The sequence below is a fragment of the Carassius auratus genome, linkage group LG30F (assembly GCF_003368295.1).
Source record: "Carassius auratus strain Wakin linkage group LG30F, ASM336829v1, whole genome shotgun sequence".
NCBI classification, from domain to species: Eukaryota; Metazoa; Chordata; class Actinopteri; order Cypriniformes; family Cyprinidae; genus Carassius; species Carassius auratus.
This window is the reverse complement of record NC_039294.1, coordinates 4,770,432-4,914,610: the sequence shown is the minus strand read 5'-3', so window position 1 is coordinate 4,914,610 and position 144,179 is coordinate 4,770,432. Positions and strand designations below refer to the sequence as shown.

Sequence of the window (144,179 nt, the reverse complement as noted above, 5' to 3'; positions counted from 1 at the left end):
CTGAAGCCATGTGACCACGGCCTTGAGCTCAGAGAGAGCAGGAGCTGGTGTAGAGGCATCATCACCTGGAAACAGACAGTGATGGGAGACGTTTCAGGTTTTATTGATAAATGCTGAGATATATATATATATATATATATAAAATCACTGCATTTAAGACAAATTGTAATGTCAACATTAAGTCTGATCCACATTTAAGCTTATTAACACTTTTTAAGATTTAATTTTGGCCTTTATGATATATGACAGAATAGTAGCAAATAAGAGCCAGGTTTTTATACTGTAGTTCTAATAATAATCTAAAACCATAAAATGCTACTTAAAATAAAATAAATGTTAAATATAATATAATATAATATAATATAATATAATCTATATAATATAATATAATATAATATAATATAATATAATATAATATAATATAATTTTAATTTAAACTAGATGCCAAGGCAACATTTCTCATTTTAATTTATAATTTAAATTAAATTTTATTTATTTAATTTTTTTATGTACTGAAATAACAAAAAAAGTAAATAGACAAAAAAATAAAAAGAAAAGGAAACTACTATAATGACAAAAACACAAAACAATATTATTAATTGTTAACTTTAATGAAAATGGAAAATATAAATATATAAATTATGTATACACATTGTTTGAAAAAATTAATACTTTTATTTAACGAGTATTTATTAAATGGATCAAAAGTGACAGTAAAGATGTTCATGATGTTAAAAAAAAAAAAATGATTTTAAAGAAATACTGTTATTTTAATCTTTCGATTCATGAAAGAATCCTGAAAAAATGTTTCATGGTTTCCACAAGAACAACGGAACGTTTTCAGCATTGATAATAATAAGAAACACAGAGGCTCTTACTTCCGTCATCTCTGCTCCCGTGTCTCTCAGCCGAGGTGGCCGCGTGCAGGAGAGAAGAGCGGTGCTGGCCGGAGTGATGATGATGATGGTGGTGGTGATGATTGTGCTGAGGAGGGCGAGGGATATAAGGTGGGTTCTCCGTCCGGTGAGAGCCTTCGTCCCTCGATGAGGATGCCATCTGGATGAAGACGTCCGGTGGAGAACCCAGAACCAGCCCCGCAGCCTGGAAAGGAGCTGAGGACACGTTCCCAGCAGAGACGCCCACCAGACCAGAGAAGAGCTGCTGGGACGGTGTAGGAGAGTCTGGCTTCAGACAGTCAAACACTCCTCCTTCATCAAGACTGCTCTCTGAACCGAGAGTTTGACTCCTGTTCCTTCAATAACAAGAAAGCAGGCTGCATTAAAACTACCAGGCCTAAAGCACTGGTCTGGTTTTTATTTGTTGTTGTATTTTAGTTCTGGGCTTCCAATACAGCTCATAACTACATAACATCAAAGAGTAATGTTGTGAAATATTATTGAAATTTAAAATTTTCCTATTTGGCATATTTTTTAAACGTCAGTGTTACATGATCCTTTAGAAATCATTCTAATATGCTTCATTTTTATTGGTACTCCATTTTAAACAATGGTTCTTATTATTATTATTAATGTTGAATACAGTTTTTGCTGCAAAATAGTTTTGTGGAAATTGTGATGCACTTCTTTTTAGAATTCTTTGATGAAATAAAGTAGCAGCATTTGTTTGAAATAGAAATATTTTGTAACTTTATATGATATATGTCTTTACTGCCATGTCTGTTCAATGTAGTATGTCCTAGCTGAATAAAAGTACTGACTACTTTCTTTCTTCTTTTTTTAAATCTTACTTACCATAAACTTTTGAAAGGTAGTGCATCACGGTTTCCACTAAAATATTAAGAAACAAAATCTGTTTCAGCATTGATAGTAAATATGAATCAGCATATCAGCATGAATTATGAAGGATCATGTGACTAGAGTTCAAACAGAAAACAGTTCATTTTAAGTGTAATAATATTTTTATGCTTTTGTGATCAAATAAATGGAGCCTTGGTGAGCAACAAGAAACTTTTCAAAAACACTGCAAAATCTTAATCATTTCAAACATTTAAGCAACTAAGGTTACATAACATGAATTGCTTTGTATCTCATTTCTAACTTCTCATGTTTACTTGATCAGTGATAAAAATGCAGGTATTCCCATGCATTTAGTCACTTCCTCTTAGTCTGTTTGTCATGTTACAGTGACTTAACTGATGAAGCTGGTTAACTAAGGACGGTTCAGGTTAGAAATCCTAATGCTGAAACCGAATGCTGGTGAACAGATAAATCATTGTTTTAGTAGGATGGGAAAATGTTAACACTTTTAGACCAGATGAGTAAAGTCCAACCTTTCTGGCGGCATGCCTTCAGTGTTGCTGCTGTGGCGTCTCTGCATGGCACCCACTTTATCACCAGGAGTTCCAAAACTGAAACACAGATTTGTGAAAAAGATTGTAAAGACTTCAGCCTATCAAAGTATGTACATACAACAATACAAATTCAATTGTACAAAAGGATATTGTATAAAAGTGTTGTGGCTACTGAAACACATAAAAGCAATAGAAAATGTTTAGATTATGAAACTATAGGAGAGACATATAGATAGATAGACCATATAGATAGATAGATAGATAGATAGATAGATAGATAGATAGATAGATATCGTTCTATTGAAAGAAAGAAAGAAAGAAAGGAAGAAAGATAGAAAGACTACTGTGATAATTACAGTTTCACATATAACATTTTTAGAATTGAAAAATAATAACTATATTATTTTAGGACAAAATTATATTTCCACGAACAAGTCCTGAATGACATGAGCCTTTGAATGTTGAATTGTGCTGTTTTCGATTTAAATGTCTTAGAAACGAGCAGAATTCTCTTACCTCCACCATAGCTTACAACAGACACGCACAAAATAATCTTTAACCGCTGTTTTTCGCGATATTTTTTAACAAAGACCTCAGAAATGTCAAGGCATCACTCAGTGATGCAGGCTGTGGAGCGGATGCGAATCCATCTGTTTCCGGAAGTACACAAGGGGGGCAGCCAATCACGACGCGTCGTTGCTCCGCATTTCCGCGTGGAGAGAGAGCTGTTGTTGTGCAGCTTGTTTTCTGCAACACTTAATTTTATAAACAATTTACTATCTAATCCAGTAATCTCGTAATATACCTGTGATCGCGAACATTAGAATCGATTATTTAGACTGACGCCGCGCAAGCTTCAATCGAATTGATAACAGACTGGTTTTGTTTGTTTTGCAGCTCTATCTGTCAGTATGAGACACATCAATGTATAATCTTCATTCTGAGCATTTCATGCATAAAATGGGTTAAATGTTTATAAAACTCACTGTTTTACAACAAACGACGGCAATCGATCTCTATCGGCGGCCTGTGTCGAATAACGGTGTCATATCGTATTCTCCGATCAGTCGATCGATGCCTTTGACAGTGAGTGCAGGTGATGCAAGAGATGCTGTGTTGAGTGAATAGGCTGGATCTCTCTGTCTGAGATCAGCAGTGCTGTTTATTTAGCTCCATCGCATCTAACTACCTGGACCTGGTGCACATCCAGAAGAACGCCTCCATGGTGTTCCGCCGACTCTTGCGCAAGCGCTGGGTTCTGGGGGTCGTGTTCGGATTGTCGCTCATCTACTTTCTCTCCAGCACCCTCAAACAGGTTTGCAGTGATGCTGTTGATGTTGCTGTGCCCCCACTAGGGATATATATATATATATATATATATTACAATGTTATTTTTTCCTCTGATGCAAAGCTGAATTTTCAGCATCATTACTCCAGTCTTCAGTGTCACATGATCCTTCAGAAATCATTCTAATATGCTGATTTGCTGTTTAGTTATTATGGATGATAAATTATTTAAAAATATTCTTTTTATTACTAAACAGCTTTTGCTTTATTTATGTATTTATTTTATTTTACTTTTATTAGGTTTCTGTTTTTCAGGATTATTCGACGAATAGAATGTTTGGAAAAACATCATTTGTTTGCAATCTTTTGTAACATTATAAATGTTTTTACTGTCATTTTCCATCAATTTAGCATTCACTTTCTGAATAGAAGGATTCATTTTTTTAATGGTTGGTTATCATGTAAGTATCATGGTTTCCGTAAGAAGCAAGTAAAACAATAATTCAGCACTGCTAGTAATGTTAATAATAATAATAAATTATTATTAGGGAAGTCGTGGCCTAATGGTTAGAGAGTTGGACTCGTAATCGAAGGGTTGTGAGTTCGAGTCTTGGGCTGGCAGGAATTGTGGGTGGGGGGAGTGCATGTACAGTGCTCTCTACACCCTCAATACCACGACTTAGGTGCCCTTGAGCAAGGCACTGAACCCCCAACTGCTCCCCGGGCGCCGCAGCATAAAAGGCTGCCCACTGCTCCGTGTGTGTTCACGGTGTGTGTGTGTTCACTGCTGTGTGTGTGCGCACCTTTGATGGGTTAAAAGTATGGGTCACCATACTTGGCCGTATGTCACTTCACTTCACTTCAAATGTTTCTTGAACAGCAGATCAGCATATTAGAATGGTTTCTGAAGGATTATGTGACACTGACGACTGGAGTAATGATGCTGAACATTTAACTTTTCCATTTTACAATGTATTCAAAAAGAGAAGAGTTATTTAAAATGACAATATTCCACAATTGTACCATATTATTGTATCTGTGATCAAATAAATGCAGCCTTGGTGAGCCTAAGAGACGTGGCATCATTCAAAATCATTCAAATTATTACAGTTTTGTACAGGAAATATTAAACTTTTGACAGTTTAATATATCCTGTATGAAAACTAAATTTAACCGTTTAATTTTTTGTTGTTTTTAAAGTCTTCTATTCCCTGACATTGTTCTAATCGGAATGATGATACCAATAAAACAGTAATCAATCACTCACCAAGCTCCTGAACTAGCTTGACCCGCAATGGTTTCTTGCTCAGCTCAACACCACTCCTGAGAGGTAATGAAGCATATAATGGCAAAGGAATGATATTTGTGTTTGTGACGTACTGTGTACAGGAGGAGCGAACCGTCCGTGATCGGACCCTCCTGGAGGTGAAGGACTCGGATCATCACATCCAGTGGAAGGTCAAGTTCCTCCTGGGCAACAGCAGCAGGCAGATCTCTCAGTGCAGAAACTCCATTCAGGGAAAGAGCCTTCTCACGGATGAACTGGGTAAGTGATTGGGATAAACTGTTATATATTTATACTGTTATATGTATATACAATATACAGTAGACAACATTTGAAGTGGATCAAAAAAGTTAATCAAAGTTGGTTTTTAAAGATAAATGATAAATCGCCTTTTATGTATTTTCATTGAAGCGTGTAATAAAATTAGAATAAGAATGTAAATGTGTACTTTAGCTGTATTTCCTCTATTAGTTATGTAAGCAAAATATGCTTTAATGTGCAACTGTTAACAGGTCCCTGAGTTTTTGTGCATTCCCCGATGTAAAAAGTGTTCACTTTTCTTTCTCTCCAGGTTATGTGTGTGAGAGGAACGATTTGCTGGTGAATGGATGTTGTAACGTTAATGCTCCCAGCTCAAGCCAGTATGTCTGTAAAAGCTGTCTGGCCAATGGCTGTTGTAGCGTCTATGAGTACTGTGTTTCCTGCTGCCTCCAACCAGATAAGGTACTTCAAACAACATATCTTTATTTTATTGGTATTACACAAGTGTTTGCATTTCTTTTAAAAAGTCTGTCAATCACAGTAAATCCAAATAATTTGGCACTTAATGCATGGTTTTTCCTTCTGGAGCATAAGTGAGCATTTAAACCTTCTGCAATAGTTGCATATGAGTACATAGGTTGTCCTCTGTGTAAAAAGATGAATCTCAAAATCATACAGTCATTGTTGGAAAGGGTTCAAATACACAAAAATGCTGGAAAAAAACTATTACTAAGCAGAAAAACACATCTGTGGATCATTTGTGGTCCACTTGTGGACTATGTGTAAAGATGTTTTATCTGAAATATTTATTCAGGTCACTAATTCAACTATAACATGCATTTGTATGATCCCTCTTTAGGGCTGTGCAAAACATTGAATGCGATTTTCATGTGCATCTTGTCAGTAAAGGCACTCCTGTGATTTGTAGTATATCTCCAGCACGTGCGTTCAGATCAGGGTTGCCAGGTTTTCAAAAAAAAACCTGCCCAATTACTTCTCAAAACTGGCCCAATCGTGTTTCGTTCCGGGCGATGTAATTATTTTTTTTTTGGCGGGGTTCCCTTGGTAAAATTTGCATTTTAGGGTGTAAACATCACATTATTTGAATTGGGGTCGCATCGACACGCGGACATGAAAAACAACCGCAGACTTGGCAACACTGGTTGGCCTTTACTACACAGAGCCGTAGTTCACTGACAATCTACAAACAAACAAATTTTAATATTACAAAAAGATAACCCAAGTAAATACAAAATGCAGTTTTGAAACGATGGTTTGAATTAATTAGGGGAAAAAAGCTGTCCAAACCTGCCTGGCACTACGTGAAAAAGTAATTGCCCCTAAATCTAATAACTGGTTGTGCCAACCTTTGCTGCAACAACTGCAATCAAGTGTTTGCGATAACTGGTAATTAGTCTTTCAGATCACTGTGGAGGAATTTTGGCCCACTCTTCTTTACAGAATTGTTTTAATTCTGCCACATTTTAGAGCATGAGAGGACTGTTTAAGGTCAAGCCATAGCATCTCATGGATTTTAATCCGGACTTTGTCTTGGCCACTCCAAAACCTTAATTTTGTTTTTCCTGAGATATTCTGAAGTTGTGTTTGGGATCATTGTCCTGCTGCATAACCCAAATGTGATTGAGCTTGAGGTAACAAACTGACGGCCAGACATTCTCCTTCAGGATTTTCTGATAGAGTGCAGAATTCATGGTTCCCTCAATTATGGCAAGTCGTCCAGGTTCTGAAGCTGTAAAGCAGCCCCAGGCCATCACACTACCTCCACCATGTTTGACTGTTGGTATGATGTTCTTTTTTATGAAATACTGTGTTGGTTTTACACCAGATGTAACGGGACACACACCTTCCAAAAAGTTCAGCTTTGTTGCATCAGTCCACAGAATATTTGCCCAAAAGTCTTGGGGATAATCAAGATATTTTTTGGCAAATGTGAAATGAGCCTTTGTGTTCCTTTTGGTCTGCAACTCTCCCATGGATGCGGTTTTTGCCCAGTCTCTTTCTTATTGTTGAACACTGACCTTAATTGAGGCAAGTGAGGCCTGCAGTTCTTTAAATGTTGTTCTGGGTTCTTTTATGACCTCCTGGATGAGCCGTCGTTGCGCTCTTGAAGTAATTTTGGTAGACCGAGCACTCCTGTGAAGGTTCACCACTGTTCCAAGTTTTCTCCATTTGTGGATACTGGCTCTGACTGTGGTTTGCTGGAGTCCTAAAGCCTTAGAAATGGCTTTATAACCCTTTCCTGACTGATACATGTCAAGATTTCATTTCTCATCTGTTCTTACATTTCTTTAATTCACTTTGCTCTTTAAGCATGCTTCAATTTGTCAGACTATTTACTGATTTCTTGATTCAACAGGTCTGCCAGGTATCAGGCCTGGGTGTGGCTAGTGAAATTTATCTAAGAGATGAGTGTGTGTGTGTGTTTGTGTGTGTACAGTATTTGAAAACAAAGTTAGGCCACTTTAATTGGAAACTCTCCTCTGACATGAACTCTGTGTCTCTCTCTTCTGCTGTCTTCCTATCAGCAACCTCTATTGGAACGTTTTCTAAACCGAGCAGCAGAAGGGTTCCAGAACCTCTTCACCGCCGTGGAAGATCATTTCGAGTTGTGTCTTGCCAAGTGTCGTACTTCCTCACAGGTGAGCATCATTCACTCTGAATGTTTCAGCTTCAAAAATGAAAATAGTCTGTTTAAACTCAAGTATCTGACATGGATGCCATTCAATCAAAGCTGCTCACCATGTCATGTTTTAACAGGCAGAAGTAAATCATTCTTGCTGTTGTCTTGTTTCAGAGCGTCCAACATGAAAACACCTACAGGAACTCGCAGGCAAAGTACTGCTACGGCGAGAGTCCACCAGAGCTGCTGCCTGTATGACTCTTGAATAATCGCTTTGAATAATGAAGGAGATTTCTTGCAGGTCTTCTCAGGGGCCTGATGGGCCAAGAAATGAACAGTAATCTGAGTGCACAGTCATAAAGACTTGAAAGAGACTTTACACTACATAAGTGCGTAGTATCCCTATTTACCTCATCAGTGATGAACATATGGTCAGAGACTCCGCCCATCTCTTTTTTTTTCCATTTGTCATGCTAATATAAGGCCACTTTTTTGGTAACCTGGCTAATTTTATCTTTGGGTGGGATTCCAGAAGGAGTCATTGTGTTGTTGCTTTATACTAAAAACACTCATGGAAACACATGGAAAGCACCTCAGACAGTTTGACATCACCCTTCACACCCAGGGTCTGTGTGAGCTCAGATTTATGTTTGCAATCTGCCTGTCAACTACTATATGTTAATTTAATAAAGTAAATGTGATTTTCTGTAGCTTTACAATTGAGGATGTTTCTGTCAGTCCAGACTTCTCTACTTATACAGAACGTCTTGGGTTAAATACAAGGTCATCTGTGTCATAATAAAAAGTTTTAATTTGCTCTTCCACTAATTAAGGCCTTAAAACATCTTAAATTGAAACAGAAAGTCTTACATTCATAAAGCCAATATTACATATTACATGCACTGGGGAAAGAATAAATGTATTTGTGTCTTGTTTTCCAATACAAATATTTAAATATTCTTAAACCAGGATATATTTACTTTAGATAAAAAATGAAGATCTGTAGTTTTTTTTTTTTTTTTTTTTTTTTTTGAGAAATTCATTCTTAAATTCTTGAAAAAAATGTACAGAATTTATATTTAAACATATATATAAGTATGTACAGAATTTATATTTAAATATATAAAAAGTAAAGACTAACTCTTGAAGGGAGAGGGATTTTGAAATATGAACATAGCAATAAGGAAACACATCATAATTTGGCTTATGTTACATTAGAACGAATGCTGCCATATTTGGCTTGATGCTTAACATCTTTTGGATTAGATGATTAGATGCCTGCTGAATTTCTTTCAGAACAAGAATAAGCACGGTGTAAGTTTCTTTTACTCTTTACAGTAATATGAGTGTAGATTTACCTCCAAATATTGGTGTACTGTTCTGAAAACATAGTTTTCACAAATGTTCACACAAACTGCCAACAGCCAAAATTAAGAAGCCACTTGGGGATACATGCCTACTATTAACCAATTAATCATCCTGATCATTAAAAAAAAAAAAAAAAAACATCTGCACTGAAATTAGAAAATTAACAAGCTTTTTCATGGCCACAAATGACAATTTGATTAATGACGGTCACTGGAGACTATAGTATTAAACCGCAGACTTCGCAATAAGATCGAGTCAACCACCTGCTTCCTGCTTGTACAATTAACATTCTAGGATTTTACACTCGGCTCCTAGAATTCAACAAAATTGTTATAGTTGTATTTTATTGACTATGTATGAAGTAGAATTAATATTAATACTGTTTGTATAATGCTAAACATGGTGGCAGTATTTCTTTTACTCAAATTACAATATACTGCATTCGTTTTTTTAATTGCATTAAATTATAATTATAAATAAGAAGTATTATGATACAAAATATTAATGAAGTAACAAATATTCTCATTAATTATTGCAACAAAATCAAAATACAAAATATTGAAAAGCAGAAAAAAATATATTTTATTTTATTAAAAATTACAATGCAAAACAATACATATGAAGTAACATTAATATAAATATAATTTTTGTAAACACTTTGAATCCTTTGAATTTGTAATGTTAAATGGAGTACCAGTATTTTTACACAAAAAAATTAAATAATGAAAAATGAAAAAAGCATTACAAATGTATTTTTGTTAAACACTGACAATATTTTTCTTAAAATACAAAATACTGAAAAGGTGTAAATAAATTATAATAAATAACAAACATAAAATTGTAATAAATTACAATCCGGAACAACATGGTTTAAGTAACAATAATATAAATATATATTTTTTAAATAGTATGAATATTTTTGACTCAAAATACAACATTTTGAAAAGTGCAAAAAAAAATAAAAGTTGTTATATATATATATATATATATATATATATATATATATATATATATATATATATATATATATATATATATATAATAAATATTAAAAAAATGGTTGGAAAAATTAACATGAGAACATACTGCAAAAATCTGGCAATAACTGAATCGAGGAAGTGAATTCAAGAGGAAGGGAAAACTTTCAAGAATTAATAAGTACCGTTTACAAAAAATAAGGACTAGCTGTAAATGAAATGAATTATTTCTTTGGTATCAAGCATGTTTCGATTAGGGTCGTTTGCTGGAATCCAGAAAATTTTACCATGTCACCCAGAAATTCTACAGAGGTCTGAAGAACAGTGCGGTCCCACTGTCTTCTTTTATATGTGTTTTTAAACGGGAAGTCCGGCTCTGGGATCCTTGTGCAATTACCCTCTGCAACACAGTGCTTGGTATGAAACAGAACATTTACATTTTGTCTTATTTCTTCAAGAATAGGATTTGTGGGATCATGAAGGTCACTTTGGTGTTGATGTATCAACTGAAGAGCTTTATGCATGAAGTGAAGTCCACACTGAGCTTTCTGCATTTTCTCTTCACGGGACAAATTCTTCAAGTGAAGCTCTGAGATAGGGTTCGGCCATGGTTTAACATCATTTTCCTTTTCTGAGAGCTGAAGAGAAAGAGAGCGATGGTTCACGCATTAAAACAAAAGCCTTTGCATTATCATTTACAAACTCGGCAGTTTCCTGTTAAATCATAGTTTGAAATGAAATGTCATGTAATGATTGAGAACTAATTATGAACTCTAGAGAGAATTTATTTCTGATAGCTGGACATAGGAATACATTGCCACAATTTTGGTCAATACACTATAGCCTACTGATCTCACGATATGAGACTCGCACACTTTAAATAAAACCAAAATAGACCAAATTTTTAATTTGGCAGGTGCTTTCATCCATTCAAGGTACATGTGTTCTACTGTTTGAGCTACAAGCTGTATATCTTTTACTTATTCAGAAATATTTATGATTCAGCTTAGTTGAAAAACGCATGATATTATTAAAAGGACACTTTTAAAAATAAATCTCTTGTCACTTAAATATTTTTTTCACTAATCACCTAAAAAAAAAAACTAATGTAAAACATGACTGTAACAGACTAAGTCCATTCCAGAATTCTCATAGTCACAATACACTGTAATTTATTTATTTTTGTAAATAAAAAATTTATGGAGTAGAAAAAAAATGATTTCTGTCCTTCACTTCAACTTCAACAACAAAATTTCACATTTAATTTACTCACAATTTAAAACTTGCACCAGTAATAATAATAAGAGTCCATAAACTAAAACATAACAGTGGCACCATAAAACATTTAAGCACTAAATTCGACTTAAAATAAAAGTCACTGCATTATATACCTAAATATAAAAGAGTGGCAAACTCTGCATTCATATGTCCAGTTTAAAAAAAATAATAATAATAAATCACCTTGAGACCAGTTGGTAAAAATACACTGAAAAACTATTGAGTATTATTTGTTTGTTAGATATTATTTTATATATGTGAAGCAGTGACTCTGGCTTGAAAACCGGTACTGTAAAAAATCTTTAAAATCATTTTATACGGCTAATAACAAATTCAGAATATTTTTACAGTGTTTCTTGAGCTCACAATCATTTTGATCGGATCTGTTTTTTTCACCAAATACAGAAACAGATTACTTACGAATTTGTTCAACAGATGTTCAATTTTGGTCTTCGTGTAACTGATGCGCTCTAAACATCTTTGTGTCGGTCTGCATGTCATCTCCTGGCTCATCATTAAAATCCACCAAATCAGAAGTCCTAAAAACAAATGTATGGTTAATGTCAGGCATAAAATGCTATGTACAGCAAACACAGTGAATCTCAGAAAGTCAAACTATAGTTCATACTAAAAGTGACATTGAACTTACCCATTTTTAGCTCCATGGTGAAAATTCACAGTCTTTTTTTACTCTGTGTGCTAGAGCAACTCTTCAGAGTATGATATGTTTTCATACTCAAATCTGTCAACTTTCCATCTTTTATACACCTGTGACTGCTGTGACAGCTTAGTCACAAGAAAGGAAATGTGTCTAAGATGTTATCTCATACTTACAAACACTTTCGACGTTATGTGCTTATCTTCTTTGCGGCAGGTTTTGAGCTGATAGTGTGAGATCATGCTGGGATATTTATTTCCCTGATTTTAAACGAACATGTGATACACGCTTAGACTCTGTAGGTAAATCTGAAGTGCTCAGGATGCCTGTCCTCATAATCACTGTTTATGACAATTCATTTCATGAGATGTTCTGATCTTGTGATGTATGATTAAATTCTGTAAAATCCCTATTTTTACTTTTAGTTGAGAGATGATGAAAATCCAAGTCTTATGTTGCCTTGAATGTGAATGTAATGTGGCACTTTGTGACTTTGTAAGGTTTCGTTTTTACGGGGTTCTTTGTTACAAACCCAGTAGGTTATGTCAGTTTATCAGCCCATGCATTAGGACACATTTAAATACATACGCAGACATTATTCACTTTCTGTTGAATTTTTGTGACTGAATTTGTCATAACCTAGATGTGATGTCACATGTGAATTAGTTGCTGGGAATGTAGTGGGAGATACAGTATGTATTATTTTTACTCATAAGTCATTTCTATTTCAATTTATTTGTTGGAGATTTCCGTCCATGCTGCTCAAAAGAAACGTAGTACAGTAGGATATACGTGGGAGATGTTTTGCTTTCTAATTATTGTGGCCTAGTGTTAAAGTTAAGTTCATATCAGACCACACACTGAGGCGAGCGACACAGTGATAAACATGTTACTTTGAATCATCTGTTTTGTAATGTAATCTAATGTCTCAACTACTAGGCTAACACTAAAAAGTATGCTATGTGCAATCCGTCTGCATCTGTTATTCTCTCGCCTCTCTGCGAAACCAAGCACACAGGTCCTGTCACAAATGTGTTGTTTTCTTCGAAAATAATTTTTGTCAGTCATTTTTAGCAATGATCTTATGAACTCTTTAGGAATATGTAGGGGATAATCAATGGCCACCCGTGCTTTAAATGATTTTAAATGCACAACGTGGATGCAAAGAACCGGCCAACTCGAAGCAGATATCTGATGCATGTTCATGTTAGCACCTCAACACATGTGTTGTTTTGCATTCTCATGTAACCTCATCTCATTAAAGTGCGTATAATAAATAGTACGGCAAATAAAAACGCAAAAATTGACTTTGCTATACGCTACGTGATGGGCAGGTTTAGGGTTGTGGGGTAGCTGCGTATCATATGTACGTGAAACCTGCATATCACATGCCAACAAATTTCATATCATATTGACGCCAAACAGATGCATTTCAAATGCATGCCAAAGTACATTTTTGCTTGGGTTTTAATTTTTATTTGGTGTACTATTTATACACATTTTCATGATAGGCCTACACCCCAACAGAGAAGCGCTGCACTGTTTAAAACCAGTGTTCTCTTTAAAATCCTCTTGTGCATGTTGCAACCCACCTTAAGCAGACTTAGACGCCAAACTGAATTTAACGCTAAAGTAAACAAGGCTCTGAGGAATGGATTTAAAGTCTTTACATGCAGATCACATAATTTACACAATGGTTTATGGAGGTTTTTTGTACCGTTTTATGAAAGTTTCCCATCCAGAAATATGTTTTGTCATCTGAAAAGCTCAGTATGTTGTTAAACAACAGTAGGCCTATTACAGTCCAATGTACTTCAGTCCCTCACAGCCTTGTTTTAATTTCTGTCAAAAACTAAATATGGCAATATACTGACTAAGTAAGATATTGTAATGTAATTTGCTTTGGATAAACTTGCTATATAAGCTAACTTCTGCTAAACTAATAGATAACAAATGATCCATTATTGCACAACTACAGCAGTAACAGGAAAGTGACAAAAATATATTTGACCCACGTCAGATTCCTCAATCTATTTGAAACTGCACGTCAAGATTTTGCGAGGGAAAATCAATAAAGCTGTGAGGAAATGCAAACGCATGCTTTACAAAGTCTTTCTGACCACTTCCTTCTTTCTGCTCTATAAGAGCATGGAAAGTATTCGAGATAGCACTGCACACAGATCTTCAGTGTGATATACATTCTTATTTGATAATTGTTCATAGCTAATTGACTTCTCCATCCCAGATTCAAAATTCAAATGAAACAATTTTCCCCATTATTGACGGATCAATTTCAATTTTGTCATTTTAACAGGTTTCTCAATGCTGTGGTGCCAAGAAGTATTTTGACTCTAAAGCCACACACTAATTCATCAGAAAACATATCATCAATGTAAGTGACTATACACAATTATATCAGACCTTTGTCAAGAAATAACTTCTCTTTTATGAGACATTTGTACAATGTACATTTGTACCAACTCAAGGTGACACCCTACCTTAATTATTTTTATGCTTCTCAAATTAGAATGTCAAGGAGAAGTTCATTTATTTTTGTAATTAAACTCAAATTGTGAAACTCATGTATTAAATAAATTCAATGCACACAGACTGAAGTAGTCGGCTGCTTAGTTGATGCAGGCCTCAGCAAGAAAGAGATTCAGTGCAGACAAACTCCCCAGAGTCTTAGAGGTGCCAGGCAGACAGAGAGGGCAAAACAGGGACACCAGACCGACAAGACATGGAAAAATCAAATGAATACAGCAGGATCAAAAACTCAGAAAGCAAGGTGAAGATTAGAGCTTCAAACAATGCTAACTGACTGACACAAGACAGCAAACACAAAGGCATGATAAAGGGAAGATAATAAGCGCAGAACAGGGTGCAGGTGTGGGAGAACACGTTAATCAGGGAGAACAAGAGGGGCGGAGAAAACAACAGAGATCGTGAAACACCTGGCGAGCCACCAAAACCAAAAAACCATGTGGTCCAGGGCAACAAAAGCCTAAGACCCCACCGAGATCGTGACACAACCGTGAGAACCACACCCTTATGAGGATTGTCAAGCAAAATCGATTCAACAATTTGAGTGAACTTCACAAGGAATGGACTGAGGCTGTGTTCAAGACATCAAGAGCCACCACACACAGAAGTGTCAAGGAATTTGGCTACAGCTGTCTCATTCCTCTTGTTAAGCCACTCCTGAGGCATCTTACCTGGGCTAAGGAGAAAAACTGGGCTGTTGCCCAGTGGTCCAAATTCCTCTTTTCAGATGAGAGCAAGTTTTGTATGTCATTTGGAAACCAAGTTCCTAGAGTCTGGAGGAAGGGTGGAGAAACTCATTGCCCAAGTTGCTTGAAGTCCAGAGTTAGGTTTCCACAGTCTGTGATGATTTGGGGTGCAGTGTCATCTGCTGGTGTTGGTCCATTGAGTTTTTTGAAAACCAAAGTCACTGTACACATTTACCAGGACATTTTGGAGCACTTCATGCTTCCTTCTGCTGACCAGCTTTTTGAAGATGCTGATTTCATTTTCCAGCAGGATTTGGCACCTGCCCACACTGCCAAAAGCACCAAAAGTTGGTTAAATGACCATGGTGTTGGTGTGCTTGATTGGCCAGCAAACTCACCAGACCTAGACCTGAACCCCAGAGAGAATCTATGGGCTATTGTCAAGAGGAAAATGAGAAACAAGAGACCATAAAATGCAGATGAGCTGAAGGCCACTGTCAAAGAAACCTGGGCTTCCATACCACCTCAGCAGAGTCACAAACTGATCACCTCCATGCCACGCTGAATTGAGATAGTAATTAAAGTTATTAAGGTAAAATTAATTAGAGTAATTACATTTTTGTTAAATTTGAGCCAAAATCATCACAATTAAAAGTACCAAAGACTTAAATTACTTCAGTCTGTGTGCACTGACTTTAATACACGAGTTTCACAATTTGAGTTGAATTACTGAAATAAATGAATTTTTCCTCGACATTCTTAATTGAGAAGCACCTGTAAATGTATATGGTACAGATACTTTCGCCACAGATACTGCATGTTATTAAAAATGACAAGGTAGATTTGCAAAGGTTCTACAAGAAAAAATTTAAATAGGGCTATAATTCCCCTAATATTCTGATATTGCTATTACAGGGCTTTGACTGAGTGGAAGGTGTTATAGCTACAGTACCACAGAGGGTTGTTTTCCTTCCTCCACAGCTAGAGTAGGAAACCTGGGGCCTGTTAAATAAAACAAGTTTACCCAATAAGCCAGGCTTATTTCAGTTAGTCTGATTTATTTTGAACCAATCAGATGAAAATAAGTCAGACTAACTGAAATAAACTTGGTTTATTTGGTAAACTTGTTTCATGAAACAGGCCACTGCTCCTTTCTGCATTAGGAACAGTTTTGAGTAAGTACTCCCTTGTGTGGTAGAAACAGGTAATTCACAAACACATATCTGAATCCTCAATCTGTATGCTGATAACGCAGTGGCATCATCACAGCATCACACTCCCCTTTGATGAAATGAACAGAGCTAATCATGACACAGGAAGGTGTTCAAAGGTGGGAAGGTGGCTTTGTGTCATAGACAAGCTGTGATGAAAATTGGCAGATAAAGTTAGTTGGAGATGGGTATACGTTTCAATGACCTGTATAAAAAATTTACCTTTTGCATCATAAACTTTTCCATTACTTATCTTTGTCTTTAAACGGATAGTCATGAAATAAAATGTATTTTATTACAGTTATAATTATTATTCTATAACAGACAAGACATTTTAATGGACAAAGTGTATTTTTAAAGAGAATGTTTTACATAGTCAAGTTCGTATTTTTTATATTTTGCATTTAAGGATTAAGTGAACTAGATATCTGCAACAAGGAGTCAGTGAAGTTAGATCTATGTGCAGCTTTATTAATACACAATCAGAGTCAGACTCAATGCTCAATCTGCAAGTAATCTGCAATGTAGGCAAGGCAAAATCATTAACAGAGTCCAGGAAAAAGGTTAGGGCAGGCAGCAAACAGAGCACAGAGTAAATCCAAAAGGCAGGCAGTGTCAAAAAGGCAGACAGCAAACGATCCGGAAAGAAACAACAGGCCAGGTAGGCAACAGAGAATCAAACAGGGAAATAATGCTCAGAAATGTTAGCAGTAGCAAAATAAGAATTTGCGATGAAGGCTAGGAGAGAGCGGTTTAAATAGTTCAGGAAATCACTGACACCTGTGCAGGTGATCAGCCTCAGGCATGGGTTAAAAGCACAGCATTATAATGATGAGGATAATTATTTATATTATTATATATTAAAAAAGAGAAAACAGTTAAAGTATGTTTATGATATTTGTGATCATTGAAAGTTAATGCTTTTTTCATGAACATATGTGTCATCAAGTTCAGTGATTATTTTGTTGTACAGCTATAATCAACTAATTCCACACGCTGCCTAAATAAATAACGTTCCCTGATTTAAATCACGATCTGACTCAATTTAATAATATTGGCTTTGGGTGTTGGAAAATAATTATTTTAATACGTCACAATTTTCATTATCAGGGTGTAAACTCATGTCAGTGGCTGCTGTTGTCTTTCTTCAAGCTTCACTCCTACATCTCTTTCATAGCTTTTCTCTTACAGGAAAATAGACCAAAAATAATTAGGACTTAAGCAATACACAATTTATTTTCCATTATGGCTGTACAGAATGATGTCCCTTCCAGTAATACCACCTGCAATGACCAAATTTAAAATGCTAATTCCTTCCAAATGACTTACAATACACATTGAATAAGTAGTATAAGTCGTCAAACTCACTTTTCATGTCTGTTGTGTATGTGTTTTATGTACACACACACACACACACACACATATATAAAAAATGTGTGTGTGAATTTAAACAAATGGATGATTGAGGGAGGAAAAAAAATGTCCAGTACCTATTTGTCATACAATATAATTATAACATTTTTATTATTTTATTATTAAAATATAGCAATAAGAAATAGGTTTAATTACTAACTTTTGTCAAGTACTATAAATAATGTGTTAAATGTGGATAAAAAAATATAGTAAATAAAAAGCTTATTCAATCACTTCATGTTGTATCACTTTTATGCATTATTAAAGTTAGTATTAGTTATTTTAATACTACGCTAAAAATACATTTGAATAAATAAAGGATACAATTATTTCAGCAAGGAGAGTTCAAACAGGTTTTATTAATTGTATTAAAATGTTACTAAACAGGCATATTAAAATTATGCGCTTCTCAGAACTAAATGTAACAATATTTTTTCAATTGTTGCGACTGCATGCATGGCCATTTAAACACATTTTAAAATAAAATAAATGCCAGAAAACATTATTTATATAGTAGTTTAATGAACAAGCAGCACAGTTACAAACAAGGCATGTAATTCCTTTGACACTGTATAAAATGTACCAAAAATGACTTCAGATAAATGCATCTAGTCTACAAAAAGCAAAAAATAACAAATGCTCAGAATCATAACGGACTCATTTTGGAAATAAATAAAAAATGTATGCACCAGTAACCTTGTTCTTTGTTGATTTTGATAGAAATTAGATAAAATAAACATGAAAATAGCTCCTTAATGGCTGTGGAATTGCATTAACAAAAGTTATTTTTAAAATACAATTTTGATACCATGATCTCATAAAGCACTTTTATTGTTATGCTGCACTGGTGCCCTGAAATATAGATTGACTATATAAAGGAAAAATGTTAACCAAAAAATAAAATAAAAAATAAGTGTTAGAAAATGCACAAAGTCAGACACAGAAATTAACCCTAATTATTAAGCTAATATTTTGCATGTTGATGCTAGTGTTTCTGTTTCAGCATTTCTTCTGAAAGCATTGAGCTTATTTGTAACAAAGATATATTTCTCTCTTTAAAAAAAAAAAAAAAAGTTTCATTCATTCACCAGTTCTGATTAACATATTTGGAAAAAGTCATTTTTGGGCTCCTCAATAATCAAACGTAGCTGAGGTTGAGTGTTTATTACGAAATAATTTCTTTAATTTTTTATACTACTTAAATATTTGTGCTTGGTTCACTAGTAGTGAATTAATAAAAGGTCAAAAAAAGTGTAAGGCCACATCGGAGCTGGGCATGTTTTAGAATTAGCAAAGGCAGAAATGTCCCAAGAGTCGTCAAACCTACCGATGTCAAGAGGCATTTCCTAAATCACACTGTTGATCAGTCGAGAGTGACGCTAACCTGACCTCACTGAAACTCATAATTATTATCCATTTGTGGGCAAACTGCCACGTCAAAAGATCAAAAAATTAGATTTCTCAATAATGGGTAAATCTCACCAAAAAAACTAAAACAAATTACATCTCAAATTCCCATCACTGTTATGTCCTTTTACTTTTGAGTACTTTTAAATGTAGGTTAGAATTATTCCTCCTTTTGATTCTCACTACTGTAATACAATCATTTTGTAATGTAAAGACAAAAACACTGATATGCAGCAAGTATAATAGAATGTGTAGATACTTTCCTATAATGTTAAAAAAATTATAATAATTTTCAAATAATTATGTTAACAGCTGATAAAAACATTACAGTAATCATGTGGATTATTGTGATGTTTTTATCAGCTCTTTGGGTTCTGAATCTGACAGCATCCATTCACTGCAGAGGATCCATTAGTGAGGTAATGCTGGAAAAAAAAAAAAAAAAAAAAAAAAAAGCCTTCGATATCTAATGGCTACCCTATGGAAGCCATTTTCCACTACTGAATAAATAATAAAAAAGCAATTGTGACTTTTTATCTCACTATTCACTATTGCGTGATACAAACTCGCAACTGCGAATTAAAAGTCATAGTTGTGAGATAAAAGCTCGCAATTCTGAGAAATAGAATAGGGTCATATAAACTCACACTTCTAACTTTATAACACGCAACTGCGACTTTATGTATAATCAGATATAAACTCACAATTCTGAAAACATATAAGTTCCCCCCCACAAAATTGCATGTAAACATGCAAGTATTTAATCAAGCAATTTTGACTTTATAACTCGCAATTGTCAGAACTGTGAGAAAAAAAGAGTCATAATTGCGAGATATAAACTTACAATGGCAAGAAAAGAAGTCAGAATTGCGATAATTGCATTTATATTGCAACTGTGACTAAATCTCGCAATTCTAACTTTAGAACTCACAGTTGAAAGTTTATATCTCACAATTCTGTGAAAAAAAGTCACAATAATCTATTTAATAAAATTGTATTCATTCAGAAACGGGCTTCCAAAACACCCTTATCTTAGAGGGTGAGGAAATTTGAAACAAATTTACATTACTACAGAACTTCGTTGTTAGGATAAATGTGAGCTGGATATGTTCTTGAGAGATTCACTCAACTAGGTGTAGACGTAATTTGAAAAGATCAAACTTAAGAGTATGACTCCGGTATTTGCGAGAAATGTTTGAAATGCTGATTCCAAAGTGATCCAAGTTTCTACTGCAGTAAGTGCTTTTCTAAGTGCAATGTTTCAATGACACCAAAAGTTGCTACAACAATACATTTCTTTTGCTTGGCCTCAAACAGGGTTACTTAAGAAGAAAAAAAAAACTGATTCTGACAATACTGGAAGACGTCTGTGTACAATACTCAAAGTAATAATGACTTCTGCGGAACAAACTGTATTATCATTACCCCCTGAAATAAAGAAATAAACGTCCAAAACTGATAACAACGTCCTCTCATCTTCCAATTCAATTAAGAAAAAAGTGCTTCAAATAATCAAGCATTAACTTGCTGCAAAAATGTCCTTTCAAATCATGTAAATACACTGATTCTCAGCAACGGCATATAATCAGCACTGCTGCTTCTGCAAAAGCAAAACAGTTTTCTGAGTTTAGCTCTCAAATGCTTTGCCTGAAGCACCTCTGGTTATGCTAAGACAGTCTTGTGTAGTAATACTGCATGTTAGTGGCTCAAATAAGATCTACCATTCACCGCTAAGGACTTTTTCAACCCTTTCCAAGCTGACGATGCATTCAAAAGCAGTCTCAACTGGGTATATCCTTCCTCTGAGCTTGAAGCATCTCGGTCACGCTCACTATGTCTTCTTCTGGCACCTGGGACAAAAAAAAAGATGTAAGTTTAGATGACACAAAAACACAAGTTAGAGTACGTCCAATCCAAATATGCACTATTTTTTTTTTCCAGGGATGTCACATGCTGTCAGCTGAACAACACACACAAAAAAATAATAATAAGTCAACACAATTTCATGATAATATTTCTTCTTCTAAATATAATTTGAAACTATTTCAATAATAAAAAAATATTTTGTAAGTAGTTGTGACACAGCAGACAAACAGTAGGGGTAAAAAAAAGCTAGAGAAACAGAAACAGATGAAGGTCATGAGAAAGTAGCACAAGTTTGAATAAGTCAACAGGTATGAAGCATTCTTTGTGCTTCCTCTTTTACAGTAAGGTCATGTGAAGACTCGGTTCTGGTGCTGGGGACTTACAAGGATTACATCATTGCCATGCCTTATATATAACAATTCTGCATATGGTTTATTCAAGTTTGTGTGGAAAAACTATTTGAACTGCGAAACAATAAAAAAAAAAAAAGCACAAAAATATTTGGCTTTTCATGCACATTGTTGTGATTCACCAATCAGAAGCAAGTATTCCAGAGAGACTTGTATGACATCATTAGATCATCATTATAATTTAATATTAAAATGTGCTGAGTAAGAACAACTTAACTTACTCAATGGGGAACCAAACGGTTTCTGCTAAAATACTTGATTTCCAGGATAAAAGGAAAGGAATAGGAAGCAAGGACAACCAGATGATCTGATTTCACATGACAGGAGACGGTTTTGGCGAAAATCGTCCAATCAGATCATATTTTGAAATTCTTCTGTTTCCTGTTTAATAGGCAACCATTTGCCCATCTATCCTCCTCAGTATATCACAAATGACTCAAATGTACTAAATATAAATGTGGTAGACTCCTAACCTCTACAGACTGAATGCCAGCAGATCATTATCGCAAAATAAGCGCACACAGGGTGATCGGGGACTTTTATTACCTTGATCCTGGGTATCCACTGCCCTTGATGTGGTTTTCGCAGTACATAATTAACGCCCTGTCAACTGCTACACAGAGCTAAAATGTTATGTGTGTAAAAACAAAAAGAGGGGACAAAACGACTTACCAGAGCATGATCAAAGCTGAAGGTGCTAATGTAATAGGCTGATATATCACTGTCTGCAAGAGGCTGAGAGATCTGAGCGACAATCCCACATTCATCTGAAAAAGAGAGAGATAACGGCTAATAAGTGGGAGAGATGTGACCTTCTCATTTAATCTGATGTGTTTGTGTGAACTCATCTATCACGCAGCTGAACGGATTTCACTATTGTATGGATTAGTGATCGGATTAGACAGAAAAATATTATTATTTTAATTATATTGTTGATATATACAGTACATATGCATCCTAACTGCAACAGAACCGCATAAGTGACTGGTTTTGAATGCTATATATAGTCAGCACAGCAGTTATGTGACAAACCAAAAAATAGTAGGCCAGGAATTCCCAAACTTTTTTATCAGCCGAACCTCTGTGAAGTAAAATATTTACTTGATGTCTCCCTTGAATCAAGTTATTTCAATAATTTAATAATAACAACATTTGCATGTCCATGGTTATCTAATGTTGGTTAATGGTCACATGGTAAGCATGTAAACAAATAAAACATGTAATATTTTTTAGTAAGTGTTTTGATCCTTTCTTCGTGACTCTAGAAATACCAAAAGTACATAAAATCACACACAAATATTGGTTATTCAGTCATTTTATTGAAATGAAATGACCTTTTATTAATCTAATTCTAAATAATAGAATTAAATGATTAGAACAAGGAAAACATTACATGGAAATAATATGAATAACACATTAAATATAAGATAATATGAATATTTAAATAAATTAAGTACTGAGTAACATGAATTAGGGTTACAGGAAAACTTTAAGCACTGATTTACTGTTCTTAACATGGTAAGTACACGTACATTTACATTTAATCATTTAGCAGACACTTTTATCCAAAGCGACTTACAAATGTGACGTTGTAACAGACTTACATGTGATCTTGTAACCTTAAAAGATCACATTTTTTATTGATACCTTGTAATGCTGAACAAATTGTAAGTATATTTAGAATTCTTTTTTCTAGATTTATTTATGGCATTTTATGCCTTATTTTGGATAGAACAATATAGGTCAACAGGAAGTGAAGTGGGTGAGAGAGAGGGGGATGGGATCGGGAAAGATCTGCGAGCCGGGACTCGACCTCTGGACACCTGAAGTGAAATGATGCTGTACGTCTACCCAAGAGCTTATTGTTTTTTATTTATTTTTTTATTACTGAGCTTATTGCAATACATTTTGGCATGGCTAAATGACACATGCTGCATTCAAATGACCAAAAGAAAGTGGTGAAAGAAGATGATGGTGAAAGAAGCTCACCGAAGCCGAGAGGCTGCCCTCCTATTCTCGCCATCCTCCAGAGCTCCCCAGAGGAGCTGGTGAACAGAAGATCAGCGGGGAATCTGACACACACACACACACACACACAGTTCATATTTAAATCTGCAATTTGCAAAGCTATGATGTGATGATCTGTCCACTACTCTGCGAGGGTCTTACTGTCTCTGTGCTTCTGTGTCCATCACCAAAGACACATATCCATCAATCAGAGAAAAAGAGAAGAACTTGATACATTCCATGTCTTGATCAACACTGGCGCCCTCTTTAGGACTGCAGGAGAAAAACAAACATACTTTTTGACTTGTCACTTGTTACATTTGAACATGCTTAGGGAAATAACTGCACATGCACACACACTAAAAAATATTTTAAATTGCAAATTATAAGATACATTCTGAATTAGAATGACCTGTTTTACCTCTTACTTCTTCCTACTGAGTAATCAAATTGTATAATAAAGCGACATAGTTCATCCCATCTTTCCCCTAATGTGTGATAAACTGTGAACTGGACTCCTTTTAGTGGCAGTGAAATATTAAAACAGTATTGTTAAGGGTGTTGCTGATGAGATGCAGACAGCATCACTACATGAGCTCATACCTGTTAGAATAAAACAGAACATCTATGAGGGTGGTGGCGATCGCTGGCAGTGTGTCTGGATCCAAGCTCATCACACAAAACTGATTCTTTGGAATAAGCACCGGATGAACCGTTGCATGTGGAACTGAATGTGCGCATACACACACACACACACACACAAAATAACACATTAAAATGGGAAAAACAATACTATTTCTTGGAGTACTAAAATTTATTTTGTGCATGAGTTGGTATCGAATTTAATAATGTGTCAATGCAAAACACTAAATTTTTTTATTTATTTAAGAATTAACATTTATTCAGCAAGGATACACTGGACTGTAGTAACATCTTATATTGTTGCAAAAAAAAAAAAAAAAAAAAGTTTCAAATAAATGCTGTTCATCTATGAACTTTCTATTCATTAAAGAATCCTGGGAAATAATATGACTTTCAAAACTGATAATAATAATAGAAGAAGAAACTTTTTCCATTTTTGACTAAATAGTTGTCGTTTGAATGTACTGTAGTCTAAGTAATGATGCTGAAAATTCAGATTTGATCAAATAAATATTTTTTAATACATTCAAATAGAAAATGCCTATTTTAAATAGTAATAATATAATACAACATTGCTCTTTTTACTGTATTTTAATTACCGTATTTTCCGGACTATAAGTCACACTTTTTTTCATAGTTTGGCTGGTCCTGTGACTTATTTATCAAAATTTAACATGAACCAAGAGAAATGAACCAAGATAAAACATTACCGTCTACAGCCGCGAGAGGGCGCTCTATGCTTCTCAGTGCTCCTGTAGCCTACCCCTGAAAACATTAACTGAAAACAACTGAAAACTATTGTGTAAAATTGTGCACCGTTAGCTGAATAACTTGCCTTTCCAGATTACCATTATCGGTTCTTGGTATTGGATTATATTAAATAAATTAAGGTAATATTTCAGTTATCAGTTTTCAGTTGTTTTCAGTTAATGTTTTCAGGGGTAGGTTACAGGAGCACTGGGCAGCATAGAGCGCCCTCTCACGGCTGTAGACGGTAATGTTTTATCTTGGTTCTTGGTTCTAAATAAATGCGACTTATAGTCCAGTGCGACTTCTATGTGTTTTTTTTTTCCTTGTCATGACGTATTTTTGGACTGATGCGTCTTATACTTAGGTGCGACTAATAGTCCGAAAAATAAAAAAAAATATATGCAGCCTTGGAGAAACATTTCTTTATGTAGTGTACATTATATGCCTTTCTTTCACTGCGGTCTCACCCTCTCTGCCGTTTCTCTGAAGGCCGTTGCAGGCGTCCTGACTGTGGACAGGCACTGACTCTCCTCCCTCCTCTCTGAAAATATTAAACTCCTCCACCAGTGTACCCACTACCACCGACAGGTCCTTCTCTCGCACCTACAACACAAACATCCCATTTTCAGGTGAATCTAAAAAAATTTGAATATCATGGAAAGTGTCTTAATTTTTTGTAATTTAATTTAAAAAAGCAAACTTCGTTATATTCTAGATTCATTGCACACAAACTAAAATACTTCGAGTTTTTTTTTTTTTTTTTTTTTTTTTTTTATTGATGGTTACGACTTACATCTTAGGAAAATAAAAAAATCAGTATCTCAAAAAAAATATATATATATTCCATTTTGAGGTCGATTAGTTTGATTAATTTTGAGTATAAATACTGGGTACCTATTGGGCTAGTTTAGAACATGCAACCACAATCATGGGAAAGACTACTGACTTGACAGTTGTCCAGAAGACAATCATCAACACCCTCCACAAGGAGGGAAAGCCACAGAAGGTTAATGGCTGAAAGGGATGACTGTTCACAGAGTGCTGTATCAAAATATATTCATAGTAAGTTGACTGGAAGGAAAAAGTATGGTAGGAAAAGGTGCACAAGCAACAGGGATGACAGCATTGGGAAGACTGTCAGGAAAAGCTGATCAAGAACTTGGGAGAGCTTCACAAGGAGTGGACTGAAGCTGAAATCAATGCATCAAGAGTCACCACACTCAGACGTCTTTAGGAAAAGGGCTACAGCTGTCACATTCCTAGAACCAAGCCGCTCCTGAACCATAACAAATCGTCAGAAGCATTTCACCTGGGGTAAGGAGAAAAAAAACTGGACTGTTGCTCAGTGGTCCACAGTCCTCTTTTCAAATGAAAGTTAAATCAAGAAATCAAGGTCTGGAGTCTGGAGGAAGACTCGAGAGGCACAGAATCCAAGCTGCTTGAAGTCCAGTGTGAAGTTTCTGAAGTCAGAGATGATTTGGATGCCGTGACATCTGCTGGTGTTGGTCCACTGTGTTTTATTAAGTCCAAAGTCAATGCAGCCATCTACCAGGAGATTTTGTAGCACTTTATGCTTCCATCTGCTAACAAACTTTATGGAGATGCTGATTTAATTTTGCAGCAGGACTTTAACACCTGCCCACAGTGCCAAAACCACTTCCAAGTTGTTTGCTGACCATATTATTACTGTGCTTGATTGGCCAGCCAACTCACCTGACCTGAATCTCACTGAGAATCTGTGGGGTATTGTGAAGAGGACGATAAGTAACATCTGACAAACAATACAGAGGAGCTGAAGTCCGCTAACAAAGCTACCTGGCCTTTGTGACGAGTCAGCTGCCTGTCCCCTAATTATCATTGGCACCCATCCGCCATACGCCGCCCTTCACAAGGCTCCCGACAGGAGTGGGTGTGTGAGAGGAGGGGCGCTGGATGATTTAGGGCTGGCGGCATGTGATGGGGCACACCTGAAGGAAATGGAGCCTCATCACCGCCGCTGTTTAAAAGCCCAACGCACCTCTCCTCAAGAGACCTGTCTCTTCCGCGTACATGCACACTGGTATCCTCGTGGGTTCAGGAAGGGTGCTTAGAGGGACTCCTGCACCGCCAGATGTGAGCTGCCAGAAACGCGGTATGGAAGAGAACTGCACCCGTTTACATGGCCATCGGGCCAAGATGCCGGGCCGTCCATCCCCAGCAAGCGCTGCAGATGATGAGAAGGATGTGGCCGCTAGAAGAAGCCGCCGCCCCTCGCACCCAGACCAAGAGGGGAGCGCGTGCGGCTGCTGGACTCCACCCCTTACCTGGACCTTTCCTCGATGAACATTGCCCGACCCACACGAATCCCTCTCCACCTGATTGTTTTGGACACTTTTCCCCTTTGGACACTTTATTTCCATGTTTTGCTTTATTTTCTGTTAATAAAAGCCTCTCCGAGGCCTGACGCCACCCCCACTCTGTCTGTCATTTTCTCCTCCCGCCACAGCTTCAACAAAATCTCAGCAGTGCCACAGGATGGTCGCCTCCATGCTACACCAAATGTTTTTATTTTCCTCATGTTTGTTCTGTACTTTTATATCTTTCTGTAGTTTTTATTTTTGTTAGCAGCACAAATGCAATTCAATAATCAAACCGTTAAGAATGTACTTTCTGTAAAGTTCGGACTTTGGATCCAAGAAATATTCAATTAGTCAGTTTTAGGCCAAAGTTCCATTGCACAATTTAACTGGTTTAATTTTAAGTTATTTAATCTTTTTTTTTTTTTTTTTACAAACAAAACTTCATGCAAATTCAACAAGCAGTCTAGAAAGACAAAATAAAAGTTTTTAAACAAGGATAAAAATAGATTATGTCCCAAAGAGCTCTATATGTATTGGCAAAACTGTAAATCACTGCCCTTGAAAATATTATGCACAAAGGCCAATCAACTTTAAACAACTTTCATTGCACATCTACCAACTTATTAAAAACAAAAGTGTCATAAAAATATAAAACATTTACAACAAGCATGTGTGTTTGATGTTAGCACGTTCATGCTGTGATTTCCTTAATACTTTGACACTGTTCTGTCTCTCTAAGTTCAGAGAAATGTCTGCCAGCTCCACATCTGTTTGTTGCTTTCTTTGCTTAAACACAACACAAAGCTAGTTTTAACAAAGAAATTAAATAAAAACAACATGAAATTAAGAAAATAACACTGCTGTACTTATGTCATATCAGAATTACCATAAATATCAAATTCTCGCAAGATAAAAAAGGCTGTTCATGGTTTCAACAAACTCTTAAAAAAAAAAGATTATTCAGGATTTTAGCATGAACATAAACTAATGGTTTTTCATTACAGTGTTATTTTTTTTATTTTATTTTATATATTTTTTTGTATTATATTGCAGCTTACATATATTTTAAGTAGTGGCTTTTTTTCTTCGTTTTAGTTATCTATAGCAACCCCTAATTCACTGACGCAATACTTCCAGCATTCAGGGTTGCCAGGTGTTCACAACAAAACCTGGCCAATTGCTTCTCAAAACTAGCCCAAATCTATCCCAATCGCATTTCGAGTGGGTCTCCCATAAAACATAACCTTCCAGGGTGTAAAATACACGTTATTGTGGTCACAACAGTGTTAAAGTATCCCACTTCTGCTGGACAACTGGCAACACTGCCATTACCGCCACACTTTACACACGTCCAAGTATTTCTAGAAATGTTGCTGAAGAAATGTAGCTTAAATTATATATAAGAAACACAGCAGACTCACTTACCAGAATAAAGTCAGTTTGATAGGTGGAGAGCATGAAGACGGACACATGTTGCTCGGCCAATGGAGCGATAACAGATTTGGCAATCTTAGTGACACCGACGGCTTGTGAGCTGCTGGAGGCATTGCCATTGGAGACTACATTGAGCGGGAGCCAAGTGGAGCCCTCCACCTGTAAGTGTTCAGACGGCTGGAGCTCTGGAGAAAGAGAATGTGATGGAGGACATACAGAAGACTGTGTCAATATATAGATATACCTGTTTTAAAACATTTCCTTTTCCTTAACACTAACAAATCCGGAGTCTATAATTATTCACAGAATTACAGCAGAAAGTTGCAAATGTCTTTGTAGGCGGGCTTGTCATTTTGAGATTATAAGAGTTTAGAAGTTAACAGGGTCATTCTATAATCCATTAACACAATTAACTCAAATCATACGTTTTGGACATGTACATTTTCATATCAGAACACCTGCAAACGTACACTGTATCCAAAAATCCAAAACTGTTTCTACATAGCTGTTTTGACCTTCCTGTGGATTATGAGAAGAGGAAAGCGGTTTTTGCTCTAGAGTCGCAGGGGTTTGACAGCGTAGAGGAAACAGCTGTTTGGGTCAGAGGCAGTGGACCGGGCTACAGAGAGCCTCTACAAAAACAGCCTTGGACTCAATGTACCGTCACACCTGTCCTCTGATCTTTTTAAGGCTCAACAACAAGGACTTTTTTTTTCTTTCTGCCTGTCTGTTCAGGAAAGTAGTTCAGATTTGTATTTTCCCTGCCAATAATTTCACACAAAAAAAAAGAAAAGAAAAAAAAAGAAATATGAGTCAGTATAAAAAAAGTTTGGGTTCAGTCAGATTTTAATGCATTTGACAGTAAGTGTATGCATAAAAATGACATAATATATATATATTAAAAAAAAATTAAGCAGCAAAACAGTTTTCAACTCAACTGTGATAATAATAATTAGTGTTAATAATGTTACTTGAGCAACAAATCGGCAATTATTTCACAAAAATATGTGATTAATATAATTAAATAAATGCAGCATTAGAAAACCACATCTTAACAGTCTCCAAATTTTAGAATAATATTATATAGTGTTGTCAAAAGACCGGGTACTTCGGTACCAAGTTGGTACTAAAAAAATTTAAATGTCACAGTACCAGGTTTCTTTAAGTAGCGGTGGTGCCGAGTACCCGGTCACCCCTGTTCTTGACGCATACAGCGCTATGATTTCCATGAAGCAGAAAACGCAGACAGAATCTCAAAATTCAGTCATGAAATTGAAACTTACATTTTAATATGGACAGTCATGGAATTTGTCAAAGTTAGCATAAATTAATCAAATCAAATCTCCATGTGGACCAGTATCTGTAAATGTTAAGCCGCAAAAGTTGTTTGAAATATGAATCCTGCATGTTCTGCGCGTGTCTGTGTTAATGAATGAATGGTTTGTTTACTACATAGACTGAAGCGCGTGACGCTGGCAATAATTTCAGCATCTGCCGTCTCAATGAGGACATAAATACATAAACAACATCAGCAGAACTGTTCTGAGTCACTTCACAAGCATTTTATCATTTCATTTGAGTAAAACCAGTGTCAGTTTAAAGGTATTCACGGCAACCCATCAAAATAAGTTCATTTTTACATAAGGGCATTGTGCTAGAAATATTACTATTTAGTAGAATGTATGTGATACTGCTACTACTGTTGAAAAAAATGTATACAACTTTTTTTTAAAGAAATAAATCAAACAATATTTCTTCCATGTTTTATTTTTAATAGCAAATTCCCTTTATTTTCCAAAAAATAAATTTCATTACGGTAATTAAAAGACAAATTAAATTTGGGTGAAACTTGTTTACTGTTTTTCATAATTATATTACTTGTAGAAAAACTTTAAACACAATTGTAAATAAGTATAAAGAATGGCATTGGTTTTATTTTTAGTGATAAAAAGTGCTGTTTTTTTTAATTAGCATATTTTTGTGTTTTGGTTTAGTACCGAAATTGTTACAGAGAACCGTGGATTTTCACCGGTATCGGTACTGAATACTGAAATTTTGGTACCGTGACAAGACTTATGTATATATATATTTAATTTAGGCTTATTTAACACAAAAGCTGTTTTATTAAGAAAAACAAAAATTATAATAATAATATATATATATATATATATATATATATATATATATATATATATATATATATATATATATATATATATATATATATATATATATTGGTTGAAATACATACAGAATAAAAAAATAATTATATTAAATAATAAATTCTTATATATTATATATATATACCATGTCTTGATCAAGCATGTCAAATTTCCATATTTTCACATGTCAGTGCTGATTCAAGGTAAAAATCAATTAAATAAGGTGTAATTCATATTGTTGGCAATTCATTTTACCAAGCAAGTATGCAAGAAGAATGTCAAACATTAGATTATAAATCTCTGGGAACAATTGTATATGGTGACAACATAACTAAAAATAAAATGATATAATTCCCAGCATATTCCATGACAATGTGTGTCATTATCAACTGAACACAAGCAGTTCATGTGTGTGTGATTGTGTATTTTACCTTTAAATCCCTCCTCATCCAGGACAACGGTGTAATTTTCCGGAGTCTCTGTGAGACTGAAAAATTTGCATCTGTGAGAGAAAGAGAAAAGTCACAGGAGAGAGGGAAAATAAACAGAGGGAGATAGAAAGAAACAAAACCAAACAGACACATCAGACGATGCATAATGAACAAAAACAATGGCAGATTGTTGTAGAGCGTGTTCCAGCAGGGAGGCATGGGATGGAGAGAAAAAAACACGTCAAGCCCCTCTGCAGAAAAAGTGAATGTCATTTTCACTTGAACTTGGAGCTAACATCTGAAATCCATTCATATGGCTCTGCATTCCGGCTTGTTGCGATTGATAAATTTGAGGTGCTCGATGTGCATGTTAAAAAGGGAAAAGTTAGTGTGAATTGGTTTCTTCACAACATGGTTTGACCCAAATTCTTTAGGAGCCAGTCCAGGAACCCAGAACAACATGCTCCACTTCATTCATTCTGATCTATTGTCTAAGAGACGCAGAGCTGAGAAGCAGCAGCAAATGAGAATCATGGGAAAATAACTGTTGAGCAGTTTGTGCAAATGAAGTCCAAACTGGTTTACTTCATTTCATCTATCAGCATCAAAAGGACTAAAACAATCATAAAACACAATAATACTGATTAGTTATGTATCATGGATCATGCAGTCTAATTAGATTAATTAATAGGCTAATAACAGATATACGCTACTTTTCAAAAGGTTTAAGGTTGGTGAGATTTTAATGTTTTTAATAAAGTCTCTTCTGCTCACCAAGGCTGCATTTATTTGATCAAGAAATATAGTTACATTTTCTCAGCGCAACACAATCTGCAACACAGCAACTGGGCACATCAAACCAAGGGCCGACCAGAAGGAAAATAATACATCCCCACCCTCAGGGCTAACTCAGCAAAGCAGCATTGTGTGAGCTAGTCTCACACTTCCTAACAACATCTAGAGCTCCCAGGGTTCAACTTCCTGTAAGCGCTCCAAAGCCTTCTGGAAAACTGAGAAATATAGGAGTGGTGTTAAACCAACATCCTCCAGAATTGTGAGAAATGGGAGAGAACTAGGTTCACTATATAAGTGCACCCTATTCCTAGTCCAAAAATTTCTGTAAAGAAAAAATTAGGTGAGAAAAAAAAATGTAAGTCGTTATTTACCAATAAATCTTTGTCAACTCTAACTGTCCTAGTTTTTGTGAAAAAAAGAAAAGAAATAGTAAACAAAAAAATTGAAGTGCACTGGTAAAAAAAAAGAAAAAAAAAGAAACAATAAATCTAGCTTTGCTATGGTTGTTTGTAAAATTTGGCAACATTTTAGTAGTAATAATTATTATTATTATAAACTACTATTTAGGGATATGCCGGTATCAAATTTTCCTGTTGCGATTAATTGCAAATACTTTTATCAATGTATATGGTACTATCATGGTATTGGAATTTAGTTTTGAAAAAGTGGCCTATAACAGGTTAAGTAACTTTTTCTTATAACAAAAATAAAATTAATGTTAAAATACAATAAAGCAATACAGAAAAATAAAGTTAAGTTTTACACAGATTAAAGTGTTAAAGAACTATAAAGACCAATTGGTATCACTTTACATTAAGACCTCATTAGTTAACCATTAACATTAACAAAGCAATAGCTACATTTGGTACAGAGGTTATTAATCTTTGTTAAAAAATACAAGTCTTAAAGATTTAGTTCACCCAAAAATGCAAATTATGTCATTAATAACTCATCAGCATGTCGTTCCAAACCCGTAATGCTGCGTTGACACCAAACGCGAATAGTGCCAAAAATGTGAATCTACCGCGTCTAGTTTGCCGCTTGAGCATTTTGAATGCATCCGTGTGTCTAGAGCGAAATAGACGCGCGTAGAAAGCAAGAGTCTGAATCAAACTTGACGGGCGTCTGAGGCGAAATCCGCTTCTTGTGGGAGGGGCAAGTGCTAGGCGGTTGTCTGTTTGCATGATGGCTGAGTTGATCGAGCACTGGGGTCTTTTCCACTTTTTCCTGCACACGTTTTCTGAATAAACACATTATCTTGGTGGCAAAAAGTATCTGCAGGCTATATTGGGGGGAAAATAGTTGTAAAAAACGGCGGGAAGGCAGTGGGTCGATAAACCTGTACGTGACTCAAAAGTTAAATGTGTATTTACAACACACTCTTCCAAGTGAGGTCCTTTTTATTCCTGAAATATGAACTTGTGTATGATATTTGTGTCAGAAAGCTCTGGCTAACTGCTCACTTACAACATCAGTCGTTCCTCCATGTTGAATGAGTGACTCCTGAGCAGGCTCCTGATTGGTTAACGCAGCGCGAATTGACGCCAAAGCTCAAATTTTTCAACTCGGACGTCAGACGCGAATTCACTTTAAATGCATAAATGCACAAAAGCACCATTCGTGCGTAACTCACGTATCGCGCCAAACGAGTCAGTCTTTTGTTCATTATTTGGCTCGGCTCGGTGTTCATCTTCAGTTCTCTCTTCACAGCAGTTCAGTCAGTGTACTGTTTGATAACATAAATTACTCCGGGATATTGGTTTGTTTGAACTCAGAGGGAGTGTCAGCTACATTAAATAAATTAACAGCTTAAGTCATTTGTGGATTAATGCGTATTGGAGATGCGAACCGTTTAAAACGATTCAGTTTGATTTGGTGAACTGGTTCAAAAAGATCCGGTTACATCGAATGATTCGTTTGCGAACCGGATATCACAAACTGCTTTGTTTTGAACTCTCTCTCACAACAGATACGGAAGAGAAGAAAATGCTGAATAAAGTCGTAGTTTTTGCTATTTTTGGACTAAAATGTATTTTCGATGCTTCAACAAATTCTAACTGACCCTCTGATGTCACATTGACTACTTTGATGATGTTTTTAATTACCTTTCTGGACATGGACAGTATACCGTATATACATTTTCAATGGAGGGACAGAAAGCTCCTGGACTAAATCTAAAATATCTTAAACTGTGTTCCGAAGATGAATGGAGGTCTTACGGGTTTGGAACCTATTAATGACATAATTTTCATTTTTGGGTGAACTAACCCTTTAATTCATGTTAGCTCATTAAATAACAGCTGCAACTTATTTAATATGGGAATTCCTAAGATTAATGAATGTTCAGAAGAATTTTTAATTTCTAGTTTATTTTAATGAATTAACTCATGTTAACTAATGAAGTCCTTATGTAACGTGTGAATGAACAATAAAGAATCAAAACACTTTCAAACTATATATAAAAGGCATGTTGTATTCCAGATTAAACTTAAAAAAAAAGTCTAAATATTTAAGTATTTGGTGCTGTGATGAACACCATAGCAAATCCACAAAATCTGAATTACTATTTAAAATTATTTAAATATGTTGTAGAAAGTAGCAGCTGCTTTATTTATGGGGTTTTCAGGGTAAGGGCTGCATTTTCTGCAGTTTGGCACCATCTGCCATCAGAGAGTGAATGTGCTTTCATTAAGCACATCTCTCACATGTTCCCCCATGTGCTTCTCATGCGTGCTTATTTACATCAGAGAGGCACATGCGCCTTTCAAGCAGCATACAGCGAGTTGTGCATTTTGACCAGTTGTTGGGAAAATTATTCTTAAAATGCATTCCAAATTCTTAATAATTTGTAATTTATAATTATTCACAGTATTTAGAACTGCCCACGATATATCGCATTACCGCATACCAGCACGTCTACTACTATTGCTTAAGTGACAAAAAAATATATTTCACAATAAAATAAAAAACTGAGTATAAGAAATATAATAATTTTATTTTACAACTATACATTTACAATACTAATGATGATTATTATTTTAATTTCTTATTTTTTTCAAATGTTAAACCATCAAACTTATTTTGACAGAAAACCACAGGGCGCCATATTATAATTTAGCATCTAGCTAAATAATGACCAAAGAGTTTCTATATTTTTCCCATTTAAAACTTGACTCTTCTGTAGTTACACAGTGTACTAAGACCGACAGAAAATGAAAAGTTGCGATTTTCTAGGCTGATTTGTCTAGGAACATTCCGGTGTAATAATCAAGGAACTTTGCTGCCATTACGCAGCACCTAAAAATGGGTTATTTAAAGTTACCTAGCTGGGACTATTTTTGGGCGCTGCATAATATCATACCCATGGTACGAGAGTATAGTTCCTAGTAGAGGTCGACCGATATATCGCCATGGTTATATGACATTTTTCAAATATCGGCATCGTTCAATACGTTTTTCTGCTTGGCCGATTGATTTTGACGGCGCTAAAATGGCAGCGCCTTAGCGTGCACAATGCTCACACTCTCTCTTGGTCACTGTAGTTGTTAATAGTTCTGTCTAATATGGATAAAAGTCTGTCTAATAATCAGATAGAAAAGTTAAACAAAGTAATTAAAATGTATAAAAAAAAGAATTATAACAATTGCTTTTATATAGAAAGGCCAACATTATAATACTTTCTTGTTTGCCATCAGTATTAGGGGGGGGGGGGGGGGGGTGAAATGCTCGTTTTCACTCAATATCCTGTTAATCTTGAATACCTATAGAGTAGTACTGCATCCTTCATAAATCCAAAAAGTCTTTAGTAATCTGTGCAGGGTTGTCTTGCCCTGGCAACCAAAAACACACTTCTGTGACATTTCGCGACGCTCTAGCTCTGATCAGTGAATCTGTGCTCAGCCTCTCAGTGCGCTGCTATACGGGAGCGCGCGCTCTTCCGGCAGAAGTGCCCTCAGGACCCATATAAGGAAATTCCGCTCCATCTAACGTAACACAGAGCCATACTTGAAAAAAACTTTCCGAAACTTGTGAAAAACCGGAAAAATACTCCTTCAAACGTACAACTTAATTTTTGAAACTTTGTCCATGTTTAGCATGGGAATCCAACTCATTAACAGTGTAAAAAACTCAGTATGCATGAAATAGCATTTCACCCCCCCTTTAAGCAAATATTAATTTATTTTCTTTAAACAAAACTTTGAATGAATTTGAATATTTAATTTCACAAACCTTTCAAACTTAGTCGAATCCAGCTGTGAGATCTTGTAAAGTGTGCATTTTTATCCAGCATGATCACGTGTTCTCTGCTTGATGGTCAGGCTGTATGAATTGAATGCTCTAAACTTTAAACTCGTGAATTCAAATTATGCTGTGCTTTATGTATTTGCCCACTGTCATATTAGTCCTTTTCTCTGTGTGCTGTATGTAAAATGAGTGTTACCAAGGCTTTATTTGAAAAATATGATTCCCAATGCACACAAACTTCCCAGAATACTGCCCTGTTAATTACAGTGTTTACTTCCTTTTTATTATATTTGTATTAAATATTTCTTTGTAAAAAAAAAAAAAAAAATACTTTAGTATAGTATTAAAGAGTATGTTTAACACATTTATTTTTTAATCCATTGTAAAATTGTCACATTTCTTAAATATTAATTAAAATAAAAATCATACCGCTTTATATCAGCCCCCCTGCTTTCCAAGATATCGGCATCGGCTGTAATAAAAACAATATCAGTCGCCCCCTAGTTCCTAGCCATATGAGACTAGAAAAAAGCAAATTGTCATTTTCCGTGGGTTTTAGTACACAATGTAACTACAGAAGAGTCAAGTTTTAAATAGGAGAAATATAGAAACTCTTTGGTCATTTTTGAGTGAGATGCTAACGGTCTAATCAGATTCAATGATTTAAGATAAACTAAGCTAAAGGTGCTAACGCCAGACCCAGAGATCGACTGAATAGATTAGAAAACGGTAAAACTGTTTAACTCTAGGGGAGTTGAAAAATGAGCCTATTTATAAAAAAAATAATAATAATAAATAATAAAGGAGTGTGCCTTTTAGAAGATCATATAGGCCTATCTACGTATAATATTTATTCTGAAATAGTTTATATTGTTGTTTTTTTCCAAAATTTACTGAAGAATCATGATTTGCTGGTAAAAAAATTTGTAAAAAAAATAACAACGCAGATTTAACTTTTCATGTCCACACAGTTCGTGAATGAATCATTTTCCAGAGTAAGATCTTTTTTAATGACTCATAAAACCATTCTGAATAACTTTTGAATAAAAGTTTTCTGAATAGAACTGTGATCAGAGTTCACCTCAAGTTTTATGACTTTAATAGTGCTTTTTTTAATCTTGAAAGATTATTATTCAAAATTTCTCCTTTTTAGTTCAAGATAAAAACCAAAGTCATACAGGTTTATGACAACAATGATGCAAAAACAGACATAATTTTCATTTTTGGAGTGAGTCAAAACAAACAGATGCAGTTATAACATTCCCAGATGAGATCTTGTTGTGTTTGTGCGAGCACGCCTTATGACCTTTAAAAAGCATATCTCTTCCAAAAGCAAAATTTTGTCACCAGTTACACTCTTAACATGTCACATTTAGCTGCTTGGGGTCACGATATCAAAACTGACATGTACAATTTGAATATGCTCATGCATGAAGAGTATTTGAGAGCTACAGTGGAAATAAAGATTTTCAGTGAAAAACAACATGCATTTCAGTCTGTTTCTCACTCAAAAGATATCATATCATTTCAGACAACTTTGAATATAGTAGTTCTCACAACTTCATGCACTATTTTATTGGGAACAATATGGAGGTGAGTAAATTAAGACAATTTTATGTTTGGGTGAATCATTTTTTAATTTTTGTATTATAAGATTAAAAAATAAAAGTTAATTTAAGCATTTGGACGTGATATGGTCCACTCTGGAACATTATCAGTCAGTAGCATTCAAGGTTCTAGAAAGTTCAAAAAGATATGCCTGAATGAACCAAGGCAATATGTGGGAATATGTGGGAATCCAGTCCTGAAAGGCATTAAAGCATATCATAAAATGAACTGAAGTCACACCATGCTCCATAAAAAATACTTTCTTCAGCTACATTTTATTGCACATATCTGAGTTTATGTAACAATTAGAGAGACACACAAAGGCACAAAAGTTGCACAGACATCTGCAATTACCAATGACACTAGATCTTTTCTCAGACCAACCTAAGATTGTTGCAGTGAATCCTTCCAACTCATGCTCAAGTTTTGCTTAGTGGACATATGAAGTCATCTGCCCTTAACTAGTATGGACATGTCCCACTAACTTTTAGTTTTAAACTTTTGTTTTTGTATGTAAAACATTACTGGCTACTAACAATTTAAATCCTAACATGAGTTTATTAATGACCAGTTATATATATAGCGATGGGCCAATAAATTATGATATAATGTCAACATAGAATTTAATGTCAGCAAATTGGGCAGACAGAAAATTACTTTAATACCTATATTTACCAAAAACGCAACTTGCTGATATTTAGTTTTTACCTAATGAAAAGTAATCCATACTTTTTTTAATTTGTGGATTATTTTGGGGGGCGCTGTACTGTAACGTTATATGCGATTAAAAAGTTCAACTTTGTCATCTGAGTGTTTTTGTCATTTTCTATTTTGTCCCATGTTATCGTACAGGCAGTGCATTTCAACTATGTGCTACTTTTCACCTGTAAAGATTGAAGATAGAATAAAACTTAAATGTACGGGATGTTATGTGTGGCTAAAAATGTTGGCTAGCCAGGTAGTCAGCTGCCTAGGTTTTTCAAATCATAGTTAAGCGCAAGAAATTACTCCATTTCATGAAAAAAAGAGTTTGCTTTTATTACAGTTTCGAGTGTTATTTTAAGAAGAATGTAAAGGCCCCAAGTGCATGATCTGACATTCTTTAGTCATTTTAAATTTCTTCAAACCACCCAAAACAGGGTGAGGCTCTTACTTCGCAGTTGAAAACATTGTAAACAAGTTACGATATGTGCTTGACCTGCTGTCTTAATAAGAGACATTGCTCCATCAAACGTGTAAAAACATGTTTGCAAACTCATGAAGGCATTGACCGCTCTTACCTCGTCCTGTTTCGGAGAAATATCAGCTTGATTAGGGGATGTGTGTACTGCTGAAGTCCCGTTTTGCTTATGGAAGTAACCCTTAATTTGTGGTCCAAGATGTGCAGATCCATCGTTTTCTAGTCCTCCAGGAAGACGCCGTGAAAATGTGTTCTGTGCAGTGCAGGTGGGCGCGTTAAATAACACAGCGCGAGAACCGCCTATGTGATGTTACATACCCCTGTGCTACCAAAACGCTTCATCGTGCACTGGGCACGTTGTTGCAAGAGACTCATTCGATGTAATAATTCGATTCGAGAACTAAAATGCTGTTTACAATGAGGCTTACAGTTGCCTTCCTCCAGGGGACGTTTGGAGCCGCTAAACTAATTTGAGTTCGCATATTATCTCTTTTATTTAAGATTTTTTTAGAGTCTATAATTAGTCATGTTCAATAATTAACATAGTTATATATTTAACGAAATTTTCTCTGTAAAATATAAACAAAGTCTATATGAAGTCATCACAAGTGCTCGTGATAAGGCGAATCTGATCAGCGCTGAGTAAAGTATCCGATATCACGTGACAACGCCTTTTTATAATTCGTTTCAGCAAATATTAAAGTAAGTAATTTACACCAGAAAATGGCACGGGGAAATTGACAAAAACATTGATTGTAATTCGGAGATTATTAATTTAATCCATCGAATCTGAAAACATATGCGTCATGAAGCCACACCCACTTTGGAACTCACCGTTTCACGCTTATTGCCATTCTACCAGTTCATTTCTTTACTTGAATGGTTCGACAGCAGGCGGCCAAGTTGTCGCCTTTTTATCTTTTTATACAGTCTATGGTTGTCACACGCCCCTCAGCTTTTAAAGGGACAGAAACATCTAAGATGAGTGTTTCACGAATGCAACCACTCAAGAGGGTCAACTGTTAGTTTGATGACTGAAAATATATCTGTATTTAAATAAGACCTTAGTTACATCAAATCATCCAAATAATGTTTTGGCATATACAGTATGCAATACCATTACCATCAAATTAAAGGGATAGTTCACCCAAAAATGAAAATTCTTTCATTAATTACTCACCTTCATGTCATTGCAAGACGTTCGTTCATCTTCAGAACACAAATTGACATTTTTCTTTTATGAATTCTGAGAGCTTTCTGACCCTCCAACGGTCCTACCACGATCAAGGCCAAGAAACCTAGTAGGGAAAGACACTGTTACAATATTTCATGTTACATCCGTGGTTTTTCTCATCTGTAATTTTATGAAGCTACGAGAATACGGTTTGTGCGCAAAGAAAACAAAATTGAATTTTATTTAACAATTTGCCTCCTCACCCTGGTGCCATTTTGAAGAGTATCACGGAGCTGTGCATGCTATGATCTGATTCTGAATATAAATAATGTATGCACTGCTGACACAGAACATGCATGCGCACATTACATTCAGATCAAAGTATGCAAATAATGTTGTTTACATTAAGATCATAGCATGCGCATGCATCATAAATAAAGTTTTCATTTTTTGTTTGCTTTGTGCACCAAAAGTATTGTCGTAGCTTTGTAAAATAACAGTTGAACCACTGATGTCCCATGGACAATTTTAACAATGTCCTTACTGCATTTCTGTGCCTTGATTGTGGTAGGAACTTTGCTGTCTATGGGGTCAGAGAGCTCTCGGATTTCATAAAAATTTCTTAATTTGTGTTCAGAAGATGAACAAAGGTATTAAAGTTTAGTAACAACACGAGGATGAGTAATTAATAACAGAATTTTCATTTTTGTGTGAACTATCCCTTTGAGCAACTGTAAAGCATCAGCAAACAGCCACACTTGTCAGTTTTTATGTACAGAGAAAATGGCCATGGTAACATCAAGTATTATTAAATCACAATAATTTATTATGGTGTAATAAGAGACAACAAATCAACAGAAATTATTTGTTCATTTAATATATTATAATAGAGTTTTAAAGATTACAACATTAATATGAAGTATTCCAAAAAATGCATTTAATTTAGCAAATTTCTTTTTTACTTATAGATAAAAAGCATTCAACAGACCAAGTGATGCGTTAGGATGGAGAACAATGAGCACTCAGAATGGCTTCAACATTGGCACAGTGTTGCCTTCTTGCAGACTTTAGGAGCAGCTCTACTCTAACACAACTGCCCGTCTACTTCAGGAGTACCTGAAGACCTTGATCATCTGCTTCATGTGTTTGAGTAAAGTCAGGTCTAAACAGTAGATCTCCTGGTAGACAGTGTCTTTGATAACATCACTGTCGATTTTACTGCAGAGGTGAATGTTCCATGGGAATCATAATTCTCGATTCCATCCTTTGGATAAGAGGCACTGTCAAAAACAAAAATAAGTTTGAATTTATAGAACGGTTCTAACAGTTCTACCGGAATCCACCAGATGGTGCTATTCACAAAGAAAACACTTACATTGCTTACTTTTTCTGCATTACTCTAGCATACTGTGTGAAGTATGCACATTTTCTGTATGCAAGGAATACCCAGAATTCTAAAATTTCCCCTTTTGACTCATTATTTGATCAGACTGCCACAAATTTATTTATTTTTTTTCCCTTCAGAAATTATTTCAGGATGCTGATTTGCTGCTAAAGATAAGTTACTATTAACTTTTATGTAGAAAACAATTGTGCTACCTAATATTTTTGTGGACAATGTGATTTTTATCAGAATTGTGATGAAATTCAAAAGAACAGCACAGAAACAGAATTTAACATATTTTGAACCTATTTGAAGACATTTAAATGGTAGTGTATAAACTGCTTTAAAATGATATGTGCAAATAGTTTCTTAACAGACAGTCGGTTTAGAGTATATTATGCAGTAATAATCATTAATCAATACACCAATATCTTTGTTCTCACTCACTTGTATAGTGCACACTAGCATCCCAGCCCTCTTTTAACCAAGCAGCATTTCTGGTCTTTTCTCTGGACTGCAGGTCTTTATAGGCTACAACACATTCAAAACATTCAGTACAATTAAGAGATTTCAAAAGCACTTAATAATACTGATAGTACTGATCAGAAAAAGATATGAGGTCATTGAAGGATGCTCTTACCCCATAAATGATGAACAACATACAATTCACCGATCTGTGTGAAGAAGCCGCCCACTGCTTCATTGTTTTCCTGTCTATATTTGATTGCTCGAGCCCTGGAACAGGATAAAAGAGATTAAATATGCAACATGGTGATATAACAATGGTATTATTTTTTTCTTAAGTTAAACTGTACAGTTCACACACAAACTTACCAGTGATTTCCCCATTCGATCATTGTTCCAGGCTTGATTCAGAAATTTCAGGACAAATCAAACAGGAAAAAGAGAAAAAAAAAAGTTAAAGGAAAAGCTGAAAATGTACTCACCCTCAGGCTATCCAAGGTGCGAGTATGTTTCTTTTTTAAAAACAGATTGGGAGAAATGTAATATCACATCACATGCTCACCAATGGATCCTCTGCAGTGAATGGGTGCCGTCAGAATCAGAGTCCAAACACACAACTCCAGTCCATCCATTAATGTCCAAAGCCGTGATTAACATGTGTTTAACTTCAAACTGTTACTTTCAGCCAAAATACGAGTTCTCTATTCATAATAACTAATATTTGAAGTGAAAAAGTTGTTTCACCTCTATCAGGAGAGAAATGCTTATAAGCAAAAAACAGTCCAAAACCTTTTCAAACAAATGGATTTTTATGGGATAGGACAAGAGGGGATGGATTTTTTTATGAGCTGTTGAAGCTCTCTGACGGCACCCATTCACTGCAAAGAATCCACTGATAAGGAAGCGATATAATGCTCCCCCCCCCCCATGCTCTACTGACTGAGTAGGTGTATATTAAATGGTATTTACTACTAGTTGGTATGTTCTCAGTTCATAAATGTTGGGGCCACTTCTGGGTACAGGTTCGTTCCAGAAACTAAACTCCAGAAGAAGCTGGTTGCGTCGGGAGATCAACATTTTACTCCTCTCTTTTTGAAATGCAAGATACGCCTGCACAGACAAACATTTTGATAAGGGACACAATACACAAATGGCAACATCCTTGCATCTAAATTTGAAGAGACGTGTTAAATACCGTATTGCGGTTGAGTTTGTGCAAACACTCTATTAGAGCAGGATACCCACCAGAATACCTCCAGAGGTGCACTGCAAACACAAAACAGCATGTGTCACTATTGTACTACAGAGAACAGATATTGAAACCAACCAGATGTGGTGCTTTACAATTTCATCAATTTGTGGATGTCAACACTACTTTTCAAATGTTTGGGGTCAGTAAGGTTTTTTTTTTTAGACAAATTTATATTTCAGCAAAGACACATACATTGATCAAAAGTGACAGTAAAGTACAAATGATTTTTGTTTCAAATAAATTCTGTTCTCCACAATAATATTTAGTAGGATAACTCAGCATCATATCAGAATGATTTCTAAAGGATCATGCGACACTGAAAACTGGAGTAATGTTGCTGAAAATTCAGCTTTGCATCACAGAAGTAAATTACATATTAAAATCAAATTCCAATAGAAAACCGTTGTTTGAAATTGCAATAATATTTCAAACACTTTCTGTATTTCTGAGCAAATGAAAGCAATCTTACTTGAGCCTAAGAGGCTTTTCTCAAAAACATTATAAAGACAAAAATAGTTGTTTTTCAACTTACCAGCTTGATCCTGTTCACCATACCAGTTGTTCCAGCTTCCAATGACTTCACATGGATAACCTGGATCACGATGAAGTTCTTTCTGTACCTCATCCCTTAAAACAGACAGTGGGAGTGATTTAAAAATGAGAGGGATTTAGAATGCAGGAGTAATTTAGTTTATTTATTTGTTTTAAATACAAACCACACACACACAAATTAAATTATATAGTCAATAGCCTAAAAAAAAAAACTTAAAATTGTTTAACATGCAGTTTGCATTACTGTGTTGACGTCTTTGCTATTGAAACAAGAAGTTGTTTCAGGACATGTCAGTACTATACTAATGACAATAAATCACAATCACACAGGACAAGCAAGGAACCGGAGTACAACACATCTAGACATTGCAGGCCTTCAAGTGTTATACAGAAATCAAGACTGCACTTTAATCAGCAATTGCAAAATCAAAAGGGTGCTTACGACATTTTATTGTATGCTTCCATGCACTCTGGCTTGACATTGTGAACTGAAAGAAAAAAACAAAAAGTAAAAGTATCACCCTCATTTTTCTAAACCCAGTTTTCATTACCATTCTCCATACTGTACAGCTGGTCTCTTGAAAACAAAAGAATTCCACAAATAAACACTTTGCAGGCTGATTTATTAAAGCAATTAGTATGAAACAAACAATTTAGGCTGTTTTCTGGAGGAAAACGACAAGCAAGCACATCATTCATGCATGCAGATATTTTTAGCAATTCCTATCAACTATAATGCATGCACAATTTCTCCCAAGGCCTAAACATTTGAGCGCATCCTTGAAGGTTTTAGATGGATTGGCTCACACTGAATCTTGTAGAGGTTGCTGGTTTCTTTCTTGGAGAGCAGATTGGAGTGGGCATCTTTCCTGGCATCCACTTTGTGTGCAAACATGGAACTCAACCAGCCTTTGTCACTTTTATTCGCAAAACCTCTAAAGATTCACAAGCAAAACTGTTTCAGCAAGTGTTTAATAAATATATAAGTGATGCATCACAAGCTGCAATGCACTGCATTATAGAAATTCATGAGGAGTTGATGTGACAATTCAAGCAGTGTCAGCAAAGGTCGGCAGTGTGACATGCTAAATTTCCTCTATGCTAAATTTCCTCTTAAATAATTATGCATACAGTTCCAATGGCTTAATATCAACTTTTATAGATTAACAGCCCACCTGCCCATGCAATGCATATGGTGTTAAAAATGAATCTTGCAACATAACACTTCTTATTTTGAATAAATCTATATTCTATTTAATAATTTACATAGTTTATGTGAAGAGCTTACTGTAATTTGGGGACAAATTTCCTCCCTGTAAAGATGCTTTATAAAGTATTATTTTTTTTTAAATAAGCCAATATTTCTTTACTAAAAATTAGCCTGTAGTTATGATCATCAGCTTTATTTACAGGCAATAGCAGTCAGTCTGTAAATTGTTATGGTTAAAATTGGAGACCATTAATTAATAAATAAATTAACTTTACACTAATCAGCTTGTGTGTTTATATATATATATAGATATGATAATATGAAAATATTCATCATCATGATTTTTATAAATGTATAATTATAGATTTATTATAATAGATTTATAAAAACAAAATGTATTGCAAGTTAAAACTAAGTGCACAAAGAAACGGAGCCATTATCGGAATGTCAGAGGAAAAGGTTATTTCATGTGAAAAATCTAGCCTGTGCATTGTGGGTGATAATCTGAGCAACTGAATTTATGCACTTTAATAATTACCTTGTCACACTACAGGACAATTTTATGTACATTTACATTTAGCAGACGCTTTTATCCAAAGCGACTTACAATTGAGCACAATAGAAGCAGTAAAAACTAACAAGAGCAGCAATATGTAAGTGCAAATGACAAGTCTCGGTTTGCCTGACGCTGTAGAAGTAGCAGCGTATTATATACTGTATGCATGTATCTCATATTTCCAAATATCCAACCAGAAACTGAGGTTAGAGATATGCAAAACCAGTAAGGAAAAGGAAAAATTTGACATATGAGATATGCATATGTTTATATACACATGTATATACATTTGTGTGTGTGTGTATATATATATATATATATATATATATATATATATATATACACACACACACACACACACCAAGAAAAATAAGTAGATAGAATAGAATAAAAAAAAAAAAAAAAAAAAAATTAAAGCTAGGTTTTTGTTTGTTTGTGTTTTATGCAGCACATCAAGCCTGCACTTTACCTTATATATTTACATAAATTTGAACAGCAAGATTCTGTCCATATTATTCATCAATGGACTCTAGATCTATAGTTTGGCTAGCATTGCTGATTAACTCTACCTAGCAATTGTCTGGTGCCTGACGCACCTCTCAGTAAATGCACATTACCTGGCCAGCCATGTTGTTGAATGCACCTCTTTGAGGAAATGCTGCTGTCTGTTGAGCATATGCAGACACCGTGTTGTCGCCATTATTGTCTCCGTGTTGTTTGTAGATTCGCGTCTATATGAAGTTGCAGGAGTTGCGACACGCGTTTGTCTGAGTTAATGCAAAGTATAAGTTCTTCGGTTAATGTTTGACGCACGTGAACTGTTGGACTTCTGCTTCATGTCATCCGCCTTAGGAAGTTTAGACACTCATTAATCATGATGATTATCTGTTGATAATGCTGATGTAATTAAAGCCCAATCAAAGAAAATCAACTTTTCAAACAAGACGGTTTTGCTAGGTGACTAGTTTTAGAGGGTTTTGGAAGTAAAAATAATGAAAACGGACCAAAAAAAAAAAAAAAAACTGCATCAAATACCATGGTTTACAACAAATTAAAATGTCAGAATCTGAAAGCTGGTTTCTCAACAGGGTGCATAAACCCCCCAAAAATATGTTTTAGGTGAAATGAATTAAAACATGTATTAATACTTTTATAGATTTCTATCTCAAATAAAGGCTTTTGACTTCTGAACTTTATGAATATCATTGTTTCCGCACAAAAATGAAGCAGCACAACTGTTAACAAAATGTTTTTTTTTTTATTAATTCTTTTAAATCATATTAGAATGATTTCTGAAGGATCATGTGGCACTGAAGACTTTATGCAGAAAATTCAGCTTTGCATTAAATTTTAAAATATACTCAAATAGAAAACGGTTATTGTAAATTGTAATAATATTGACTGGATTGGTGATCAAATAAATGCGTTAGAGACTTCTTTTGAAAACATCAAAAATCTTAGCTACCCCAAACTTTTAAACGGTAGTGTAGTATAAAGTAATTAGATCAATTCGGCTTGCTTCACACATCATCTCATCCACCCATTTTGTAAGTAATATTTCAAAGTCTATGGTCACTAATGTCATCAAATCTTTTGCTAAACATTATTCTACCGAACCGTTGTTCCCTTAACGCCGGAAACCATGATCCATCAACCATGACTTGATCCAATTTACCAAGTGGAGGAGTGTGGAGCGAGATTCAAATCAGTTTAGAGTCTCGGTTTTATTATGCAAGTTCAGAAATACATTTGCAGTTTTACAAGCCTACACGATTACAATTGGATTGTCCAGAATGTGTTCAGCTCAGCTCTTTTTAAGCATTGCATTAAGTTTTCAACCATGTTTCTTTTGGAGGTTTGGGAGGTTTTCTTTGGTGCTTTCAAATAAGTTTTCAAATTCTTGGTCCACGCAAATATCCTATGAGAAACTGAGGTTAGAGATACGCAAAAACCAGTAGGGAAAAGAAAATATGAGACGTGAATGGGAAAGATTCACTCACAGAGAAGTCTAAGACCTCTACTGCAGTTTCTGGGTTTGCTTGAACTGATTTTAAAATGGCGAAGCATCCCGCTGACAGCATTGGGTTCCTAGACATCTGGATCATACTGAAAACCAACAAAATTAGTCAGAACAAAAATAGAAACACCATAAATCTCTTGTGACGCAAACTTGAAAGTCTAAGCTTAAAAGCCATGCTTGCTTCAATAATGCCCTGCTGTTACTATTCTAATCTTTAGAACTTTAGAATTCGTAGAGTCGCGTTCACTTTGAGGTCCAATGCAAAATGGATGGCTCTTTGGAGTGGTAAGCAACTAAAAAAAAAGTATTTTAAGCAAGTATTTGAGGTACTTTTATTCTAGCTGTCAGATAATCGACTGTTTGCAAAGACTGGTGTTTGTTGATTTCACCACTGCAGATAAATCATGAATAACTGTGCATTGTGAACATTCAAACTAATTTAGCAGACAAATGTTGAACAATTTCAGCTGTCTACCATCTCATAATTACAGCAATAAATCAAGGACTGTGTACACGCAGAAAAGAATAGGTGAGGTGAGCCTTCAGAACATTGACTCATAGATGATGCATATCCTGCTTTCTATAAATACAGTTACAGTATAACATATATTGTGACAACAGTACCTGATGTTCAGCACCTCCAGTGCTTCCTCCTTCTTTGCCCAGGCCATTAAACAGCAAATCCAGGGTCCACAAGAACATATTTCCCTTCAAAATCAAATTCAGTAGAATGACTACAATAACATTTTTTTCTCAGATTTTAAGTGCTTTAGAACACACACACACACACATATATATATATATATATATATATATATATATATATATATATATATATATATATATATACAGTCTTGTTCAAAATAATAGCAGTACAATGTGACTAACCAGAATAATCAAGGTTTTTAGTATATTTTTTATTGCTACGTGGCAAACAAGTTACCAGTAGGTTCAGTAGATTCTCAGAAAACAAACAAGACCCAGCATTCATGATATGCACGCTCTTAAGGCTGTGCAATTGGGCAATTAGTTGAAAGGGGTGTGTTCAAAAAAATAGCAGTGTGGCATTCAATCACTGAGGTCATCAATTTTGTGAAGAAACAGGTGTGAATCAGGTGGCCCCTATTTAAGGATGAAGCCAACACTTGTTGAACATGCATTTGAAAGCTGAGGAAAATGGGTCGTTCAAGACATTGTTCAGAAGAACAGCGTACTTTGATTAAAAAGTTGATTAGAGAGGGGAAAACCTATAAAGAGGTGCAAAAAATGATAGGCTGTTCAGCTAAAATGATCTCCAATGCCTTAAAATGGAGAGCAAAACCAGAGAGACGTGGAAGAAAACGGAAGACAACCATCAAAATGGATAGAAGAATAACCAGAATGGCAAAGGCTCAGCCAATGATCACCTCCAGGATGATCAAAGACAGTCTGGAGTTACCTGTAAGTACTGTGACAGTTAGAAGACGTCTGTGTGAAGCTAATCTATTTTCAAGAATCCCCCGCAAAGTCCCTCTGTTAAAAAAAAGGCATGTGCAGAAGAGGTTACAATTTGCCAAAGAACACATCAACTGGCCTAAAGAGAAATGGAGGAACATTTTGTGGACTGATGAGAGTAAAATTGTTCTTTTTGGGTCCAAGGGCCACAGGCAGTTTGTGAGACGACCCCCAAACTCTGAATTCAAGCCACAGTACACAGTGAAGACAGTGAAGCATGGAGGTGCAAGCATCATGATATGGGCATGTTTCTCCTACTATGGTGTTGGGCCTATTTATCGCATACCAGGGATCATGGATCAGTTTGCATATGTTAAAATACTTGAAGAGGTCATGTTGCCCTATGCTGAAGAGGACATGCCCTTGAAATGGTTGTTTCAACAAGACAATGACCCAAAACACACTAGTAAACGGGCAAAGTCTTGGTTCCAAACCAACAAAATTAATGTTATGGAGTGGCCAGCCCAATCTCCAGACCTTAATCCAATTGAGAACTTGTGGGGTGATATCAAAAATGCTGTTTCTGAAGCAAAACCAAGAAATGTGAATGAATTGTGGAATGTTGTTAAAGAATCATGGAGTGGAATAACAGCTGAGAGGTGCCACAAGTTGGTTGACTCCATGCCACACAGATGTCAAGCAATTTTAAAAAACTGTGGTCATACAACTAAATATTAGTTTAGTGATTCACAGGATTGCTAAATCCCAGAAAAAAAAAATGTTTGTACAAAATAGTTTTGAGTTTGTAGAGTCAAAGGTAGACACTGCTATTTTTTTGAACACACCCCTTTCAACTAATTGCCCAATTGCACAGCCTTAAGAGCGTGCATATCATGAATGCTGGGTCTTGTTTGTTTTCTGACAATCTACTGAACCTACTGGTAACTTGTTTGCCACGTAGCAATAAAAAATATACTAAAAACCTTGATTATTCTGGTTAGTCACATTGTACTGCTATTATTTTGAACAAGACTGTATATATATATACAGGTCCTTCTAAAAAAAATTAACATATTGTAAATATAAGTTCATTATTTTCCATAATGTAATGATACAAATTTAACTTTCATATATTTTAGATTCATTGCTCCCCAACTGAAATATTTCAGGTCTTTTATTGTTTTAATACTGATGATTTTGGCATACAGCTCATGAAAACCCAAAATTCCTATCTCAAAAAATTAGCATATTTCATCCGACCAATAAAAGAAAAGTGTTTTTAATACAAAAAAAGTCAACCTTCAAATATGTATGTTCAGTTATGCACTCAATACTTGGTCGGGAATCCTTTTGCAGAAATGACTGCTTCAATGCGGCGTGGCATGGAGGCAATCAGCCTGTGGCACTGCTGAGGTGTTATGGAGGCCCAGGATGCTTCGATAGCGGCCTTAAGCTCATCCAGAGTGTTGGGTCTTGCGTCTCTCAACTTTCTCTTCACAATATTCCACAGATTTTCTATGGGGTTCAGGTCAGGAGAGTTGGCAGGCCAATTGAGCACAGTAATACCATGGTCAGTAAACCATTTACCAGTGGTTTTGGCACTGTGAGCAGGTGCCAGGTCGTGCTGAAAAACGAAATCTTCATCTCCATAAAGCTTTTCAGCAGATGGAAGCATGAAGTGCTCCAAAATCTCCTGATAGCTAGCTGCATTGACCCTGCCCTTGATAAAACACAGTGGACCAACACCAGCAGGTGACATGGCACCCCAGACCATCACTGACTGTGGGTACTTGACACTGGACTTCAGGCATTTTGGCATTTCCTTCTCCCCAGTCTTCCTCCAGACTCTGGCACCTTGATTTCCGAATGACATGCAAAATTTGCTTTCATCCGAAAAAAGTACTTTGGACCACTGAGCAACAGTCCAGTGCTGCTTCTCTGTAGCCCATTTCCTGCACACGCCTGTGCACGGTGGCTCTGGATGTTTCTACTCCAGACTCAGTCCACTGCTTCCGCAGGTCCTCCAAGGTCTGGAATCGGTCCTTCTCCACAATCTTCCTCAGGGTCCGGTCACCTCTTCTCGTTGTGCAGCGTTTTTTGCCACACTTTTTCCTTCCCACAGACTTCCCACTGAGGTGCCTTGATACAGCACTCTGGGAACAGCCTATTCGTTCAGAAATTTCTTTCTGTGTCTTACCCTCTCGCTTGAGGGTGTCAATGATGGCCTTCTGGACAGCAGTCAAGTCGGCAGTCTTACCCATGATTGCGGTTTTGAGTAATGAACCAGGCTGGGAGTTTTTAAAAGCCTCAGGAATCTTTTGCAGGTGTTTAGAGTTAATTAGTTGATTCAGATGATTAGATTAATAGCTCGTTTAGAGAACCTTTTCATGATATGCTAATTTTTTGAGATAGGAATTTTGGGTTTTCATGAGTTGTATGCCAAAATCATCAGTATTAAAAAAAATAAAAAACCTGAAATATTTCAGTTGGTGTGTAGTGAATCTAAAAAATATATCTGCTGAAAATGTATGAAAGTTTAATTTTTATCATTACATTATGGAAAATAATGAACTTTTATCACAATATGCTAATTTTTTTAGAAGGACCTGTATATATTAAAGAGACATATTATTTATTTTTATTTCACACTGAGGCCTATGTATAATTTGTTTGCATCAGGATTTTATCAGTGAATTTTGATTCCTCATGATAAGACCACTTTTACTGTGGATGCTGTACCAAACAGTATTTTATCATATTTAGGTTGTTAAATTCTTACTTTATCAATTGATGTTAGGCCAAAGTAAGTTTCTACATGAGTGAATGACTCTGGCAAAGGAACTTTATTTTCCTCTTATACCTCCAGGCCTTTAGCAAATGTAATGGCTCCTTTTCCTCAAATGCAGTTCCAAGCCAGATTGAGTGACTTCATTCCCGTGTTCTCGGCAATAGCAGCACCCAGGATTCTGACCAGTCTTTATACAGCAAAATAATGATGTCCTTGATCTAAAACCAGTTCAGAGCCACGGATTTAGCTGAAACTTTAAGTACTTATTGTTAGAAAGACAGTCCCTCTGGAGTAACCTGAGGTGAAATGTCTTGCTCAAGCATGCAGTGGTGATAATACATATTTTACTCCTCGAGGGGATTAAACCTGCAAATGTCCAGTTCTGAGCTTTAGTTAGTGTCCTACCATGTCTACCAACCTTAAAATATGAATGTACACTTATTTGTCATGGCAATAATCTTGAGAAACCCCGGAGATTTACAGTACTACTTAAAAGAGATATACTTTTATTCAGCAAGGGTGCATTTAATTGATAAAAGAAATTATAATTAACTTCATATTCATCAAATAATTCTGCTTTCAAAACTGTTTCTGACATTGATCATAAGAGATATTTCCAAGCCAGATTGAGATTGAGAAATAAATAAAAACCCAATGAATATCATATTTGATATGCATAACTGTATCAGGCCTTATTGACTGCATTTGCAATGGTCACCGGGGTAGCCTGCCAAGAATAAGCAAGCAGTGTATGATTATAAAAAGAAAGCCATCACCATATGTAAAATGAACAGAGATGTGCCAGCGGAATCTGTTAAGGATGTATGAATCATGGCAAGTCACGGAGGAGTTCCTCTTAATGAATAAAAGCAATATTTTATTGAGGTAATTTCCCTATCTTCACACTCTGTCATTCATGCTGACAGCTATGGGGCTTTAGGACTGTATTCTGTATCCCTCATCATCATACTGGAGTTTCTGCTCATTTGAGATCCAGCCCTCTGGATATTGCAAATATGAAGATATTGTGCTTGTGTTTAAGCGGAATATCATTTCCAATTTACATTGCAGTTCAGAAGAGAGCACTTACATTACAAACGGCATTATTTTGAAGAATTGCATGTCTACAGAAAGATATGAATAATCTGAGATGTGTTTGAAAACAGCGGATTTGTAGGTTATTATAAGCAGGCTTCACCACCGACCCATTTAACTGACCCTTTAACTGCAATGTTATTTTTTAATACTTTGATAAATGGCCATTTATCAAAGTATTAAAAATTACATTGTAGTTAAAGGTTTGTTTAAAAGCAAATCTCTGTATGAATGATGAAATCTCTGTAGACATATTTCACTTGACGATTATCTGTGTCTATGTAGCCTCATCAATACACTATTTACACTCAACTTTTCATTGACAACAGAAATATAATCACATTAACATTACACTGGATATTAAACAACCATTCCGGTCTTTGGGTTTGTTTATAATGGCACTTTTCTGGTGGAACGACTTGGCTCGGCTCGCGTTTCCACTGCAGTTTAGTACCGCTTTAGAGTGGGCATGATTATTTACATGTCATTACAGTTGCGCCCGATGACAATCCCCGGTGAAATTTTTTATTTGGGTCATATAAACAACAGTAAACAACAGACTGCTCACCCGGAGGCTGCTTTTATTGTTGTGGGTGATTTTAATCACTGCATATTAAAGACAGTGCTCCCCAATTTCCATCAGCATGTTTCCTGCCACACCAGATGAGGCAAAACTTTGGATCATGTTTACACAAACATTGATGGAGCTTACATCATGACCCCCTTCCCCCACCTCGGACAGTCTGATCACCTTTCTTTGTTTCTCACCCCTAAGTATTCACCCTTCATCCACTGTGTGAAGTTATCAGTGAGGTCCATCAAAAGCCCCTTTCACACTGCCATTCCGGCAAATACAGGGGTAAAGTGTTCCTGCAATTGTTCCCTGGTCGCTAGATTTTGCACTTTCACCCTGCCATTGATGACCCGGGATATGTGCGTGCTTTCACACACAACCCTTGAAGATCCCGTAACGACACGTGACATCAGCGCGTGACGTGTAATGTACGAGTCGACAACGCTAGGCACGTTATACTTTCACTGAAGCAAGCAAACGATCTCGGCGTCAGCGCGGAAAGTGAGGAACTAACTGATCTCTGCTTCCTTACAGTTTGCACATGTTTTCGTCGTGAACGTTGATCTTCCTTCAAAACAGCCGGTAAAAGAGTAGCGCGATAACGCACGTCATCACTTCGACACGGAATTAGAGCTGGCTTTTGTTCACACAGCGCTCGTCCCGGGTCAAACCCCGCAATGTTACTAGGTCCCCGCCCCGGGTTCAATTCGGTAATAAATCCCGGGACGTGGTTGCTTTCACACAGAAGGCGACCCGGCAATGTTCCGGAAATATTGCGGGTCCGACGTGCAATGTGAAAGGGGCTAAAGTGTGGCCAACTGGAGCAGACTCTTTACTTCAGGACAGGTTTCAAAACACTGACTGCAGTATGTTTGCTTCTCAGTCTGCCTGTGGCTCTCACACGGACTTTGTCATCTATACCTCCTCTGTATTGAATTACATCAACACCACCACTGACAGTGTTACAACAGAGAAACAGATAACAACATACCTTAATCAGAAGTCATGGATGAACAAGGACTTCTGCTGAAAGTCCGCTACACTGCCTTCAGGTCAGATGACGCTCAGGCCTACAGTAAATCCAGGGTTCACCTGAAAAGGGGTATCAAAAAGGCCAGGTACTGCTACAAGCTGAAGTCAAGTCAAGTCAAGTCACCTTTATTTATATAGCGCTTTAAACAAAATACATTGCGTCAAAGCAACTGAACAACATTCATTAGGAAAACAGTGTGTCAATAATGCAAAATGATAGTTAAAGGCAGTTCATCATTGAATTCAGTGATGTCATCTCTGTTCAGTTAGAGCTGCAGTAGGTAACTTTTGTAAAAATATATTTCTTACATATTTGTTAAACCTGTCATTATGTCCTGACAGTGGAATATGAGACAGATAATCTGTGAAAAAAATCAAGCTCCTCTGGCTCCTCCCAGTGCTCCTATTGCCATTTGCAGAAATTCATCCGCTCCCGGTAAGAAACAACCAATCAGAGCTGTGGTCCGTAACTTTGTTTGTGTTCAAAATGTAGAAAAATGTATATAATAAGCGAGTACACCATGAATCCATTTTCCAAACTGTGTTTTTAGCTTGTCCTGAATCACTAGGGTGCACCTATAATAAGTGTTTATATTCGGACTATTTTAGATTGCTTCGGGGGTACCGTGGCGGAGTAACCCAGTACCTTTGTGATTCTTCATAGACATAAACAGAGAGAAGTAGTTCCAGCTACGATGTTCTTCCGCAAGACACAAGCAGTTCTGTTTATTAACCGCTAGAGCGTCAAAAGTTACCTTCTCTGAGACAAGGTCTTTACAGGGGATCTGTATCTGGGGCTCTAGTTGTCCTGGTCTCCGCTGTCTTTCAGGGATGTAGAGGTCCTTTCTAGGTGCTGATCCACCATCTGGTCTGGATACGTACTGGATCCAGGTGACTGCAGTGACCCTCTGATCTGGATACAGACTGTATCTGGTGGCTACGGTGACCTCAGAATAAGAGAGAAACGGACAAATATTAGCATAGATAGCATTCTTCTAATGATGTAGCAAGTACATAGGGTGTTATGGGAAGTGTCCTGGTTCCAGTTTACCTAATTAATGCAGCCTAAAAATCCTTTAACAGATTTGGATATTAAAAGCATATTAGTATGTTATGTGTATTCCAGGTTAAAGAGATGGGTCTTTAATCTAGATTTAAACTGCAAGAGTGTGTCTGCCTCCCGAACAATGTTAGGTAGGTTATTCCAGAGTTTAGGCGCCAAATAGGAAAAGGACCTGCCGCCCGCAGTTGATTTTGATATTCTAGGTATTATCAAATTGCCTGAGTTTTGAGAACATAGCGGTTGTAGAGGATTATAATGTAAAAGAAGCTCATTCAAATACTGAGGTGCTAAACCATTCAGGGCTTTATAAGTAATAAGCAATATTTTAAAATCTATACGATGTTTGATAGGGAGCCAGTGCAGTGTTGACAGGACCAGGCTAATATTGTCATACTTCCTGGTTCTAGTAAGAACTACTGCTGCTGCATTTTGGACTAGCTGTAGTTCGTTTACTAAACGTGCAGAACAACTACCCAATAAAGCATTACAATAATCTAACCTTGAGGTCATAAATGCATGGATTAACATTTCTGCATTTGACATTGAGAGCATAGGCCGTAATTTAGATATATTTTTGAGATGCAAAAATGAAAAATGCAGTTTTAAAAAATGCTAGAAATGTGGCTTTCTAAGGAAAGATTGCGATCAAATAGCACACCTAGGTTCCTAACTGATGACGAAGAATTGACAGAGCAACCATCAAGTCTTAGACAGTGTTCTAGGTTATTACAAGCAGAGTTTTTAGGTCCTATATTTAACACCTCTGTTTTTCAGAATTTAGCAGCAAGAAATTACTCGTCATCCAGTTTTTATATCGACTATGCATTCCATTAATTTTTTTAATTGGTGTGTTTCACCGTGCCACAAAGAAATATAGAGCTGAGTATCATCAGCATAACAGTGCAAGCTAACACCATGTTTCCCGATGATATCTCCCAAGGGTAACATATAAAGCGTGAAGAGTAGCGGCCCTAGTACTGAGCCTTGAGGGTACTCCATACTTCACTTGTGATCGATATGATACATCTTCATTCACTGCTACGAACTGATGGCGGTCATATAAGTACGATTTAAACCATGCTAATGCACTTCCATTAATGCCAACAAAGTCTTCAAGTCTATGCAAAAGAATGTTGTGGTCAATTGTGTCAAACGCATCACTAAGGTCCAATAAAACTAATAGAGAGATACACCCACAATCGGATGATAAGAGCAGATCATTTGTAACTCTAAGGAGAGCAGTCTTAGTACTATGATACGGTCTAAATCCTGACTGGAAATCCTCACATTTACCATTTTTCTCTAAGAAGGAATATAATTGTGAGGATACCACCTTTTCTAGTATGTTGGACAGAAAAGGGAGATTCGAGATTGGTCTATAATTAACTAGTTCTTTGGGGTCAAGTTGTGGTTTTTTGATGAGAGGCTTAATAACAGCCAGTTTGAAGGTTTTGGGGACATATCCTAATGACAATGAGGAATTAATAATAGTCAGAAGAAGATCTATGACTTCTGGAAGCACCTCTTTTAGGAGCTTAGATGGTATAGGGTCTAACATACATGTTGTTGGTTTAGATGATTTAACAAGTTTATACAATTATTCCTCTCCTATAGTAGAGAATGAGTGGAACTGTTCCTCAGGGTGTCTACAGTGCACTGTCTGATGCGATACTGTAGCTTACGGCTGAATGGTTGCAATTTAATCTCTAATAGTATCTATCTTAGAAGTAAAGTAGTTCATAAAGTCATTACTGCTGTGGTGTTGGGAAATGTCAACACTTGTTGAGGCCGTCTCCTACCGTGAAGGTAGAGGAACACTTTTCCAACTCTGACCCCCGACGCATGTGGCAGGGCATCCAGATCTTCAGTGACTACAAGTCAAGCAACTCCACTCCAACAGTCACAGACGTCTCCTTCCTTAACAAGCTAAACGACTTTTGACTAATGACTAAATGATTCTCTTCAACAGCGACAGCAAGGAGACGGCCACCAAAATCCCACCCCCTCAGCAGACCACCAACCCCTCAAACCTCAAACTCACCTCCACAGATGTCCACACTGCATTGAAACCGATCAACACACGCAAGGCTGCTGGACCAGATGGCATTCCTGGATGTGTGCTTAGGGCATGTGCAGAGCAGCTTGCATGGTTCTTCACAGACATTTTCAAACTGTCCCTCACCCAAGCAACTGTGACAACATGTTTTAAGTCCACATCCATTGTGCCAGTACCGAAACACTCCTCCCCAATGTGCCTGAATGACTATCACCCCGTAGCACTCACACCCATCATTATGAAGTGCTTTGAGTGACTGGTCCTGGCACACCTCAAGGACTGCCTCCCACCCACACTGGACCCACACCAATTTGCCTACTTTAGAAATAGGAGCACAGAGGATGCAGTATGCACAGTAGAGGTCTTCACAGTGTACCCGAGAACCGTCGACCCAGGACCCGTACGTGTACGGGACTATATTTTAAATGATCTATTACTTCGGATCCCAGGTCTGTTTAACATTGTGTGTAATATTCGTGCAAACTGAGTCATCGGACTCGGAGGACACCCGGCCGTGATCAGACACTGCTTGTGTTTTTGTAACTTGCAACTTGCAAAATTAGGAAAAGAAAAGTGTGAGCCAAAAAAGCGATCTCTCTCTCTCTCTCTCTGCCGTTAGAAGCAGAGCGCACAGACTCAGAGTTAATGCAAGTGCACACACGGTAATAATGATAGCGGACTTGACACACTCATATTTAATATATTTTAAATCAGCAACAAAATCTGAGGTGAACTGTCACATGAATGTTTTCTATGATGCTCAAATCGCGCAAAAAAACATATTTTAGGTTGATCCAGCTAGCACGCATGTGCAGTCTCGAGTGCGTGTCATGTTTCCATGGCAACCAGTGAGGGACAAACTGTGCTTTTTAGTGGTCAGATTCAGACTCGACGCAGAGCAGAGAGCACAGAGATGATAGCAAATAAATAACGTCAGCGGCCATGGCACTGAACGAGCAGTCGTTATTATAGTTCAAGGGCAACCAGTCGAAGTTATTATGCGAGTTAACTCGAGTCAGAATGTACATGTGCACAGTTGCATTTGTCATCCGTCACCGTGACATCAAATGGACCTTTGAAACTGAAATAATGAGTGGATTAAGCTTGGACTTGGAATAACGAGAAGAATAGCATGGATAATTTTCTTGTCGGAGGATTGTAATGCATAACAGGCAGTCAGGTACAAGGAAGAGACTACAGCTCCTTAAATTAGGTAAGACAAAAAGTTGTATTTTTCACAACAGGTTTATTGATTTGTAATAGCAATTTAAGATAGCAATTTAAGCAATATTTGACAATCCGGCCCAGTCGGGTCCGTGTCTTCCCAGATGGTTCGGGTCCAGCTTTCAAATAATAGACGAGTCGGGGTCGGGTCCGGGTAGGCATTTTTCAGATCTACACGGGTCCGGGTCCAGGTTTTGAAATAATAGACGGGTCCGAGTCGGTTTGGTGTAGTACGTAACGGGTCTCTTTCGGGTTTGGGCATGAATTTTTGGACCCGTGAAGACCTCTAATGCACAGTGCTGCACTGTGCACTCACACACTTGGACAATAACAACACATATGTTAGGATGTTGTTTGTTGACTTCAGTTCAGCATTTAACACCGTCATTCCCTCCAAGCTGACCACAAAACTTGGAGACCTGGACATTAACACCTCCCTCTGCAACTGGACTATGGACTTTCTGACCAACAGGCCTCAGCATGACCAGTTGCATCACAGTCTGGTATGGGAATTGCTCAGTGGCTGACCGCAAAGCACTGCAGAGGGTGGTGAAAACACATCACAGGGACACCACTTCCTGATATTGAGGTCATCCAGAGGAAATGCTGTCTACGCCGAGCTCGCAGCATCCTTAAGGACTCCTCTCACCCTGACCATGGACTGTTTAACCTCCTGCCCTCCGTGAGGTGCTTCAGGAGCCTCCGGACAAGGACCAGCAGATCCAGGAACAGCTTTTTCCCTATAGCTGTTTCCTTGATGAACTCTGCCCTCTGAGTAAACGTGTTATTACTTGCACTACTGTCTGTTCATCCAGAACACTGAGTAATCCATTTGCACATTGTAATATTTTCTATGCACTTTACTCTCCATTGCAATAGTGTAAATTATGTTCATATGTTCATAGTTCTGCCTATAGTGTACATACATTTTTACATAATCCATCTGTATAATATGTTCATAGTACACCTATCTGTATATCATGCTGATAGTGTTTAAAATCAGAATCAGAATCAGAATGAGCTTTATTGCCAGGTATGTTTACACATACGAGGAATTTGTTTTCGTGACAGAAGCTCCGCAGTACAACAGAATGACAGCGACAGAACATAAAACACATAATAAAAGTTAAAAAAAATACAAATAAGTAGATAGTGAATGACAATATACAAATCGACAATTGTAGGCAGGTATATTACAAAATGCAGTTATGTATGTACATGTATATTATGTGCAAAATTTAAGTGTATACTAAGTATGTGTGTTAGATAAATAAGTGTATGTGTATATAAATATAAAGTGTAGTGTGTTCGCAGTTATTATCAGCTGTTCATAAGATGGATTGCCTGAGGGAAGAAACTAGTCCTGTGTCTGGTCGTTCTAGTGCTCAGTGCTCTGTAGCGTCGACCAGATGGCAACAGTTCAAAGAGGGAGTGTGCTGGATGTGAGGGGTCCAGAGTGATTTTGACAGCCCTTTTTCTCAATCTGGATAAGTACAGTTCTTGAATAGAAGGGAGGGTTGTACCAATGATTCGCTCAGCAGTCCGGAATACCCTCTGTAGTCTTCTGAGGTCAGATTTAGACTGAGCTGAACCAGACAGTTACTGAAGTGCAGAGGATGGATTCAATGATGGTGGAGTAGAACTGTTTCAGCAGCTCCTGTGGCAGGTTAAACTTCCTCAGCTGGCGAAGGAAGTACAACCTCTGCTGTGCCTTTTTCACAATGGAGTCAATGTGAATGTCCCACTTCAGGTCCTGAGAGATAGTGGTGCCCAGGAACCTGAATGACTCCAATGCAGTCACAGGGCTGTTCATGATGATGAATGGGTGGAGTGCAGCGGGGTTTCTCCTGAAGTCCACGATCATCTCCACTGTTTTGAGCGTGTTAAGCTCCAGGTTGTTGAGAGTGCACCAGACAGCCAGCTCTTTAACCTCCTGTCTGTAAGCAGACTCATCACCATCCTGAATGAGGCCGATGAGTGTGGTGTCGTCTGCAAACTTCAGGAGCTTGACAGAGGGGTCCTTAGATGTGCAATCATTAGTGTACAGGGAGAGAACGCAGCCCTGGGGAGCTCCGGTGCTGATTGTACGGGTGCTGGATGTGTATTTTCCCAACCTCACTAGCTGCTGCCTGTCTGTCAGGAAGCTGTTGATCCACTGACAGACGGAGGTGGGCACGGAGAGCTGATTTAGTTTGGGCAGGAAGAGGTTTGGGATGATTGTGTTGAAGGCCGAGCTGAAGTCCACAAACAGGATCCTCACATAAGTCCCCGGTCTTTCTAGGTGTTGCAGAACATAATGCAGTCCAATGTTTACTGCATCGTCCACAGACCTGTTTGCTCTGTAGGCAAACTGAAGAGGATCCAGCAAAGGCCCAGTGATGTCCTTCAGGTGGGCCAGCACCAGTTTTACAAATGACTTCATGACTACAGACGTTAGAGCCACAGGCCTGTAGTCATTTAGTCCTGTAATTTTGGGTTTCTTAGGGATGGGGATGATGCTGGAGCGTTTGAAGCATGAAGGAACTTCGCACAGCTCCAGCGATCTGTTGAAGATCTGTGTGAAGATGGGGGCCAGCTGGTCAGCACAGGATTTCAGACAGGCTGGTGTAACACAATCTGGGCCTGGTGCTTTTTTCCTTTTCTGCTTCCAGAAGACCTGGCGCACCGCATCCTCGCTGATCTGAATTGCAGGTGTGGGGGAGAGGGGGGATGCAGGAGGTGAGAATGGTGAGAGTGCTTGATTGGAGAGGTGTTCAGGATGGGTTGCAGGAGCTGTTAATGGTGTGAACGTTTGTTTGGAGAGGCATTCAGGGCTGGTTGAAGGAGTTGTGAATTGTGTGAATGGTTGTGTGGGGAGGCATTCAGGGCAGGTGATGGGTGTTCTTTCAAACCTGCAGTAAAACTCGTTCAGATCGTCTGCCAGTCGTTGATTCTCCACAGTGCTGGGGGGTGGTGTCTTGTAGTTGGTGATCTTCTTTAGACTTTTCCACACTGATGCGGAGTCGTTGGAAGTGAACTGAGTCCTTATTTTTTCAGAATAATTCCTCTTTGCCACTTTGATCTCTTTTTCCAGTGTGTATTTAGCCTGTTTATACAAGACATTGTCCCCCTTCACGTAAGCATCTTCTTTGGCCTGACGGAGCTGTCTGAGTTTTGCAGTGAACCACGGTTTGTCATTGTTGTAAATTAGTTGAGTCTTTGTAGGAATACACATATCCTCACAGAAACTGATATATGATGTTACGGTCTCTGTGAGTTCATCCAGATCGGTGGCAGCAGCTTCAAAGACACTCCAATCAGTGAGGTCAAAACAAGATTGTAAATCCTGCTCTGCTTCATTAGTCCATCTTTTTACAGTCCTTGATACAGGTTTAGCTGATTTTAGTTTCTGCCTGTAGGACGGTATAAGATGAACCAGAAGGTGATCAGAACGTCCCAAAGCTGCTCGTGGAACAGAGTGATATGCATCCTTTATTGTGGTGTAACAGTGATCCAATATATGACTGTCTCTTGTGGGACATGTAACATGCTGTCTGTATTTTGGCAGTTCACGGGAGAGATTGGCTTTATTAAAGTCCCCGAGAATCATTAAAACAGAGTCCGGGTGTTGTTGTTCTGTCTCTGTGATCTGATCAGCGAGCTTCTGTAAAGCTGAGCTCATATGCGCTTGCGGAGGAATGTAAACACTGACCAGAATGAACGAGTGAAACTCCCGCGGGGAATAAAACGGCTTGCAGTTAATGAAGGGTGTTTTGAGATTTGAGCAGCATGTCTTCTTTAACACAGTTACATCTGTACACCACCGTTCATTGATGTAAAAGCATGTCCCGCCGGCACGCGATTTCCCCGTTGATTCTGCATCGCGATCCGGTCTAAACAGTTGAAAGTCCAGCAGATGGAGCGCGCTGTCCGGTATGGTGTCATTCAGCCAGGTTTCCGTGAAACACAGAGCAGCAGAGTGTGTGAAATCCTTATTTGTCCGAGAAAGCAGAAGGAGTTCGTCCGTTTTGTTGGGTAGAGAGCGGAGATTTGCCAGATGGATGCTAGGCAACGGCGTTCGAAATCCGCGCTTCCTGAGTCTGACGAGCGCTCCCGCTCGCTTCCCCCATCTGCGCGTCCTGAAGCGTTTGATCAGCGCCGCTGCTCCTCCGATAATAACGTTCACTAAAACGTCTGAATAATTGAAATCCGGAAAAACATCATGTGGTGCGTTCTGCCGAATGTTCAGCAGTTCATCCCTGGTGAAACTGATGGCAGGAATATAACTAAAGACAGGACAAACTAACAAAAACACAAAAACATATGCAGAGCACGTCATGGAGGTAGCCATCCTGTATCGGCACCAGGACAGTATAAATCTGTAAATTATGTCCATAATACTCATCTGTATAGCTATAATGTAGACCTTGTATATTCTGTACTTACTGCTAATTGCACTTCTGGTTAGATGCTAACTGCATTTCGTTGCCTTGTACCTTACATGTGCAGTGACAATAAAGTTGAATCTAATCTAATCTAATGTATTCCAAGACGTAAAATAGAATCTGTGATTCTAAAGTACTGTACAGTGAATATCCACACTGGTGCGGTGACTGAATGCCACCTGTTTTTATACAGTCTTTGACTGCCACACATAATCCTCAAAACATTAGATTCATCCGCGCTAGAGCCGTGACGGCGCACAGCTCACGCAAGGTAATTAATGAAAATTCTGCAAACAGTTGCAATTGCAGGTTTTCAAACAGAGATGGTGACAAAGAGGCAAAACTTATGGACTGCAGCTTTAAAACAGTGTTTTTAAAAATACCAAACTCAATAAACAGTATTATTAAATCATAATTAATAAGTTATTAAGCGTTTTCCTTATAATGGTTTTCTATGGGAATAAAAATATTAATGTGTCATTAAAAGTGTTGCCTTCGCATTCTGGGCTCAATGAAGCTCTCCAGTGGTTCCTGTATAGCCTGCAAGTTTAGAGTCATTGCACTGGGCAACTTATCTTTTGCTTAGTGAACTGAAAGTAAATTATCCAAATTTGTGTCTACAAATTGTTATTATACTCCATAGTGCTATTAAATCATCTGCATAATGAACTGTTCAAAGTAAGTGAAATGGACAGATTTTAATTTCATTCCCATTGTGCAATATGGTGTTAAAGGTTAATGTTCTTTGTGTTATGCATATGTTGGGTCAAATCTCAAGCTGTTTTTTTCTAGTACTTGTCCTACTAAGTGGCCATGAAACTGTAGTCTTCAAGTCCAACTGTTGTACGTAACCATTCGAGACGTGGCAGCCAAATGCCTCAAAACCACTAAATGCCCCTCTAAAAGCAAAGTTATTAAGAGGTCTGCAGTAATCAAGCCACGAACCTTTCAACAGAAGCTTTTCACATCATCTCACACCTGCTTTATCTCTGAATAACTCAGGTTGAGGTGCTGAAGTTTCTGGTTGCTGATCAGAGCTGGGGACAGGTGTCTGGCCACTGGCCAGATGTTTCCCGGGAGAGGGTTGAGAGAGAATAGGGTAGAGTTTTTCAACAGCATGCTGGACAGAGCCCTGGCTCCATATTCGCCCATCAGGTTTTCAGACAAATCAATTTCTTGGAAGTAAAAGCATAGGTTTTACAGTTCATACCTTGAAGGAGTGCTGCAAAACCAACCGTATCAACCACACCAAATCACCCAAAATGATGGCTAAAATGTGCATTAAAACTGTGGACTGTGAAACTGTTGTATGTTGTTTTGAATTGGATATTATATATTACATTTTCACCAGCAAGCAGTTTCGTATTGATCCGGCCCACATCTGGCCTGCATGGATTTCACGCGGGCCAGATGTGAGCCGGATCTGGGCCAACACTATGTTGCTGTCTGGGCATTGTATGTGCTCAGATATCAAAATGTAGGACAGCAACAATTAGGCTTGACAAAGCTGGTGTCTGAAAGTTTAAAATAACTTTTGAAGTTTGAAGGTTTTATACAGAGAAGTCAGAGAAAGTCAATAAAATATTGCTAACATGATTTAGCACATTGATATCATGTAGTTTGCATGATAAAACATTTCTGGAATCACCATGTGATGTATCGCAATCTTCATAATAATAAACTTACTTGTGATGCAGCCTAGAATTAAATCACATCACATTGGTTTATCTGGCCAGAGGAGAACTGCAGACTGAGCCAGATTTCTTCCCAGGTTTTTTGTCACTGATTGAGATTGGGTTCCTTACCCAAGTCGCCATTGGCATGCTTAGTTGTGGACACTTAATATTTAGTAATATTATTGAACTGAGTGTGCACCATGCTGAAAAAAAAAAGAAAAAAAAAAAACCACCATAAAAACCATCACAGAAATTCTATTGTTTCCCCTAAAAATACTATTACAAGCATTACAATCCATCAACAATTAAGCATTGAAAAAATGTTTTCCCATACCTTATTTTGGGACATATTCCATTCAGTGGTTTTTATCAAGCCACCAATAGAATAGACCCACACGTTAATACAATACAGTTCCCCTTACAAATGGTAAAACCATTACAAATTCTTTGACATTGATAAGTGACATGAATAAAGGCTGAACTGGGCTCTACAGGCTGCTTTATAGCTGAATTGATCTTCTTTCATATTTGATCATCTTTAGTCATTAAACTGAACTGAATCAACACTGAACTGACCCCAGCTGAAAAAAAAAATTGACACCGTTGTCTTTTAAGAGCTGCTTTACAGCAGAATATAAATAAAGGTTAGCAATTGGACTTGCTGGCATGTTTTAGCATGTTGCTAGCATAATTTAGCACACTGAATGCATGAGTTCATGTTTTGCTAGCATCCTTTAACATGTTGCTAACATATTTCTCACAAGATTTAACAAATTTCTATCATGTTTCTTATATGATTCATCAAATTACTAGCATCTTTTAGCATGTTGCCAGCATGCTTTAACACACTGTTAGCATTTTAACACGTTGCTAGCATAAATGTGTATATTTAAATTAGACATTCAGTTATTCCAGAAATGCTGTATTATACATGCCAGGGCAGTAGATGGCGATGTCACTTATACTACACATCTGTGCACAAACACTACTTATAGACTATCACTGAAGAGGTCTACTAAGATGTACTCGTCCTGCTAAGTGGCTTTGAAACTGTAGTCTTCTTCTAAATCAGTTTATTTGCTCTTACCTGTGAGCCCAGATCATCATACATCATGTTGAGTTCACCCTGGTTCATATTTCAGAGGAAGTAGGATCCTAGAATTACATTCAGCAACTTACAAGCCTCTCTGTAGCTTGACTGTCCAGTAGGGTCAAATGCTCATCTTTCATCTAAAACATCTCAAGGAGGTACCATTCTTGTCTGCAGCACCAACTGTACGAGACAAGTTACGCACTAAAATTTAAAACACCATGTTAGAGGTTTACTATTATCATTATGAGTTGAGTGGAAAACATTAGCGACGCTTTCCTTAAGAATCACAGTTATTCACTGCAGTCGATACAGGAGATAACCAACGTGTGCCGTACTCACACATACAACCTTTACAGCTCAAATGAGATGACTTGGTGTGACTTTATAAAGTAAATATGACAACAATGCATCATTGTTTCTCATTGAGATGCGCAATTAACATGAATGTGGAAAATTCCCAAGTCATTCATTAAGCTATGCGGAGGCACACAGCATTAATCTAGCAGATGGCTATCTCTAATAAGCTGAATAAAAAGCCATCAGAGAGATAGTGAGAGATGGATGGAGCCGTGATTTATGTATATGTAGAAGAGTGTGTAGGTGTTTCGGTATCTGGTATTCGGTATCCAATTGTTCGAGTTCCTCCTGAGGAACCGGGTCATCCAGTCCAGCGTTAAAATATTCCATGAGGGCCGCATCATTGTAATCCAGGCCCTCTGCCAGGGATCAAAACACCAGTGCCATTACTCCCACGTCATTGCCCTCTTGCTGGAACGAGGCCAATTTTAAATATTTATTCCTACGCTCCACCATGCTGGTTGGGGAGGAGACACGAAAAGACATACCGCTGGATCTAGTATGATGGAGTCCTTCTGTGACGGTTGGGTTTAGGAGAAACACAAGGAGAGGGTAGATCCAATTGCAGGTAGTCTTTAATTAACAAAAAGGGTAAATACAAAATAAACAGTCCAGGATGACAAACCAAACAAAACAAAACAAAAGAGGGAACCGGATGGGAAACTCGGAGGAACGAGAAGGTAAGGGGAAGCCTCGGGAGACGAGAACATTGACACAGACGGTAAGGACTCCATACAGATGACAGAGAAAGACAGCTATACATAGGGAGACTAATGACAAAGGATTGTCAGCACCTGTGCGATTTAATTGGAGTGCAATTACTGTGAAGACAGAACCAGACTAGAGGAATTAAAGTGCCTATGGTGAAGTGCCTAAGGAGAAGTGAGCTCACTAGGGAACACCCAGGAAAACAGAGACTGACAGCGTGACATTTACTGGATTTTGTTAACTGGTCACATACCAGAATGAAGCCAGATGGTTTGTGGTGAGGGGTTGCAGAGTAACTGTATGTGCCCACTGGTGCTGAGATGAGCGGGCGTTTACAATTCATTCTCTATGGGAGCTGAGCGACACGCTCATGCGGGGGATTGACAGTGGAGCGAAGCAAGCAGTGACAGCATCAGAAAGTGGAAAAAACACAACTTTACATAATGACATACAAAAAGAATTAATTATAATAAATAAATAAATAAACAAATAAACAAGATAGATCTGGAGCCAATCAGATTTCAAGGAGTTTCTGGTGGATGTTTTTAAATGAAGTGACTTGGGGTCACCAAGTCTGTTTTTATTTGATTAAAAATACAATAAAGACTGCAATATTCAAAATATTATTACAATTTAAAATAACTGTTTTCTGTTTGAGAATATTTTAAAGCATCAACATCCGTGTCACATGATCATTCAAAAATCATATATGCTGATTTGCCCAACATTAGCACAATTTCTTAGCAATTTTGAAAACTGTCGTGCTGCTTAATATATTTGTGGAAACCAGAGTTTCAATTTTTTTCCCCCTTGCTATATTAAACATCAAAGAAAATGATTGACCCAAAACTTTTGAACTAGTGTATTATTTTATTCAGAATTCTACTACCATTTAGACGCTTTAATGGTGGCTATAGACTGTGACTGGGTTAACAAACATCTATTAAATATACACTTTATGTTTACTTTAGGCATTAAAATATTAAGTTGGCATTTTTCCAACTAGAATCATGCATTATTTATTGCATTGAAAATGTTTATAAACTACAGTGATGACATTAACTCTCCCCTCTTTCACATTGTTGGACATGTACCAAGAGATTTGGGATGTCAGCAACCAGTGTTTAAAATACCACAGGCCAAACCCATTCATTCCCCAGTCATAAAATCTGATTGGTTTAATAGATGTGAAAAACAGCTTTCTACTTGGCTAAATGCATTAAGCCCCCACACAACCTCATCATACTGTATGTTTTCTAACACACAAGCTTATGAAATGGCATAAAATCTGAGCCGGGATACTCACTTGGCCATCTACACTTCCTCTGCTGTAGAGAACTCTGGGTCTGCTGACTGGCCTGCTTGCAATTCCTCCCAAATCCTCTTCTTTTCCATCTTTATCTCCATCATCTTCACACACCGATGGAGGAATACTCTCTTTTGTCACCTTTTTGCCCACTACCATTCTATATATGCTGTGTGTATTTGTGATTGTTTGGAAAATGAATGTTGAGAATGCTTTGATCAAACTAAATCACATTCGATTCACTCTGGTTTCCCGAGCCAGACAGGATCGATATCCTTAAATAAAATAATATCTATGAGAAAGCAAATCAGTGCAGTAGTGTCTCCTGTTGGCCCAGACTAACCTGCTCCGAGGGAAGGCTGTATTTGACTGACAGTCACTTTGATTTTTGGACAGCTCATCCAATGAACCGAGGAGCCTCCTGAACAGTGAGGGTGAGCTATTGCTCAGATCATTTGTTTTGTTGACTGGTTGCCATGGTGTCATTTCTCCTCTCATAAAGCTGCACTCAATCTGTTTCTGCAGTGAGCGGTGAGAAAGAGAGACAATTATATAAAACAAAGAACATATATCTTCTTCCCTCACTACACAATCAGTTGCTCCCTGTAAAACCTTATAAAAATCTATATTTAAAGTAATTCTAAAATAACACACACATTTTTAGATTTCATTTTAATTTATTGTAGATATTTTTGTAAATATTTAATTAAAATGACCAGATGATCTCTACACATAAATTGTATGTGTGTGTGTGTGTGTGTGTGTGTGTGTGTGTGTATATATATATATATATATATATATATATATATATATATATATATATATATATATATACTTATTTTGTAATGTAATGCAATATTAAAATTACAATTATATTCATATTTAAATATTTTTATACACACACACACACACACACACACACACACACACACACACACATATATATATAAAAGGTAAAAATATAAATTATACTATTATACACACACACAAACACACAGACATATAAGTACTATATATGTATTTTGTATATTATTTCTTAAACATCACATAATAATTAAAACTTAGTTTCATTTACAACATATCCTTTATATCATTTATTTTTAGGAAATATAAGTGTATTTAATATTTATTTTGTAGAGTTGTAACACATTTAAAAAAAAAAATTAAATATGTAAATAAACAATAAAATGATACTCTTGCATGGAAGTCTCTACATTGCTTCTGTTTCTCCATGGAATGCTCGTGAATTCAGCAGGAAACCAAACTGACATTTCAATGAAACACGCAATAAGCTCCTGAGCCATGAAAGTGCAACCTCTGACCTCAGATTTTCCATTCACATATCCTTTCATGCATTACAAATGTCTTAAATAAACTTCACAGTGCATATATTTGATAATGTCCTCACTTAGAAAGAATGGCAAAGACTTCAAGCCTTGACATACAAATGTTTTTTATTATTAAGTAGATGCAAAGTTCTTGCAGTATATGCATTAAAATGGCAAATGTTTCAATGTTCGAAGTTCCACAATAGAAGATTCACAGCAGAACAGCTTCTTTTAGCAGCAGCAAAGAACAAACACAAATAGAGAAAAAAAAAACCTTAAAACCTCTTCTCCGTCCAGTCACAGAGGAAGGACGCGATCACAACAGTTAAACAGAAACAGGTTAAGAGAAAACAGGACGCTAACATCATGCATTCAGAATAATGCTTCAGATTCCCCCAAACTAATTATCGTCATATTCACGTAAGAGATTACAAGCAACTCAGAAGGACAAAACCAAATCAACACCCATAATCAAAATACATTCTTAAAAAATTCTCCTACATATTATATATTTAACATATGCATGTATGTGACTCTTTTTTGCCCAAATTCTTTCATCACGGAGTTTAAACGGTGCAAAACCCAAATGTGGGGAGGGAAACATTCAGTGTTAACAGCTTACATACAACAAGAATATTCTCCTACAGAAAGACAACAGAAAGCAAAGTCCCTCAAAATCAAATTACCTCATGTAATATTTTTCATGCCGGAGGCCACTCATAACTCAAAAAAGTTTTCAAAGCAAATCTGAAGCGAGCTAGGACCTAACTGAACGTACATTTCAGAAAGCAAAGCAGTGACTTCTCTTAAAAGATTCATTGCCAGAAAACTGTCTTTTCAAAGCCATCAAAAAGGCATTGCATGCAAAAAAATAAACTATGCGCCGCATTGATGTTTTCTTACTTTTTTTTTTACCGTTAGCTTGAGATAAATGTGGTTTCATCTTAGTTTGATCCATATCAAAGCCACTGTAGGTAGTATTTTTACTTTAACTGTGACTATCTCAGTTCAGAGTTTATATCTCACAAGTTTATAATCTGCAGGTGTGAGGTATAAACTCGCAACACTGAGGAAAAAGCATGTGAAATAATTATGAAATGAAAAGTCGCAAATTACGTTTTTCTTTTTTTTTTCTCCATGGTGGAAAACAAAACAAAACAGAATTGCACAATGCAAACTCAGAATTCGGAGAAAAAAATGGCAGAATTATGAATTATACACTCATGTAAACTCAGAATTCTGAGATAAAATGTATAATTGCGATATGTGATTTCAGAATTACCGTATTGTGAGATGTAAACGCAGAGTTCTGAGACACAAGAATTGCCAGATATAAACTAAGAATTGTGATGTAAACCTGGAATTGCGAGAAAAAACGGAATTATCTTTTATTATTATTATATTGAATATTAAATAATATACTATGGGAAGAGGACAAATGAATAATATAATTAATAAAATGGTTGTTTGTGACTCTTACAAAACCAAAATTAATCCAAACGGACCAAAATGAGATCTGAACCCACTTTTAAGGCCAAGGACAGTATGAATGGGTCCGTTTAAAGAGATCTATGTTAGGTTCTTTTAAACAGATTCACCTTCTATAGATATAAGCATGTCCTCTTTTTTTAGCATGCATAGAGACTTCCCAAAAACTTCCCATCTCTTAATAGTAAAGTCAATATTTATGCCTGTTGCACATGAGGAAAGCCACTGATGTTGCTAACACTTAAAAAAAGGCTGGCCATGTCTAAGTGCACGCAGCCCATTAGTCAGGACAAAGCATAAAGACACATAAAAAAGTGCATTCAGAAATTCAAGTGAATGGGACTTGTATTAAGAGATGCACATCAAACAAGACCTAGCAAAGAAAATGAAATATTCCATAAAATACAAGAAAAGAAGAATTTTTTTACAGACAAACTTGGCACAGTTTTTGTGAATCATGGTTGGTGTCCCATCATGCTTCTGGCTGGCTGATAAGAGCTTGAGCAAAAACCAGCAATATATGGACGGAAAATGTGACTATGAGCAAAACACCCTGTAAAAGGAAGAAAATAAAGATTAAAAGAGACACAAAGAGAGAAAGGGGGTAGAAAGAGTATACATACTGATATATATATATATATATATATATATATATATATATATATATATATATATATATTAATTGCAATAAGAATAATACAATTACATAAAATTACAATTATGCAATTAATTAAATATTTGCATAAACATCTATTCCACAATTTATATATGCTCATAATTCATTATATTTATTTATTAAGTTGGTGCACTTAATTTTTTTCAAGATTTAGAATACTGTTCAAAAGTTTGGGTTCAGAAATACTGTTATTAAAGAAAGAAATACATGCTGTTATTCAGCTAGGATGCACTTAAATGATCAAAGTTACAAACTTTTGTTTTATAATTGCTGAGCTGCCAATCAGAATATTAGAATAATTTCTGAAGGATCATGTGACACGGAAGACTGGAGTTATGATGTTGAAAAATTCAGCTTTACATCACAGAAATATTTAAATATTTAATAATACATTTTAAGATATTTCTGAAATGGAAAGCGGTTATTTTAAATCATTCAAATATTTTTTTTTTTTTGTACTATATTTTTTATCAAATAAATGCAGCCTCGCTGTGCATAAGAGACTTCAAAAACACTTTTTAAAAATATTACCAACCCCAAACTTCAGAACAGTAGTGCATTTTTCCTATTTCATGAATTTTACATAAGTAAACGTGGGCTGTAATTATGATAATACATCACATAACTAATTCCATTAAAAACAGTAAGTGATTGACAGTTCAAAAAGAAACACATTTCATGCTTAATGTACACAATTAAGTTCACATTTCTTCGTAAAGTTATGCATTAATTGCAACATTTCATTCCGATGTTCAATTATTTCATGATATATATAATGTTGCCCACTATCCAACAGAGTACCAGCTGACAAATGGCTAGGGACCGTGAGGTAGCTCTCGTCCTCCAACACAAGGACTTTCACCATAAAACATCAAAATATGTGACACCTCTCAGAAACTCCGGTGGCCATCCGGCAAAAGGGCCAGTTAAGTGTGCACTACTGTTAAAGCACGTCTGTCCCTCCCTCCGCTCTCACAGCGAGTGTGCGATGAACAAGCTCTTATCTGTGAAAGCACAAACAGAGAATAGCACAGCCACTCTCTTCTCACTAATCCTGTTACGCTGCAGCCTCTTCTCAGCCTCCGTCTCTATGGTTACGGCTGGCATTCAGTGATGCTGGTCCAGAGGCTGTATCTACAGTAATCTACTGGCACAAGGTCCTCCTACAAGCCCAGATAACCCAAGGCGACTCAAGGAGAGAGGAGGAGGGATGAAGAATAAGCAAACAGGACTTACTCATCCGTGTCTTTCTTGCTCTCTTCGATGAATGCAATAGACTCCGACCTTAGACGGTTGGTGACCTCGTAAGTGCGCAGGGTTACACCGAAGATGTCCTCGTGGTATCGATTCTCATCCTTCAACGAGAAAGAGGAGAAAACAGTTTGAAAAAGTAACTGGAACTTCTCAGGTGACCTTGTATTTGATTTTGTTAGGCAAGCAAAAGATCAGTTTTAAATAAATGACCTAATGGAGTCAGTGAGTACAGTATAAAGTTTGGGGAAAAAAAGATGGAACCCTTAGTTCTTAGATGACATTGGACTTGATTTACCTGTGCACATAAAAGGTCTCGTTTTAAATAAATAACTGAAAAGCACCACTAACTACAGTTTATGTAGTGCATATAGGGGGAAAGTGGGATCCAACTCTTCGTTTTGCTAATAAATGATCAATTAATCATTACATTATAGATATAAATGCAAAAATAAAATTGAATTAATTAAACAATATATATGGGGAAAAAATACATACTAAAAAAATTCAACAAATGGTCAGTTTTTTTTTTATAGTGTATAGCACCACTAACTGCAGTATAAAGTAAAAAAAAAAAGAATATCAAGATCAAGAATCAAGATCAAAACAAGTGATCAAGCAAGGGTTTAAATAGTTTTGCTGATAAATTGTTAATTAATTATAAAATTATAATTGTAATGTATTGTAAAATGCCATTTCATTATTATCATATATATATATATATATATATATATATATATATATATATATATATATATATATATATATATATATATATATATATATATATATATATATATATATATATATATAATAAGGAATATTAATATAAAATAAATCAATGAGTAAATAAAAAAAAGAGTAAGTGGAACCTGGAACTTCTCATTTGGCCTTGTACTTGATTCACTTTTGCATACGAAGAGTCAAAATGGCCAAAAAAGCCAAAGAGCATTAACTACAGTATGAAGTTTGGAAAACAGTGGGTTCTAACCCTCAGTTTGCTGATATAGAAGCCAGCATCTTCCAGAGACATGTTTCCATGCAGTTTAAAGATCTGTTGGACTGTTTTCAGTACATCTCCGGCCATGGTGACGTCTCCACAGACGTAGATATGTCCACCTTCTTCTCGCAGATATTTGTACACGGTTTCAGACAGCTGCTCGCGAAGCACATCTTGGACGTATTTCTGAGAGGACGAGTAGAAAAAGAGAAAAAAATTTGTGAGTAAAAGATTAAATAGATGTCTGAGAGCCACATGGCATGGTTCCACTCTTATTTGATCATGCTCTGCCTTGCTATTTAAGAAATCAAAATAAATAAATAAAGTGAAAAATCAAAGACTTTCTTCACAAAGGTCCATTTTTCATTTTTCCATTAATCTCTATGATTCACTTGAGCAGCTAGCTAAACCCTCACTAATGCTGGATTATAAATGGATTTGAAATATCCTCACGAATATTTGCCAAGGCATCAAGTTCTAACCTTTGGTCTCCCAGGCTCTCTGGAGTATGCGGTGTAAAGCTCTTTAAACACTTCCTTGTTCTTGGCCTGGATGGTCTCCTCCTTGTAAATGTGGTCAATCTGTGACTGCCGACAACCGAAAACCAAGATCATGGGGCATGCCTTGATTCCTGATTAAATAAAACATGCCAAAATTCTGATTCAACTCAATGACAAATGCCAAAATATATATTAGTTATAGTGTAAGTACATGCAATTTTGTTAATCATGTACAAATAGGGTTTTAAATAGTATTTTTGATAAATAAACTGTACTTTATAATTTTTGTAATTTTTTTTTCTAGCAAACATTCCTGTAATGTTACTGGATTAGATAAATGAATCAAACAATTATAAACCTTTCTCAGACCATTTAAATATGAATTTCTAAATTCAAGCAATTACAAGAATAAACAAAACACAAGCTTAAACGGATATCTTAAAAATGGATGAATGTCACTGAATTTGAAAAATCTAATCAATGAATTCTATCAATCAATCAATAAATCAAATAAACAATGCTAGCCCTTTCTCAGAACTGGAAATGTACATTAATCATTGAAATATGAGTTTTTCAAGTAAGTTTCAAGCAAGTAATATACATAAAATAAAAACGAGATGGATGGGTGGATAAATTTTTTATTACCCTACAAAAACGCTTATAAATGCATTCGATAAATTAGTAAATTGTTTAAACAAATGACACTTTCCTTTCTCAGAACTGTAAGTTTAACTAAAACTAAAGAAGTAAGTAAAAGCCTACCCTTGTTTTGAATATCATACAGTCTCTGTTGCCAGAAGCTTCTGAATGGAGCGATTCCAGTTCCTGGACCAATCAGAATACACGGAACCTGGCTGTCTTTTGGCATATGGAACGTCGGAGCCCTGAAACAGATAATACATCCTTTGATTTCATCAAATCCACAAGAAAACTACCATCGTATTTCAAAAGTATATAAATGTTTTACCCTCTGACAAAGCATGGCACCGTATCGCCTTCTTCCAAGCTATTGAGCCAGGAGGAACACACTCCGTGGTGCACAGGACCTTCTCCATCTAGCCAGAAAAAACACACAATCCTTTACCCTGACACTGATCTAACGCCTAGCAATTTAAGACTGCGCAGTGCTGACATCACTTGCTTCAAATGGAATGAAATTGGTATATTTCAGCCGCCAATTACGCCATTATGCACGTAATTACATGTTTACAATGCATTGAAAACATGTAAGAGAGATTAGATCAGTTTCTCTTTCGTGCAGAAAGGCTTAACAGCAACTGAGCAGATCTAGAATTAATTTGATCGTTTAATTTTCATGTAGTCCCTATCTTTAAAATAAATGAGCTGCTATTAGATGAACAGTCAGAATCAGACTAATACCACAGACAACCAGCCCAGTTTCTCTTCCGACAACACAGATTATTCACAATTCATTAGGCACTTCAGTCAAATTGCTAATTAAGTTCATAGTCTCTTATTAAGCACGCAATTAATCACACCATACCACTGATGGGGAAATTGAGTTTTTAGGCCAAATGTCATTGTCATGTAACTGTTGAAAGTGAGAGGTTGTTTAAGTGTGCCTCTCACGGTTTGAGACGAGCGATAGAGAACGCTTTAAACACTTTGAAGTGGATTAGATTTGTTAAACATAGCATCAGGTCGTGTTTACACCTGCTTTGAACATCTGGTGTTGAAGTGATAGTCAGATACACATTACCGTTTACACCTTGTACAAACAGCATCTCAAACATGTCTCTGGTGACCATTACCAGTCACTAGATGTGGTCAAAGAGAAGGTTTCTGAATTAAAGACTTCTTACATCACTTACTACATCAGTCAATATCTGCATATTGATCAAGGAAAATGAAGCAGAAATACTATTGTTCAAAAATCTCCTAAGCCCAAAACACACTGCATGATTTTGGCAATCCTATAAGATCACTGGATGTCACACTGTGTGACTTGGATCTGATAAACTTGGCTACGAGATGTGTGTACTCTGTACGATGATGACATCTATTGACTCGTACACTACGACGCACGTTACTATAGAAGAATAAACGTCATCAGCATGCGTTAGTGGTAAACAAAAAGAGCACAAATCACACTTTAGCAGTTGTATTTTTTTATGGCAGTTGCAAAGGGGAAGGGATAAGCAGTTTTATGTTTTAGCACGATGTCGTGTTGATGTGCATTTTATTGGTTGGTCTGTGAGCGTGGAATGTACCAGCAAAGACACTGTGAGATGATCATGCTGTATCCCTGAAAGACCGTCACAACGATGTTACTCTCTCACTGTACACACAGGAGCATCAATTAGATCCACAATCTCAGAAAGCACCACGATTGTTTCTCGATATATATATTTTTATTATTTGCTGAAAGCAGTTGTGCTGATTAATTAGTCTGTGAAAACGCAATGCATTTGATGCATAGACAGTTCAAAATGACAGAATTTATTTTTGAAAGAACATCTGAAGTCTTGTAATAAATGTCATTGTCACTTTTGTTGTGTAAATTCAATCTGTCTTTGCTGAAAAAAAAAGTATGAATAAAAAAAAAATCACCCCAAACATTTGAATGGCAGTGTATATCATTCATTTTAATATCTTTTTTTTTTTTTAAGTATGAGACTGTATATATATTTTTAGATTCCATAGAGTTTATTAATATCAATTCTGTTAGAAGTTATATGATGTTTATTTTTTTAAATAAATAAATAAATCTAAATTACCCTAATGTACATTACTGATGACAAAAATTAGAAGAAAAAAATCATATGCAAAATATAATCATATGATGTGTCATGCAGAGGCTTATGGGAATGTCCTTTAGCTGTATATGTTTATACGTATACCGTTTTTCACCATATATGGTGTAAGGTAACTTAAGAATGAGGGGTTAAGGGGTTAAGAATACAGTCTTTCTGTAAAAATTCTACGAATTATAGTTCAATGTCATTTTTATTTAAACAACATTAATGCTAACCAAGGTGCTTCACAGTAACACAATACAATGATTAAAAATAACACAAAGTTTAAAAATTTAACCCATAAAACCAAATAAAAATCATGAATAAGAATTTAACTCACTAAAACCAACATATCCAACAATAATGAATAGGCCTGAGAAATAGATGCAATGATGCAGATAATAAGATGATAACCTAACCATATAAAGCTTGTGTGTAGTTTATAATATAAAGCTCATATCTAAATGAAACATAACTAAGAGTTCATTTAAGAGCTAAGCAATGAAAATGATGAAAGAGCAATGTGCTTTCTTTACCTCTGGGCCGATAGGACACCACTGCCACACTGAGGTGAATCTCTCCTGGATGGAGGTCTGGAGAGGAGCTGATGGAGTAGTATCGTGGCTGTAGCAGGGGCAGCTGGGTCAAGAGAAGGGTGGAGGGGATCTGGAGGGATGGGAACTCCTCTAACACCTCCACTACAGAAGGGTTATTGTACCACTTCCACTCCTCATACTCCTGTAAACCCTGAGGAGACACAGAATGAAGCATATAACATCATCATGACGTTCATAGTAGCTCTAGTTTGGCACATGAGCTCTGGATGAATGGCAATTGCTCAAAACATTCTGCAAGCACCTTGTGCCGTGAACTGACAGTAAGAAGCGAATAAAAAAAACCTGTCAACACTATAATTTGCTTAAATGGCTTAGTCATGTGAACATAAAAAGGAGCCATAAAGGTCTATTCAGCTCTCTCCTTAAAGAGAAAATTCTGTCACTCACCATTATGCACCTCCATTTTTCGAACAAAAGATTACTTTATGTCCAGGCTGTTCTCTCTTATACAACAAAGCAGAGCTTTACTAGAGCTGAACAGCTACAAAACAGCTACTTTTTTAACCATATCAGACTATTTGCTCTGTTTTCTGACTTTAAAGAAAAAGAAAACATTACCGTTACTACCTTATTGTTTTTGACAATGTATCTTTGAATTAATTAATTTTAGTTTCCTGAAAAACCTGAACATTGTAAATGGTACACAGAAAACTCAATGGCAAGGACCTTTATGGTTGTTAATCTGAAAAGCTGATGAAAATGAATTTTAGAAATTAGTAGTTTTATTCAGCGAGGACACTAATTGATCAGAATCAATTAGAATCGATCAGATCGTTCTCTTAAACTTTCCATTGAAAACAAAGAATCTTGAAATAAAAAATGTATCACAGTCTCCATAAAAAGTGCTTTCAATGATTATCATAATAACAAAAGCAATCAGTCTAGAACAAATCAGCATAACAGAACAGTTTTGGAGAAACTGGAGCAATGACTGCTGAAAATTCACCTTGGTCATCACAGAAATAAATTTACATTTAAAATATATTCAAATAGAAATTTTTTCCTTTAAATCGTAATAATATTCTACTGTTTTTAATGATAAATAAACACATCCTTGGTGAGCATAAGAGACTTCTTAAAAAAAAAAAAATCTTTTTTTTTTACTTACCATACCTAAACTTTTAAATGTTAATCTAAACAAGTGCTTAAAATATAGAAATTATAATTTTAAACAAGCGGAGAGAAACTGTGGGAAGCTGCCATCCTCACCGATGTGAACTCAGCTGAAAGAAAGTCTGCAAAAAAAAAGTGTCAATGTCCCTCTGTCTTTCTCCTCTAGTTCATCAGAATCATTTGAACCAGAAAGGATGACTCACTAACTAAGCAGCCAATTTTAGCAACATTACAAAAAATTGCAAGTGTTTCAGTGGGAGGCAATGAAAGAGAAATATTTCCGTGTCTCGGTGTTGACACTGAGAAGATCGTGTGAGAGCGCAAAATAGGCATGGGAAGGGGGAAAAAGGAAGTAGGGAGGAGGGGGTTGATTTTCAGAGCTAATAAGTTATCAAACTGAGAAAATTACTGCCGATTTGAGGCGGAAAAGCCAGGGACGCATGTGGTGATGTGACGCCTTTTGTCTTATATAGAAGAAGTGGGTGAAAATGGGTCTTAGATCATTACTGAGCTTTAACACTGCTTGTATTGATGCAAATAAATGTCTCACATGATAATTAGGGAAATGCATGAGTGTGTGCAGTTGTTCAGCATTTCTTACCTTGCTGAGCACCTCTAGTCTCTTTCTCTGTTTCTCGTTAGTCGCTAGAGGAGCAAACTGTTGCAGTAGTAGGGGACTTGTAGGGGTGGTTATGTCCAGGAAGTATTTGAAAGCCTGATAGATGGTACAGGGCGGAATACGAGTCTCGTCCGTCCAGTTACTTATCACACCTGCAGAAGATAAACAGATTCTGATCTGTTAATGCAGATATGAACTAGATTTTTTGGTTTAATCCTGACTGAACCAGTGATTTATGATGTTTTGACTAGCAGCATACTAGCAGATACAACTGGGGTCAGAAGTTTACATCCCCCGTTCAGAATCTGCAAAATGTTTATTTTACAAGGGGTATCCTACAAAATGCATGTTATTGTTGAATTACTGACCTAAATAAGATATTTCACATAAAAGATGTTTACATATAGTTGTGTTTTGGGTTTTGGTATTTTTTTATTTTTTATTTTTTTGCTTAGTGATAGTTGTTCACGAGTCCCTTGTTTGTCCTGAATAGTTAACCTTCTGGAGTCTAGAGGTATTTTTGGGGCCTGAAGAAGTTTTGTCATGCCCTGTCTTTTTTTTCAGTTTCTTATAAATATCTACTGCAGGTTTGGGGTTGGGGGGGTGAAAACTTTTTGAATTTGAAGATCTGGGAAACATGTAACTATCTTCTTTAGCCTTCTATAATATTTAAGCAAAATATAGCAAAAAATGAAAAATGTATCCATATTCTGTTTAAAAGAGCCCCTCGGCTCTTAATGCATCGTTTTATAGCTAACAACACAGTATTAAGAATCAAGGGGATGCAAACTTTTGAATGAGGCAATTTTTATAACTTCAACTGTTATTTTCTCTTGTGAAATATCTTATTCAGGTCAGTACTAAACAATAAAATGCATTTCGTATCATCCCTCTTATTTTGATAAAATAATTAACATTTTACAGATTCATGTCAACTTTTGACCTTTTTTTTTTAGTGATTCCTTGAACCATCATTTTATATTTCCCACGGAAGCTTTTAATGAAAGGTTCTTTAAAAAGCTTTTTGTTTTTTTAGTGTGAAGAATATTTTATAATCTAAAGAACGGTATACAGAACCTTTTGTGCTTCTGTCGAAGGTTCTTCATGGAACATTAAATGGAAATAAAGACCCATTATTTTTATAGTGTACTGCAAAACTTTAAATTGCTTAATGAATAGAAAATACATTTTCTGTCATCATTTACTCACTCTCATTTCAAACATGTCTTTCTTCAGTGGAAGTCCTTTTTCCCATACAAAAAAAAATGAAGGCGACATGCTTTGATATCAAGCTCCAAAGATGACAAAAGTTTAGTTAATTTAGTTCATATGATAGGTTTGTCCAAAAATCTGGCTTTTTTTCTCTCAAATCTCACTCGTACTTTTGCATATTCATACTTTAAGAACGAATGAGGTTTGCCATGATTGCCGTATAACTTGATGTGGCATTCAGACATTCACGAATACATATATGATTTTAGAGTTATGGTGGAGGGGAAGATTTAAGAAAACAATGAACAATCGTTTTTTACCTATTCCTCTACTATTAAACTAATATATGCCTTCTGAGGACCTGAAATATAAAATAAAAGTCATTCGGACTGCTTTTATTGTGGAGTTTTTTTTTTTTTTTTTGTTTGTTTTTTTTTTCATGTGCTAACGCACATTTGTATCCCATGGAAGAAAGTCAGTCACATGGGTTTGGAATGACATGTGGAAGAGTTTTGATTTTTGGGTGGACTGTACACTGATAATGTACCCAAGGCATCTACTTTTTCTCAAATACCTCCCTCTTTTGTCCACAATAATGCAGGATTCATCTGTAAAGATTGTCAGATGAAGGGGAAAGAGTTGCAGCAACCTCATTTTCCCTCTCTAAAGGTCACTGAACAGTTTTCAGTCATCCTGACATATTTCTCAACAAGGTAAGGTGAGAAATCTCACTTGAGCTAACCTTTTTAAAAGACAAGTAGGTCCTATCATTAAAATGGTTCCTGTTTGTAACTGTAAAAATATAACTGCTTTAATATATTATCAAAGTGTAAACTATGGATGCCATTGTCATGTTATGGTAAGTGTTATGAGTGAAAGCTAGCTCACTTTCCAGTAAATGTGACATGAGCAGCACTATGAAGCAGGTTACCCTGATCCTTGGCTCATCATGAACAGCAGAATACCTGATGAACACACTGTGTTCACGAAATCATGCTGGCAGACTTGTATGGATGAAATACTAAAGGTATCACGTCTCTCTTCTGACTCTTCTCCTCTGCATGACAGTTTCAGATTATTTTTATTCAGATGCTGTCACTTTCCATAAAATAGCTAATCAGATGCTTGATAGAAAACATTTTTTGGAAGTTGGTTTTCATTTGAGGATATTGTCATTTAAGCCTCTAAGAAGGTTGAAGCTAGAATGTTATTTTGTAATAGTACTCTTTTTTTTTTTTGCATATTATATTATTTTTTAATATTCTGGATTAGTTCCAGATATTTGCATATTATTATGCAGACAAAAATAAAACTCATAGTTACCCAACGCTGTGTTTCTTTCTTCCAAGAACTCCACTTTCACAATTTGATTGACCGGCGGTGCGTCCTCCAGTTTCTCAATAAGAGTCATAACTAGAACTTCGTTGTTGCCAGGGAAAACGCCTAAATGGTCGCCAGGGAAGTATTTCAGGCTCTCGTGGTTGTTGGCATCAAGACGCACAAATATAGTCGATCGGCTAGTAGACAGGAAGTAAGGAAACATGTTAATATGAAACAGTTGCAGTCATTCTTAAAGAGATTATAAAAGATATATTCCTACACAAGAGAAATTGGCCCTTTGCTAAGCTTTGCCCACATTGGCTATTTTTGTTAGAATAGGCTGGAATGAAGTGTGCCATTGCAAAGCAATTTATCTGCCATTTTTATATGTTAACTTTAAAAGTAACTATAAAAACTCAAGACACAAATTAGACAAAAATACAAAAAATGGACCACAAAACCAGTCTTAAATCATAAAACAATGGGACATGGGTCAAAATTATCGATTTTAATTTCATGCCAAAAATAATTAGGATATTAAGTAAAGATCATGTTCCAAAATATATTTTGTACATTTCCTACCATGAATATATCAAAACTTATTTTTTGATAAGTAATATGCATTGCTAAGAACTTCATTAACTTCATCAACTTTAAAGGCAATATTCTCAGTATTAAGAATTTTTTTTTTTTTTTTTTTTTTTTGCACCCTCGCAGATTCCAGATTCTCAGATTTCTCAGATTTTCAAATAGTTGTATCTTGGCCAAATATTGTCCAATCCTAACAAATTATACATCAACGGAAAGCTTATTTATTCAGATGTTCAGATGATGTATAATTCTCAATTTTGAAAAATTTACATTTAAGACTGGTTTTGTGGTCCAGACACACACACACACACACACACACATACACTTTTATGTAAAATTCCGTTTAGAGCCATCCAAACACACCAATCTTCCATACACAAACATTAGAAAATGATGGCAGATTGCTAAGATGAACTGGTCACAAATGTTTTTAAGGCAGAACTTAATGTCAATGACTTTAATAAGAATGCAAATCGGAGAAAGTTAGAAATTTGACTGTTAGTAAAAACATACTTCGATCTGGCACTTTGTAGGTTCTGTCTCATCAGAAATTTGGCCCCGTAAACTTTCTTCTTATGAATGCTGTAAAGTGCTGAGAGTGGACACAGAAACCAATCAACAGTTAAAAATGCTGTGTGAAATTAGACCATATAAAACATCAAACTGCAATCAAGCGGCCCTACAACTTGATTTGCTATAAAACTCACGATGGAGCTGAGCCACCCATTTCCAGATCATTTTGAGGACTTTAGATGCAATGGTTAAAAAGTCTGTGACATAGGAAATCAGGCTTGAAAGCCTAAATGCATTGTTTACAGTTGCATAGATTGAATAAGGAAGTGTTTACAATCCTCTGGGTAATGCTAACACGGTGCTGAGAAAATCTGTGTCAAGCTAATGAGCCACTAAAATGGCAGTCCCTTAAAGAGTCAATTGGCATGCATCATAGATTTTGAGGCGATAAAAAAAACTTGGCCATTCACATAATTTAATTTGATAAAAGCTTATTGGCTTTCTGAAATGATGAGTCATTCCTTGATGAATGGAAGGTACTTGAGCAGCATTGTACCTTGGGTTAGTGTCGGTGCCTCCGCCGTGTATGTCATCCGGAACTTGCTTTTCTTCCAGCTACGATCGTTGCTAATCAAGGAATCATTAGCCTTCTCAATATTAACATCGTCGCCGACACAGAAAACGTCACATGCAGCCTGGGATAAATAGGATAAAAACTCATTATTGACAACATTTTATGATGCTATATCATAAGTATAAGAAATATTAAGTGTAAATATTTTTTAGGTTATTAATTATGAATGCAAAGTATAAGTATAAATGCAGCAGAATAAATATACACTTAATTTTTTTTATAGAAAATGAAAGCATTTAAAAAATAAACATATGAAATGTATATGCACAGTAATTAAAAACAACAAAGAAATCATTAAATAGTATACATGCAGTATATACAATGTAAATGACTTTTAGCCTTAAAAATAAATAAATAAGAAATAAGAAAATTGTAAGTACAGTACAAGAAATATACACTAAATATATACATTTATGTATAATAAAAAATTAAATCCAACTAATCCAACCAAATTATACAACTGAGTCCCTGACCCCAGAATAAAAATTTAGCAATTATTTATTTTTGCATTTTGTTACAAAAACACATGCTGATTTTTTATTTCAAATATAGAATCAGAGATTACAAAGCCCCAAAAAGGCCAAAATATGTATAATTATAATAGTCTATTACTATTTACGAGGTATGTTCTTGTACTCTGCAGTGAAAAAAAAGATTGTATAATTGAATTTACTAAAAAAGATTTAGGAAAGTGGTTGCAGTAAATTTATTTTGACAAAAAATATTTTCAACAGTTTACCTCATATTAAAAACAATACTTGCAATGTAGTGACTTTATCCCACTGCTTGCTTATTGCAGTACCTTGAAAACCTTCTTGGCCCACGTTCTGAAGGATTCCTCTTGGCCGCAGAGTTCATCTCCCTCTCCCATGCGCAGGATTCGTTCTCCACCGAGCTCTTCGAACAGCGTGTCCACTGCGTGGGCAAACGCACAGAAGTGTGGGTATGCCCGAGAGCCAAGGCCAAACACAGAGAACCTGCATGGAGGAAACAGAGTGTTGAAAACACTTTAAGCACATGAACACAAACAAAACCAAGTGTATTATAAGAGTGGGACGGTTGTGGACATCAGGCCTGGGGCTCTGAGCTTTGATCCTGAAACTATGAAAACTAAACAAGGATGAAATTCAAGGCCAGAGAGGATGTTACGCAAGCATGCGCACATGCAGACGTACAAAGCTCACAAGTCAGAGCTGATTTGCAAAGAGTGTGAAATTTATTTTGATTGCTTTAGGATGGAATTTCTTTTCAAGCTAAACTTCTTTTAGATGCTTGTTCTCTGTTCTTTTGCTTTTTTGTATTTTTAGTTTTTTGAAGTTGATGAACTTCAATTTAAGCCGGAGGGACCACCAAGGACACTGGAAGAAACCAAATACACGCACATATAGGAGAATATCAAATCACAGTCACCACAAAATCAAAAGAAAAATAAATTACAAGAGAAAATGAGAATACAATTAAATATATTTTGCAGAAATAAATTAATTTAAGACCATTGCCACCATTAACACTTATTTTCACTCTCTGTAAAAATGTTATATGATCAGTAAAGCATGTCAACTTATGTTCTTACATTACTATAACTCATCAAAATTACATTTAAAAAAACTTTTTACATTTCAAATTCAACTTCAACAAATTTTGCCTGAATTACTGTAATGTAATTTTATTTATTTATTGTTCATCTTTAATTGAAATCAGTTATCAATTAAAGCCAAATTCAAAAATTCTTATATATTTTTATTTATTTATAATATTTTATGCAATATAATTTATTTTAATAAATTAAATGTTATATATAATTTCATATATGAAAATGAAGGAGAAAAATATGCTTATTTGTTCTTTTTTTTATGCAAAAACATTTTGAATTGTTGCATAATTAATCAAACATCTAAAAAAAAAAAAAAAAAGTAAAATAAAAAGCCCCTTTTGATTTTGAGGTGGAATAACCCAGACATGTTTTTAAAATGTTTCATATTTTCTCCAAATACAGGCAGTACAGTACCTGACATTAGCAAGTGGTCCAGTGCTCTCAAAGTTGGCTTTGGATTCAGGTTCATCACTGGAGGATTTGCGGGTATCAGAATATGAAGAGACGCTGTTAAAACGCACCTTGTACGTCCTGAGGGACAGAAAGAGAGAGAGATTTTGTGTGTGTGCGTGTGTGTGTTTATGTGAATGGTTCCAGCATATAGAAGCGAGAAGAGATGCATGTATCGTGTTAATGTGTGTGCCTTTTGCATATACTGTATGCAAGACTCTGTGTAGGTGTGTCAACTAAAACACTGAAAAAAAATAATTATGGGAAAGCAGATGGGTGGGAGGACGAGAAGAAAATCACTCGCTCGCGTCTCCACATACTCACTTTCTGTCCTCTACGCTGGTGGTGGGATGTCTCATCTCCATCAGTGCCGCACCAAATTTCTGTAGAGTGGAAAAGGGGAGAAAGAAAAACAGGAGTGAAGTTACTGGCCCTTCCCACATGTTCTCAATCACAAATTCAAACAGGACCAGCCAGCATAATGCAGTTTCTCGAATGTACAGCATATGTGTGAAGTCCTTTATCATCATGGTGAGAACATTCTGTTGTGTTGTGAAGTGCTGACAATTTGATTCAAAGCAAAGCAAAATGATTGATGTGCACATTGAAATACTAGCGCGCTAAAGCAAACATCTACTTTAATAACTCACCTCTCCGTTCTCCGGAGGGTCCCCATTGCCAAACGTACTTGTCACCACTAACACAAGCGTCTCGTGTTCCAAGTCGACGGTGTCATATTCATCCATGGACGTCACCTGCAGGATCAAATAATATAGCATGATACATATGACCACTCGCTTGTGCTGCTACATCTAAACGATTTTAGAACGATCACAAACCCTAAGAGTTACACTGGTCTGTTTGAGCAATGGCAACTGAAGTAGGGACCCAAGCATTTTCTTGAACGGAGTTAAATTATTTCCATATGAAATTAATTCTTTGTGAAGCCAAACACTCAGGAACTCTCGCAATGCAAATGCCATTCCACAAAACAAAGGGCTTTGATCACTTTTGTGAAGCCAAACACTCAGGAACCCTCGCAATGATCTGATCAGATAGGAAGATCTAGAAGAACGACCATTTGCGCTTTGGTCCCTTCACCCATCTTTCCCCCCTGGGTACATGGTCCAGGTCACTAAAAGTTCACAGAGAAATGCCAAGAACTTGGCAGAAGTTGCTATGCACACATAAAACATTTACTATATCTTTAGGATTCATGATCGTAAACTTTTCATGTTTTGAGTCATTTTAAAGGTCTTTGTGTGATTGGTAAATTGGTCTCAATTTCACAGTAGCCATTTATATTAGGAGAAAGATTGAAAAGGTTTGTAGAATTGTGTTCTGCTGAGGAGGTGGTGTGTTCCACCTTAGGGGTCTGTGAGAATTTTTTATCTCCAGCTAAGTTTGACTCTGATGTGATCAATGGAACCTAAAGAACCAAAAGATCTTTCATGATTTTACAGATGATTTGAAGATTTCTTTGTTGTCTGGTCTGAGTATTTAAGGGAAGTGACAAAACATTATGGGGCGATTCTGTAGTCAGATCAGCCCATAGAGTGGAGTGTATTTCACATGCTCCATTTTCATCCACTTTCACACTGCCAGTGATTACCCAAAATATGTGGGTGCATTCACACACAACCCGTAAAGGTCCCGTAAAGACACGTGACACCAGGGTGTGACGTGTAATGTACGAGTCGAAAATGCTAGGCACGTTAGGTTGCTGTTACACGTGTGACTATGTTAAATTTGTTTGTCTCCTGCGTGGATCACTTGGCCGTTCCCCATATGGCTACAGTGTCTATGTGCAGGAGCAAGGTTGCCATGTGACTACAATGTGATTCACAATTGCATCCTTTCTAAACTGGCTTCTAATTGTTTCATTATGTAATTGGCATTATACAGTTTTACCTGACTAATAATAAAATTTTATATTTGTTTTTAGTTTTTTTAGTAGTAGACTATGAACCTGTGAGGAGGCTTTTGTTATCCCAAATCTACGGCCAGGGTCAAACTGAAGGCTCGAGAATGATAGGAGCAGTAGGCTCGTCATCTGAAACCTTCTGATTTCTGCTTATGGCTGCTGTTAGCAAGATGTATGGGAAAAGACTAAATAAAACAGTAGGCAGCTGGCGAAGCATGTATAAGTCTACCTACACCCTCTGACTAGCATCAGACTGGCAAGTTTGTGATCGTAAGATCCACATAAGGCTAACGTGAGACTTAAAGAGACATTAGGTCCCCAGTGAAAAGATAACTGAAAGTATAGTGAGTTTTTAAATAGAAACATTGTCTAAATTCTGTGATCACTTAAAACTGGAGTCAGATTTTACATGGAGCTATACTAAAATGTACACTAAATCCTGATAAATTCAGAAGCGCAAGTAAAAGACTGAATATGCATTAGACCTTTGACCAGGCCACTGGATTCTGCTTTTTGGGCCGCCGGATGGATTCTTACAGTCTATCACTCAGAATATTGCTATTGTGGATGTACTTTCTTGACTTGGAACAGTAGCAACCACCTAAAACATTCAAGGATCACAGTGGCCACTTTTGCACCAGCAATCATGTTATTTGTAGTGTATCATTAAAACATATAAAACGCTTCATCCACTAGACATGACCATTTTCAAAAAGTTATGGTATTAGATCTGTGTTTGGAGATTTTCGGCAATGTTTTCGAGTGAGAGAAATCACACAATGTGCATTAAGAATGGGAGGCACGTTATCTCTTGATCCTAACATACAGCCAAAAGGGGTGTAGAGGTAATGAACAGTTCGTACGGTGCCTAACGAGCAGCTAATGCGCCATGATACAATTAAGAGAAAAGACGCATCAGTGCGTGTGGCAGGGCGAACGCCTTCAGGACATGAGGAGAGAAAGAGAAGCGATATATCTGCGTCATCTGCATGTAAATCACCTAATAACCAGTGCACATGAACAAGATTGATTATTCTACTAGATTCTAAAAATAACTTTGCATTTAACTGCTATCCCAAGGCAAAATACATGATCAACCCAATGTTTTATACGTCACATAACTTTAAGTGTAATGGGATCTAATCTTAACCTACAGCTCAATGCCTGCCCAAGTTGATTCTTGGCATGGTGTTGGAGGAAAATAAATTGTGGCAAAAAATGCATCTGTGCAAGCCATCGCATAGCACGCCTTGGTGTGAAATTAGCTTTCTCATTCTGCAATCTGCAGTCTTGAACTGAAAGGGAGATTTTGGTTGTGAAACTAAGGGGATACACGTGTCTTGCATCAATATTATTTGTCATGTTGTTTACATCAATGCTTACATGCAAATCCACTAAAGGCATTCATTGGGGATTAATAGAAGATGGGAAGGGTTTTAAGAATCATGCAGAGATGTCAATCTATTATGTGCGGTTTAGGAACAACGGGCTTACCTTGGCATCAAATGCATGCTTGAAAATCTCACAAAGCGTTTTTGCATAGTCCTGCGACTTCCCAGTTTCTGTGGCAAACAAGATGGTGGCTTTGACTCTCTTGGCCATGGCTTGTCCCATGAGTTTGGCGGAGAATTTTACAGCCCTGCAAGTTGCACAGAAACATGTTAGCCACAAGAAGAGTTGTTGCAACAAATGGGTTAACTTTATAGTTATTGAACTGAACTGAATCAACACTGAATTGCCTTGAGATGAATAATGACACCATCGGCAAAAGTTTTTCAGAACAAACTGTTACAAGCTTAAAAAACATCATGAATCTTAGAATATTATACTTTAGGAAACAGGCAGACATTCAGCTGAAAAACGGTAACTGCAAGTTTAAAAATTTAAGAAATATGTACTGATGTTGGTTCATGTTCCAATATATCAATACATACGTCGGGTGATATTCGATTTTTAATATCTTAGATGCTAAATCTTTTGTTCTTGTGATGATCGGCCCAAAAGAGACGTCACAAGTATTTTCATTGAATAAAAGCCTGATATAGTTTATTGTGCATCTAAATGTCCATAATAATAATGGAAAAGTAAACATAATGACCGACTTTAAATTATAAACAAGCCTGGAATATGCGGGGACTGCTTATTCAGACAGATGAAATATACGCTCTTACAATCATACATATTACAATTCAATCACCATAAACACTTTTATAATTTAACAGTGCTTTAAAACATGCAGTGCTCACATTTATCTAAACCACAGGCTTCTGAAGTTAAGCTAATTCTAAGTTGTATCACAGTTATTGCTTTAGGACCTTTAAAAATGATCATTAAGAGTTTTCTTGTAACATACAGTACAGTACAAGATATTTAAGTCTTTTTATGACCTTTAATTTGATCTAAATGTATTTTAGACATTTTAAGACTTTAAGGACTTGCGGGTATCCTGAAGCTTTATTCTTTTAAAGATGCTTTACAGCAGAATATGAATTTGTTCTTGAAGTATGCATAACTGATCTGTTATTTCACTGTTTGGCTTTGAAACAAATCTGTTTTGTACACTCTCCGAAAAAAAATGTACAAAAGCCATCTCTGGGGCGGTACCTTTTTCAAAAGTCACACCTTTGTACCTAAACATGTTAGTCCCATTAAGGTATATATTAGTACCTAAAGTGTACATATTAGTCCCTAAAAGGTACAAAAGTCTGCCTTTTGAAAAGGTACTGCCCCATTGACAGCTTTCGTACCTTGTTTTCGGAGAGTGTACAAAGCACTATATAAATAAAGGTGACGCGACTAAAAATCTCATCGGTTATGATAATATGCAACAGCGTTCCTGAAGATGATCTCTTTCACCACCTCTCAGCGAGAGTTCAACACACTGACAGACACTTCCCCACTCATTTCCGAGACCACAATCACATAAACGTAGCTACAGTATATCCTGCGGGCAATTACTGTAATAGCTCAGAGGCTGAATGTTGAAGGGACACTGAAAGAAACCTGATTACACCTGAGTGTGATTCAGTGAGTTAGACTCACGCTATTCTCAGCATAATAACGAGGAATATATGGTGGAAAGCACTCTTAAACAGCCATTAACACAACCGCCTGCTGAAGTTCTCAGGCTTCAGGTTATAATTACAACAAAAGGCTGCAGATAGGTCGAGCGCTGCAGACAGCCAGCCTTCATAAGCTCATAGGCACCATACAGGTTAAACTCAATGCACACTTTGTGCTCGAGACAAAAACAAACAGCAGAAGGTCTCGAGCTCTTCACCCACTCACTTGGCAAGTTTCTTGAATCCAATTGCTCTTTTCTTTGTGGGCGTCCCATTCACCCCTTTCCACACGTGAGTGTTCCACGGGTCAGGCTTGACAGTGAAAGAAAGAGAGAGAGCAAGAGAAAGAGAACTGTAGGCTGCTTTGTGATCAAGTGATTGTAACAGAGTTCTACAAATATTCCTAAAACCCAGTTGTATATGTACTATTTTATCATTTAAAAACAAACATTTCTTTTTGTGAAATGATTTTCTTGAAATGTGTTTGTGCTTAGGGTGACCATCCGTCCCGCGTAGCGCGTGCGCGCACAGCGTTTGAAGCCCAATTCATGCGTCCCACAAATTGAGACGGTGTCACGCGTAATCAATGCTTGCTCAAAAAAAGTAGGTCGCTCATCTATATCTGGAGTCCCCAACCCATCGATCGCGGTCGACAAGTCGATCTTGGAAGCATTTTAAGTAGAGGTGGGCATAGATTCATTTTTTTAATCTAGATTAATCTCACTGTGATCTTAAAATTAATCTAGATTAATCTAGATTAATCTAGATTAAAATGGCTCATTAGAATTCTGCCGAAGGCATTCAGAATATGTGTTACCCAAATAAAATTGACAAACAGTAAGTCTTTGAGAAGGGGTTTTAAAGCTAGGTGGTGCATTAGAAAGGGGGCTCATCTCCTGTTTCCAAAATGTATCACAAAGTGCTTGAAAAAGCTGTAAACTAATTCCACGTTGCACAAGGTGCAAACAACATTACTCCTGTTTCACACCAATGTTTAAGTTTTTTTTTTCAAGTTTGTAGGTGTCAAGGTACATAAACCAAATAATAGCACTGGATAATCTTCAAAGTAAAAATGAAATATACAATCAAACCTACATTTATTCAGACACCTTCAACATTTCTCACAGTTTTGCTATATATATCAAAAATTATATCTGGTTTCTGAATAATTTTTGGTTTGACTGTTAAAACTACAAAGAAATTCAGTCAAGAGCAGTGAGTGATTTTCATTTTCATTTTCTTGGATTAACATTACAGCAGCCAGTAGCTAAATTAGGCGCGGTCACTTTAAGAGACCATGAGCGCATCCAATATAATACACATCCCATTTTTTTCCTCAACTGTTTACTTTCACTTAAGAAATAACTGACAACTAACTGTTTTTTCGAGCATAATTTCCAAGGTGGATATTTTGACATATTTTGTATGTATTTGTCGGCACAAGAGCAAAAATAAGCAAATTCGATGTTCTAGACGCCTTTCTCTGCGTGAGCCCTAAACACCAGAACACCGTGGTGTTGAATTGGGCTCTTTCACATCTTTTTGTTTGTTCAAACTGCGATTTGCATTTGTTCGTTCGGGTGCAGGAGGAACTTCGAGGTGAACTTCGCAGAAGAGAGCTCGGTTCAGTGTCGCTGTCCGTGATACGCGGCTCTCTCTCGTGCGCACCTAACTGCACGCGCTACTCTGTTCAGCTTTTCCGCGTCTAGTTTTTGGATGCTTTAATGTTTAAATCGACAAGTGGTACGGCTTAACAACACGTGAGAAAGATAAGCTTTCATGACGATGAGCAGCAGTGGCCCGTCAACTGTCCTGAGCATCTTTTTAGGCTGTCCTCAGCGAGTCAGTTATATAAAATATCAAGGTGAAAGTAATCATAGCTTGCTTAGTATAGACCCAGCTCCCAACCCAACTTTGAGAATAGATTAACGGCGATATTATTTTTATCGCCCGATAAGAGTATTCGCGTTAACGCAGCACGTTAACGCCGATAACGGCCCACCACTAATTTTAAGTCAATCGCGAAGAATTTTCAAAATCTGAGAAAAAAAGGTGCAAGCCTCCGCTGACTGCATGATTGTTTTAGGCCTGTAATTGATTGATTATTGAGGTAATAGGGATGGCACGGTTCGCTGAAAAAAAAACCTGTTTCTGTTGATGCATGCGCATTCTGGCTTCCCAGACATTACAAAAACATGAGAGAAAAAAAAAAAAACCCTGGATAAATCATTCACTCTTGTTCAACGCGAATGCTGTGTATAAGAAGTAATTTATTCTTAAAGTGAATAAATTGTAATGAAATATTAATAAAATTAAATAGCTAAAGTAAATCGTAAGTGGAAGTGCATTTGTCGATTCTGTCATAAGCATACAGTACATCAGCAATTACACATGTTTAGGGGAATAGGGCATTATTAATATACCATGTAAGGTGGTATGTGCTAGAAATGGGTAAACCACTAAAAGTGAGTATGCCCATGAGGTGGGGGCAGTGTCCCACATTGTCCCTCAGAAACATACCCCTTGTCCCCCCTCGGGCTTATTAGCAGGTGGTCACCCTATTTGTGCTTGTTTCTTTATAATAGATGCTACCTTGATTACCTTACCTAACACAATTACATCCATCCAATCCAATTATGGCTTAAGAATTAAAATCATTTTGAGGTCACCTTACCATTACAAAGTAAAAAAATATTTTCGCTATTTGCAAATTAACAAAAAGTTTGATTGTATATGATTGTACTCATATCATATAAATGTAAACTGGACAAAAGACATACCTGGTACTCAAAAGAAGGTGTGAGGCGATAGTTGAGCATTTCCTGGTGGAAAACAGGTGTAATGCTGCCTGACATGGGCGGCACTATCCAAACCCAGTCACCCGGACAGCCTCCCCTCACTCTGTACTCGTTCTCCATGTGCTTCATGAAGGACTCTGTGGCTGAGTGATGGTCCACTATGGTAACCTTTGACATCTACAAGGAAAAATTGGAAAGAGTGAGACCAGATCAGACCAGTAGACTACCAGTAAACTAAAGCTAGTCAAGCAGCGCCTCATGTAAAAAATGCACTATAAAAAACAGATTCTTAAAACAAGTAAACAATGAAAAGTTACATATTTTATAGTTAAAGATGATAGTTTTTGAGTTTACTTAATATTCTAAAGAATTTAAAGAAAAGTTTTTTTTGTGTTTAAATGTAATATAGTTTATAATTATTATTGGTAACACTTTACAATACAGTGGCACTAATATGCGTTAATTCATGCTATGAATAACATATATAACTGAAGAAAAATAAACCATTTATTAATAATTACTACATCAGCAACAAATGAACATTATACATGATTCATAGATTAAGTAATCAATAAACTGCTATTTGTTAAATGTGACATTGTATTAATTCCCTAATAACATATTATATTAACTAATAGTGTAAACTTTTGTGTTAATTACAATGCACCAATGCCATGCATTCCAACTTCCATTTGTTTGCTTTAATTAATCATTAGCTAATGATTAGCAACGATATCATTACTGTATGTTATGACTTTACTTGCATGACTAACTAATCCCATAACCACAATGATACATTACTTAACAATTAGTAAATAGTTCTGTGCCTTAACAAATAAAGTCATAGACAAGCTCTCTGTATCCCAGCATACAAACAGCAACACTTGCATGCATTCTTATTTATCTAGTGATCCTTAATGCAGCATGTTAATGTAAGTCAATACATCTTACAATTAAATCCACAGATTGGCTTGTATTGCAGCACATCTAGTTTTCAAAGTAGATTTAATTGTTATCTGCCATTGTTTCGACTCCATCCGCAATTATGAAAGATAAGAAAACTGAGCACAGCCACTTACTAACGTCTAATTAGTTTATCAGTGTTGAAACGGTTCCGCAAAAGCCTTTAAGAAAGAAATAAGCCTTGTGGGTAAACAAACTGTAGGGGGTGTGCAATAAATATCAATAAAAATAAAATGTTACAGTAGCTTTCAGTTAAATGTCCAAGGTGCTTATCTCTAATAAATAGAACAGAAGGGATTCCAGCTTTTGATTTGTGAAAGCCGGTTTAGGCTTTGTTCGCTTGCATGAGTCTTTATGAATGCTGCATGATTGTGAACGCAGGGATTTCGCTCTAGGAGAAGCTGTGTAAAGAGATGAACAGAAAAAAAAAATGATATACTGGCAAAAATACATAAACGTGACTGAAAATAAGACTAGTGTAAGATTACATGTGGGTGAACCTCACAAAGCTTTTCAAAACCTTGTCTGGGTTGAGTTTGACAACTAATTGAAAGAAAGAAAAAAATAAACATTTATTTATATATAGAGAGCCTAAGAAATACTGATTATGATTTTATTTATTACAGTATTATATCTATGTGTGTGTTTATTTGATTATTTATATTCTTTTAATTAATTAATTGTTTATTGTTAATCTCCAGACAATCCTGACAATTCAAGTATCAGACTTAATTTTGATGAAAATAAAGCCACATTGTCTAAACTCTACATGGTAATTCAAATTAGGCTGTATCTTAAGATTTTGACATTTTTATTATTATTAAATTCTCCCATCCATGTGTGCTCAGCCCACCTGGAAACTATAAAGGACTGCAATGTTGATCTCCACCAGTGCCTGGTCCTTCCACAGAGATGAAGTCTTCCTCGTGTCCAGCCCCATCATTGTAGCTACTTCCTGAAATGAAGGGAATGAATCATACTGTACACATAGACTATTCATACTGTAATCTCTCAGGATCTGAACCAAGGTGATCAGCCTCTATAGATCCGGAAGATCTGGAGCTACCGTAAGTCTCTCTAAAAATACATTCTATATTTAAAATCCTGGACACACTTAACATGAATATGTTTTAAAAAGCCTTCTGAAAGCTGATTCTTAAATGTTTTTAAATTATATTTGATAGACATATAACATTCGATGGGTTTATAATAACATGAAGGTGATTGAATGATCTTATAGATTATAGGACATATTTGAGTATATATTTATATATGGTAAAGCAAGCTGATTATATAGGCGTTTATTGCCTTTTAGAAGTTAAAACTGTAAGTGAAATTATTTTGTAGTATAAAGGGAATGTGGAAGAGAGATTTTAATACTGAACGAGTAACATGTAATGCAGTCTGGGTTCAAACCAGGGGCGTAGCCATCTTTTCAGAAGTGAGAGGGACAGAAATATATATATATACAGTACAGACAAAAATTTTGGACACATCTCATTCAAAGCGTTTTCTTTATTTTCATGACTATGAAAATTGTAGAGTCACACTGAAGGCATCAAGGGCCTTATATACAGTATATATACTGTACTGTATATACACACACACACACACACACACACACACATTACAATAGAACATTTCTGTAATCTATAGCCGACCAGTCAACAGTTTTTGAAAAGTAAGATTTTTTATGTTTTTAAAGAAGTCTCTTCTGCTCAACAAAGCCTGCATTTATTTGATCCAAAGTACAGCAAAAGTTTTTAAAGTTTTTACTATTTAAAATAACTATTTTCTATTTGAAAATATTTTTAAATGTAATTTATTCCTGTGATCAAAGGTGAATGTTCAGCATCATTACTCCAGTCTTCAGTGAAATCAAATCATTCTAATAGGCTGATTTGCTGATTATCAATATTTAAAACTAAATTACTTTTTTTCAGCATTCTTTGATGAATAGAAGGATCCAAAGATAAGCATTTATGTAAAATAAAAAGCCTTTGCAACATTACATTCAAATATATTTATTATATATATTATTTTGCAAAATAAATTATAGATATGAATACTTTTATTTAGCAAGCTTTAAAATATCAATAAATAACATTTTGAAATATATTCAAATAGAAAACAGTTATTTAAAATAGTCTAGTAAAAATATTTCAGTTTACTGTTTTGCTGTACTTTGGATCAAATAAATGCAGGCTTGGTGAACAGAAGAGACTTGAATGGTAGTGGATACTATAGGCAACTTTAATTATTCTCTAATTTCTAGCTTTAATTTGCTTAGAAATCTCTAACTGCTTGACAATAACAAATAATAATAATTTTTTAATATACTACAAACGTCCCTAGGTTACGTATGTAACCGCTGCCAGACTACCAAACCCCTGCCTAGTGTGTATCCGAAGAGCACAGCTAGGACGAGAGGACAGAAGAGCCAGGAGCGGCTCGCATATCGAGATTGTAAAATCTGGCGAATGTAGAGGGCGTGGACCACCCCGCAGCATTGCAGATGTCCAAGAGGGACACACCTGCTAAAAAGGCCTTAGAGGCAGCCATACTCCGCGTAGAGTGAGCCTTGGCTCCCAAAGGAAGGGGAAGACCAGAGGACTCATAGGAGACGTTGATAGCCTCGACTATCCAACGACTAAGGGTCTGCTTAGAGGCAGGAGAACCCTTTTTAGGAGGACCGTAGCATACCAGCAGTTGGTCAGACTTTCTCCACAGGGCAGCTCTGTGGATGTATGTGTCCAATGCTCGCACTGGACACATACAATTTAGCTTCACCTGGTCTGGCTTCCGAAAGGGAGGAGGACAGAAGGCCTGCAGTACGACAGGTTGTGGTGTGACAGAGGGAACTTTAGGAATGTAACCCGCTCGAGGGTATAGAAATGCTTTGGCCATACCAGGGGCAAAGTCTAGATAGTTAGGGGCCACCGAGAGGGCCTGAAGATCTCCAACTCTCTTTAGAGAGGTAATAGCCAGTAATAGGGCAGTCTTAAGTGTCAGATGTCTGTCTGAGATTTCTTGAATTGGCTCGAATGGAACTTTGCAGAGAGCCTCTAACACCACAACCAAATCCCATGGGGGAATACGGGACCGTACTGGAGGTCTCAGCCTCAGTGCACCTCGGAGGAAACGTGTAACTAGGGGGTGTCTACCCAGTGACTGATCACTGAAAGGGACGTGGTAAGCAGCTATGGCCGCCACGTACACCTTTAAGGTGGAGTGGGTTAACCCCGCAGAGAGCCTAGCTTGTAAAAACTCCAGAACTGTACCAACTGGGCAGTTAACAGGGTCAAGGTGGCGATCTCTGCACCATGAAGTGAAGAGTTTCCACTTCAGGGCGTACAGTTTCCTCGTGGAGGGAGCTCTGGATTGGAGTAGGGTCTCAACAACCTCGGTTGAGAGACCAGCTGCTAACAGATGTGCCCCCTCAGGGGCCACACCCACAGCTTCCACAACTCCGGGCGAGGGTGAATTATTTTGCCCTGCGCCTGAGAGAGTAGATCTGTCCTGATCGGAATCTGCCATGGAGAGCCGTCGAGGAGAGAAATCAGATCTTCGAACCATACTCGGCCCGGCCAGAACGGGGCTACTAACAACAGACGGACCCCGTCCCGGCGTACTCTCGCCAGAACTCCCGGGAGCAGAGCGATGGGGGGAAAGGCATACAGACGAAGCCTCGGCCAAGTCTGTGCCATGGCATCTAGTCCCAGTGGAGCTGGGTGAACTAGAGAGAACCAGAGGGGACATTGCGATGTCTCTCGAGTCGCGAAGAGGTCCACCTGAGCTTTGCCAAATATTTGCCATATCTGCTTCACCACCTCGGGATGAAGCATCCATTCCCCGGGCCTCGGCCCCTGTCTCGACAGCATGTCTGCTCCCACATTCAATCGCCAAGGAATATACACTGCTCTTAGCGAGAGGAGTTTGCCCTGGGACCACAGGAGGATCTGGTACACCAGCTTGTACAAGGGGCGTGAACGCAGACCCCCCTGGTGATTGATATAAGAGACTACCACTGTGTTGTCGGTGCGCACTAACACATGACAGCCTCTCAGGTCTGGGAGGAAATATTTTAAAGCTCGATATACTGCTAGCATTTCTAGACAATTGATGTGCCATGTCAGATGGCGACCACTCCACAGACCGCGGGCAGGGTGGCCACTCATGACCGCACCCCAACCGGTGAGAGACGCATCTGTCGCTAGCGTTACACGGCGACCAAGAGCTCCCAACACCGGGCCCTGATTCAAGAACCAAGGTTTCTTCCATATGTCTAAGGCACGAAGGCATCGCCGCGTGACCTGAATAGTTCGGAAAGGATTTCCCCTCGGGGAAAACCCCTTGGTCTTGAGCCACCACTGAAGGGGCCTCATGTGCAGGAGACCAAAAGGTATCACGTTGGACGCAGCTGCCATGAGCCCTAACAGTCTCTGAAACTGCTTCACAGTGAGTGACTGGCCTTCTCTGACTCTCTTGACTGATGTGAGGATCGACTCGATCCGAGCAGGAGACATATGTGCTTGCATCGTGGTCGAATCCCATACTACGCCTAGATAGGTGGTTCTCTGAACAGGAGAAAGTACACTCTTCTTGGCATTCAGTCTCAAACCCAGCTCCCCCATATGGGCGAGAACGACACCTCGATGTCGAACCGCCATCTGCTCTGATTGAGCTAGGATCAACCAATCGTCGATATAATTTAGAATGCGGATGCCCTGCATACGGAGGGGTACCAGAGCCGCATCTACACATTTCGTGAACGTGCGGGGTGAGAGTGCAAGGCCGAATGGAAGTACTCGATATTGATAAGCTTTACCCCCAAAAGCGAACCTCAGAAACTCCCTGTGTTGTGGAAGGATGGATATGTGGAAGTATGCATCTTTGAGATCTATCGTGACAAACCAGTCCTCGGATCTGATTTGAGCTACAACCTGTTTGACAGTAAGCATTTTGAACTTCAGTGACATAACTGAGAGGTTTAACTGACGTAGGTCTAAGATCGGACGCAACCCCCCATCCTTCTTTGGAACTATGAAATACCGGCTGTAGAACCCGGATTCCCTGTCTAGAGGAGGGACCACCTCAATGGCTTCCTTCCTTAATAGGGTATTCACTTCTTGTTCCATAACCAGAGCCTGCTGGGGGCCGACGACTGTCGGTGTAACCCCATTGAATCTCGGCGGTGGACGGCCGAATTGAATAGCATAGCCTCTTTCTACTGTGTGCAGGACCCATTGAGATACATTTGGCAGAAGTTTCCACGCTGCTCGAAAATGTACTAAGGGAATCAGTCTCTCGAGACTGATCTCTGGTGTAAGAGGCCCCCGAAGGGGAGGCGAGCTTCCCAGCTCCGCTACGCTAACGGGCGGAAATAACTGGGAGGGACGCTCGCGGGAGACCACTGCGCCCTGAAACACTGGCAGGGTTGGCAGACCGGCCTCCAGAGGGTACCGGGGAGAGGCGGGCACCGTATAATGAGGTGGATACCGCTCTGACCCCGTAGGGGCTACCCTCGAGGTCACTGGATTTATGGCGTCAGGACCTCTTTGTCGAGGACTTCCTAGCTTCGATAACTGTACGAAGATCAGATTTTATTCTAGGAGCCCCCGACTCAGAGCCTCGGTCCCGGCGCGGGGGAGCACGAGTGGCGACGCTCAGCTTTTGAGCCTCGCGGTATGAGGAGCCTGCTAGTGGCGTGAGTATCTCCCGTCCAGATAACCCACAAGAGCGACGAGGGAGGAAACTCTGGAACGCCGCCGCCTGCTTACGGGCCTCCTGGAACCTGTCGACGACAGTATTGACTGTGTCGCCGAACAGGCCCGAGGCTTGGAGCAGGGCGTCCAGGAGGCAGAACCTGTCACGGTCTTTAATTTGGGACAGGTTCAGCCATAAATGCCTCTCCACGGCCACCAAGGCTGCCATAGACCGCCCAATCGCGCGAGCGGTCTCTTTGGTGGCGCGGAGGGAGAGATCAGCGGTCCGTCTAAGCTCTGCAATATCGTCGGACTTGATCCCCTCTCCCTCGTCTACATCTCTCAGCAGGTTGGCCTGATATGCTTGAAGGATGGCCATGGTGTGAAGGCACGCCCCTGCCTGACCTGCTGCCACATAGCCCTTGCCCACTAACGCTGATGTAGTTCTTAATGCTTTTGTAGGCAAGGCCGGAGCCTTCAGAGACGACGCCGAACCGGGTGACAGATAGCCCGCAAGCGTCTGTTCGACCCGTGGCATTGCTCTGTACCCACGCTCATCGAGCCCTGTCACATTCCCATAATACTGCGAATCAGGGCCGAAGAGACGGGTGGAATATGGGTGTTTCCACGACCTTGCTATTTCATCATGGAGGTCGGGAAAAAAGGGAAGGCTCCGGGCTGGAGGTGGTTGTCTGGGCCTGAGATACCGCTCATCGAGTTTACTTCTCTGCGGTTCATGTTTTTTCTGTGGGGGCCAGTCTATTTTTAACTTCTCGACTGCGCGAGTAACCACCTCCAGCAGCTCCTCATACTGGGGCGAAAGGGGTGGCGAATCCCTACCAACTGTCTCCACATCCACCTCATCAGACGAAGAGAGGTGGAGTGTCGACCCCTCGCCCTGGGGGGAAGAAACCGACGAGCGTGCTTCCGATCCCAGGGTTTGGGCGCCAGATCTAGCAGATGAGGAAGGAGATAAGGACTGGCCCGTCTCCATTCCCTCTGCCAGATCCACCTGCGAACCCCACGAGTGCAGCAGCCGCTCTGCCTCAGCAGAAGCGGGGCCAGAGCCGCGGGGAACGCTGGCGAAGGCTCCCTCCTCGAAGAGAGCCCTCCGGGATCGAAGCGTCCACATTGGCAATCGTTCACAATGCGGACAGAGCCGACTCAGCGTGCTTCGACCCCAGGCAAACCACGCATAAATCATGTGTGTCTCCAGCCGTGATGTAGCGCTGGCATGGAGGAACACACAGTTTATAGCGCGATTTGGTTTCGCCCTTCAAATGTCTCGTCTTAGCTTTAGACTTAGGCATCTTAGTTTAATAATACTGGACAGACAACAGTAAATAAGACTTACAAGACAGACTTATGAACATGCACACACAGAGCGCTTGCTGAAAGACGCGAAGCTGAGGCCAGCTGCGTGGCACGTGCCTTTATAGCTTCCTGGTCGCTACGTCACCCCGTCCGTGACGTCACGCTCTTCCATTGAACTGATTGCACACGATATTCAGAGTTGTTCTTGCCAAAGGCGTTCCCCAAAAGCGCTCGACGCAGCTCGAGTTCCCGAAGAGGAACACTTATTTATCACATAAGGCAGAATCGTTTCTATAGCCTACTGTAATAAATCTATGTCAATTAGCACTGTTTTGTTGATATACTGTATTTATCACCTGCTGGAGATGACTTGAAAAACCATATATTGTCGCAATCGTATATTAATGTCTTCGTGTTTCCAAACGTTTCAGTTATTCTGTCAAAACAACTCTTTTCATACAGCGATAGCTGGACGCTGTTGCCCATATTAGGAGTTTCCTGATATGAGTTTCTGCGCGAGAGCACGCTCCGGCTTCGAGGATGAATGAAACACACACTGCAGGAGTGTTAGCGTTTCTGGGTCCGAATAAAATATCAGGTCATGCGCAGACTATCCTGTCTCTTTGAGTTTAAATCTTTATTTATTCATACCAGCTCTTGAAAACATCTATGCGAACACATTTGACTGAAAAAGTGCGGGGGACGAATTTCCATGATATCAAAAGTGGGGGGGACACGTCCCCCGCGTAATCTACGCCCCTGGTTCAAACTGTGGTAATGCAGTATAAAAAGTACAACTTCTCAATGACCCCGGCCGGGGGGATTTATGGTATGGTCTGGTATGGTACCTCAAGTATGTTGTATCGAGAGCTGTCGCAGAAGTCTCTGACGCCGATCTCTGTCCCCATGTACCAGCCGCTGAAGGGGCAGGCGGTGAACTCCAGTCCCCCGATCTCTAACAGCATGTTCGACACCGCAGGAAGGCCATACCACTTTAGATTCAGCTCCTTAAACCATTCGAACCTAGACAGACACAGACAGCAGGACAGTCAGTAGTGAACCCAGCGCAGGGAGAAAAGTTGCATGCGGAAATGCTTTTCAGCGAAAGGTTCTTGAGGTTTATTTGCATAACATAATGTAGTCAGTAGAATATCTGGGCATATGCAGATGTACACCATTAAGCTTTTAGAGTATTCCATTTACAGTTTCCATCATAATTTCTCTGTAAGTAAAAGCGCACATAGTGAGCACTGCCAAAACTGTCATTATCTCTAAACTGGGACCTGCAGGTTTCTCAGGTGTTGCGCTAAGAGGCCAAATCCGCCTGTGTCTGTAATTAATGCTGTAAACACAAGTACTCTGGTGGAAAGGCTGATCCATGCAGAAGTTTTCACACAGTTATTGCACTAAACATGGCACCCATTATTGTCGCAGCATAATACAGCATTCAAACCCCCGAATAAACAATATGTAAATGCATCTCCTCTATTTACATATGTTTATTTGGCTAGTCATTTCTTTGAGCAGTTTGAAGCAAAAATGAGATTATCCAAATTCCCACAAATTAGTCACTAAAGACCAAAGTGTATAATAGTTATGAGATGCCATTTCCTAAGAATCTTTGACGTGTGCAGTTTGACTTCAGAATGGTAAAAAAAGAAACAACCACACATAAAACACGGGAACATTGATTATATAAAACAAGTATGTTTTAGCCATCCTTCAACACTGAATTCAAGGTTTATTTCAAAATCCTCAAAAATGCCTTAGCGATGAGTACATTTACTGAAGAGTAGCACCATGGTCATTTTCACTTACACTTTAAAAAGCTGTTTATTTTTGCACGTGGGAAGTATATGAGCCTGAGAGTATTCTGTTTCACTTCACCAATTTGGTAGAACATGTAGCTGAAAATGAAAAGTTTAACTTTTTCTGCAAGACTTTTGAGTTAGTAGCTATCAATGCTTAGTTTAATGGTAGCTCGTGCTAAATTCTTTTCAGTGCTGATTAATTTAAAATATATAGATTCATGATGGACAATTCACTCTTATCTAGACCTGTGACACAGAGAGTATCTCAGGACCCAAGTATCTGATCATCTGAGACACATCAGTGTCAAACTGACAGCGTTAAACAAGCAAATTGAAGCAGGTTCTGGAAAAAGGGCAAGATTTAAGCCAAATTAGCCCACGTTCCTGAATGTACGTGCATAAGAGGCAAGCTCTCAGCTTGAGTTCTCTGTTGCTATGCATCCTGAAGCTCTGCGCACAACAGCCTCTCTAATATGCGATTTCCCTTCGGTATGCACTGTATGACGCAGACTATTATCAGATTCTGGGTGGATGAACATTTGAGGTGCAAAGTGTTTTAAGAACTGCTGTGATTCAGTAATGTTTCTGAACAAACTTGATGAGCATCAGACTGAAACCCAATAAAACTCTGCAATATGTTTGCTTCCTCTTACTTTGGATGTGTGATGGGAACCTCAAGCACAAGATCACCAGGAATCTCAAAAAGCTCTGGATCGTTTCCATTGGCTTGGAGAAGAAGGGGCAAAACGTCAAAACGGCTTTTTGGAGCTTTCCATCCTTGCTGTATACAGATCTACAAGTCAAAACCAACATTACAGTTGTTTTTTATTTTATTTATTTATTTTTTTGGAATATGTTAGTTGGTCAACAAGCTAATGACCATCTTGGACCTGCTTAAGTCTTGTTTAAGTCTGCTAGAAACCAGCTACCAGGATTTTGCATGTCAAAAATCAACTCAAACACAATTAACATTCAACCCAGTGATAACAAGAAATGATGTCACAAAATATGTTTATCTTTTTTAATTAATCAGTTTGATTCTTTATTTTTTCAACATGCTTCATTCGATATGTTAGCAGGTGGCTTTTTTTTTATGCCTGTGACTCTGATAATCGAAGCTATTGTAATGTAGCTTCCCATCTCACCTCTGTAAGCTCCACCGAAGCCGGATCTCCGAGAATTGATCCATCTGGCTGCTTGTAGCCTGCGTACCGGATCAACTGGCTGTTCCACACCCGGAAGTCATGCTTCTCATCTGTCCTCTGGGGGAAGATGGTAATAGCCGATCTGCACATCAGAGACAAGGAGTAATGCTGAGATCCCTCTGGTGAATTCATACTTCAAATCCTCCAAAACAGGCAGTTTTTACAGACTTGTGTGACTCTTAATTTATGTCTGTTAAATCAAACCAGTTTTATTTGTATAGTACTGTTCACAGAACAGATTGTTTCACAGTTGCTTCACAGTTGCATATAGCAGATTAGAGCTGGGAAATAATATATGTTGTATTTTGCAACATGTGTCTTGCTTTGCTGGTTCTTTCTCTCTCTTTTGTCTCACCCTTTATTTCACAGGATTGGATCCTAGGAAAGCGATCTCCAGATCTGATCTTCCACTGATCTTTCTCCTGTTTTTCATTAGATAAGGCGTTAGATTAACATATTGGATTTTTATTTTATTTTATTTTGTTATGGAATTTCGTCTTTTCTGTTAGGTGCTAGCTTGGTGTTTGTTTGTTGTTTTGGCCTTGCTCACCCCTGAAACTGTGTACTGAAATTTGAGCCCCTGAGAAAGTCTCTGCACACCCCTGTATAGTTTGGGTTGATTTTAATAACTTCAATGCACTTTAAATGTTCACCAAGAACTAGGAAAATACAAGTATTGCATCAGGGCTTGGTATCAGCAGATGCTCAATATTCGGTGACCTGGATCAGATCGGGACATCCCTAATATAAACAATCATGAATTTGAGAATTAGAATTTGTATAGTATATATTGCTTTTATTAGAGGTTACACTATGTATGCAGTATTTAAGGTGCTTTTGAAATAAAACTACCTGTTCCACAAGCAAACATAATCATGCTTCATTGCTGAAAATACATCACTGACGTTCGACAATATGCTAAGAGCATAAAGTGTCAGTCCAACTAATCTAAATAACAAGCCCCGTCACTCTCAAAATACAACTCTGGATGAAATTTGGGTCACCAGTCTGTTTGAAAAAGCGCAGAGGAGCTTTTCTCCTTGCCTTGATTTGTTTATGTGCAGAAAAAGTGTGTAGGAGACCTCTTGTCATTTATTCTGGCAGGTACTGATGATGTAAGAAGCAAGCGCGGGGGCTTTTGACTTTATTAGAGTGTTTCCTCTCTTCTTGTTTTAATTTTCCCTTTCCTCACCCCTCTCTCACTCTCTCTGGCTCTAATCATTCTGTTAGACTGACGCTAATTAAACAGAACAGAGAGTAAGTGTCGTGTATGATTAGCTTTGTAACGTGGCAGCGGTGCCAGAGCTTGGCAATGCTGTGGCAGGTGCTGTACTGAGGGCTGTGGAGCAAGGTGACAAAGAGAGAAAGGGAACGCACACTTAGACAGGGAAGAAGGCAAGTCGTAGAGAAAAGGAGATGCAGGAAAAGACAGGAAGAGAAAGGAGCTAGTGAAAAATGGCCACACTAACCTCAGGTTTCCTTTGTTGGTGGCATATTTGATGTGGTTGCAGATGTAATTAAACATTCCATGAGCGGTTGTGCAATCTCGAGCATCGAACACCTCAAAAAGGAGAAATTCCTTATTAGGACACCTTATTTTCACATTATAATTGCATTTCAATAGACATCACACTGTTGTAGCTCTTGAAAAGATGAAGGGAACTGGTTTATGAAGGATAGCTTTTTGGAAGAAAAATCATGTAATATATATATATAAAAAACCACATACACAATACCTGTAGTTTGGACCACTGGATCCGTCCCACACAGCGAGCTGCATTTCTCCATGCATGTTTAGCCCCATAGATCAGCTCTGTGTCCTTCAACTGATACGTTCCCGAAGTTTCCATCTCTTTTTTAACCTCTTCTAGCCGGTCAACATGGGCCTTTGAGCCGCATCTGTTCAGACAGAAGCCAAACATATAAAAGCACATTAAAAAAAAATTAATTACAATTAGTAAATTATTAAAAAATTAAAATAAAATAAAAAATAAGTGCCGGGCAACGATTAATCGTGATTAATCGCATCCAAAATAAAAAGTTTTGTGTACATAATATATATGTGTGTACTGTCTATAATTATTATGTACATATAAATCCACACACATACATGTTTACATTTCAGAAAAATATGTTGTTAATATATGAAATGTAAATACATATAAATATTATCAATAATATTGATAACTTTATATATACATAATACATGTATACCAAACACACACAAATATTATATAAACAAAAACGTTTATTTTGGATGCAACTAATCACGATTAGTCGTTGCCCAGCACTAAAATAAATAAATTTATATTTTTGTCTTGAAAAAAATGAATGCATAAATTAATTTGAGATATTTGTTTTTGGAGAATATACTGTATACCGCATCTTGAATTAAGTGTACTTCTTTTACTCAGAATGCCCAGTTTTAAAGGAAAAATGTAAAAAAAATGGCAATGGATTAAGATCGCTAAACTTAATTCATAATATATTCTCTGAAAAAAAAAAAAAAAAATATATATATATATATATATATATATATATATATATATATATATATATATATTAAAAAAGTAAAAAAAAAAAAAATCTTTCTTACATAGTTTTGTTTGTCAAATAAATGATTTCATATTATTTTTAAATATAAAAACAAATCCGTCTTTAGTGCAAAAAATAAGACCATATATCTATAATTTAGTTTTCTTTCTTTATTAGTATGTTATGCAGTGATGAAGGATATGATACAGTGTGCATTAGATTTAAATTGTTCTCCTGCCTTTTGATTGATGTGTAGTACTGGTCAATAAAATCTGTTGCAAGCGGCAGCAGTTCCTCTTTTCTTCGGACTTCATCTGGTTTGCGAGTGTGTTGGTTTGGCACCATAACAGAGCCTATACAAACTTGCTCAGTGCAGATCGGAACCTGCAACAAAAAGCAACTAGCACAATAAAAAGACTGACTGTGTAAATCCAAACATGCTACATCACTCACGGAAATGTGCTACAGATAGCATTGTGCCAGTCTCGCACATATTGTGTTTGTAGGAGTGTAACTGCAACATCAGGAACAAGTTGATACAGCATTTCTGCTGTATATCAGAACTGGAGTTATGTCTGGGTGACTTCCTTTAATTACCACCATAAATTATAACATTTCAAAAGGGGCAGCACATTTGCATCCAAGTAGTATTTTTAGATAACAATTTTAGGTTACTTGTATGATGAAAAAAATTTAATTTTCTGGTAATTTCATCTACACCAATTTGTGTGTGTGTGTGTGATTTTAGCAAAAACTGCTTTCTTTTTCTTTTCTTTTTTTAAATGATACTATTGTGATTCCGGCACATTTCTGACCAAAACAGATCAACATAAATCTGGCCACATTTTATTACGATGGTTGTTTTACATATTGCAACAGTTTGGATTTGAAATGTTTGGAGTCCTACAAGATGATTAATGTTCTGTTACTTTTGAAAATGAGACATCACCTACATTAAAGCAACACAATAATGTTAACAAAAGCAATCGGAAGATAAAAACACTTTTGCTGAAGCAACCATGCCATTTTATCTTGTTTTTACAAATCTTTGAGCTCTTTTACTGTGGTTTACAAATTACTTTGGTAAATATGCTTTCATGTCATAGCGTAAATTGTAAAAATGAGTCTTTATTAATATATATTGCAATATTGCAACCAGTTAAAATGTTTACAGAAATGAAAATGTTGCTCACATGCTGCAAAAATTAATTGTCATGCAATAATACACTTTCTTATAATAATACAAAATGTATAATAATAATACATTTATTTTATATAGCGCCTTCCTGCTAATCATTTTATCATATTCGAATCTTATTTGAAATATGTGAAACCAACACACAGAGTTTCAGAATTGATTGTATATGCGTAATTCTGAATTTAAATCTTGCAGTTCATTTAGATATAAACTGTTGAGACAATCTTTCATAAGTAACGCATTCAATTAAACATGAAACCTAGAAGTAGAAAATTTAAATACTACATTTTTGTTAAAGATATTATTAACTTTTTTACAGTGTAGATTTACATGAATTTTCTAGATCTATTCTTAATATTATTGAAATACAGAACTGAAATTAAAAATAAAGTAACACTGTCCACTACCCTTATTAAAAGATTTGACATTGCCTTCAAACCGCATTAATTTTTCTAAAAGTGATCCGTCTCCAGATCATTACTTGCTCCAGCATATTATAACTTATGTATCCCATGTTTCCCATCTGTGGCATGTACTGGGACACCTGTGTGACTTTACCCAAACAAGAATGTATCCTAATGGTGCTTAGCACAAGAATGTTAAAAATAAAATAAAGATGTTCATTACATTCTTCACATTCACCCACCATAAGGGACTGTGAATGCAGCCATGCAGCTGTCATATTCTGTAGAGTTGGAGATGCAACCCAAAAATCCTTTATATTATAAAAAATGACACCATCTGTAATTAGCATCAATTAGCATGCAAAGCCAGCTCACGAAAGTGCACAGAAATTCATGACCCCCTCTTGGAAGGATGATTCAGATTTAGAGAGATGTTGAGAGTTCTGCAAACATGTTGTCTACAGCAAGAGACGAAGGCTAATTTTAAACCTCAGCTCATTTATGACATATGGATCCTATAGGAGCAGCAAAACTAGAAGCAAATGCTAATAACAAAAGTCAGTTCTAGTTCTGCATCATGTCAAAATGACCATAATTATGAGTTTTTGGCATGTAAAAAGGCTCATAGTTCTCCCACTATACTGTAGCGGCATAATGTAAAAACAACCAAAATGCCAGCAGCTAAAGTTAATTTGCTGGCAACCTCATTTTGATATGGCATTTTAATATAACCAGTCTATTTGGCAAGAAGTGAATTAAGGTAGCATTTTTCGGTCATTACCATTAAAGCAGCACTTGGATTTTGGCTTTAAGAGGAAGTTCCTCTTCTTCGAGCAATCATTCAAAATTTAGTTTGACAAATATTTTAATCTAAATTAATTTCTACTTCTTACACTTAAATTGTATTCAAAACAAACTGATTCATCAGTACTATTCAAATTCAGGAAAAATGTGGCAAAACTTAACAATAATTTGTTAACATGAATAAAGTCATTAACTAACATTAACTGACAGAGAGCAATATATAATTTAAAGCATTTACTAATCTCTGTTAATGTTGGTCAATAAAAATACAATTGCTCATTGTCAGTTCAGTATTGGTTCATTGACAAATGTAAACAGATAAAAAATAACTTTGCAAAATATTATTAAATGTTAAAGTTAACAATAACTAAGATGAATAAATTCTGCTGTAGTATTAGTTACTGTTAGTTCAAGTTCACTAACATTACACTAAGAAATTGTGTAGGATTGAAAGATATTGAATATACTGAATTAAGAATTTTAAGAAGTAGTAAAAGCTGAGATAGTGTTTTCTTGCTGAACATACTCTAATAATCTTTATGTAAAACTAAAAAAATAATAATTTTAGATCATAATATGAAGAAATTAAAACTTAATGTCAAGTATTACCACAAAATTTAAAGTCATTTTAATTCAGTTCTGAATGGCGCACAAACCAATTATTATTATTTTATTTATTTTTTGTAAGAGCTGTGGTGTGTCAGTAATAACAAAGATGATATTTCTTTAAACACTCAACTAAATGTAGTTCATACATATAAGCCTACCTAGAATCGACATCAAACATACCTCGCTGGAGCTGAGATGTAAAGTATCGTTGTATAAAGCTCCAGTTTCCCAGTTCTTCACTTTCATGAATCTGGGACACTTGGTGGGACTTCCATTCTGCACAGTCTTAGTGGGGGAAACTCTCCCAAGGGACTGAGGCTGTGGAGGAACAAACATTACACCTTATTATTAGCAACTCGCTTCAAATTTGTCCATTGGCAAACACATTTATCCAAAATGACTCCCTGTACCTGAACAATTAAAAATAACATTGTGGTTATCAACATAGACATTTAACCTTCAATATTACACTCTGAATGGTTCCAAAAGGTTTTTTGTTGTTGTTGTTTTTTTTCACAGTAACGACACAGAAGAACCTTTTTTGGTTTCCCAAAGAACCTTTCAGTAAATGGTTCTTAAAATAAATATTTTTCTAGAACATCGTACTTATCTAAAGAACACTTGGAAAGTTTCCATTTCAAGAATGTTAAAGTAATGTTAAAATGACATCGTCACAATGTCGTCTTTTACTCCCAAAATCAAAGCTGCTAAAGATGCAGTGGACTACATTTGTTTTTGAAGGGAATGCCCACCACTCCCCTCCCCCTCCAATCTACCTAAATGTGTCTATGTTTACTCAAATCATGATTCATAACAGAAGAAGTGAGTATAAGGTTGTTGTTTTGATTTTTTACTTTTATTTCCTTTCCTAATAATGTGCTAGTTAGCAAGTTTCACGTGGAAAAGCTAAAGTTTACAGTCTCTCTGAGCGGCTCAGAAGAGAGGGGCGGGACGAGCAGAGCTCATTTGCATTTAAAGGTACATGCAACAAAACAGCTTGCTGTAAACGAAGGGGAAAGAATGTGTTTTACACTACCATTGAGAAATTGTAACCAAAGTATGTTATAGACTTTTCATTAAGACCCTAAAGAATCATACCAAAATGTGGAAAATGGGCATTTGATGACCTCTTTAAAGTACGTGTTTTGTGCACCAGAAAATCTGTTATGTCCGGTAAAGTATGCATGGCTTGCAGTGCTTAAGTTAAAATACTGAATGTTAAATAATAAAATGTCAGAATATGTGCTTTTATAGCAGGTAATAACATACCCCCCTGTGTTGTCACCTTAATGTGGTGGGGGAGTTTGTGTGTCTTTATGACCCTGAGAAGCTATGTCGGCAGGGACATAGTCCCTGATTTGTATAATCATGCCAAACAGCACCTGGTCCTCCTGGATGGGGGTTGGACGTGAGGACAACTACCTCACACTGTAAAAGAAACCAAATTACAGAAACCGCAAAAGTAACATTTAAGTAACAAAGGAGAGTTTTCTAGGACCTTAGTCTGTATTCCGCCTTGGTTCATGGAATGTGCGGACTATGTATGAGACGTCCAAGTTATCAAAGACATGGAAAGATATAACCTGGACATACTGGGAATAAGTGAGAGCAGATGGACTGGTTCAGGTCACAACGTAACAAGTGAGGGCTCAACCATTCTTTTCTCTGGCAGAGATGACATCATTCAAGTGGTGTAGCTCTTATTATTAAGAAGGATGTAACTAAATGCCTGCTAGAGTGGGTACCAATTAGTGATCATTTAATTAAATTGTGATTAAACTCCAAATACTGTAAATTTACCATACTGCAGTGTTATGCTCCTACCAATGAGGCAACAGACGAGGTCAAAGATGAATGGTATGATCAAGTATAACATGCTGTTAGTAACGTCCCACAGTATGATTTGCTCCTGATGATAGGAGACATGAATGCCAAAGCAGGCAGTGACAATAGCAACAGGGAAGAGTCTATGGGGTGCCACGGTTGTTTAAACATCAATAACAATAGAGAAAGACTTGTTGACTTCTGCCTTAACAAGAGTTTTGTTATTGGTGGTACCATCTTTATTCACAGAGACATTCATAAATTGACATGGAGATCACCAGATAGCCATACAGTAAACCAAATTGACCATGTTATGATTAATAAGAAATGGCGCCAATCCTGGCAAGATGTGAGGGTCCATAGGGGAGCAGATGTCGGCAGCGATCACTTCTTGGTTATAGCTAAGGTGAAGTTAAAACCACAAGCCACAAAAAACATTAAACAACATCGAAATGTCTTTGATGTCAGTATGTTACATCACCCAGACAATTGCAAAAACCTTTTCCATCAAGCTGAGAAATCATTTTGAAGCACTTACAGATAAAGAGGGCCAAGAGCAAGAGAATGTGGAAGATACATAGGGCAAGATCAAGGAGGTTATCATAGAGACTGCTAAAGGAGTGATTGGCTACAGGAAAAAGAAGAACAAGCCATTGATAACACCTAGTACTTGGAAAAAGATTGATGAAAGAAAGGTAGCCAAGGAAAAACGATTGAGTGCCAGATCACCCAGACTCATAGAGAAAGCTCAAGAAGAGTACAAGACCAAAGATAGAGAATTAAAGAAGAGTGCCCACAATGACAAGAGAACCTTTGTAGAGAAACTGGCATATGAAGCCAAAAATGCTGCATTACAGGGAAAACTGAATAAGGTTTGCAAGATTACCAAGCAGCTTACTGGTCATAAAAGCATACCAGTAGAGGACAAAAAGGCAAGCTAATAACAACAGAAAAAGAACAGGCTGTCAGGTAGGTACAATACTTTGAAGAAGTACTAAACTGCCCGGAATCAGATCAGCCAGCCAATCCCACCCCAACCAACAATACTAAAGGAAAAGATATTCCTCCTCCAACCAAAAAAGAGGTAGTGGATGCTATTAAGGCCATGAAATCTGGTAAAGCACCATGTGATTGATTCCTTGAAAATAGAGCTACTGAAGGCAGATATTCATATATCAGCCAACATGTTAACAGACCTTTTCCAAAAGATTTGGGATGAAGACACTATCCCAAAGGATTGGAGCAAAAGCCTCATATTCAAACTGCCCAAGAAAGGAGACCTCAGCAATTGTAACAACAGGAGGGGTTTTAAACTGCTTTCTATTCCCAGCAAGGTTTTCTGTAGGATGCTGTTGAATAGGGTCGATAGAGCAATAGGCCACAAATTGAGAGAAGAACAAGCAGGTTTTTGAAGTGGGAGAGGATGCACATACCAGATTTTTGCACTTCGCAACATCATAGAACAATGTTTGGAATGGAATGCACCACTTTACATAAATTTCATAGACTTCACAAAAGCATTTGACAGTGTCCACCGCGAGAGCTTATGGAAGATAATAAGCGCTTATGGAATACCATCTATGATTGTAAAACTTATTGGGAAGTTCTATGAACACTTTGAGTGCTCCATTATTCTCAATAATAAAATGACACATTCCTTTGAAGTCAGATCTGGCTTGCGGCAGGGTTGTATTCTTTCACCTCTTCTATTCCTGATCACCATTGACTGAGTTATGCATCGAACAACATCTGACCATTCCCGTGGCATTCAATGGATTCCCTTTTCTCATTTGGAAGATCTTGACTTCGCCGATGACCTGGTGGTAATCTCAGCCACATACACTCACATTAAGGAAAAAACAAATAGGCTGAGCAGATATGCTAAACAAGTTGGCTTACATATAATCAAACAGAATACACAGACTATGGGACTTTCTAAATGCAAAGTGTAGTTTTTTCTACAAAAACTATGCACGGCGCAGATGCACTCACGTCCAAATACACTTTTGCGCATGGTCTAAACAGGTTGTCCCTATTCTTTTAATGAGTAATGGGTGTTTTTTGGGCGTAACGTGCAATAAACCAATCAGAGTCTCTTCTTCCATTCCCTTTACGAGCCAGTTGCACTCGTGCTATGACAGATTTGCTATTTACATGGCTTAATTTGGCAAGCGCAAAGACAGAACACATCTCCAAGATGCTGCTCGTGTGCGAGCAAATAGATAGCCTAATTTTAATTAGCCTACAAAAAATTATTATGCATTGCATTGCATTTTTTTTTTTATATTTGCCATGTTTGTGTGCTGCTGTGCGTCCCTGTGTTTAATAAGAAGCGTGTACGCTCTTTAAATAACAAAGAAAAAACATTGGACCAGACTTTAGACCAGGTTTGTGCGGGTCCAGGTGCAGTCTATTTTCAGCTCCTTAAAATAGCAATGCGCCTGAACACACCTCTTTTTTAGACCAGCACGCCCATGGGTGCAAAAATGAGTGCAAGTGCATTTGCTAATTAAATGACGTGGCACTGATAACGGAGCCCAAAAAGATATCAAGACCCAAATAATTAAAGAAAGAGGATTTTTTAGCAGACTCAGAACCATCTGGAAGTCCAAAGAGCTAAGCCTCAAAATAAAGATCAAACTCTATAACAGCAATGTTAAATCAGTGCTTTTGTATGACTCTGAATGTTGGAGAATAGTGAAAGAAGACATGAGCAAGATAGATGCCTTCCATAATAGTTGCCTTAGAAAGATCTGTAACATATACTGGCCCAATACCATCTCCAATACCAATCTGTACAGAAAGACGAGATCAAATACTATATCTCAGTAGATCAAGATACGTTGATTAAGATTGCTTGGTCATGTACTTAGGATGCCCTGTGAAAGGAAACCTAAAGTGGCACTGCGTTGGACACCACCTGGCAAACACAAACCTGGCAGGTCAAGAATAACATGGCGATGTACAGTGGAGAAAGATCTGGAAGAAATGGGGCTCTCTTGGGGGGAAGCATAGTACAAAGCCCAGGACAGACCCAGATTTAGAGAGTTAGTTGCGGCCTTATGTCCCACGTGGGATGAAGAGGATTAAGATAAGGTAATGACATGACTTGCTCAAAGGCGTCAATGGGATAATCAGCACTATTAAGTTCTAATTGAGCTTTCATTTTCAGAGAAAATAAAATACACATGACTTGCCATTCAAAAGATAAGAAGTAATTTGCCACATGTACAAATTTATCAGTAGTTGACATTGTTAATCCAATGGAAATCAATCTAGCAGCCATTATATTCCTCATGAAGACCCAGTTCACAGGCTGACAGTTTCGGCACCACACCAACATGACTGTGGTGGTTTCTGATGGTATAAATGCAAACTTCAATATCAGCCATGGCCCATTATGTTCACTATCCCCAGAAAGAATAGTGGGCGTCTTTCTCCTCAATTGATTCTCCTCAAAAGACAGATCAGTCCTTCTCAGTCTCTGGCTACACAGCACACGCAACGTACACGATTATTATCTCAAAGCCACCACGCTGCACTTGGCTGGCAAGGAATGTGCCACACTCATGTTTACGCATGTGAGACATCTGAGGCAGAACAGATGAGAAGAACCATCTTGTCAGAAGCAAAATGTAAGGACAAAAGGCGGATATGATACACCCTTACGCATACAAGTGTACACTGTGACAGGAAGGCAGTGTGAAAGAAAAGGTGTAAAATTGAAAAAGCAAACTTCAACTGAAAGGGTTTTGTAAGGATTCTGTGTACATGACAGCATCGCCCCGGGCAACAACTGACACACACACAACCACGTGTGTGTGAACGGGCTGGAATAATCGACAACATCATCGACACTTCGAGACCACTTACCCACACCGAAGCACTTCAGAAACAAGCACTCGATGCACTCATACAACTTTCACAGCCCACCAGATCCCACCTTCACTGCTGCACCTCTTTATTCAACTTAGTGCTCGACAACGGCACTGTGGGGGAAACTGCATTGTCTACGTCTCATCCTTCTCACCACAGCTGTATTAACACAAGATTCATTATGTAAAAGAGTAACACCAGCTGATTTGACAAACTCATTTTCACCAGCTGCTAATAAATAAAACATTCGGAATGACTAATAAGCTGAAAAGATTGCGTTTCTATGGATGTCATGGAAATTGTCTGCATAAATACCTAATACTGGCTTTATTTACTTAGTATGCCTAGTAGACAGTTGCTAATTATGGCTAAACTAGTTGCTAAATCTATAGATCTTAATCAGATAAGATGCCATATTGGATTTAACACTGATGAAAACGAGGCTGTGAGGGATAAACCAAAGACTGGATAAACTTTGCACTAAAACGCACAGTTTAAAGATAACCCACAACTTTCAAAACTGATTTATGGAATATTTCATCTAGTGAAAGATTTTTAAATAAAAAGACATTTCGAGAGCTGAACTACCATGAAAATATCTCATTTTCAATACTGACAAAAAAAAAATTATATGGCGCTACGTCTACCCTGGTCTAATGGTTTGACAATATCAATCAAATATCAAATAAATGATACTTTGTGCTTTGTTACTCCTACTAAATTACATCGACTACAATACATTTCCTACTAAATGTTTGCATCACCAATCATGAATTTATGAATATCTAAATATAGTCATCAATATTTACAATGTGAGCATGAGTTGTGATCACAATATAGCATTTCTAAATCACTTCACTACATATCAGCTATTCTTTAAAAGTTTAATAACAACAACAACAATAAGAAGAATGAGACAAATTTATATTTTCAAATGTAATTTAGGTCACTTTAGATGGAAGCATCTGTCAAATGCATAAATGTAAAACCTAACTTCAGCAAGTAAATACATTTTTTGATGATCAAGATCTGCCAGATCAGCCTCTGACATGGTAAATAATAACATTTTATAAGTTATTATAGGTAATAGATATGCACAATAGCTAATGATATATATATATATATATATATATATATATATATATATATATATATATGCATGTAACAACATAATTATTAAATAATATATTTTTGAACTTGTTGAATGCTGTTTTGACATTAGCATCCAGGAGAGGAACTATCTGTTTTATAATTGAACTTATGAGGGCCTGAAATTAAACAAAATATAGATGGTTAAATAGTATTGCTTGTTTTTCACGCAGAGCTTCAAAGACGGCAACATCATTGTTTTATGATGTTAGCAGCTCATCTGTCCGACTGCTTCGCACCACTTCTACAGCCTGAGCATTCCTTATTAGAGCTAAATTATGCAGGGCACTGCTGTTAGCCTTGGAAAACTCAGCACATTTCTAAAAAACCTCAACCCCATCAGGCAGACTGAAAGGTTATTATCATCTCAAACCATGCACCTGTGTTGCTTTAGCGGGTTTGCAATTACGAACACAATGAAACATGCATTCGGTCTTGTGTGTACGAGGTTAGCTTTCCAAAGTACAGACACTTCTTAAAAAAAATAAACTATTGCATTTGTAGCTCGACATAGAAATGTAAAACAAGAACACTCAGTTGTCATCATTTCAGCGGCAGGAATATTCTGTGTATCTTACAGCATGTTGAGAATAGGCATGCTCCAGCAAATTCATTAACCACCAATTTGTCTCAGAGAGAATATGCTAAAAGTGCAAAATGTCATCATACACTTCTGTTATAACAGGTTATTATAGAGTAGCCAAGGTCTCAAACTGTCAGACTGAAGTGAAGGTTTGAAGGTGCAAGAGAATGTGTTATTTCCCCTTAGCCTTTGCAGATAGTGTCATATCTGACTGGCCATTTAAAGTCAACGTGATTGAAATAACACTTGCACATTTAAATGTATACAGCATCGAAATCCATCTGTCCTAAATGATATGCAAGATTAGATTTAGTGCATCGTAGTATGTTTATAAAAAGCACGCTGAAAGTGCCTGGGTGGTACACAATGTCTAAACAGTAATATTTTTGGTAGTGTGTATCCTTGCATGGTTTTTTTTTAGCTGTAGTGCATTTACTGCCCACCCATTTTTCAGCAACAAAAGTATTTTTCCACTAATTTTTATATAGGGATTTGTATAATGGAAGTCTTCATTTAAAGCCATGAACCAACTGACTATAGAGGTTAAATCTATAGGATGACTGAATTTCTAAATTGCCTAATATGATTGGATTTGGCTTTATTCTCTTATTATTTTCACACTTGACTAAAAGGTATTTGGACCATCTGAGACCAGCTGAGCCCATTTCCAGCACAGAATAAAACATAAAAAGGTAATTGACGTGATGTTTTATCTCACAGTCCTGATTCATTTTTATTTTATTTTTATTTTTTTTTATTTTTTTTTCACAGAATTGCGACATAGTGTGACTCAGAACTGTCAGATATTAATTCAGAATTTATATCTCCCCATTCTGACTTTTCTTCTCAGAATTCTGAGTTCATATCTCACAAATCTGAAAGTAAAAATGGTGAGGTTAAAATGTCACAATTAACATTTATATTTTCTGGTGGAAACAGCCTTCAGTATAAATCATACAAACTGCAACCAACACCCAAAACCACCTTTTCAAGCAGACTTGGATGCAGTTTGCTGATGCACATCTAAGGACTTGGCTCTATTTCAAAAGATGCCGTTTGTAAGGACTTTTTAAAAATATCTCTAATGCACAATTAATGTATATTTTGCTGTAAATCTTGACATTTCATTGATGACAAATGTTATACTAGTTATACCCGGCCCACAACTATATGATCCATTAGCTTTCATCTGATTGGCTGTGATTGTGTAGCACCTTTGCACTTTTTGCAGATAGACAAAGTAGTTGCTGCTGTAAAATTTGTTGCCTTGTTAGGACAAGCTGTAAGTGTCCATATATCATCTCAACAGTCATTGCATCTTTCTGTCACACATATAATGTCAGACATTGTGCAAAACAATCACACGCTGCCTTGGTCTAATGTTCTTGTCTTTGTATTTCTCTTGTACTCTCTCACTCTCCCCCTTCCTCGTCTTACTCACTGATGATTAATCATCCACCACACACTGTATTACACTAAGCATAGAGACTCCGTCTTGGACCACACAGCTGCATCCATTCATTCCTCTGCTTTCTTGGATCACCTCCATCCATCCAGTTTCTTTCAGAAGGATAATGCGTCACAAGAGGCCAGATGAGAGAGTCATGTGCTGATGTGAAATGTAAGCACTGCTTCCCCCACAACCAGAGCTGTAGAAACACATGCTAAACCAGCACTGAGCTGGCAGGTCCAGAGAAAGCTAGGTGAGGCTTTCATATGGTTACTAGTAAGTAAGCCCTACTTCAAATATTAAACTTTCAATTCATTCTGAACTACCTGACTTGAAGACTCCACTTAAATCTTATTTTGTAGCTCATTTCATTCATAGGTGTGCTTTGTATTGTATTATTGTTTTTTTTTAAATAAGGTTAGAGTTCTTTGTTGAATTATGTGGTCCTTTTCTCATGTTTTATATATGGCTCTTTGGAAAGCATGCATTAAGTTACATTATAGTGTCTTCAGATCAGTCAGCATTCTTTCCATTGCTCTTTTCTTGTAATTTTGTTTTCTTTTGTTGTAAACTAGTTTTGCTTTAGGACCCATATTTTGCATGCAGACTATTGTACAAAACTAAACAAAATTGTTCATATAGCCAAACATCATCAAACTCATTAACATTACCATGAATTGTACAAACAATATGCAGAATATATGTAAAATCATATGCGGATGTTTCAGAAATTCTTGTTTTGTAATTAAACAGCAGCAGAAATCTAATTTCCTTTGAATTGCTGTGATAAGCTGTCTTGCATTCAAAAGTTTGAGGTTGGTAAGAGGTTTTGAAAAAAAGACAGTGCTGCATTTTTTTTTCAATTAAAATGCTTTAAAAGGATACTGTGAAATAGTGTTATGATGTAACAGTTAAAAAAAAAACTATTTAAATATATTAAAATAATTGCAAAGCTTAATTTAATGCATCATTACTCCAGTCTACAGTGTCACAAGATCCTTCAAAACTCTTTCTAACATGCTTATTAGGTGCTTAAGCAACATTTTATTTTTATTATTATTATTATTATTATTATTATTATTATTAACGTTGAAAACAGTTTGAGGTTTTGGTTTCTGTTTTGGTTTTTCATTTTGATTTTCATGTATTAACACCAATACATTTAGTTGTATTTTATTAGTAGTAGTTAGCATAGTTTTACCCAGCTTTTCATGATCCACGAGAACCACTGCTTTAGTACAATTTACACTTCAGTACAGTTCTTCTAAAGAAATAGAGAATAAAAAGTTTGTGGAACTGTATCCTGTAATTCTTTTTAAGAGTAGAACAGTGAATATCTGCCAGCTGTCGAGCAGATCAGGCCATATTAACAGTAAAGGACAACTTCAATGTTTATGTACTTGCACCCTTAAAAAAAGAAATAATGCTAGATTACTGACTCAGTCACAGTCCTTCAAAGCCACATGTAAAGCCATTTAGACTGTATTTTACCTTGTCACTCTCTGAGTAAGGGTTGTTAAGCACTGTAGGCATGTTGTCCTTTCTCCAGAGGTCATCAAACACTCTGTCGTTATCCGACGCCAGCTGGGCGTTCTGTCCATTTCCCACACCAAGGTCTCTGAAAGTCCCAAACAGCTCAAACATCAGCCAGAAGAAAACAGGTCTAGATGTACAATGACTCAAAAACATTCAGTTAAATTATTTTATGTCTACTGTATATTACTTTGCACACTTCTACATTAATGTTATAAACTGAAGGAATGAAAAAAAAAAACATGCCTCAGATGCGGTCTGTAGAGCTTCACTTCAATTTCTCTAAAACATTAATGTCCCAAGGCTACCAATGTGCCTCAGCTATATATTCATTCTCAAGTTATTTTATAATCAGATTTAGTATTTAGGTTTAGATTTAAGTATAACGTATAATTAAAAAGTGTAAAAAATCGCTTACAAATGTTTTTTTTTTCTTTTTTTCTAGCTGACGTTGATGGGAATCATAGTAACACATTTATCATAAATGTGAGAAGAGTGAGAGAAGCTTGATTTGTTTGGAATGAAACGCTGGCAACTCCACCAGTAGGATTAATATTCGAGCCTAATTATAATTTGTTTAGTTCTTCCAATACAGAAAAGAAATCTGGTGTGTACTTTTTCAAATAACAAAACACTCTGAGGCAATTGCTAATCACTGCAACTAGTAGCCAACCAGTAGTTTGGGGTGGGACTATCTGTTTGACCAATGGCAAAAAGGAGGGGAGTTTTCTGGAAACCTGTTTTAAACCAGTAAATATTTACATATTACACACTTCAAGTTTAAAGAGACAGTTCACCCAAAAATTAAAATTCTGTCATTAATTACCCTCATGTCGTTCCAAATCCGTAAGATTTTTTTTGAGTAAATCCAAGAGCTTTCTGATCCTCCTATAGACCTCAAGGGAACTTCCACGGTCAAGGCACAGAAAGGTACAAAAATGATCGACAAAGTAGTCCATGTGACATCAGTGGTTCAACTGTAATGTTACGAAGCTACGATAATCCTTTTTTCGTGCAAAGAAAACAAAAATAACGACTTTATTCCATATTTTCAACTCTACTTGAAAATGGTAGTTCCCTTGCTGTCTATGGGAGGATCAGAGAGCCCTCAGATTTCATAAAAAATATCTCAAATAGTGTTCCGAAGATGAAAAAAAGATCTTATGGATCTTACCCTGAAACAACATACAGAACTAACAAATATTGCTACAAGTGTAATTGCATCATATAATAATAGCTATTAATATTGTTCATCGTCTGGTTGACTATGTCTTGTATGAATTTTTCTGAAAATTCCTGTCATATGTACATAAACTGACAGTCACCACATATAAGCTACTACTAAATATTGAAGAAACATGATTTTCTGTAAAGTTGCTTTGCAATGATTTGTATCGTAAAAAGCGGTATACAAATAAATGTGAATTTAATTGAACTGAATTGAATTATGGGTTTGGAACAACACAAGGGTGAGTAATTAATGACAGAATTTTCATTTTTGGGTGAACTATCCTTTCAAGCTAGATAACACTTCAATGTTAATATACTGTTTTTTAAATACATTTTATCATCCGCCCAAGAAAATCATAAACTTGAACGTTTAAAATTGAGACGCCATTTATGTCAGGATGAGACATGTGCTGAGAATCTATTCACTTAGTGTGCATTTAAACTTATATTTTGTAGATAATTTACTATTTTAAATTTCATTATTTAAATAATAATAATAATAATAATATTGGAGACAAAATTTTGACTTTGGAAATTAAGTTGACTTTGGATATTAAAGTCTGGTAAATGGCGTAACAGGTCTATCACATTATAAGTAACATACTGTACCACCTAAACTGAAATCTAACCTAAAAGCTAGATAAATGTGGAATAAATTGCATTTGTTGAAGCAACCATTCCATTTTAGCTATTTGTCATGACTTGTTTTTCACAGGACTCATACCTAAACACTCCACATTGCAAATGCTATAGGCTGTACCAGGTGAACTACTGAGTAAGTTTACCATGACAGAAAAGTCATATTAATGGAGCTGGTTTTGTGATGTAGATGTCAAAATATTATATATATTAGTTTATAATGGTAAAAGACTTTAGCGTTCATAACATAGTATTGTAGGAAGAACTGCACAAAAATAACTCTTTATTAATTGATAATTTGTCCTTGCAATCATAATTTGTGTGTAATTAATAAACTCTGTGTGTGGTGTGTGGTTTACAGTATTTCAGTTGGAAACTGCAGAGAGTTGTATTGAAATATTTTTTTTTTAAAGAGTTTTGTACTAAGACATAACTCACCTCTCCACCTGCACTTCGACATCCTTCCTCTCTACACCTCTTTGACCTTCTCCATTGATCTCTTTTTTGCTGTTCTTGATGAGCTTCAGCACTGGCTCGATCTCCTTCAGCAGGTCGTTGTTCTCCTCCACCCCATTGAGGAGATGGGCTGAATGGTCAGAGAGAGAGTCCTGGGCTAGCAGGGGAATCAGGGGTTTGCTCTCCTGTGGGTCTCTCCGGGGGTTAGAGGAAGAGGACAGGTTCTCTATAGCCCTAAGCTCTTTGGTCATGTTGGGGCTGAGAGGCGAACATCGTTCACACGGCCTGCTCTGAGCCGGGATAACAGGCCTGGTGACCCGAACTGTTTTGGATTTCCCGTCACTGCTCAGCGTGGTCTCCAGGTGAGTGGTGAAGCCCTCGGGTCCGCGGAGGATGATGACGGCGTGGCTCTCGGGTGACACGTTCTTCAGGGTCTCGAGCGCACGTTCATAGCTCAGGTCCACCAAAGGCTTGTTGTTCACGGCCAGGACGATGTCGCCGACTTGAACCAGACCACATTCCTCCGCCGCCCCACCCCGGATGATGTCAGAGACGATGACTGGTGGCTTGCACACACGTTGTTTGACCAGAAAGCCCAGCCCACCGATCTTTCTTTTGAAGAGGCGAACTGAGATGATGTTTGGCTGCAGCTGACACACGCTGGGCTCAGATTCCTGCATTGTGTCTTACTGTGCGTCAAATCTGCGATTGAGTTAATTGTGACAAAGGAGAGCAACAAGTCAGATGTGTCAACCTCGGCAGGCGAAGATGTGAAGAGAAGCAATACAATACAGGCTACGAACATTCACTTTGCATTCTACTAATTGCATCCTGTGACATTTAAGGAAATATTCAGACCATTAATAAGTCTAACTACGTCAGTAGTAAAAATTTGTTTACAGGAATAGTTAGACCAAAAATAATTGATTCTAAACGTGTATGCTGACCAAAAAAAAAACCAGCATAAAAGTAGTCCATATGTCTCTTGCTATATATCCAATGCTTTAAAGTCTGATTTGTGAATGAACAGTTCTTTTTCAATGAACCGTTGATCTAAATCACAAATCAGACAGAATGATATGTTCACAAATCAAATGGATCTGGTTTAAATCACTGACTCGGTGATCAGGTTCTTGAATTATAAGCTTACTGGAAGTGAAGATTATCTGACTAAAGTTCATTAGTCACTATTAAATATCAGTTTATTTCTCATACAAAACTAACATACAGCTTCATACAAGGAATACTTTGAGATTCTTCCAGATTCTTTCGTTGAAATATGAAAATAAAAAAATTGAAAAATGACAGAATTTTCTTTTTTATTGCTTTCTTTTCAATGCAAGACATTACTGGTGAGAAAGAGTCATTCAGTTGAAACCTTCATAATATTTTTGTTAATAATTTCAATTATTGTGTGGTGACTCATATCACAGTGTACACTCTTTGAATGTAGATTTCAATTCACTTTTTCCTTTCTGTTGACAAGCCAGTAGCATTTTCTCCATGTGCATCCTGCTCAGTCTCAGCTAAACGTCCATGTAAGAAACACTTGAATCTACAGTCCTCCTGCATCTCGCCTTTCTTGGCAGCATGAAATGCATATGGCCTCGTGTGAACAACTATTGTCCAATTTCGCAAAATGCTACGTTACTAATTCAGATTTAGTGTCATGGAGAGAATCATTACAACTGCAGGGAATGTTTCGTAATAAAGAATAAGCAAAGGCACAGCTAATAACTTTCAATTGCACTGTATGGTATTCACAGCATGATCTATTAGTGTCTTGTTTACGATAACTGAGTAACTCTTTGTGAATGATACAATAAAAATGCATTTGTTATAAACTGCACTGAAATCACACTGAGAAAATTATGGACTATACATGTCGAAGCTCTTAAACAGGCACATTGCATTCCTAAATCAGTATTGACATATTGGTGGCAGTGAAAATGTGCTTCAGTTTTGTTATTAAACTAAAATATGATTTCACAGGACTAAATCAACATAGCCTCATCGATCAAATCCATTTATCTGTCAGATCAGGTAGAAACATCTCCTGCTTTTCCAAACCATGTATTGGCATGTATTGGTGAATCTTGTGATATTGTTCTACCAATAGAATGCTTTACAAAAATATATGAAATAATATTTCCCACATTTTAAGTAAGCTTTTTTTTATTATTATTATTATCAGAAACAGATGCTTTGCACACACATTGTGTAGTCATTTTATATTTAATAATGCTACATTTATTTAATATAAAATCAGTCACACATTAGAATAAAATGATTAGATGAATCTCAAGTAGGCTACAGATATTAAGATAAAAAGGGTGAATAAATATTACACCGAGTGCATGCTTCAAACCAGTGTTGCAAGTTGCATTTTCTTAATGTAGAACGATTAAAACACATGTTGACAATTCTCAAAAAGTTCAAATACAAAAATTCCTATTTTAAAACAAACAAAAACACATGTGCATCAACTACTTTGTGTATGCAGGAGTTATCAGAAGCACTGACCTGCAGCATGCATGCATGTTCAACAGGACACACCAGTTGCTCCTGAGCGCTATGCAACTCCACATGCCCTCATCGTTATATACAGCATGCATTTCCCAAAGCATGTGAAATGATGAATGCTAAAATTCACTTTTGACAGTAAAAAAAAAAACAACAACAACAACAGCAAGCTAACTTACCTCTCCACTTTGAAAGGCTGTAAATATCGCCTCAAACAGTGTGGTTCTCCCCTTGACCAATATTCCGATGGAAGGTTGAGACTTTTCTCCTGGTGTCCCACTCAGAAGACGCGTGGCATGTCTGAGCGAGCCGCTGTATAAACACGCAGCGCGTGAGAAGCTGTGCTCTCCTGCCGCTCCGCTCCGGTGCGCGAGCATTTATTCCGCGCGCACTGCTGTCATTCTGTCATCCATCCCTCCCGACGCTCTGCCTCCCTCAATGGGAGGGTTTTACAAACCTAGAGCTCTGGCATCTATGGCAATGAGTTATATTTGCACATCTTTATAATAAACAAAATTATGGGTAGAATAGAAGCCATCTAAAATTACAAAAGTAGAAATGAACATTTTCATATTCGGAAAAAAAGGTTAACTATCAGTTTCAGTTTGTATTTATTTATTTGTTTCTTTGTTTTTGCATTGGTTGATTAATTGCATTTTCAAATTTCGAATGCTTCGGTGTTTTTATTGCTTCAAACCTGCAGCGTGCATGTTGAGTTATTTATTTATTTGTGAAATTATTAAATATAGTAATATTCCATCAAAAACATACAGCCCAGCAAATCACCAGATATTGCAAAAAAAAAAATGTCACATAACTCCATGACTTACCCTGTACCTGAAAAAGAGAACAATTCATGCATGTTACAGCCTTTTCAAATGTTAAATTAGATTAATGAGTAAAATCAGTGTTTCCTGTCAGAGATCAATGCTGAATCAACATGCAACATGAGTATCATGTTTTATTTTCCATTTGGCTTTCATAAAGAAAAAAATAGATGTTTGGTTTACTCAGCAGATGATCTGTTACACTTAAAAAAAAAAAAAAAAAAACTCCATGATCATTATAAACCACACAGTCCTGTGTTACGCAGTAAACAACAGCTATCTGCCAGAAGGAATGTCATTATCTTTGTGGACCTTCAAAGACTGGTGTGAAAGGTTTCATAGTCAAGCGGCAGAAGCCAAGAACTCTCTCTAATCTATATTAGATTAAGTAAATCTAATATATAATTTCAACACTGAACTAAAAGGTTTAACCTCAGGATACTAAAAGCTCTATCCCAAATTATACATAATGAATAATAATTATACACATTGCATTATGAAGTTTAGTCTGCCAAAATATTAGCTTGAGTATACAACTTTATTTTTGAAACACCATGCACCACACAATGCACAACGGCATGTTTTCATTCAATAAGGGGAGGAACTCTAAGGTCATTGTTATTAAAGTTTTCTCTCTCTTTCTCTTTCTCTTTCTCTCTCTCTCTCTCTCTCTCTCTCTCTCTCTCTCTGTGTGTTCCACTAAATAAACCTCTTGATGCATCATGACAAACTGAATCTAGTCGTCGAAACCAGTCATAATGAATATGAATGAAGGTTTTTGTTGTCAACGTCAGCCATGCATACATTGCAAGCTAGATGTTTTTCAGAAGCCCTAATGTTATTTTACAATGTGTCTATCAGACGGACTCTTCATTTAAACAGGCAGCATAAACAGACGAATATGAATTTGTGCCGCAGGAGGAGAGACACGTTTAACAAACCCCAGACTGATCACAGACTCACATCAGACAGAATCTATAATGTCTTTATATTAAACAAGACCATATTATAAAATAAATTTAGAAGAATAAATAAATAATGTGCATTATTAATGCATGAAGTCCGAAAGAGTGATACAGAGAAAAAAACCGTAAATTATAAAATAATTTTTAAAATCAAATTACAAATGACAGTAGACTTATGAGACCATTGAATGATTTATGTATTTATTTATTAATGTATTCATTCATTCATACATTGACACCTTATCAACAGCAATGTCTATATATTTATGGCAAAGTCAACAACATTTAAATTGTAAGAAATGATTATAATAATTTCAATATTTCTTTTAATAATGCAATAATTTAACAATTTTGTCTTGAAAACAATCAAAATACATAAATATACATATACTGCAAATAACACCAATTATAGAATCATTTTTAAAATATCCATCAATAATGGAAACATTGAATTAAAACATTTAAAATAAAATGTTTTTAATAAAGATAAAAAAAATTAAAATAAAAATCTGAATAAAATCGGATAACATCAGTTTAAAAAGTGCCATCCTACTAAATAAATAAATAAATAAATAAAAACATTTCAAACTCACTACATTTTTACATAAATCAAAAACTGGTTTCTCAACCTCTTTCAATAAATATTAATGACGAGTATTTAGTGTTCAATTCAACATCTCGTGTATACAACCTATAGTCATATCTATTCTAAAATTACACTTAAAGGCACCTCTTCATGTTGACTAAAGCTATAAACTTGATTTTATTATTATTGAAACACATGAATAAACAGGAAAAATGTGAGAGTATTTTGCTGAGCACAAGCTAGTGCATGGGAGATTTTCAATCTATGAGATGAACAAATGCAAACACACACACACACACACACACACACACACAGCCTGCCGGCCTGGTCTAGCCATTATGTCAGTCACTTCCGACTTGAGTGCTGCCATCTGCCCTCTAATGAAACTGTGCTCTGTGGCTGATCACACACACACACACACATACACACACACACATACTGTACACACTTTCTTCTTACACCCATCTAATTCACACACACACATACATACACAAGAGACAAACAAACAATTACACATGAACCCTCTCAACGAAAGCTGCAGAAATTTACAACCCCAAATCAGAAAAAGTTGGGACAGTATGGAAAACACAAATTACAAAAGAAAGTAGTGATTTCTAAATTTACTTTGACTTGTATTTCATTTCAGACAATATGAACACAAAATATTTCATGTTTTGTCTGGTCAACTTCATGTCATTTGTAAATATGCATCCTTTCCTGTCATTCAGACCTGCAACACATTTCAAAAAAAGTTGGGACAGGAGCAATTTTGGGCTAGTAATGAGGTAAAATGGTTTAATAATGATGTGATTTGAAACAGGTGATGTCAACAGGTGATTGTAATTATGATTTGGTACAAAAGCAGCATCCAAGAAAGGTCTAATCCTTTAGGAGCAAAGATGGGCCGAGGATCGCCAGTTTGCCAACAAATACGTGAGAAAACTATTGAAATGTTTAAAAACAATGTTCCTCAAAGAAAGATAGGAAGAGATTTGGATATTTCACATTCAACAGTGCATAACATAATTAAAAGATTCAAGGAATCTGAAGGAATTTCAGTGCGTAAAGGACAAGGGCGCAAGCCAAAGCTGAACAACCATGATCTCCGATCCCTCAGGCGGCACTGCATCAAGAATCGTCATTCATCTTTAAGCGATATCACCACATGGGCTCAGGACTACTTTGGCAAACCTTTGTCAAGTACCACAATACGTAGTTACAATCTACAAATGCCAGTTAAAACTGTACTGTGCCAAAAGGAAGCCTGTCCAGAAGCATCGTCGACTTCTCTGGGCTCGGAGGCATCTGGGATGGACCATCACACAGTGGAAATGTGTACTGTGGTCAGATGAATCAGTATTTCAGGTATTTTTTGTAAGGAATGGACGCCGTGTGCTCTGGACCAAAGAAGAAAAAGATCATCCAGACTGTTACAAGCCAGGGTCTGTCATGGTATGGGGTTGTGTCAGTGCCCTTGGCAAAGGTAGCTTGCACTTCTGTGAAAGCACCATTAATGCTGAAAAGTACATATAGATTTTGGAGCATAATATGCTGCCTTCAAGAAGACATCTTTTCCAGGGACGTCAGTGCATATTTCAACAAGACAATGCAAAACCACATTCTGCACACATTACAAAGTCCTGGCTGCGGAGGAAGAGGGTACGGGTGCTTGACTGGCCTGCCTGCAGTCCCAACCTGTCTCCAATAGAGAATGTGTGGTGCATTTTGAAGCGCAAAATGCGACAACGAAGACCCCGTACTGTTGCCCACCTTAAGACTTGTTTGCAGGAGGAATGAGACAAAATTACACCTGAAACACTTCATCACTTGCTGTCTTCAGTCCCTAAGCATCTTTTAAGTGTTGTAAAAAGGAATGGCAACATTACAAAGTGGTAAATGCTTTACTGTCCCAACTTTTTTTGAAATGTGTTGCAGGTCTGAATGACAGGAAAGGATCCATATTTACAAATGACATGAAGTTGACCAGACAAAACATGAAATATTTTTTGTTCATATTGTCTGGAATGAAATACAGGTCAAAGTAAATTTAGAAATCACTTATTTCTTCTTCTTTTTTTTTTTTTCTTTTTTTGCGTTTTCCATACTGTCCCAACTTTTCTGATTTGGGGTTGTAGCTAAAATTACAAAAGTTACTGGTTTGCATTTCTTTTTATAGCCATCTTTTCCATTTTCTGGGGGATTGTGGGTAGTGTTACATTGTAACACATTACCAGACCCTGATTTAGTTAAGGTGTAAAGGTATATACAGTATATAAAATTAGATCATGCATGCACCATAGTCCCATGAAATAGAATTTCTACTCTTTTTGCCTCAGCTTTCACACAGGTAAACCATACACACACAAATGCAGCTATATTTAATCGCTCATGTATGACCAAAACATAATCACTTCTGTCTGATTTTACCTCTGGTTGCCATGGAAACTTTTTCATTGTTGGTTATGTCGTTCTTTCTCATACAGAGTCAATCTTCAACGCAGCAGATTTCCAGTGTTTTTTTTTTTTTGTTTACCTTTTATTATTATTTTGATTCAGATTACTTTTTAGAGTATTTTCTATGTAGACAGTTTTCATTAACAGGGAGATCACAAATAAATAATAAATATAAAAATGAGCCACAAAACAAATTGTACAATTGCATGGCTCTTATTTTCCTTTTTTTTTTCTATCTAAATAAAAGCAATTTATTACCAGTAGTGGTAGTGGTAGTAGTAGCTGTTTGTTTTGTTTTTATTCATTTTATTTCATTTTCAGTTATTTTAGTACATCGATTTGGCAACAGGAAAAATTAAATGAGTTTTATATATAATTTATGGTTTTTAGTTTTGGTTATAGGTGACTATAATAACCCTAGATGATAAAAAATAACAACAACATTAAACCAAGTTCAGCATGGTGTAAGAATGGTCCTTTTTATATTTTTCTGTCCAAAGCTGCATGAAGTTAAATTGTAAGACAGCAGCCTCCTGATGTCATCCCCGGTGTATTTTTGACAAAACTCAGGTAGATTTGTGACAGGTCAGCTGAATTTCAGGTAGATAACTATATGTTTGAGATAACTGTGACAGATGTTGCCTGTAATCATAGTCTGATTGGTATGTCAGGCATGAGAAGAACTGCAGTGTGTCTCCAGGACCTCTGAAGGATGAAACGCTCCTCACTCACTGCTGCTCTCATCTCATAGTCTGAAGGGAAACAGAAAAGCAGTATATTAAGCAGAACTGTTTATATTCGCATGCATGGCCATAGCCAGGCTTTAAAAAGGAGTGAGGGCCGTAGGGTGGAGGGTGGGGGTGTTCAAGAATTGTACTATAATAACCCTTATAATAACTTTGTCTAGTGCTCTTATGAATGTTTATAGCATGATTTGGAAAAATGCAACCACTATACTGAATGGCATAGTATTTCATCTAATTATTTCATTTCATTTTCCTATTTGTTCTCCAGATCTGTGTACTAGTGTTAAATGCTATTGTTCTTGACAGCATTGATATCATTTCTGACAGATAATACTATGTTATTTTTTTTTGCCGTTTCCCTTACCGAATGTGCTATCCTGTCTGCAATAACCTGTTCATGGGCTTTTTGATTACTCTTAGTGTAAGTGCCAGTGTGGCAATGCAATGTTGCCAGATATTGATACTATAATAAACAAAAACAAAAAAGGAATAGAATAAACCAAATTTATTTAAAATATTTTACCAATAAGATAAGATAAGTGGAAAAGACAAATCTAGAAAGTCCTTCTAGAGTCCTTCACTCCTCCAGCGTCTCGCAGCGATCATTTTCATACCACGGATACTAAACATTCTTTTACACCTTCTAAACTGAATTATGTATGTCATGCACATATTCATATGAGGAGTTTAACAGCAAATGAATCATTCAGAGATTTTTGAATATGAAAATTTTACCAAATTCTGTAGGATGTAGGATCAAATGTAAGAAGCCATAATTATATAGTGACATCTTTAAAAGTTGTTTGTGTACCTCAAACACGTGTTTGAACAAGACAAACAGTGATAAAATGACAAATAATAATCAATGAATCTATAAAGGGACAAGCAGTCGCTTCCTCTCCCAAGTTTTGCTTTAACTGTCTGCAAATTATGACATTTTCTTGGCAGGAACAAGGTTTTATGTTTGGATTGGGCCAGGGAAATCTTATCTAATGTATTTTAATCTGAGTATTATTTTTTTTTTTTCTAAATGCATATGTAAGGTATCAAACTCCTAATTAGACTGCTGATTTCCTGCAGGGATGGGCAGTATTTGAAATACTAATTTGTATTTTGTATTTTAAATACCTTTGGAAAAAGTCAAATGTATATATATTTTTAATACATTTAATTGTAGTAACTTTTTGTTTTTAGTATTTTTGTATACTTGTTGATACAGGAAATCAGCAGTCTAATAAAGGGTTTGGCAAAAAGTATTTTATGTATTTTGAAACTACACAAATACTAAGATTAAATGTATTTAAATACAAAATAGTATTTTGTATTTCGAACACATGTATGTGATATACTGTCCATCGCTGAGGATGCCTTCTGGTTTGCTGTACATAAATAACTCATTTGCTATGATAACAAAAAAATAACTGTGAAAGGGTGTGTTATATAAGTTTTTATTTTAATAGCAAAAACATTACTTGGGTCTTTAGATACATTTTCTAGGTTTTAAGAGGATGTGCCATGCACTGCTCATTTAACTTGAATTATACAGTAGTAGAATATTGTCAAATCATAAAATTTGAACATTTTGTTCTCCTAAGAGATTACTCAGTTTGAATGTATTGATAATTCGGTAATAAAAAAATATTTTTATTTAATTAAAAAGAAGAGTTTGTCCATGTCCCTTGAACGGTTGTCCACCCTGTCATATTGGGGAATCTGCTCCTTTAAGGAAAGGGCCATCCCCGTTAGTGACATCAGGACCACAGATTGTTCTTGTCTCTTTAGTGGCCGGAATTTCAACGCCTTAGGTGAATAGGTTGGTGACTTTTCAGTTGACAAATTTTCTGTCTGAGTTTGCTTATTTGCTTTGCCAAAGCTTAACATGTGCACCCCGTTGGCATAAAATATGCCAGAAGTGATGAGAGTACAGTACTTTCAAAATAGTTATGTTCAAATAAACCAAATTCTCTTCAACAACCAGGCTAACTATTTAACTAGTCACTTTTTGGTAAGCAAATATGCTCATTGAAGCTCAAAATTTCCACCCGTCATTGTTCCTGTTGGCCACTTAGGTGTGGACATATACATGACAGGGTGGACACAGCATTCATTTGCAGTTAATATTGCTAAAAACTAAAATAATGTAATTATATTATTTGTTTTTATTATATATATTTTTTAGAAGTCATATTTTGTCATGATTTACATGTTCTGCATTATGTGTCCACCCTGTTATGTGCAAGTCCACCCTGTCATCTTGATATTTTACAATAATAAATCAATCATATCTATATCATCCAGTGTGTTCTATAAAACACATGGTTTACATAAAATCTTTTATGTATTTAAAATTTTAAAGCAAACAAATAACCCTGTTTAGGAAAGGGACATCATACATACATATATATATATATATATATATATATATATATATATATATGCATGTATGTATATATATGCATGTATGTATATGTATATGTCCATGACAGGGTGGACATATCTTATGGATTATGGCCCATAATTATCTAAATAAAAATGTGTAGGAGCTCGTCTAGTTTCTATAGTATTGTGAGGGTTGAAAGGCATTCTTTGGTGATACTGACCCATGAATTCCAAATAGATTTTTGTGCTTTTCAAGGGCAGCTCGAGAAGGGAAACCTGCTTAAAAGTGAGCAACTGAATGTTTTCACAAATGGCCCCATTCTCAAGGCCATTCATTTATGACTTTAGCTGTCCCGATGATTCATTTTGAAATGGAAGGAAATTATTTTTTTCTGGAAATTTTAAAACTAAATTGCTTTTGTATAGCAAGGGCTATTTCAACAGGATATAATCTGTAATATTAACAGTGCTTATCAAAATATGTGTGAATTAAAAACACACATGTACACACACACACACACACACACACACATTTGTTTTATGAAAAGTGGGGACATCCCATAGGCGTAATGGTTTTTATACTGTACAAACTGTATATTCTATGGCCCTACACCAACCCTATACCTAACCCTAACCCTCACAGGAATCTTTGTGCATTTTCACTTTCTCAAAAAAAAACTCATTCTGTATGGTTTATAAGCGTTTTGAAAAATGGGGACATGGGTTATGTCCTCATAAGTCACCCTCTCCTTGTAATACCTGTGTCATACCCATGTCATATACAGAGTTGTGTCCTGATATTTCACAAACACACACACACACACAAACACACACACATAGCACTTTTTCTGATGTTATCATCATTAGTGCCTGACATACATCAAAACGGCCATATATGAGACAACATGTACTATTCATAATATTACCTTCAAGTGGTCATACAGATTCTTTTGAATGGAACTGTTCTTCCTTGAAATGACCATTGTACTACAGTGCATTTCACTCACGGCCCTGTGGAAGAGCCTTTCATGAAGGGATTTAGTTGCAATTATTTGGAACAATGGCCCTTCGAATGTAAAAGCATTTGAAATTGGCATTTTTTCTATTTCTGCATCGTCAAGCTCAAAAGCCCTGTCCATACATAAAATTTCACTACTATAAAATGCTGCTCTATATCACAGTGTATTAAATATTGTTTATCTTTTCACTTCCACAGTTTATTGCAGTAAAGAAATAGTTCACTCAAAAAAAAATTGCTGAAAATGTACTCACCCTTAGGTCATCCAAGATGTCGCTGAGTTAGTTTCTTCATTGAAAGAGATTTGGAGAATTGTGGTATTACATCCCCTGCAGTGAATGGGTGCTGTTGGAATGAGAGAGTCCAAACAGCTAAAAAAACAAACAATAATCTACAAGTAATCCACAACACACCAGTCCGTAAAAAAAAAACCATCATTAAGATGTTTTTTTTTTTTTTTTTTTGCTTTTGGCCAAAATACGAGTCCTCTATCCGTAAAATTGCTTTCTCGTGTGAAAAAGCCATCTCGTCTGATTCAGGAGAAAAATATGCAAAAATGAAATATTATGGACTGGTATTTTGGCTAGTTAAAATGCCTTAATAATCGATATCTTTCTTAAAAACAAGCAGCTTTTTACCACACAAGATGTTTACTGATGGACTGAAGTTGTGTGAATTACTTTATTATTGTGATGTTTTATCAGCTGTTTGGACTCTCATTCTGACGGCACCCATTCACTGCAGAAGATCCATAGGTGAGTAAGTGATGTAATGCTAAATTTCTCCAAATCTGTTCCAATGAAGAAACAAACTCATCTACATCTTGGAAGCCCCAAAGATGAGTACATTTTGAAGTGTACTTTCTTTAAAACAAGTGGCATTTGGTTTGGCATTTTAACTAATGTAATGACATTCTACCAGGCTTAAGTGTGTTAACATGTCCAGGGCCAATAGTAATGATATAAATATAACATACAATTTCTCAGCTACTTACAGACTGAACTCAGATGCACTTCTTTTGGGGCTAAAAATAGTTTTGAAGGGATTGTTTCAAAAGATCATTCCATGAATTGTGATTGGCCGACTGACTTTGATCTTCCAAAGCAATGCTTTTGGGACAACCTGTCAGGCTACAGTACTAGCCGACAGCATCATAGCTAATCTGGAGAAACATCTGAGGAATGTTTTAACTGATCACCAATGTGTTTGTTTTGTGCTGCAAGATCTCAGGAATGGCCATGGTCCCCTCATATCTTTGCTTCTACACTTATGGTCAAAACATCCAAACCAGTGGAGGGGCCATGAATGACCCTAGGTTGCACCATAATGGAAGTCACTGTATTTTAAGACATTCAAGACAAAGAGCCAGCTAAATGACTGCAATCTTAAAAATTAGATTTATGGTTGACCAATTAAAGTCACATCATCCAGAAGCAATTTAGAGCTGAGTGGTGCCAAAAAGGAGAAATCCGAATGGTTAGCTTTCTGTATTCATCTCAGTCCCGGTCACTCTGAAGTATTTGACACTCAGTTCTGGCCATAATCGCCTGAGCAAACAACTGTCATGTGACTGATCACTCTACAGTTGCAGGAAAATTACATCATGATACTCGAATTAGCTAATTGCGCCACAAATAAACACGGTCCAGAAAAACCTAGTGATTATTCATGAGATGCAACTTTTTACATTTTTGGATTGTAAAAATCCTGTAAAAATCAATCAATAATTTGATGCTTGTAGATGTTCAGGACCCTTATTTCTATATTCTTGTTAAACACTGCACATTTTAGATGCATCGATGACTTGGATACTCCAAGAGTGTCTCCGGAAGCCCTGAGGTGCAAAGTGCAAAAGAATTTTGAAATGCCTTCATGAATCTGCTTTAGTACAAAACATTAAGTATTCTTCTGCTTGTAAAAAGCCCATGTCACTATGTTTATAATATAGCAGTATACTAATAAATTATATTCTCTGACTAGGCTGATCCAGGTTTTTTATACATCTAGTATAGGTATGAATTTATATATGCTATGTTGGCATTGCTTACCTAATTTCTGTAGAAAAACAAGCATCAGCACTTCTATTTTATCAACATGCATAGGGCCAGTTCATCACCAGTTCAATATGACGTGGCCTTTCTGTTTGAAGGGCCTCCTGGTTGCTCCCTCAGATAATGGCTGCGATGCTAATTTTGTCTGAGCTCAAAAGGGCAAACCTGGCATTTGGTGTAATACATGTTGCAGAATAGCAATTATATTTGTATTTGGGTTTAAAAATAGGTTTCATGAAGGCAGACTGGACATGTGCATGCTGAATTTATGAGACAATAGTACCGTTCCTGACGCAGCATTGAATTTCTTAATACCTTTTGTATTCAAATGACTTTTTAAGTACTGTATATTAAAATATACTTTAGTATATTGAAGTACATTAACTCAATACTTCTCTTGCTTCATCCATCATTTGGATGCATTTATTTTTCAGAGAGATTGTCACACTGTGTTATTGGATTGAACGATTCATTGAATCTTCCTGATATTACTTGTAAGATCCAGTAGTTTTTGTCTAGATGAAAATGTGTGAATACACACACACACACACACACACACAAAGTATAGAGTGTATCACAAGGTAGAAAGTTCCTTGTCAGTGAGATTAAGGGTTTTATGACAGGTACAAAACAAGTTTAACCAGACTGCCAGTATGTTTGAAAAGTAAACTTTAGTATCCTGTGATTATTTTCTGACTTCCTGCTCTTTCAAAATGATGATGCTCCATGTTAGCACAGGGTTGCATCACTTTGCATTTCAGAATGTAGAGAGAGCGAAGAGTCGTAAGTTAATCACAGCATTCTGAAATATACCATGGGAACATCAGTGGATCAGAGCAAGCAAAAAGCAGAAGATTAAAACGTTGGCAAGGCACTTTCTCTATTCATGTCAGTGACCGCATGCAGTTCCTTTGCTTTAACACTTAAAGAGATTTACTTACTGTATATGGAGCCTGATCCAAATTCAGATGAAGCCCACACTTACCATGGGCATACATAATTACATCATTTCATATATTATATACTGTTGCAAACTTGATTTTAACTGACTTTAAGGACAGTCAAATAAAGATCTACATATCTACACATGCAACCAGAAAGTATATTATATTAAAGTATTAAACATTACATTTATTTATACATTTTTTTTTATTCTTTTTTTCCAAGCTTAACCTGCTGTAAAGATGTCAGAAAATCTCAAGCAGTGAGATATCTCATGTCACTTGGTATGATATAGATATATAGGTGTCCAAATACTTTTTGGGATCACTGTACTTATATATTCAGCATATTATTTGATCATTTGAAATGACAGTTTTCAGATCCACAATTTGTCCTCCTTTTCCTGCATCTGTTGCAAAGCCTTTTATGGATAAAGGAAACACAACAGAGGGATTCTGTTGTGATTTGAGCGGAAATGTACAATATGGCAAAGTCCCCTAATATGCATAGTATTACAGAAACACATGCAAATTGGCTGAATCGTGTGAATAAACATCAGTGTCAAAAAGAGATGTGTTGGGGAAAATTGTTTTTGGTTTTTTATAAAGATAGCCAACAGGCAAAATAGGTTTAATGTCTGTTCATTCAAAATGAAACCATGTGGCCCTGGTCATTTTCACAGGAATTATGTTGCATTGATGATCTCATTTCAATATCAGAACAAGGATGGAAATTTGGAAGATTAATAATAACTGGAGGCATGTTATGACTCACACCCCTTACTGAGCCACACCGGTTAACCTGCATCGCTCTTCTTTTTTTCTCATCTCTCTTGTGCTAAAAAGTGTATTCCTGACAGGATGTCATATGCAGTGCCTGAACAAAAAAGGTGGCTAACTTCACCTCAGACCTTGCAAAGTTTGCAAAATACTTTTATTATCTACCCAATGTGACATATAGTTGGTTGAATGTTCGCTTTTTCAAGGATACTCTCTTTCTCTCGCATATATCTGTGTGTTGAAGTCATGCAAAAACATTATTCATCACTGGTTTTGATAAATAAGTCTTTATTTCTGAGGGCAAAAGTTGAACCTGACCAAAAGCGGCACAACAAAAACACATATTTGGTAACAAAGCCTGCAGTTCTCCAGAGCTGACATTCATGACATCTGCTGTTAGAAATACCATTTGTTTACAAGAGTAGAAAAACTATAGAAATATCACTGTACAAAATGTACACAGATGTTTTTTGCACAATATGTGATTTTCATTCACAATGTTTTGTGTAAGGAAACTCCACGAGGAGGTGAAATGTGGGGGAAAGGAGTTTGGAGCACAGTTTGATTTTGAGGTGATGAATCATTAAGAATGGCTATTAATCATTATGAATGACAAAAATAGGACAGCAGATCAAAAAAAAAAAAAAAGAAAGAAAGGCTTCTGTGAAAGTTTGAAGTGCATTTACTGATGAGGTCTGTAATGTAAGGACTTTTTATGATATTTTAGGTTCATTATGTATATTGTAAGTATGAAATAAATATTAATTCACTTGTGTATTTACAGTATGTGCTACAAGCATTAAGCATGTATTTCATAGTTCAATGATACTTGTATATACTTACATCAGTAATCCATTTAAATGCATATTAATTAGGAATATCTCAAATAGAATTTAATAAACATTTCTGACATTCCCAACCTATAATCTGATTGGTTGTCCTATGCAACTTCTGGTAGGTCGGTCAAATGCTCTATTCCTGTTTAAGTGGGCGGTTCTTGGCCAGACTACAAGATTTTTTAATTTACATTTTGTTTTTAGGGAATAGTTCACCAATGAAAACTTGCTGAATACATACTCACCCTCTGGCCATCCAAGATGTAGGTGAGCATTTTCTTCATCAGAACAGATATGGAGAAATGTAGCATTACATCACTTGTTCCCCAATGGATCCTCTGCAGTGAATGGGTGCCGTCAGAATGAGAGTCCAAACAGATAATAAAAACATCACAGTAATCCACATGCTTATAGTCCATCAATTAATGTCTGGTGAAATAAAAAGCTGGGGTGTTTGTAAAAAAAAAGAAATTCTTACTTTAAAATGTACTTTAAAATGTTTTTACTTTAAAAAGCCAAAAGACAAGTCCATAATCACACTTCTAGTGAAGAAGTCAATCCCCTGTTTCCTCAAAACCATAATCAACCAACAAATTTGTTTAAAACTGGTTTACTGTTTGACTTTGTTTTTACTGGATAAAGCAATATTATGGATTGAGGAAAGTTTTAAAGGGATAGTTGACCCAAAAATTCTCTCATTATTTACATTATTTATTGTCCAACCCTGTTAGACCTTTGTTCATCTTTAGAACACAAATTAACAAAAAAAAAAAAGAAAAAGATCAATTACAGAATTTTCATTTTTGGGTGAACTATCCCTTTAAATTGAAATGCAGATTGGGGTATCCGTGGAATGGAATTATGGATTAATTTCTTACAAACAAGCAGCTTTTTGCTTCACAATATGTTAACTGGTGGACTGAAGTGGTGTGGATTATTGTGATGTTTATATCAGCTGTTTGGACTCTCATTCTGACGGCCCCAATTCACTACAGAGTATCTATTGGTGATCTAATTCTACATTTCTTCAAATCTGAGTTTAAAGAAACAAAATCATCTACATCTTGGATGACCTGAGTGTTAGTCAATTTTCAGCCAATTATTCCTGTAATTGAGCACATTGAGCGCAATAGTTGATGATAGTGCAACTCTTTGCAATGATGCTGATTTATATGAATTGATTTTTTCATCCTTTTTTTGTTCTGGGATACATTCATGGTTCTCACGCCAACAACTTTTTCTGTCTGCCACTGGATTTTCTAGCAAATACAACAATAAAGGTTAACAGTATGAATCTTCTCGTCAATGGAAATATACTGATAGTAATTGTCAAACTCTTGGGCAGACTGGCACTATGTACACAGGGAGACCACAGGGCATATTTCAGAATACTCACTGATGGGAAATCTAAAATTTTGGTTTAATTCATTACCTAAATCACATTCAACAGAACGGGTCACAAAGAAATGAAATGTAAATAACTGTAATGAATTGATTAAAGAAAAACAAAGATTTCTCCCTCGGCAGATTCTAAGAAACATTCAGAAAGCTAATCAGAGTATGATGATATCTGAAGCATCTCACAAACGAGTGCCATGAGAGAGATAGAATGTGTGATAAGCCTTTCAAACGAAGCATCAGAGGTGAAGATTGTTAATGAATTCTCTTGCTCACAGGGTTGTTTGGTCTAATTATCCGGAATGTGGATTATTTGGTAATTATCAAAGCAGCAAATCACTCGCCTACGTTGAAAATTACATGAAAATGTGCCTCAAAGCAGGGAGCGTTGAAAAATTAACAATTCTGCGTTGGTTAACGACTTGTTATGTATGGGGCGGGGGGGGGTTCTTCGTTTGTGCCATAATGTGATGGTAAACACGTCCCGTCATAAGTAATTCAGTTCTTTGCATTTTAATCAGATGCTTCTGACAGGCATGTTTATTGTGTGGAGGGTTCAGGTTATTGTTGGAGATGGGATTTCATTTAATACTACACAGCTCAATCAACCCATCTTCCTGCTCTACGAATGCTAATGATCACACTCACGCTGTCAGAAAACAAAGGTTCAAACTTCATATATTAAGAACATCGTTACTTTGCATATTGCTTATCAGATCATAAGTTAATGTGCATTCAAATAGTTTGAAATGTCCACCTGATGAAAAACATAAATTTGAAAGCATTGAAAACAATGCACAAACAATGTGGGATCTGTAACATTAAGTACAGTAATAGCGATGTTTGGCTTAGGAAACACCACTAGTAATGTTGAATTTTTTTTACCCCAAATAAAGTCATACAAAATATTTATATGTGAATGGACACTACTGATCTGTGTTACTGGGCATTATAAAGCATGCATTTTAAGAATGCATGAAAAAAGTCAGTGTTGCTCTGTGAAATTTCATGGGCAAATTCAATTAATTTCTAAAGTAATCTGTGCAACTGAGAGTTTTATTTAAAGGCGAAAAGGTTCCCATGCAGATTTTGCTTACATTCATCAGAAAGCAGCTTGATTTGAACCATGTTTCTTACATTGCTACACTAATGAAAATGGAAAATGGACCATTTTTGGGTGCAACGCTGCAATGTGTTGCTTAGTTTCTAAGATATTCCATTCTCTAGTTTCAACTCTGGTTCCTTCCATCTTTTTTTTTTTTTTTTTTTTTTTTTGGCCTTTTGATATAAAATGCATTTTACAAATGTATGAAAAAAAATTACTGAAAAAAAAAAAAAAAAGAAAAAAAAAAATACTGGTGATTTTCTCCGAGGGCATTATTCATTAATTTTATGGACATTTCAGTTAACCTTAAAATACCATGCAATTAGGTGCAAAATTCAAAATACAGGTAAAACACCTGTAAAAGAAAACCAATACAGAAAATTCATATCAATACAGTAAATTTTTTTCCAATATTTTTTAAATACAGTGTATGGTGTTGTAGTGTTGCTATATTGTTAAAAAGCAGTTGCTAAGGTGTAGGATAATTGCAAGGCCATTGCTACCACCGTATCTACACTGGACACGATCATTGTTTACTTTGAAATCTGTGCACGAGAGACGTAGTGGAACATAGAAAGAGAAGCATAACCAAAGGCCCAGGTAAACTTATGCTCTATCTCTTGCACAGCCATGTATGTATCACATTTCAACACTTAGAATATGCTTAAGCTCAGATCTCTAGCTATGACTTCTTCCATCATTGTAAGTCTATTGCATTTTTTCTCCTGTTTTATCATCCACCAGGAAAAAACAAAACAAAAATTGGCACTGATAACAATGCATAAACAATGTGGGATTCCAAACATATTAAGTATGAGTAACAGTAATTGTGATGGTAAAAATGCTTGTTGATGTCTTATTAATAAAAGTTAGATGTTTTTTACCCAGAAAAAAAGCATACAGATTACTCATAGGGAGACGCACTTACACACAATTAAGCACATCCTACCTGTCTGCCCCCCTCTTACCTCTTCTGTATGACTAATTTAATCAATTATAATGCTGAATGTTAAAGTTCAACTAGAGGATTTCTCTGAAAACAGTGATGTCTTTCCAATGGGCAGAAAATGTCAGTGAGCTCATTTTACTGTCCTGAGTGCAAAGAGTAATGTAATTAAATGAGGGCTCATGTGGCTGCATACCTGAACAGCTCCTGCTCAGACACTGACTCATCAGACGAGCATTGATCGGGTGAGTATGACTGCATCTTTGTGTGTGTTTTACATTATGTAAAAGGATGAGGTTACCTGGACATTAAAATAGCATTCAATGAAGATTAAATGAAGTAGATATTAAAGGTGAAGTGTGATATTGCATGAATAACAACTGTTTCCAGACAGGTTTCTCAAACGATCTTTTTTTTTTTTTTCTGAAGAAGTAAATATTTCCAGCTGGTGAGAATCTGCTGTCTTTTCTTATATCTGCTTTTAAGGTTGGTTTACTGTTGTCCTCTGAACATGATTATATGCACGTGTTCTGCTAGTTTAATCTATACTCTACTGTTCAAAACTTTGGTGCTGTTATTTTTTTATTTGTATTTATATTTATTATTTTATGCTCACCAAGTGTTTTTTTAATCTAATGTATTCCTGTTATGTAACATCATCCTTAAAAAATCATTCTTGTTTGCTGATTTGCTGCTTAAGAAAAAAAAATCTTAATATTTTCTTCACTGTTTATTTAAAATAGAAAACTTTTGTAACTTTTCTGTCACTTTTGATTGATTTCTGGTTCACATCATACTGTTTTCTTCATGAAATAATCAAGTACGCCATCTTTTACCTGTTTTCTTATTTTCTAATAGCTTTCCTTTTAATCAAATATGATAATGTGATTCATCTCAGAGCTGGTTGATTTGGGTCAAGGCCCTGTTTGAAATCTCTATGGATGAAAATGAATAGGTAAAATACCTTTCAGAGTCATGGCTGCTGAAAAAGTCACAGTTGCATTCATTTGTTCAGATAAACAGCTGTATCATCTGCAGAATTACTCCATTGGTCGAATTAATGTTTCAGATCAATCAAACAAACAGAGCAAATGTTTGGAAAGCTACACAGGGAAATCATGCCTCAAATAGCTTTCCTTTCCTCATTAAACCTGCATGTATATTAAAGTATTTTAATATAAAAATGACACACTTCACCTTTAATGCGTCTCCAGAATGGCTGTGACGTTGATAGTAGACATGTTTGGAATG

General features: G+C 36.7%; 6 protein-coding genes and 1 pseudogene across 13 annotated transcripts in view; 1 reads left to right on the top strand and 6 right to left on the bottom strand.

The window, feature by feature from the left end:
* Positions 1 to 3,625, bottom strand: part of LOC113068107 (RING finger and transmembrane domain-containing protein 2-like) — a 14,633-nt gene extending 11,008 nt beyond the window's left edge. For 2 of the 8 annotated variants that reach the window (XM_026240705.1, XM_026240707.1), the window contains exons 1-5: positions 3,501 to 3,625; positions 2,291 to 2,368; positions 1,752 to 1,787; positions 879 to 1,252; positions 1 to 65 (exon numbers count right to left, since the gene is read on the bottom strand). The exon at positions 1 to 65 is cut by the window's left edge and continues 58 nt beyond it. In XM_026240705.1, the coding sequence (XP_026096490.1) occupies positions 1 to 65; positions 879 to 1,252; positions 1,752 to 1,787; positions 2,291 to 2,368; positions 3,501 to 3,598 (651 nt within the window). In that variant the 5' untranslated portion in view covers positions 3,599 to 3,625. Of the gene's footprint in view, positions 66 to 878; positions 1,253 to 1,751; positions 1,788 to 2,290; positions 2,369 to 2,827; positions 3,457 to 3,500 lie in introns of those variants that run through there. The other 6 variants (XM_026240706.1, XM_026240708.1, XM_026240709.1 and 3 more) reach the window with 5 other exon arrangements.
* A 1,329-nt stretch (positions 3,626 to 4,954) lies between these two features.
* On the top strand, positions 4,955 to 8,043 carry LOC113067920 (UPF0454 protein C12orf49 homolog). The gene is made up of 4 exons (XM_026240402.1): positions 4,955 to 5,144; positions 5,455 to 5,606; positions 7,691 to 7,804; positions 7,960 to 8,043. Exons 1-4 carry the CDS (start codon positions 4,955 to 4,957, stop codon positions 8,041 to 8,043), a joined length of 540 nt encoding a protein of 179 aa, XP_026096187.1.
* A 12,005-nt stretch (positions 8,044 to 20,048) lies between these two features.
* On the bottom strand, positions 20,049 to 39,658 carry LOC113068106 (cytosolic arginine sensor for mTORC1 subunit 1-like). Its single transcript, XM_026240704.1, has 9 exons — positions 39,297 to 39,658; positions 31,369 to 31,439; positions 28,767 to 28,960; positions 25,470 to 25,605; positions 24,214 to 24,337; positions 23,773 to 23,883; positions 23,593 to 23,675; positions 22,276 to 22,370; positions 20,049 to 21,177 (listed from the first exon to the last, which is right to left on the bottom strand). Exons 1-9 carry the CDS (start codon positions 39,407 to 39,409, stop codon positions 21,109 to 21,111), a joined length of 996 nt encoding a protein of 331 aa, XP_026096489.1. The 5' UTR covers positions 39,410 to 39,658; the 3' UTR covers positions 20,049 to 21,108.
* A 1,861-nt stretch (positions 39,659 to 41,519) lies between these two features.
* Positions 41,520 to 46,580, bottom strand: LOC113068105 (protein NipSnap homolog 1-like). The gene is made up of 10 exons (XM_026240702.1): positions 46,407 to 46,580; positions 44,831 to 44,958; positions 44,466 to 44,511; positions 44,004 to 44,098; positions 43,415 to 43,485; positions 43,189 to 43,329; positions 42,589 to 42,620; positions 42,395 to 42,489; positions 42,202 to 42,285; positions 41,520 to 41,650 (listed from the first exon to the last, which is right to left on the bottom strand). The coding sequence occupies exons 1-10, from the start codon at positions 46,487 to 46,489 to the stop codon at positions 41,586 to 41,588; spliced, it is 840 nt and encodes a 279-aa protein (XP_026096487.1). The 5' UTR covers positions 46,490 to 46,580; the 3' UTR covers positions 41,520 to 41,585.
* Positions 46,581 to 47,593: 1,013 nt separating this feature from the next.
* LOC113067918 (leucine-rich repeat-containing protein 74B-like) lies at positions 47,594 to 68,798 on the bottom strand (annotated as a pseudogene).
* A 1,277-nt stretch (positions 68,799 to 70,075) lies between these two features.
* LOC113068104 (nitric oxide synthase, brain-like) lies at positions 70,076 to 126,294 on the bottom strand. The gene is made up of 29 exons (XM_026240701.1): positions 126,076 to 126,294; positions 123,356 to 124,075; positions 121,007 to 121,133; positions 110,814 to 110,951; positions 107,857 to 108,002; positions 106,820 to 106,982; positions 106,553 to 106,644; positions 105,024 to 105,165; positions 104,532 to 104,671; positions 102,916 to 103,090; positions 95,902 to 96,003; positions 94,068 to 94,262; positions 91,514 to 91,599; positions 89,720 to 89,864; positions 86,952 to 87,056; positions 86,626 to 86,684; positions 86,266 to 86,382; positions 85,060 to 85,234; positions 84,180 to 84,318; positions 83,624 to 83,702; positions 82,523 to 82,716; positions 79,970 to 80,139; positions 78,175 to 78,385; positions 75,850 to 75,937; positions 75,645 to 75,766; positions 74,865 to 75,013; positions 74,374 to 74,568; positions 73,368 to 73,486; positions 70,076 to 72,008 (listed from the first exon to the last, which is right to left on the bottom strand). Exons 2-29 carry the CDS (start codon positions 124,051 to 124,053, stop codon positions 71,993 to 71,995), a joined length of 4,287 nt encoding a protein of 1,428 aa, XP_026096486.1. The 5' UTR covers positions 124,054 to 124,075; positions 126,076 to 126,294; the 3' UTR covers positions 70,076 to 71,992.
* Positions 126,295 to 143,995: 17,701 nt separating this feature from the next.
* Positions 143,996 to 144,179, bottom strand: part of LOC113068102 (kinase suppressor of Ras 2-like) — an 85,961-nt gene continuing 85,777 nt past the window's right edge. The window contains exon 22 of the mRNA XM_026240699.1: positions 143,996 to 144,179. This exon is cut by the window's right edge and continues 301 nt beyond it. The gene's annotated coding sequence lies outside the window, so the exon portion shown is untranslated.

Excerpts from the sequence above, each read along its gene's own strand:
- LOC113068104 (XM_026240701.1), bottom strand. The coding sequence starts at position 124,053 with ATGCAGGAATCTGAGCCCAGCGTGTGTCAGCTGCAGCCAAACATCATC. Across the intron at positions 106,983-107,856 it reads TACTACACATCAATCAAAAG|ATGCGGCTCAAAGGCCCATG; the intron begins GCAGGAGAACAA and ends CTGTCTGAACAG. Across the intron at positions 105,166-106,552 it reads ACCAACAAAGGAAACCTGAG|ATCGGCTATTACCATCTTCC; the intron begins GTTAGTGTGGCC and ends TCTGATGTGCAG.
- LOC113067920 (XM_026240402.1), top strand. The coding sequence starts at position 4,955 with ATGATATTTGTGTTTGTGACGTACTGTGTACAGGAGGAGCGAACCGTC. Across the intron at positions 5,145-5,454 it reads CCTTCTCACGGATGAACTGG|GTTATGTGTGTGAGAGGAAC; the intron begins GTAAGTGATTGG and ends CTTTCTCTCCAG. Across the intron at positions 5,607-7,690 it reads GCTGCCTCCAACCAGATAAG|CAACCTCTATTGGAACGTTT; the intron begins GTACTTCAAACA and ends TCTTCCTATCAG.
- LOC113068106 (XM_026240704.1), bottom strand. The coding sequence starts at position 39,409 with ATGGATCTGCACATCTTGGACCACAAATTAAGGGTTACTTCCATAAGC. Across the intron at positions 31,440-39,296 it reads TTTCTCCGAAACAGGACGAG|ATGCAAATTTTTCAGTCTCA; the intron begins GTAAGAGCGGTC and ends TTTCTCTCACAG. Across the intron at positions 23,884-24,213 it reads GTTCTGTTTTATTCTAACAG|TCCTAAAGAGGGCGCCAGTG; the intron begins GTATGAGCTCAT and ends TTTCTCCTGCAG.
- LOC113068105 (XM_026240702.1), bottom strand. The coding sequence starts at position 46,489 with ATGGCGACAACACGGTGTCTGCATATGCTCAACAGACAGCAGCATTTC. Across the intron at positions 44,512-44,830 it reads CAACCTCTACAAGATTCAGT|TTCACAATGTCAAGCCAGAG; the intron begins GTGAGCCAATCC and ends TTTTTCTTTCAG. Across the intron at positions 42,621-43,188 it reads TGAGAACATACCAACTAGTA|CCTGGAACAATGATCGAATG; the intron begins GTAAATACCATT and ends TTCTGAATCAAG.